The sequence below is a fragment of the Lepidochelys kempii genome, chromosome 5 (assembly GCF_965140285.1).
Source record: "Lepidochelys kempii isolate rLepKem1 chromosome 5, rLepKem1.hap1, whole genome shotgun sequence".
NCBI classification, from domain to species: Eukaryota; Metazoa; Chordata; order Testudines; family Cheloniidae; genus Lepidochelys; species Lepidochelys kempii.
The window spans coordinates 35,837,019-35,981,197 of NC_136384.1; the positions used below are offsets into that span (position 1 = coordinate 35,837,019).

The 144,179-nt window shown below is 43.5% G+C and overlaps 1 protein-coding gene across 6 annotated transcripts; it reads right to left on the bottom strand.

Moving 5' to 3' along the window:
- Positions 1-25,976: 25,976 nt before the first annotated feature.
- Positions 25,977-95,465, bottom strand: ANKRD55 (ankyrin repeat domain 55). 6 transcript variants are annotated; one of them, XM_073346183.2, is made up of 11 exons: positions 95,060-95,465; positions 72,304-72,426; positions 69,017-69,147; positions 67,213-67,322; positions 62,463-62,523; positions 58,184-58,312; positions 47,251-47,435; positions 45,418-45,585; positions 43,072-43,733; positions 38,386-38,487; positions 25,977-27,031 (listed from the first exon to the last, which is right to left on the bottom strand). In XM_073346183.2, exons 1-11 carry the CDS (start codon positions 95,112-95,114, stop codon positions 26,748-26,750), a joined length of 2,010 nt encoding a protein of 669 aa, XP_073202284.1. In that variant the 5' UTR covers positions 95,115-95,465; the 3' UTR covers positions 25,977-26,747. The 6 variants fall into 6 exon arrangements, with proteins under 6 accessions (XP_073202284.1, XP_073202283.1, XP_073202287.1 ...); XM_073346182.2 differs by having other exon boundaries at positions 43,072-43,736; XM_073346186.2 differs by having other exon boundaries at positions 26,915-27,031; positions 42,990-43,736.
- Between the last annotated feature and the right edge of the window lie 48,714 nt (positions 95,466-144,179).

The following is a 144,179-nucleotide window of genomic DNA, read 5'->3' on the forward strand; positions in this document are numbered from 1 at the left end:
TGGGGATTTCAGGGAAGGGGTTGGAATAGGTGGGGCAGGGGTGGGGCCTCACAGAAGGGGTGGAGTGGGGGCGGGGCCGGGGAAGCGGGGGTGTTAGGTGGTCAGTGGTGCAGCCCTCAGGCCAATGTATTAGTCCTCATGTAGCCCTTGTGGTCATTTGAGTTTGAGAACCCTGGGATAGGCCAACATGAAAATTCGGGGGGTGGGGGGGAACGAGCCAAGGGACAGCCCATGGGAACTGTGATAATATTTCATGGCTTCCAACCTTCATGGGGGGAAAGCAGCTGCTATTCCAACCCATACTCTGGAGCAGTCGGTGTGGAAGGACTGTGTTGCGGTTCCTCAGGCTGACTGCCATTCTTTCACACACCTTTAGTTCCTGGCATGTAACCTGGTTTTTTTTTCTGACTTGGAGGAGGGAGGGGTGAATTTCACTCTGTGCAGGAAAGTACCCTCTGTGTATAGTTCACTTGACATTGCTCCTGGACACCTGCCACATTTTCTAGTTGGACTTAAAGCCTCAAATGGTTTGACAGGCAACCTTATTTCTGGAAGTATCAGGGTGCATAAAATCTATATCTTAGCATCTTTTATGTAGTTACTAGAACTACGCAGGCGATTTGGGTGAGGCCTAAATTGGAGTTTGTCCTAAAATGAAAAAAAATCAATATTATTTGATGAACAAGGTGTTTTTCTCTCCATTTTCTACGTGAAAAAAATGTCAGAGCTTGTGGGTACTGCTTATAGTATTTCCTCTTTGTTTCTTGTAAGCCTGCTCATCAGTGCAAACAGCTCACAGAATTGTTGCCACAGGCATATCTAACATGTAGAAACAGGAAAGGTTTTTCTTTTTTGCTCCCTTTGACAGCAAAAGGTCAGGGTGCCTTGAGAGGTAAAAGGAGAGGTGTGGCGTGAAGGCAAAAGAAGAGATTAAAACAAAACACCCTACAAAAGTTATGGACCCTACTAGCCCCAGGCCAAGCCTCTACTCAGTTGCTTTGCATCCCATGCCCAATCCCTTATTTTTCCCCTCTACTTATGCCTTGATTCTACAATTTGATCCATACGGGCAGACTCTTTCAGGGAAGTCAGTGGAGCGCTGCACTGGTGCAGAATTCTGCTTGTATGGATGGATTGTAGAGTCAGGGCCTTCTACTGTAAACTCATTGGGGCAAGCTCTTCTTTTCTTAGATGTCTGTAAAGTGCCTAACAAAGTATGACTACTATTGCCCAATTCTTCAAAGCACTTAAGTATGTGATTAAATATGTGATTAAGTCACATACTTGAAGTTAAGCATGTATGTAAGCGCTTTGCTAAATGTGTGTATAAATAATAGTCTAAATTGAACCTAACTGATGTCACTTCTCGTGATTATTTAAAACCATCAATAGAAATACTAGATACAATCTAAATTATATAAAGACAGACAAGCATCTTCTTGAAAGCAGATAACAATGCTAGAAATAGACCTGAGCCACAGAATTCATTATTATTATTTTAAAGTAACATCTCAAATTAATACGGATAAGGGAGTAATTATTCAGAGTAGCTTAAGGAGGGAGGTAAAACAAGGAAAAGTTGCTTGAAAACGAAAGAAGGAAAATTAGAGACACACATTTAGGGCCTATTCTAAAGCCCTTTGAAGTCAGTGGAAAGACTCTCAGTGACTTCAGTGGGCTTTGAATCATGCTCTTAGTCCTGCACCCATTTGAAGCCAGAAGGAGTCTTCTTGAGTAAGGGATATAGAATCACTCTCTAGAAAATTCTTAGCTACAAAGCCGGGCAGGGAGTGGAGTCATTTACCAAGGACAGTAAGTTTGGAAGTCATTCTTAAAGAGCACGAGTGAGAAATAGATACAACACCAAGATAAATAGAATAGAGGAAGGGCTCCTGCAACTGTGCGGGGGGAGGGGGAAGGCTGGCTTAAATGGGCAAGGTCTCTTCCAGCCATAAAATCTGTGATTCATTCATCCTAATTTGTCACTGAGGCAGGGGACATCTCTTTGGCAAAAGGCAAACACTGTACTTTTATTCACCAGAGGAATGCATAAGAAAGGAGTGGCAAGAAAGATTATATATAAAAAAAATAGTTTAAATATCCTGCAGCTCAGTGACAGGGTGCATAACATCTATATCTTGTGAACACATAAATAATACTACTAATAATTAATACTAGTCTGCATCTTGAGGTCTTGGTGACATTAGCAAAAAAGTATTCCACCCCCTGCCTCCACACTAGGCTGGTAGCGGACCATCTTGACCATGCCTTGGATCCACACACAGCAGCTCTTCCAGGAGTTTTACAAACATTGATTGTAAGTTGCTTACAACATCTGGGACAAAGTCTTCAGCTCTGGTCTGGCTGAACCAGTGCAGTCTATAATGGCTTCAAACCAGTGCTGACAGAAAACCACAGGAGTTGCAGCTGCATCAATTCAGCCAGTCTTCCTTATTCTGTCGCACAATATAGTCTCTTCCTTTTGCAGATTACCCAGAATGCCCTGCTCCTAGAAATAGTACTGTGAATTTTAGGAGCTTTACAAATTTCCTGAAAGAATCGTGCAATTGCAATTACAAGGGATGCTGCGCATGGGTAGATTAAAATGGTTTTGTCAAAATGTGAAGCTGTGTAGACATACTAAGCCACTGCAAGGACAAGCATTGCAACAAACCATGTCCTGCAAAGTGGGACATTGATTGCCCAGTGTACACTCACTTGTGCAATAGTTTCCTTATGAGGTGCTCAACCCATTAGCGTCATCACTTTAAAAATAATTAATCTTTACAACAAGCCTGAGAGGTTCAGGTATATATGAGGTTTATATTTCAGCCACCTCTGGGATGGAACACAGCAGCTGTGTAACAGCACACGTCAGCACTACAAACGTCATATGCTTCAATGCAGGAGAGTGTAATTCAGGAAGGCTTCTGGACTCTCACTCTCCAGGCCACTGGACTTTGGGAGAAAGCAAATACTAGTAAACTTTTACATTCAGGATCGGTAGGATCAGGGCCGTCCTTACCCATACTCAAAGCGCACAGCTCCATAGGGCGCCCTGCGCAGCTGTGTTGCTCCAGCCCCCTCCCCGCTCTGCCCCAGCCCCGCCCCCACTCCCCTGAAGATTCCAGCCAGGCCCGACCCTGCACTCACCGTCTGGTAAGTGGAGCGACTTGGCCCCAGCCTGCTCCGCTCCCCCGGCTCTGCGGCACGGCTGGGAGCCAGTGGAGCAGAGCAGGCTGGGGCTGGGTCATTCCTCTTCCCGCAGAAGCAGAGCAGCCTGGGGACCCAGGCCTCCGCGGGCAGGAGTGGGGCTGGCCCCAGGCCTCCATGGGGGGCGGGGGCTGGCCACTTCCTGCGGGACCCGGCCCCACCCTGCTCTGCTCCCCTGGCTCCCAGGCTTAGGGGGAGGGGGAACTGCCCCCCAGCAGTCGCTGGTGGCGCTGCTGTGAGCCAGTGGAGCAGAGCAGGCTGGGACCAAGTCACTCCACTTCCCGCAGGAAGTGGGCAGCCCTCGTCCCCCACGGAGGCCTGGGCCCAGCCCCCGCGAAGGCCTGGGGCTGCACAGGGCACCAAAATAGCTAGGGATGGCCCTGGGTAGGGTGTCACCCTTGTTCACCATAGCAATGTGTATGATGCATAACAGGGTGGAAGCAAAGACTGTGTGGGTAGCAGAGATAAAAGACCACATCCATAGGTAAAATGAGTGGTGGTGTAAGTCAGGGTACATTCGTGTGTATCTTAAACACTAAGGGTTTGATTTTCATTTATACTAAGCCCCCCGTGTACTGACAGAGCACTGTAAAGGAGCTTCTGTGTTAGTAAGACTCAGATCAGACTTCCCAAGGGAGCAGGGAAAACAAGTAACAGGCAGGTGTAAGAATGAGTAAGGAAGACCCTGACACTCACACTAATTTACCAAAATATAATTTAAACTACTAATTATGCCACCTCTGAACATGGCTCAAAGAAAAGAGAACAAAGTCCCGGAGAAGCTATTGCACTCCATGAGTTCCATTCCTCATTTGTTTTTGGAAGAAATGAGCAAATACTACAATAGATTCTCTGTGAATATACTTTTTGATTGGCTGGTAATCAGAGGCAGGTAGTGCAGCTATGCTCCCTGCCCCATGTCAGGCAGGGCCTAGTAGGCATAGTCAGGCCCCAAAGAAACACTAATATCCATTTTATACCTAGACTCTTGAGGCTGACAGCTAAAGGTCAATTCCACATTCCCATGCCCAGAGATCATTATCTGGGTCAGATGCTGGCAAGGTCTGCAGGGGAAAGCTGACAGGAATTCCATCCTCAGGCTGTAGAACAGCCATGGGATTGCGCTATGGAAACTACACCACTCTAAGAACTAGAGCAGTCTGTGTCCTTAGCCCCCCATTCAGTTGTGGAGAAGCACTGGAAGACCTGCCCATCACCAGATTCTCTTTGCCTATCCCCATTCAAGTCCCATACCTGCATATGGCTATACAGGGATCACTCTTGCATATGGCTATATAGGGGTCACTGTCCATGAACCCCTTCTCAAGGCTAACCCCGATGAGAGGGTGCGGGCAGCAGAGTCTATTGCATCAAGGGAGGCTTGAAGAGAGGTTCGTGCCACCGTCTTCCCTTCATCAACAATGGCCGTGATTCAGCCCTGGAGTCTGGTGGAATTAGCTCCTTGAACTTCAACATGGAGGCCCATGAGTTGAAGTTATATCTGCTGGGGACAGCTTGTTGGTTAGCTATCCTCAGCTGCAGGCCCCTGTTGAGTAGACCTTTCTACCAAAAAGGTCTCATCTTTTAGACTCCTTTGACCACAGTCACTACTAGGTAGCAGGGCTGCAGGTGTGAGAACAATCCCTAGGATGGGACAAAGAACTTGCGCTCCATGCCCCTCGCCGTAGGCGGGATCGATGCTGGGATCTGCCACAGGGTTTTGCTATTGCTCTGTATAGTTTTTATCGGGGCAGAGCTACCCTGGAGGGACACTCCAGCGTCAGGATATCAACCATGGGGTCCTCTGGTTTGATAACCTCCTCCGCCTGCAATCCTATGTTGCGGGTGATTCTGTGCAAGAGGTCCTGGTGTGCGTGGTGGTCTATCTGGGGAGGTCCCGAGGGCGAAGTCCCTGCAACCGCCTTGTCCGGGGACAAGGATGAGGAGGCTAGAGGTGGTACCGGGTCCTCCTGATCATCCAGCTCTCTAGCGTTCTCCTGGTCAGTGCCTGTGGGCTCTGCGCTGACCGTTGTTGCAGCAGCAGTAGTCTGGCTGACAGTCAGGGCTGTAGTTGTGGTTGTGTCGATGGTGTCCTGGACAGGCTGAGGGCCCTGTGCTGGCGTTGATTCTGATCCCCGAGGCGCTGGACGATCTTTATGTGGCCGCGGCGCTCGGGTCTCAGAGGCTACTGACTGTGTGCCCTGGAGAATGAGCCCTGGGCCTGGTGATAAGCCCAGGGAGTCCAAAAGGGCTACTGAGGCTGTGGCTGCCAATGTGGAGGCCATGCTGCCAGTGCCTCAACTTTGTGCTGATGCGACCTGCGCCTGCTGTGGCATGAATAAAATGCGTCCCTGTCTGAATCAGACGACACTGATCTAGATCGTGATGACCATGGCGGTGCAGAGCAGTACTGAGCTGGGGACCGGTGCTGATGCTTCCACACAGGGGATCGGTGCCGAGAGGCCGATAATGGGGACCGATGCCATTCCACCAGTGCCAGAGACTGGTGCTGCGAAGCTGCTGATGGGGACCAGTGCCGCGAGGCTGGTGCCGGAGACCGGGCTCCTGAGCTGGGGTATAGTGTCTCGGAAATGGTGAACCCGAGCAGTGCCGAGGTGAATGGTGCTGTGCTGGAGAAGGTGATTGCCACATCATGGCCAGCTTGCCCCTAGATGGCGCCGGGCACAGCGGTACTGGGAGCTTGTCCCTGATAGCTAGAGGTTGAGGGGCCATCATTGCTATCAAGTCCCTGGCAGCTTTGAAAGTGTCCAGGATGGAGGGGGACTACCACTCCTCCACCTGGCACTGTCTGTCCGGGGGGTTGCTGGGCACCGGACTCAATGGTCCCCTCAGGGGAACCGAAGTCAATGGCGCCGACACTTGGTCTTTGGGCACTGAGTGCTCCTTCGTGGGATGCACTGCTGTTGTGCTTGGCACTGCCTTCGGCACCACGGAATGACTGCTGTCTGTCTTCTTGTGCCGCTTCTGCGGCACCAGTGAGTGCAAGCGGTGCCTGATCGTCTGTACCACTTGCGATGCCAGGGAGTGCTGGTGCCGAGGGTCTCTTGAATCAGAGTCTTTCCTCGGCACCGTGTTGCTCACCCTGCGCTCCGTGGCAGGCGGTGGACAGAGAGCAGACTCCATCACAAGTTATTTCAGACAGAAATCCCTCTCTTTCTTCATCCTAGGGCAGAAAGACCTGCAGATTTTGCACCTGTCTGTTTGGTGCTCTTCCCCCAGACACTTCAAGCACATGTCGTGGGGTTGCCCATTGGCATGGGCTTACCGCAGGTCCCACACAGTTTAAACCCTTGGCCCTGAAGCATGCCCTGGAGCTGAGGGGAGGTAAGGGATATGGGATGACCCCGCATCCTAACCCAAACTACTATATACGCTAAACTAGACTAACTACTAACTGAAATCTAGACTAGAAAACTACAAGCTAAAGAAGAAAACTAAGGGAAGCACTTGCAAGGCAAGTGAACACAGTTCCAATGCCCGTCATTGACAGTAAGAAGGAACTGAATGGGGGGGGGTCAGGTCCAGAGTTATATATGGAGCACCATAAAGGCAGCACTCAAGGGGGTTCCACAGCTGACCTGACGGGAGCTGCTAAGAGAAAACTTTCCTATGTCTGTGCACGCAACTCATGCACACCTGATTGGAATCGACATGAACAATCACTCAAAGAACTCCTGTTATAAAAACAAACATACCTTTTGCCAAATAGTGCATTTATGTATCTTTTTTCCTCTTTCAATTTTTGGCAATCTCTTCTCCAGTTAGAACACATCCAGAAATCACTGGGAACATCATCATCCAATATTTTAGTCCTAGCCCACTGAGACACTGGTCAGCAATCACTGCTCCAGCTGATCATACTGCAGGTAGGATAATCACGAAGAAGTACTAATAAAGATGTTAAGTGGAAAGTACCAATATGATCACTGGCAAGAGGGGAGAGTGACACTAGTACAAGTTACAATAAAAGGGAAAAATGACAAATCCTTCCCAGCGTAGGATGTTACCTATCAATATACTATTTGTGTTAGGAGGTAAAAGGCCAAATAAGCCACTTCACAGATGTAATGAAGAAATGTAATGGCAATAAGCAGAACAGGTATCTCAATGGAACAGCTAACTTATTTCAATAACCACACAATGTGACCAGCATTAAAGGATTACCACACAGGAACACCACTGTTTTCAGTCCAAGTTACAAGCAGGCAGTACATTTTTAATTATTTAAGGCCAATCAGTAATGTGGGCTACAGAACTAGGAGTCATGTCTAGTCCTGGCTCTGCCACTGATCTGCTGTGTGACTTTAAACAAGTCACGTCACCTCGGTTTCTTTTCCCACCTCTTATCTGTCTTGTCTATTGATTGTCAGTCTTTTGGAACAGGGAGTGTCTCTTATTATAGCATCTCTTATAGCATTAGTGGCTATTAGCGAAAGAATGGTGTCCCTAGCCTCTGTTTGTCAGAGGGTGGAGATGGATGGCAGGAGAGAGATCACTTGATCATTACCTGTTAGGTTCACTCCCCCTGGGGCACCTGGCATTGGCCACTGTTGGTAGACAGGATACTGGGCTGGATGGACCTTTGGTCTGACCCAGTATGGCCATTCTTATGTTCTTATTATATACTTATACAGAGCCTGCCTCAATGATGTCTTGATCTCAATGGGTTTCCAGGTGCTAATGTAATATAAATAGATAATTTTGCATCACACACTCACATTATATATATACACATATATGGCCAGTAGTGAAATCAGCATCTAATTGAACAAGCACTAATATGTTACCAGTATATCTAGCTTACAGCTGCTATGGTGCTGCAGCTGTAGTCCCATAGTATAGATGCTTCCTACATTGATGGAAGGTGATTTTCCAGCTACATAGTTAATTCACCTCTTTGAGAGGTCAATGAAATAATCCTTCCGCCAACCTAGCCACGTCATCACCAGTGGTTAGGTTGACCTAACTACAGTGCTCGGCACAAAATTTTTGACAAACCTGAGTGCCATAGCTAGGGTGATCTAATTTTTAAGTGTAGACAGGCCTATATATTAGTCTGCAGCATGGAAAGGCATGTGTACAGTTTGGTTCTATGCCAACTCTTTCCACAAGCTGTATTTCTGGAAACAGTAACCAATATACAGAAAAGTATAGTGCATAATTTATAGCATATTTCTTTTTACTGTTTAAACCAGTCACATGAGCTGTTCCCTGAACGGTTTATCTTCGGTAAACTCAAGTGCAACTTACTACGTGTCCTGTTGCTCTTGTACATTCCACAGCCTCATAAACATATATATTGGTGACCCTTGCTACATACAGGGACGAGCTCCTGCCAATAAGGGTTGTGGTGTTATTTTGATGGAATAAGTGGGCCCAGAGAGTCAAAGAGGTTATCACGACTTTGTCACTGTGCAACATTACACAGTTCAACATGATTCAGGGTTTTAAATACAGAGGCCTTGGCCTGCTTAGTCCCATGGCAAATGCACTAGAAAATTCATGCCAAAATTTGAAAATGTATTGATTAAGATACACAAGGATAAAAGAATAAAAAACAAAACAATTTCAGTTTCAAAATGCTTTCGAATGGTGATGCAAAGCCATCAAAACTTATCAAAATCCCTTTTTCAGAGGGAGGATATCAGTTAGAGTCTCTTATTCTGTCAAACACTCCTTCTTAGTGGGGTAGAAAGGGTTAGTTTTGTTGAATTTTGAGTTGACCACTGTGAACGGTCATTACTTTTCCTGCTTTTGACCCTCGCTTGACTCACAGTGGAACACTCCAGAATACCATTCCAACACTGTTTTTTGGAGCTTGAATGGCTTTTTGGTACTTCTGCTTGTCCCAGGCCAGGCAGCTCCTTTCCCCTCCCTGGCTGCAGAGCACTCCCTGAACTAGGAGTGCTCAGTGGTGGGTCAGTGTGGAAGGAGCTGGGGATACTGCAGCTAGGACCAAGCAGAGGGATGTGAGGGCTGGAGCTGCTGGGAGCCTGGGGCAGAGCTGGGCAATGTCAGGAGCTGGGTAGTGAGGCTACCTGGACAGTGGAACCGCCCTAGGGGAGCAGAAGCCAGGCACAGAGAGGGAGGTAGGGATGGGATGGGCTCTGTGTCAGGCTGGGTTGTAGGTGGCCAGCCTAGTGGCTGGAACCAGATGTCAGGAATTGGAATCATGGGTCAATCTAGTCAGGAACCAAGGACCAGAGTCAGAAGCCAGAAATTAGAAGCAGGGGACAAAGCCAAGTCAGAAACCGGCCATTGGAGCCAGGAGATAAAGCCAACGTCAGGAACCAAGGATCGGAAGCAGAAGACAAGCTGCATCAGAAACTAGGTATTCGAACCAGGAAGTAGAGACAAGGTCAGGAACTAGGCATCAGAAGCAATGCAAGGAAGCAGGATCTGTAGCAGCAGCTAGCTGAGGTTCCACCTAGGTGCACAGACAAGCTTCCTGTAGCCTCCCTGGGCTTAAATAGTGTCTGGGCTAATCAGGAATGGCCTATCATTTGGGCCATCTGGGGGAGTGGCACATCCTGCAGTGTGTGGGGTCCTTAAGGCTCACAACCTGCCAAGTATTTCTGCTACCAGGCCTTGTTAGATGGTAGTAGTTGCGGCCTAGGGAAGCTGCAGGCCTAGAGTCTAGATATGCTGCTCCTTGTCCTTAGCTGAGCCTCTCACTGCCTTGCATTCTACTACTTTTTTCCTTTGAGACCCCAGCACAGCTTTTGACAAACCAGAGAGGCAAAAAGGAAGAAGAGATAGGATAGTAAAGATGGTGGAAAGATGGGTTTTGCCATTGCTCTTGGGCAGCTGGTGCATCATGGATGGTTGGGGTGGGCTGGCAGATTGGCCATGACAGCTGCTGTTCTGGACCCTGGCTCACTTCCTAGGCTGGGACACTATCAGGCTGGTCTGGTTAGGGCCCTCTCCTTCACTGGTCGTTCTCAGTCTGGACTGAGATGGATGGCCATCTCATCCCACTACGTTGGTGGGTTGGTTACCTGTTGTGCAGTTGGTCTCAGTATGAGGTGAAAAGACAAGAAAGAGAGGACAGGAGGAACAGTGAGTGATGGAAAGGAACACACGAGGGAAGGGAAGACAGAGAAGCCTCTCACATATATGGGACTAGGGTTCTTACTGGTCTAACAGTGATGGTCAGGCATCCTCATAAGTGTGCTGGGCTAGACATCCCACTGGCCAAGGTTCAACAATATAGGTCAAAGTCTTTGGGGCAAAGTAGAGGCCGATTGGTTTTTTTCCCAGGGAATCCTCCAGGAGTTCAGTCCCCAACCCAAAGTCTCTCTAAGGACCCCAAAAAGTTGTTGGTGGGTAGAATAGCCCATCCCCTCATTATTTTTTCCACCAGTTAGGCCTAGTTTTTGACAGACCAATTTTGGTCCATTAATTCCTGATCAATTCTTTTCTTGTGGCACCTTAGAGACTAAAAAATTTATTAGAGCATAAGCTTTCGTGGGCTACAGCCCACTTCATCGGATGCATAGAATGGAACGTATAGGAAGAAGTTATATATATACACACATACAGAGGAGGTGGAAATTGCCATACAAACTGTAAGAGGCTAATTAATTAAGATGAGCTATTATCATCAGGAGAAAAAAACTTTTGTAGAGATAATCAAGATGGCCCATTTAGACAGTTGACAAGAAGGTGTGAGGATACTTAACCTAAGGAAATAGATTCAATATGTGTAATGACCCAGCCACTCCCAGTCTCTATTCAAACCCAAGTTAATGGTATCTAGTTTGCATATTAATTCAAGCTCATCAGTTTCCTGTTGGAGTCTGTTTCTGAAGCTTTTCTGTTGCAAAACTGCCAGCCTTAAATCTTTTAGTGAGTGGCCAGAGAGGTTGAAGTGTTCTCCTACCGGTTTTTATGTGATATATGCCATCATGGGCCAGCAATGCCTCTCTGCCATGTACATTGGCCAAACCGGACAGTCTCTACGCAAAAGAATAAAAGGACACAAATCTGACATCAGGAATCGTAACATTCAAAAACCGGTAGGAGAACACTTCAACCTCTCTGGCCACTCAGTAAAAGATTTAAGGCTGGCAGTTTTGCAACAGAAAAGCTTCAGAAACAGACTCTAACCGGAAACTGATGAGCTTGAATTAATATGCAAACTAGATACCATTAACTTGGGTTTGAATAGAGACTGGGAGTGGCTGGGTCATTACACATATTGAATCTATTTCCTTGAGTTAAGTATCCTCACACCTTCTTGTCAACTGTCTAAATGGGCCATCTTGATTATCACTACAAAAGTTTTTTTCTCCCGATGATAATAGCTCATCTTAATTAATTAGCCTCTTACAGTTTGTATGGCAACTTCCACCTTCTCTGTATGTGTATATGTAAGCGGGGAATAATCCCGCTATTGTGGGGAACTTTCCTGGCTTCTGTACTATTCTGGTGAAGTGGGCTAGTGAAAGGATCTGATTCCTCGCTCCCATTTCCTTAACCCAGTGGCCTCCCTGCCCTTGAGGACTCCCCTTCCACTCTCCTGTCTGGCAGAGTCCTCGTAACCCCAACAAGGCTGGGCCCAGGATTCCTGGGGGGCTCGACCCCCAACCCTGCTGTGGTCACCTAGGACAGGGGCTAGGGTGTCCCCACTCTGGGGTACTCTCTCTGCACTGGGCACTTCTCTGACCCACTGACCATTACATACTATTGAAAGCAAATGAAAGTTATTTAATCAACAATTAATTTTAAAAAGAATAAGGAAAAATGGGAAAGGTTAAAGGAAACACCTCACCCCGCTCTGTGGCAGGGAACATCACAAACAGTGTCTCTGGAATGTCAGGGCAGTTCACAGTGTGTTCCTTGTAAGACCCAGGCCTTCTTCTCAGGCCCTGGCTGTGCTGTAGGGATGCTGTGGGCTGGACACTTGCTCTGGTGGTGGCCACACGCTCTCAGGCTCTAAGTGGTAGGACCCTTCTTCCCAGTGTCACCCCCACCCTGGCAGGGTTACGATCCAAGCCTGGCCTGCAGAGCCTCTTGGCTGAGACGTCTCCCTGTGCTGGGCCTGCTGCCCAGGGTCCCCCTCGCTCTCCCCAGCTGCTCACAGCACCCAGCTCCACCACTGTCTCTGCACTGCTATTGCTGCTGCTGCTGCTCTGCCTCCAGCTCCCTGGGCTGCTTCTTTGGCCCCTCTGGCTCTGGTTGCTACAGCTCTGCAGGCTGCTTCTGTGACTCTGCTTCCAGCACTGACCTGCTTTGTGGGCTGCTTTTCTGGTCCTCGGGATCTGGCACAGGTCTGCTCCCCAGCTTAGTTGGGCCCCTGCTTTCTCCTTAGCTCGACCCCACTCTGTCTGACCCAGGCAATTCCAGCTCACACGGAGGACGGGACCTCCCTGGCCTCCTGACTCCCTCATTAGCCTGCCCGCTCTGTCATTCAGGCTGACCTGGAGCATTGGCCTCTCCCCATTGTTCCTGGGGGCTGTCAGTCTCAGGGTCCTGATTCCCCATTGACCCTTCCCCCTTTTAGTACTGAGAGTTAGCAACTGAAACACCCCCACTGAATGTTAGTAAGGGGGCAACAGTCTTCTTACTACATGTTCCAGTCTATGCATCTGATGAAGGGGGCTGTAGCCCACGAAAGCTTATGCTCGAATAAATTTGTTAGTCTCCAAGGTGCCACAAGTACTCCTGTCTTTTTGCAGATACAGACTAACACAGCTGCTACTCTGAAAAAAATTATTTTCTTGTTTGCTAATCACGATCTCACTAGTCCTTGGCTTCTATCATCAGATTTTTTGTTCAGACTATTCCAGTTTTCCTTTCTCCCTTTTAGATACCTTTTTCTATCATAATCTGGAGCACGAGAGCACAGTGAGATTGTAACATTTTATGAATTTCCACTCACTCTCCAACAGTTGAAGTAGGCACAAATCTTCCTATGGTGCATGAGAGACATTCCTCCTCACCTCCCCCTGTTAGTTGTGTTGTGCTGGAGGGTGTTAGTAGCCACTAACAAGTGAGTCTTTGATCTATGGGCAATCAGAGACCTCATTGGGTGTGCCTGCCTCTTTTCATTCAGGATAAATGGGAGAAGCAATTAAGCTCCTTTATGGACTAAGATAGCTGAAACAATAGAAACCATCACCCAAGGCATTAGACTACATGGGAAAGCCTGAGCAAGAATTAACTCAAAGAATAAGAAAGGTTTCCCTGGGGACTGATTGTAAATGCCTGGCACTAATTGGTTGCTGTGTGGGTCTGCGTGTGCCAGAAGAAGCAAGCAAGGAGAAAGTGACCAGAAAGCCAGGAGAAGGCCCAAGAAGCCCTGGTATTATGACCATGAGAGGGAGCAGAGACACAACTCTCTAGTGCACAGGACTGGGCGGGAAAACAAGGCTTGGATTTCCGAACCTCCTGTTTCTTTCTGTGTTCAGGGAAACAGGACTTTGTGTACATTGTTTGTAAACACAGAGTTGCACCAAAGAAAAACCTTATTCCTTTTACAAATTTCTCCCCTTAATGCAAACAAGCTGGCAACCACTTAGGTCAAACTGTATAATCAGTTCTACCATTCTGGGAACATGCTAGTACATACAGCAGTTATTCCCTGACTCATTCCTTTATTTCTGACCGTGCTTCCTCTTGACCATATTCAGCAGAGTGCCTCTATAGCAGGTGAGAGGGGAAAGAGATGGTTATATGGTGGAGAAGAATTTAACACACAGCCATCTTCCCCTCCACCACATACCCACAACCTCCCTTTATGGAGCTAGAGACCTTCCGTTTCCCTTCTACTGGCTGTATGTTGAGAACGTCATATGCCTTTGGTGAACAAGTTCCATTAAGGAAAAAAACCTTCATAGATCACTGGGAACTTAATACAAATAGGTGAAAAGAAAATAAAAGAGTTTATAGAGAAAGGAATATTTTAGATTTCTGAAGCTGGACTGAGTTGACATCTCTGTAATAGTTGGCTTTGTTTTTCTGAGCATTTCGACACTCACCTAGTGTTCTTTTCCCAATAAAGAAAAAAGAAGAAGCACCAAGTGCTCTTGTTCAGTGGTTTCTTGCTAACCACACAAACAAGTTTAGATCACTGGCAAATTTCCAAGGGTAAGATTGGGAAATGGTCTCCATTTGTTTGTTTTCTTTGTATCTTTGGTGCATAACAGTTTTAATTTGTACAAATACAGCCTGAACAAATAGATGTGTTTGGCTGTAGGTGGTATTCCAAATCTTGATGAGTGCTAAATTATTAGAACTATTTGATGCTGCAGTTTGGTTGATTGTGAGTTCTCACAATACATTTCATTAACACAGCTGATGAGTTATTTTTGGTTCATAGCACCAAAGAATTAACACCACCCTTCCCACCAAATACACAAATTCAAATAGCTGGATGATCAGTGCTGACTGCTTCCAAGTTTCTCAAGTGTATGGCATAAAAAATTGAACTCTAATTTTTCCTGAGTCGTACATAAGGCTATTAGGATAATTATGTGTTCTCCTAAAGATATCGCTGTAATGTTTTTCCTAAGATGACTTCTTGAGCCCGTTTCAAGGCCTGAGTTCTGCTATGCAGAAGACATTTCAGAAAGAGTTTTCAGTGTAAGTTGCTCATCTTGAATCTAGCATTAATTTTGTTAGTGACTGAGTTTGTAAGGAACGGGTTTTCACCTGTAGCTCTGCCTTGTATAAGGCTCTTAACTGAACAGAGATCTGATATGGTTAAGCTGCAGAATGACCTTTTAAAAAAATAAAATAAAACAAAGAAAAAAGAATTTGAAATACAAATTGACTTGAGAGACTGTAAATGTAATATGACTTACTTACACATAGGCTATAGCAGAAAACAGAAAATGCCGCATGGAATTGGGAATCTGTCACACACACATTACAAGTTAGAGCAAATTCTTCTGCTAACATTGAGACAGAGAAGCCACTGATGAACTAGAGACTTGAGAAGAGGGGCCCAGATAATTAATTAAATTAAGATTTATCTTAATCAAATTGGAAATTCAACAAAGACTTGAACTGCATATCAACACAGAGGTTAGCACTATAAGGACTTTCTCCAGTACTTTATGAAAATATATCTATTAAAGGCAGTTTGATTTATAGATGGAAACAACCCCTACTTGTGCATCTCAACTGAAACTGATGTTTTAAGACTCTGGTTAATACACAACAGTATTATAGAAATATTAGGTGCTTTAGCTGGGGTCTGGATGGCTAAGAGTATTGGTAATGGGATAACAAGCTTTTAAGTCGAGGTCACGCATTGAAATCCAGCTCCGGCCACTAGTCACTAACAGTTATCATCATGTGATGGCTGTTTGGTGACCTCTGTGAACCGAGTTGATGATTTCAATTCAATTCTCAGAGGACAGTTGTATGCATAATTAGGGTAGGCGCCCTTGCTGGTGGCAGTGTCAGAAGAGCAGAACATGGAAACTGAACTAAGATCTTACCCCAGAGGTGGTCCATCCAGTCCAAGTCAGGTGAGACAGATTGCTGGGAAATTTGCTATACTGTTGCCTGAGCTATAGATAAAAGATCTCTTTGTCCCGTGCTTTTCATCTGGCACCTTGTATCAATGAAAACAATATGCCTATGTCCTTAAGAAGAGAGTGTGTTGGAGGTGGCAAATATACAGTGTGATGACGAGCCATGTCAGATTTGGTGTCTGCAGGATGGCAGTGTGAAAAGAGAGTTTTAGTTTGGAATTTGAATTTGATTTTGAGAATGGAAGTCTGGCTGTGAAGATGTGTAAGGACTGGGAAATAAAATTATTCGCTGGGTCAATGGCTGTTGCATTTCCTGAATGTGTGCCTTCGACTTGTGGCTAACTGTCACTGCATATTGATTTTATCCTTTGTTCATTTTCTCCATAAGTTATTGTTGTTGCTATATGATAGGTTCAGGTGAGGTTAAGTGTTTGACATTTTCTCCATAAAATCTTCAAGTGCATTCAATTTGTATATGCTTTGTACACAATTATTGTATCTAGTAGCAGAGGTGCCAACTTCCTTATTTACCTGGGGGTGCTCAACCCCTGCTTTGCCCCAGGCCCCGCCCCCACTCCACCTGTTTCCCCAACGCCCCCCCCAACCCCACCTCTTCCTGCCCTGTTCCGCCACCCCAGCGCACCCCACCCTTTCTGCATCTCTTCCTGCCCCTGCTTCTCCCCCTACCACCTCCTGCACACCATTGAGCAGCTGATCACGGCGGGCGGGAGGCGCTGGGGGAGATGGGAAGGAGCTGATCAGCGGGGCTGCCGGAGGGTGCTGAGATGCGTGCTCTAGCCCCAGAGCACCCATGGAGTCAGCGCCTATGCAGCAGGGAGTTGGTAGGGGAACCCAGGCCCACCCACTCCACTGGATTCCAGCTCAGGGCCCTCAAACTAGACAAGGGTTTGCTGACTCTGACAGTCACCTCCTTCCCCCAGGCCTCTGCAGGCTCTCCAGCTTGTTGGTCTGTTTCTGGGGTGTTGTCCCTGGGCGGCTCCCTAGAGGTCTGCCAACAGGAGTTCCTTCCTCAAGCATGCTCACGCCTCTAGTAGCATCTCACCCCTCTGCTTCTGAGCCCTTTTGTCCTCCTGCTGTAAGGCTGCCAATCAGCTGTGGCTGACAGTGCCTGAATTAACCCTTTGGTTGCTGGGCCACCCCATGACAGGCATTTTTTGCCGAAAAGGTTTTGTCCAAAAATTCCTAACCGGCTTTAGTTTTAATCTGTCTGTCACAGGCAATGAGACTGAGGAACTTGGAATTATCCCAAGGATAATGGAGGAGGTGGTGCTGGAATTCTCCATGGTTGTTTCTTCCAAAGGGTTCAGAGAAGATGCAACTGCAAGTCTTGACTCACTAGTTCTTTCACATCCTTTCTTTGACACGGATTATTAGAAACCATGAATCAAGAGTAGTATGGGGAAAGGCCTGAGTTATGCTTTAAAATAGTTGTAGTAGAACAGCAGCATGTGAGATAGAGTTGCACAATAACCACAACTCTGGGCAGTAAGAGCTGATCCTGCAACAGGCTCAAGTTTGGAAAAAAGGAACTAAAGTAACATCTGCTTTAGTAGTAACAAATCTGATTATATACTAGAGGAAGCTGAGCTGTGGAACAAGTTCTTCCATATATTATGTTCCCCTAGGGAGCCAGTAAAAATCTGCATAGAAATTTGCATGCAGATATCCAGCATTAAATCCTGGTGGCAGTAGGGCATAGACATGTGTCTTGTGAGAGAGTTGCATGATACAGCCAGTTCTCTTAATGGATGTCTTGCAAGGTTTAAAGCCATAACTCCTTCCCAGTCCTGCAAGACTTCAGGGAGAATTTCTTGGAAACTGGCAGTTCAGTCTTGGTTTTTGAGAACTATCTCCCGTGTTGGTTGTTTTATGGAGGGGAAACATTTTATCTTCTTCTTCACATGATAGTTAACAAAAAAGAGAATAACCAAGCACGGAATGGAGCTAGCTGTTACAAACTCTGACCTTGTGGTTTAGGACAATGTCTGTCAACTGCTTCTGGTTGGTGACCCCTTATTTGAAGTAAAAAATGTTCACGATCCTCTTACATTTACTATAAAAGTAGAAGTCAAGAATATAGCAATGATAACAATAAGCCTATATATGAGTGTTTCGAGTGGTTGACAGAGAATACTTGGCCTTTAAGAATAAAGGTTTGGGGTCAGTGGAGAAGCAAGATTTTCTTTGCTTGAGATTATATTAAAATGTTCAATACCTTGCGACCTCTCTGATCACCTTTTGGGACCCCCTCTGGGAGAGCCTGACCCACTGGTTGAGAAACACCAGTCTAGGAAGTCAGTGAGGTCTTGTTTTCCATGGTAAATGTATTTGGAGAAAATAAGGAGGCAGATTTATTAATTGGAAAGAGGCCACTGTAAGAAACCCTAATTGTGTTCCAGAGCCTTGAGAGCCCCTCACAATTCCAAACATGTAATAAACTGTATCAACTGCCTTCTTGGTTGAACCACATGTGTCTCAAATGAAAGATGGGCTAGGTCCTATCCCCCCAATACTCCACAAAGGGGGCATGCAATTGCCTTAACCCTGAAAATGGGGATTTACCTGGTGTTGGGGAGTCCCTGGGTGGTGACATAACCAGCTCTACTCCACTCTCTCTCCATTTCTTTGGCAGAGAGGACATGTGTGCCCAGGAGGTGCTAGCATGGGTGGAATACAGCAGTGTTCCCGTGATCCTTGAGTAACGTAATGGCCTATTAGGGCCATTAGTTGCTGGCATAGCTATCGGAATCTTGAGGTAGTTCTGATTTACATTGGTCAGCCCTTGGGAATACCAGGGATGTTTTCCCTTCTGCTTCCTTTTAGGGCTTTGTGCTGAGTGCAGCGTGGCCCTATGATTCAGAAATGGTAAGCTTGATTGAACTTTTCCACTGAGATAGCACAATCTTAGTACTTCCAATGAATAGTGCTCTCACTTGCAAAAGAATGAAGTATATCTGGGACAAAGACCTTAGAGACAGTGATAAAGGATTATATAGCTTTCTAAGCTCCTGTGGTATGCAATTCCTCATGTGTACTGAAAAATAGCGACACTGAAGATGGAAAAAAGCTTCTGTGAATGAGGACATACCTGGAGAACTGTGGAAAGACATTAGAAACTTTTCTTTTTTCAAGAGAGTCTGAAACCGCAAACTATGAATACATTATACACTAGGACTTTTAAAATGTTCAGCTACTACCCAGTAAGGGCACCAGACACAGAACATCATAAATGTTTGTCAGAGTTCCATGGACAGAGCAGAACTGGCCCTTACTTAGGTCCATGAAGAAATTTTAACAGTGGGAAACTTTGTCTGTAGAAGTATGTATTTTTAGTGTGACTTAAGATTTTGTTAGTGTGATTTTAAGATATTTTTAATAGTCTTCCCCTTATTTATATGGGGCTCATCTACAAAACACAGATCCAATTCTCTGTAATTTTTCAATTGTAGCAAAATCCTCTTGTACCTCAAAGTTTTCCCTCTTCATGCCTTTCAACATACACTTCCAAAATAAGGCCGCTTTTAGCATATAAGAAATCAAATTATGTTCCAGATGAGCCAAAGCTTCAGCAATAGCAGGTGTGTTGCATCGTAAAGTCACCTCCTGGAACTGGCATCAGAAGGGATGAATGACTAATTTAGGACCTGGTCCTTCAAGCTGCCTGTTTGAAAAGTCTGTTGCAGTGTGGTTGAAATGAGGTTACTACAAAACCAACTTAGAACATGATTTGTCCAGCCTTGTATGGAGGGAAGTCAAGCCATGTAATAAACCAGATTTGCTCCCACTGCATTTGAAACATATTTAACTACTGGGGTCTGCCCATGCCAGAGGAACTTGCAGGATTGAGAACACTTTTGATTATTTTCCTCAGATCTCTCTGTTTTCCTTTACTTTTGCTCGTAAGTGCAAGAGGCAGAGCAGTTTGATTTTGTGGATGGGCCATTCAAGATTAAGATCTAAATCTTGTTCTGATCTAGGAAACCTGGTGCAGTAGAAAGTCTAGTTCAAGGGCTACATGTCCAGTATAAAGGGTATCCTTCCAGTGCAGGGGAGAATGGATCAGTGTGGGCCATTGTAGTACATTGCAATATGCCTGTCACAGGGTGCACCACTCACCACTGGACTGGCTCCTCCTCCTGGTACTCCGAGGATTACTTGAGGCTGATGACCTATCTGCAATTTGCATACCATCACTCTGTCACTGCTATCCACCTGTGGCCCTGCTTGCAGTCTTAGGCACCACAGTGTCCTTTTTGTGTCTCAGCCCATGTCACTGTCCATATTCCCCCTTGCAGGAGAAGTTTAGCTCCTCAACAATCCTAGGCAGTCTTCCCAACCACTACCTCAGTACCATTTGCCCAGGGGCTGGTAAGGGAACCTTTCCAGGTTCCAGCCCAGGGACCCTCAGCTCAGCAGTCTGGGCCTTCTCTCTCTGACCTCACTGCTCTATCCCTGGGCTGCTTCCTACCACTGGTTCCCCTTTTCTTGCTGGTCCTACCAGTTCCCTAAAGCCTCCTCCCTCTTCCCAAAGAGTGACTGCAATCTCCACTCAGTCCTTCCTTTCTCCTGAGAGTTGCTGCCTTTTCCCAGCAGCCCCTTCTCCTTTCAGCTCCTGGACTTTATAGGCTGTGCCCATTCCTGCCCAGCCGAGTCTCCTTAATTAGTTGCCTAATGGGTTAATTGGCCTGTCTGGTCTGTATTAAACCCTGCAGGGTGAGTGTAGAGTAATCACCCCATCAAAATGCATACTGCTGCTCGTCTGAGCATATCTATATTCAGGTTAGCGCAAAGCATAAGACAATCAATATCAAGGTTACAACATTTCGGAAATGACTTGTCTACTATGAAGGCACAATTAGAATGCTCCAGTGTTGTGGGAGCAGTAAGGTTGGAGTTGCAGGACTCTTCTATAGCAATAAAAAACAAGTATAGTTGATAAATTGCAACCTTTAGTTTGGACTTTTTCCACAGACAATGCTGAGCCTTCATATGAGCAAAGATATCATGCCAGAGCCATCACATCTTCCAAAACTATGGAAGATGGGAAATCCCTATAGACCTGTGTTCAGCCTTAAGGAAAAGAAACAAAGTACAAAGGGGCATTGGTCTGTAGTTCCCAAGTCTCCCACCTTTGCTGGCTATTCAACCATCTGTGATGCGGTGTGCTCTCCACACTTGCCCTGAATGGGGTTAATGTAGGCCAGATGGGCCAATTAATGTAGTAGACTGAGAGGAAAGCCCTAATCAAGGGAAGCTCACCTGGGCAGGAACAGGCAGGGCTTCTATAAAGCCAAGGAGGTAATAGTAGAAAGAGGGCTGCAGTCACTCTTCTTGGGATGAAGGAAAGAAAAGGATTTAGACCATGAGGAAAGGTTTAGCTAGAAGAGTGGGGAATGTGAGCCTAGGATAGGCAAGGTAGGAAGTAGTCCATAGGAGTGCTAGGAAGGTTTATGGTAGTACGGACCTTAGCTGCTGGCGATAGGGCCCTGGACTGGAACTCAGAGTAGAGGGTGGCCATGGGTTCCCCTACCAGACATTGAATAAGTGGCACAATCTGGACAGTGAACTTGAAGACTGTCTGGGTTTGTTTGCTCTAGTTACTGAGGGAGTGACTCAGCCAGGGCATTGGACTTAAGGACTGCCTGGGATGGCGAGGAAGACTGTGATAATCCCCTGGAAAGGGAGGCCTATTATGCCTTGGCTGTAAGACTTGGCTCCTGAAGAGCAAGCAGGGGGCCACACAGCGAGAGAGTGAGATGACAGGCTGAGGAACTGTGAGAAGAGGATGTCGAGGTGCCAGAGCTAATCCCTAGACATGGCCAGAGGGAGTGGTGAATAAAGGATCCTATGACACTGTCTTTAAATGTGTTTCAACAGCAGCTGCAGCAAAACTGGTCTAACAACAGTCTGGGTCGAGTCCATAGAAGGTTGGCAGAACCATATTCTAAATTGGTTTTGCTGCAATCTAATTTCAGCCATGCAGAAATGCGATTTTAAAAACACATTTCTGCAGCCACAAAAGAGAGCAACCTAGTGAAATTCTAGGTAATCTAACTTATCTTTTAGGTATTATAGTGTGTTCACTACTATGGTAACTGAAGACTTTTGAATGAGCATTCATTCCCCCAAATACCAGAATTTTAATTTTTTTTTTACATTGGGCTATGTGAGGATAGTTGCACAAACATCATTTTACACATGTGCATTTGTTTTTACTTTAAACAATAATGACTCCAGCTAAAACATCTTGCACAATATAGCGGAAAGGAGGAACTCTGCATATGGGATAAATATATTACTGGGTGGGGGCAATGGACGAAATACTTAGGCAGATTGGAGTGCATCTCATTTTCAAAAGAAAATGTTTTTTGAGAGGAGTCAGTCTTTGGTTCTACAAATCGATTGTAAGTGTAAGAATATGCTGAATGTAAACCATGTTACAGTTTGTAAATGCATTCAACCATATTGTATTTTGGTTGGTAAATACAGTGTTCCATATGTGTAGACTGTGACAAAGCTCTGTCCTTGCCTCCGTGGGTCCCGCGTTTCCTGGCGGATTTTGCTAGCCTCAGAGGCTCATTATGACCTTCCATGTAACCCTTCTCTCTCTAGAGACAAGGGTCACAGTCTACTGAGCCATTTTCATCATAAGCCAGCGAGGGAGGTGAGGAGAAGTTATCCTTCCTTGCACAGTCTCTGTTGTCTCCCAGTCTCAGTGATTAATCAGGGGGCAAAGGTCGGGGAGGGGGCAGGCCCACCCTCTACTCTGGGCTCCAGCCCAGGGACCCTAATAGTATCAGCTATGGTAGCTGACCTTTTAGAAACATAACATGTACAATTCCCTGGGCTACTTCTCCTCCAGCAGCCCTCACTTCCTCAAGCTCCACTTCACCCTTACTTCAGGGCCTCCTTCCTTGTGCCTGATATGGTGTGTACTACTCAGCCTCTCCAACAGCACAACTTCCTCCCACAGCTCCTGACATGCATACCCACCTGACTAACTGGGAGGCTTTTAACTAGTTTCAGCCAGCCCCTGATTGGCTTCAGGTGTCCCAATCACCCTAGCCTTCTTCCTGCCTTCTGGAAAGTTCTTAATTGGCCCCAGGTGTCTTAACTGATCTGGAGCAGCTGCCATTTCACTTATCCTGGTACCAGGGATTTGTTTAGCCTGGAGCTAATATATCTATCTCCCACTACTTTTCCATAGCCATCTGGCCTTGCCCCATCACAATACATTCATTCCCAGATTCCTGCTCTGGGCCAAACTCTCCTCTAAGTCAGTGCTTCTCAAGCTAACTGATGTGGGGGACCAGCAACTTTTTTTCCCAATGTGTGCGCAGACCGGCAGCCGATGGCTCGCGGACCAGCACCCGTCCGCAGACCACCATTTTGAGTAGCACTGCTCTAAGTGATACTGTTGCAACACCCAAATAGTTATACAGGTGTAACTGACAGGAGAACTTGTCCAAGTCATTTTACCCATTAAATAAATAAATAAAACCAGTTGTGCCTGCCTCATCAGGCATTTCTTGGCAGCTAATAATCAATTGTGTTAAATACTCCATCTCGTCATTATTTTCCAGGAAGACTCAGGCCACAATGACCTCTTGGGGGTGGAGTAATTACTGGTTCATTTATTATCTTTTATACAGTAGTCTCAAATGAACAATATGTTTCCAGTCAAGAGAGAGATTGTAAACTTGCTGTCTTTTTATTTACTGCACTGTTATTACTAGCTTTCATTGCCAAGGAGGTCATGATAGTTCCTGGTAAGATTGCTTCTGAGAATAACATTCAGTGCTTTCTCAGAGCATGTTCTGGATGTTTTCAAGTTCAATGTTTGGCATACTGTCAATTGTATAATTACCAGTACATCATGGAAACGTATCAAAATATCATTTCAAAAATGCATAGGCCTCTGATTCAGGAAAGCTTATACATAAGTCCATCTCTGTTCAGGGAAGAAATGCTTTGCATTTACACTCTGTTCCTGAAATAGGATGCTTTCCTGATTTGTGGACCATTGGAAAAGAAAAATTATCTTTTTGGGGAAAAGTAAAAAGTTTACAGTATGAAAATGTCAATTGGCTTAGGTCGCCTGGCTAGCATACAAAACACTGTACATTATTATAGTGAGGATGTGTGATACCGTGCTATTATAGTGAGCAATGGTGCTTCCAGCTTCAAATTACTCCTACTTGAATTCTAAATCGTTTGGATTCTATGTGGTCTTTGGAAGAATGTATTTTCTTTGATCTAGATCTCTTTTCAGCTGAAAATGGCTGGCAACATTAGTTCATTACTCAGCTTTGTCTGTGCAAGACTGATTGATAAAACCTTTCTGGATAGCTAAATTTGTTACCTGATACTTTCTTTTCTGGGAATGACCCGACCCCTAGCCCAACCTTGGTTGTGCTGTCTCACTCTTCTTAGAATATTGGAGGCAGTTCAGACTTGTCCAGGGGTTTATCGGCTGTGCCCCGATCCAGATGAGTACTCCCAAAGCTGTAAGGAAACATTCCATTCTTATTAGTAGATTACATGTAATGTTTTAGGTAGTAATGCTTTTTAATCTGAAGAGATCACTTCACAGACACCTGAAGAACTTGTCTTAGGTGGGGAAGGCTAAGCAAATGGTTAGTCCAGAAAAGAAACAATCCTACTTTATTCACATTTACAGGTAATACATTTTCCATTCGGGATCCTGACCTCTCTCCCAGTCTCTAGATTAAGGCAATCCAGGGCCCTAGAGACACCATCATATGGGGCTGCTGTGGTGTTCCCCCACTTGGAATCTTAGAGACCAACTACATAAGCTACCTGCTGGACTGGTAGGTGGCCTGATACCACTTCTCTGTGTGCAGCCTAGGGTCCTCCTACTCCCTGGATAGGCTGTGGCAACAGCTGGGAGGAGACTCTTCCCCTTGGAGTAGGGACTGAGTCCCCATTCCTTTCAAGAGCAGCAGGGGTAGTGGCAGAAGGATTCCCTCGCTTTCCAGAGAGGCAGAGGCCTTGGCATGGGGTTCCTTCTCCCTGCAAGACAACAGGCATTTGCTTCTTTCATCCTGCAAAGGACAAGAGTGGCAACAGGGGGTCATTAAGTACTTACCCGAAGAGCCAGGGTGTATCTGCTTTGGTGAATGTTCGGTGGGTCGGGCCTGCCACACACAGTGCCCCTTTCAGGGTGGCCTTAGAGTTCACACCCCACTGAGAGGCAGGGGCAGTTCACATGTCTCAGAGCTATTAGTTCAGGCAGTGTGCATACGAGGCAGACATCACTCTGGTAACACTTGGGTCACCACCTCAAACTTTCCGTGCAACCATGAGGGCTAGAAACGTACTTTTTTTCATGAAAGCTTAGATTCTGATGTAATAACATCGCTCCAGGAGAGTGGGTCTTGAGACTGCTGTATTCACATCTGTGGAGTTTTATACACGTTCATAGATAACCAAGTGGTAAGTTTGCAGACTTCCTCTGTAGTGGCTGCCACGCGTTTTGCCCAGGAGGCTGCTGTGCAATGCATTGAGTGGGCTCTGCATCCTTGTGGAACTGGTTTACCACTGACTTAGTGTGCTTCGGTGATACAGCTTTTTATCCACCTAGCTACAGAGGATTTGGATGCTTTCAAGCTTGTGCATTTAGGGCCTGATATTTGGATCAGGTGCAAGCACAGGAATCAGGAACCCATTTATAGGAGTTCTTTCCCCTCTATTTTCCCAAAACAGCTCTTGACTGTTGGGCAGTTTTTGTCTCAGGACACCTGTGAGAAGGACAAGCCATCCTTTTCTTTGACTAGATCACCTTGCATTGAAATCAGAAACTTAGGTATTGGCACTTGGACAGGTTGAATACCTAGGGGTATGTTGTGCTGGATTTGGCCTCTACTGTGAAGCAATTAAAAAAGAATCATGTAGTTAATAAAACATTTATCTAGAACTACTTGGGAGTGCTTATTCCATTCTCATTGACAGAGTGGGATTTGGAGCTAATCAACTCATGTATTTGACTAGAAATGGAGAAGTAGGTTGTTAACTGAAGCCTGCAATATGGGAAAGCAAACAGATGAGCACCCTGTAGCAATCATATGCTGACTAACTCTGTCAGCCTCCAATAAAGTACAGTGTTAGAAAATGTTTTGCAAAAGACCGTAGAGCATGCCCCCATATAATGCAATTCAAATTTCTGTTGATTAAAAGACTTTCAGTTTTGATTTTTTTTAATTTGTAGCTCAGAAGGATTAAATTGATGAAATAACAGCTAATAACACTGATCTGATTGAATTATCCTTGTTATATGAAAATAATACAGTGTCTTGTTATTGAAGAATATAAAGTATTAAGTAAATCAGATACATAAATCAATCCGTGCAATCAGCAAACATTTTGAAAGGCCCATGCTATGTCCCTGTCTGTCTTACAAAGATTTGGTTTTTTGTATTATATTTTTTTGGCACGTGGAGATCACAAAAATCACAAATTCACAGTGTAGAAAATGTGTTAGAAATAAATTGGAAAATAACAGCTGATTTACCAAAACTGATGTTTCTTTAGAGTTCAGAATTTTAGTTTAAAAAAAAAATTGGTTTTCAGCATCAGAGCCTTTGCTTTTTGAACTACAGTAGAAACTCACCAACTCATATTTCACTTATCCAAACACTTTATGACTCTCACACAAACCCTGGCATTCTAGCCCTCCTTCTCAGCAAAGATTTAATACAGTGCTGTAGTGGAGTTGTACGCTACCAGGGTCTCCTTTCACAAAATATACTACAGTATATTTACTACTCACTAGCAAATTAATCATAAATTAAAATACTAAAAGTCAAAACAATGCACAAAATACGGTGTGTGATACATTATCCTTGCTTTTTAAATTGTTTAATCATTAACAGTCTAGTTGTCATCAGCTTTCATTAACATGAATTAGCGAGGTTCTACTGTATAGTTATCTTGTAATAAAAAGCTTCGAAATATTTCCATCTATGTGTTTGTGGCCAGCAAGATGAGCTAATTTTCACTGTCTGATTTGCTGGAAGATTTCTTAAAGTATTCCACTGTGAGAGTAGACCCCTTCTGACTTGGGATAGCAGGCAGGACACGGCTTGTTCTGAGAGACTCCCCTGATACAACAGGTAAGAAGGAATGCAGTGAATGACTTTGAGAAAGTCCTCCTCTCTGGGATTTGGAGGTAAGTGCTGGTGGGAGAATAGTTGTGCCAGTCCTTAAGGAGTTTAAAGACAGAGACTTTGACTTCTTGACACCATGAGAAACTTCAGTAGGTGGTAGCTGGACTGAGGAAAAAAGAGAAAGAGTGCCCAGAAAGTCAGAAACAAATTCTATAATTTGTCAGTTTGTCACTTTCTTATTCTTGTACGTTTATCTTGTATCATGTGCACTTAAATTGAATCCATGAAATTTAGAAACAGTATAGAAAATGAGCAAAGAATTACTAAAGTAATTTAAAACACACTCTGGCAGAACTAATCATGTGTGAAAATACTTTTCTTTGTAATAACCAAGCAAACAACAAAATGACAGATGATTTACAAGGAGTTTTCAGTGATCTGTGAGCCTGCATAGCTTCACTTTTGTTAATCACTGAAACACACGGATACGTGTCCAAAACTTATCTGAACATGAATCTTCATGACTCCCTCCCTTCCTTGGGCAGTTCTTCAGTTCTTTGCTCCTTCCTCACAACCCACCTGATGGGGAGATTCTCTGCACAAGTTTAAGTAAATTCTACAAGCCAACAAGGAGGAGATTCTCTCTTAATCTGATGTAAATCTTGTGTAATGCCACTGAAAACAATAGAATTAATCCAGATGTAGATTGATTGATTGATTAGGGGTTACCAAATGAAATTAATAGGCAGCAGGTTTAAAACAAATAAAAGGAAGTATTTCTTAACACAGTCAACCTGTAGAACTCTTTGCCAGAGGATGTTGTGAAGGCCAAGACTATAACAGAGTTCAAAAAAGAACTAGATAAATTCATGGAGGATTGGTCCATCAGTGGCTATTAGCCAGTATAGGCAGGGATGGTGTCTCTAGCCTCTGTTTGCCAGAAGCTGGGCATGAGTGACAGGGAATTGATCACATGATGATTACCTGTTCTGTTCATTCCCTCTGGGGCACGTGGCATTGGCCACCATCGGAAGACAGGATATTGGGCTGGATGGACCTTTGATCTGACCCAGTATTGCCATTCTTACGTTCTTATGATTTAATAGAGGAGAATTTGGAGCAATTTTTGTTAGAATCAACAGGTAACATCCTTAGCTGGTGTCAGTTGAGTATCTTCACTGAAGTCACTGGAGCTATGCCAATTTATATCTGCTGAGGATCTTGTCCTACAAGTCCACTTTAAACAATCTGAATTTACCTGGTAAGAGTAGATTTGCTGTATACGGAACACTGTAGAACCCATATTTACCGATTAATTATACCGTTAGAAAGAATAGCAGATCAAAAAATGTGCAGACAGAAGAGTGGCCTGTTTGTTACACATCTAAATCTGTTTTTATTTAGGATATTTTAATAGGTTTACAAATCCTAGCCATATAAATATCAGAGACAAATGCAATAACCGTTACGACAGTGAGCTTTGGTTTGGAGAAACATGTAATTGTTGGAGCTCTCCACTTAGCATAGTGCTACCATGTTACAGAGTGAGCATCTTTACACTACCCATGACATGTTGTTGTCTAGTGATTTATTGAATTATATTTAACAAACCAGGTATGTCTACAGAATGTTAATATAAAAAATTAACTGGTGTGCTTTTTTTGTAGAGGTGAATGTACTCTAAATGGTAACCAGTATCTAAATGTCCCATAATTTGTGACATGTTGGTTACAAACTGCACGCCAGTACTCTTTAATGACTGGACATGTCCACCACAATTTCTTCAACATTTATCCCCATTCAATCTATAAATATTCTTTAACCTGACTGGTGCGAGCGACCATTGAAGCAGTATCGGAAAGACCCAGTGTTTGGCTGGGTTAGAGTGCTCTCAGTCCACCACTGCAGGGGCAGGCAAACTTTTTGGCCTGAGGTCTGCATTGGGTTTCAGAAATTGCATGGAGAGCCGGTTAGGGGAGGCTCTGCCTCCCCAAACAGCCAGGCATGACAGGCAGCTGCATCTCCCGGCTGGAGCCAGCCATGCACCGCACAGCACAGAGCCCTGGGTCAGGCCGGGCTCTGCAGCTGTGCTGCCCCAAGAGCTCGCAGCCCCACCGCCCAGAGCATTGCGCTGGCGGTGCAGTCAACTGAGCCTACAGGGAACAGCAGGGGAGGGGCTGGGGGCTAGCCTTCCAGGCCAGGAGTTCAGGGGCTGGGAAGAATGGTCCCATGGGCTGGATGTGGCCCATGGTCCATAGTTTGTCCACCTCTGCACTACTGCTTTGAGCGGGCTGCCTTGGTAGTGTCACAGAATATTTGTAATAGCTAATCCACCTTGTTCAATGGGAGTAAAGAAAGTATCTGCACTTATACTTGGTCTTTTCTTATTCCATATACATTCTAACACCATCCTCTGTATTTCTGCTAGGCTTTTTATCTGGATGATTTCAAGAAGACTTTGAAAAAAGAAAGATATCCTTGGCAAAATGTTCATTTTGACTGTGACTATTTCTCCCAACCAAGAAATGGCATACTTCCCCCAGGACTCCAAATCTCTTTTCATTTGCTGAACTAGAGATTTGACATTTAAATTATAAAGCTCTTCTAGGTTGTTTGAGATGTGAATTCCCAGGTATCTTTGTGAGTCTTTCTTTGGGTGCCCAAAATCACAAGCCACTGTTACCCCACTACTTCTGTGAGCGAGCGCTTTACTGGAACTTAAACTGCATGTGTCCTCTCCTTGCCACACCATGCTACCTGTCTCACCAGCAAATTCCTTGAGACTCTGCCAGTCTTAACCTTGTGTGATAGGTGGCACTCACTGGCAGTGTCATCAAGTGGTTAGGATGCTAGGTCTCTACTTGACCCACTTCCAGTGTCTCCCACTGGCTATGGTCATGTCTTGTGGTGGTCTGCCTTCTGATGGGTGCCCATCCGACCCTCTGGTCATGTCATCCATAGCTGCAGATCATCCAGGGGACTGGGCTTGGTATTCAGTACCCCAGAGGGCATTCCCCCCGCTGGGCCATAGATCCGTAGTCTGTGATCCTCTGGAATGAGCTTATTGAGGCCTCAGTGTTCCAGTGGCCAGGCATGTGGTCACCATATAATTTTCTGACAGCATTATTCCATCAGCCAGTGTCTCAGGCTTGTGTCAGAACACTCACCCATGTCTGCCAGCTGGGAGAATCTGCATGAATTGCTTGAGTGTGACTTGCTCAACTGGAGCCACAGCCAACAATGTTCTTTAAGGCTCTGAGCCACTGCTTGAGGCTGGGATCCCGGTGAAAAGTGCTGTTGGTGGGTCTCGGCCATGATATCAAAGATGTCTAAGATGGCTGCCTTGACATGCATCGTCTTGCACATCCATGGCATCAAGGTTCTGATATGCTGCTTGAGCTGTCCCGGTAAGATAAAGTACTGGCGAAACAGCCCAGTGTTCAGATGGCTATTGAGCTGCTGCCGCGATCTTCTCAAAAGTAGTAAGGAAAGCATCAGAGTTGTCCCCAGACACCTTACCAGAAGGTTTGGGGTTGGGGTAGGGTTTGTGGTCCTGACCACAAGATTTGTGCTTGCCCCTAGTGGTTGTGAAAGGGTCACCAGCTGCTGGACCAGGTGTTGTTGCTGCTCTGTTGTGGCGTCAGCTCCTGGCTGAGCTGCTGCTGTCGTGCTGCTTACCGCTGTTGCTGGGTAGCCGTTTATGTTGGAACAGCTGGTTCTGTTAATTCTGGCTGTCCGTCAGCCACTTCAACAGTTTGTCTATATCCATGATTTTTTTTTTCTTTCAAGGCTTTACTGCAGACCTCTGATGAGTGCCCGCCTTCTCCATCAAGTTGCGAAGGGTGGCTCACTGCTGATGTTGCCTAGTGGTTAAGACAATAGGTCTTTACTTACTTTGCCTCCAAAGTCTCCCACTGGCTACTGTCATGTCCTGGGGAGGCCTGCCTTTTGGTGAGTGTTAATCTGACCTTCTGGCCAGGTCACCAATTAGCTGTAACCCTCTGTGGGGGAACAGGAGCCTCAAGGAAGATATTGGGCCCCACATCCCCATGAAGGGGTGATGGGGAGATGATTTTTAGTCTGTTTAGTGACTCCTGGGGGTGTTGAGTTCCAGCTAGGCAGTTTGCAAAGTCTTTACCCTCTCTGGCTTTCCCCAAGGGGGAGTCTGGAAGAGAGGGTTTTTGTGCCCTCCGTAACAAGGTGGTTGGAAGGGGAGCATGGGCCCTCCCCCTCCACTGGGCTCTGGCACCCAGGAGTACCTTAAGGCTGCCTCTGGGACCACTTCTTATCACTCGCTTACCCTGAAAAGTCTTACAGTTTGTCACAGTAGCAAAGGAAAGGAGAATAATTGAAATTTCTGCCCCTCCGGGCTCAGCAGGCAGGGTTTTTCTCCCAGGGAAAAGTTTTTGTAGCATCCTTCAGAAGCTTTTAGGGTAGGTGTCTCTCCCTGTCCTGTCAGGCCTCTTCTGAACTGTCTGGCTCCCTTTTAAACTCCACCTCCAGCTGGAGTATGCTCTGCAGGTGGAGATGGGTAGGGCTGCCTGGGCCCAGGGTTACTCCTTAACCCCTTCAGTTCTGGCATGGGGTAAGTACATCCCATAACACCTTGCCTTGCAGGTAACATTCAGTAAACTCTAGTTCCTGAACCTCCGGAAGAGCATTCATTTGTAATATCCAGTCCTTCCAACTGGACAATCACAGAAATCTACCAAGTCAGCTGTCTCCAAAGAGACAGAATACACCCCAGCCTATGGTCTCAACTGAGAATGCACCCCTCACTTTAGTATAACAGCACTGAGAAATTAATAAAACAAGAATAAGTTTATTAATAAAGAACAGATGTAAGTGATGATAAGCAGAGCTAATACAAGCAGAAAATAGTTACAAATAAAACACGCTTTCTAGAGTCTAAAATTTAGATTACAATCCTGGTGTCAGGAAATTTCTCAACTACAGTCAGTTCTGTATCTTAACACATGGGAGGGGGAACCACCTTTCACAGATTCCAAGAGTGCTGGCCCCTTTTGTCCCTTAAGTAATAGGTACCAAAGGAGTCCCCTTTCTTACCTTTTATAATCCAGAAAAGCTTTGAATTGTATTTTTCGAACAGTAAGCCCAGATAAAGTTTCTCTCCCCTGCTGCTTGTTCTTTGGGGTGTAGGTACCAAGTCTTTTGATTGTCCTCCAGTCAATTTGCTCTTTTTATTGGCTTGAGCACTTTGTTTGTAACCAAGCCATGCTATTTTTTCATCTGCCTGTGAACTGGGTCCATGCAGACAGATAAATCCACATTCCTTTGTCTAGGGCAGGCTTGTTTATCAGCTGCTTCCACACCATACTTTAAGAACTTATTTCCAGCATGCTCACGTAACTCTGTATACACAATATGCACATACATCACACAATGATATTCCTGATCAGTGTGACACCAGTTTTCATGAGATACCTTACAAGACACTGTTTGGTAAAATATTCTGACAACTGTGTGTTGGGTGTGCATTTTTCCCGTCGGTATAAATGGGTTCTTAGGGCCACAATCTTATAGAATTTGTTGCCCATTTGTATCCAAATGTCTTCTGGAAGAATGACTTCTTAGAGCCTGGCAAATTTATTGCTAGCATTTCAGATTTGGCATAACTGACTTTAAATTCAGACACTTTCCCAGCATCATGGATTTCTTTAGATACTAACTTCAGGGAAATATTTGGTTTAGATAAAAATAATACTACTTCATCTGAGAGATACCTCAACTAGTTGAGGATTCACTGCCTCCATGCCTATCCTTCTCCAGCCAATCTCATGACCTCCTTCCAAGCTGACATCTAGGGAAGCTCTGTGATTTGCAGAACCCCTACGTGGAATCCCTGAATCCCACCTGCCCCTGCAGAGTGCAATCAGACCAGTATTGTCATGCTCAGGGCCCTCTATACCTGCAGAATTACAGAGGGGGTAGGGAAGCAGAATTTCCCCTTGTGCATCAAGGACCTGATTCAACTCCTATTGAAGTCAATGCTAGCTTTCCTGTTGACTTCAATGGACACTGGAACAGCTCCCCTCCCCATATATATAGAATTTTTTTTTGTTATATGCCTGATACAACAAAGGCTGAAGTTCTCCCAACCATCCCCTTCCAAAGCCACATGCCTATATAATAATTCGTCATTTGCCATGAACAATAATTCCAGAATGGCCACTTGTTGCAAAGCAGATTCTTATAGAAAGGATTTAAAAGTACTGGAGGTCTTTTATTTAAATTTTTTTTACTAGCTTCTAAATGCACAAGTCTATTCCAAACTCAAGCTTGATCAAAGCACACAAACCGAGTTCTCATGGGGCGTAATAGGCAGTATTGTAAGCTAACTGCCTGGTCTTTTGCAGTTTAACATGATGCATAGCTCAGATTCATGGTTCATTAATATTTAATACTGTAATTCAAGAAACATTTTTAAAAGAAAAAATGCACCAATTATGGTTTCAATCACTTTGTACAGAATTTGCCTGGGTGACTCCAGGGACACATGCATTGTGATGTTCTAAAAGGGAAGGGGTCAGGATTTCTATTTTGTGGCATGTGGTAGAATTGGTTTAGTGGAGACTTTTGCATGGAAACCAATCACATCCGGAGGAGCACTCACTCATCTCTTAAGAGGACGGCACCAAGCTCAACATCTGTGACATTTGCAGATTGTTATTCACCTAAGTGAAATTCACACAAGTGCAAAGGGCCTGCAGAAGGCCCTAAACACCAAGAAAAACCCACTTAAGCCCTTAACTAAAAGTGTAAGTGGTTTAGAGAACCTTGCACAGGCCTGCTGCGCTGTGGTGATTTTACCACCAAGCATCAGAAACCACTACATAGTAACATTCTTTCAAACAGGCAAGACGAGGTGGCCAGAAATCAAGCCCTGTCTGTCTGTTGGATCCTGAATAATGCAAAACTCCCTCTAGGACAGTGGTTTTCAAACTTTTTTTCTGGGGACCCAGTTGAAGAAAATTGTTGATGCCTGTGACCCAGTAGCCCTGAGGAAGAGGGGTTTGGGGTGTGGGAGGGGGTCAGGGCTCTGGGGTGGGGCCAGGGATGAGAGGTTTGGGATGCAGGAAGGGGTTCTGGGGTTGAGGGGTGCTCAGGGCTAGGGCAGGGGATTGGGGTGTGGGGTTAGGGCATTGGCTTACCTCTGGTGGCTCCCAGTCAGTGCTGAACCCGGGGTGCAGAGGCAGACTTCCCGCCTGTCCTGGGACTGCAGACCGTACTGCACCCCGGAAGCAGCCAGCAGCAGGTCTGGCTCCATGGCGGGGGTGCACAAGCGGCTCCATGCGGCGCTCTCCCACAGGCACCGCCCTCACCGGCCAATGGGAGCGTGGAGCTGGTGCCCCCCTGCCTAGAAGCCGGACCTGTTGCTGGCCGCTTCTGGGGTGCAGTGTGGTGTGGTAACAGGTAGGCACTAGCCTGCCTTATCTGGGCAGCACTGCTGATGGGACAGGGCAGGGTCAATTCTCTGGGGAAGAAAGAGACTCCAGCAGCAACTCTATGCCCTTCCAGCCCTTGGTTCCTCAATACTCTAGTATGACTATTGCGAACTGCTCGTGTCTGCAGAGACGAGCAGATTGTCGGAGAAGTGGTGCCCAAGGGATGCTAGAAGAGAAACTGTAGAGTGAGGACAAAGGCATCATAGGTAAGGTTTGGAAGGAGAATGGAGCAAGATTAGTCATTACAAAATGAAATAATACTGGTTGGGAAGGCAAGGGCTGGGGAAATATTTGGAACAGTGACCAGCACTTCTGTAAGTTAAAAGTTGAGATTTTCACTTAAAGCAGAGATTCAACCACTTTGTTACATATGAAGAAAGTGTGACTAGAGGGCTAACCTTTCAAGATACCCTCTTTCAAAATGGCCTCGGACTCCTATTATGCCCTATGGGAGTGATGCCAACCTGCCCTCAAAGAAGATGGCGGCCTGAGTCCACAACTTCCCTGAGTAAAGCTTGGCTTCACTCTCATTGGGAAAAATGGGAGGCAGTGGTCAATTTGAAGGAGGGTGTCTTTGCAAAGGGCATTTTCAGCCTCCTCCTACTGAGACCCATAGGAGATGGCAGCCATTCTGAAAGAGGAGAGTCCTTTTTCGAATTCTCTGTTGTAGAACATTATTCTTCAGCCCATGTTAATGAAGAAACTTTCACATTTCAGAGTAGCAGCCGTGTTAGTCTGTAACCGCAAAAAGAACAGGAGGACTTGTGGTATCTTAGAGACTAACAAATTTATTTGAGCATAAACTTTCATAGGTTACAGCCCACTTTGTCGGATGCATAGAATGGAACATATAGTAAGGTGTGTGTGTATGTATACACATACACACACACCTTACTATATGTTCCATTCACACACACACACACACCTTACTACATTCTATGCATCCGATGAAGTGAGCTGTAGCCCACGAAAGCTTATGCTCTAATAAATTTGTTAGTCTCTAAGGTGCCACAAGTCCTCCTGTTCTTTTTGAAGAAACTTTCAGTTATAAAGAATAATGGCAAAAATGACCATTATTCCTATTTTCAAAATTGACCTGTTGAACCAGATCTACTCATATTTATATTTAAGAGGTGAGAATTTCACTGCAGTTCTACCCCCTTTATGCCACATGAAAGGGCCAGAGCAGTATAAGTGGGCCTTAAAAGCCCAATATTTTACTAGGGGAGGACTCCTCCATTGCAGGAGCTGTGAAAGTCAGCCCTAAGGCTGTCTTCTGAGGACCCTTTTGCAAGCCTTGGTTTAGGAGGTATATACCAGGGGCAGGAAGGGTGTGTTGGGAGTGGGGCAGCAGCACTGAATACTGCATAGATTCCAGGCCAACAGGGCAGCCACAGGAGGTTATGTTATGCTAGGGACCTCTCCAGTTCCCAGAAGCAGCTCAAAATTGGGAGGTCAAAATGATGGCTTAAAAACAGCCTAGTCCCTCCTCCCACCATATGTTTTTCTTTTCTTATGTTATTGTTTCAGTGCTACTTATAAACTTTTTTCTAAAAGATATTTTTAAAGTTGTTTTAAGGCAAATATATCTTCCTTTTTTTGCTTCGCTTCCTTTTCCTTCCTTTTTTTCTGTTTACATTCACAGAGGTTTCAGTTCTCTTTCTAATTATTTTTATACTTTTATTGTGTTTTATTTCACCTTTCTATTCTATGTATTTAGCGCTTGTTTCAATTTAATTAAAAAGTCATTGAATCTTGTCTTTTCTATTTGAATCCTAACATTCTTACTCAGGTAAACTTCCCTGGGAGTAAAACTTCAGGAGTGGAAACCTAGATCTATTGAAATAGTCTCTAAGGTGCCACTAGTGCTCCTTTTCTTAATTTGATTTCAGTAGATCTAGGTTTCCACTCTTGAAGTTTTACTCCCAGGGAAGTTTACCTGAGTAAGATAAATCCCAACAGTGTTGGATTTCACCCATCATTTAAGTTTTTCTCTGTTTGTTTTCTATAGCAAGTGAAACATGTAATCAGTTTTGCAAACAGATTTTCTTTTTGTTATTTATATCTGCCCTAGGAAAGGCGATACCCTGTATATGGCACTGCTGCTAAACATTAATACCTCACACCTCTATCTGTGATGCTTAACTGTGACAGTAATATGCTACTTGTAGCTGAAAATACCCTGGTTGCTTGTGTGAATTAAATCTACATAAATACCGATGACTATGAAATCCACCTTTGAAAGTTATACCTAACAACAGTATGCTAATTGGGGATGAGCAGAGAATATTTAAATATCAGAGTTTAAAATTAAAGAGACAACTTGAAGCTCTGGTTCTGAAAGTAGCTAAAGAATTTTTCCTTGACGACATGGAGTGTCACTTGAGCATTCTTCATGTCTTCGCCTCAAAAGAGAAGAGGTGAACATTAGTTTCTCTTTTACTTTCTAGACAACAGCAGAGTTCAGGGTTCTGTTTTTCCACCACCCTCGCTGGAAACATCATTAATGTGCAGAGCAGTGTAAGGAGTGCGGCTTCCTTTATTTTGTTGTTGTTAGCAATGGGGTCAACTTCAGCTGCAGATACACAGATTCTGGAGTGGTAGAACTCAGGTCCTAATGGGCAAGAAACCTTTTGCTTAGCTCTAAAACGTTGGTGTTGTAGGCCCTGGCTGATTTGTGCTTTGGTAAATGGCAAACGCACAAATCCTTATTCAAAACAAATATATGGGTTTGGAGCTTAATGGAACACAGAAATGTGAGACCATGCTACTGTGCTGAGAGTGGGGCTGGCATTGGTAGCATCACACACCCAAGTACCTTACCATGTCTAGCTCCAGCTAAAGCTCTGACACTGGCCTATAGTCTTCCTCCTCTGTCCTGACTTTTTAAACATTCTCCCCGCTGCTGATGCTGATAACTGGGGCAGGGACCGGCTCTCTTTGCTCTTGCAGCAGCTGTCTTGGAGTTGCCATGGGAATGAAGAGGAACTGGCTGGCAGTCTACAGCAAGAGAGGCCCTCATTGTCTTCCTGCTCCTCTTGATTACAGCAGAAGCTACCAAGACAGCAATAATTTCAAGCACCGAGCACAGCTGTAGAGAATGAGTGAAGGCAGCTGCCACCAGCTTCCTGTGCTTCAAGCTCTACCTCCCATCCTTTCACTTGCAGATAGGATTGTGAGGCTTTGACCCACAAACTGTACACATTTGTAGCTGTGTATGATGAAATAGTGACCCAAATTACCTAGCACCTCAGACACCATGGTAAAGCGCACACTGTCAAAACCTAGACACCTAGGTTACTGTAGACAGATAAACTAATGCTTTGAAAGGTCTGTTGTAGCAACATATAATACAGTACTTTAGGTTGACTATGTGGATATGAAGTTATATGCTCTTGCTTAAGATCAAGTCCAAGCACCAGACTATAATACAGAGTAAAAGGCCAGCACAGACCACCTTCTCATTTGTGCACGATCTCTGTCTAAAGAAAACAACTTGATTTGTGGTAGGCACCCAACTAATCCAGAACTAATTCTCTTTCCTGCCATGATCATGGACAAGGACATATAAATATAAGCACATACTTATGGGAGATGATGGATTTTCTTCATCTTAACAATAGTAGAGCCATTGTTTATCCATGGTTTTATCACACACATCAAGCATTGCTCCAAAATGCACCAAGCAGGACACATCTTCACTTTTCAGTGGCACTGTAGCTATTATATGTTCTATGATCTACAGCACATTGTAAATACATCCCTACTCTTCAGTAGGGTAAAACATTGCTTTGGAGTATCTAGGAAGGGCTGCTACCAGAGTGGTACAAGGCACTTTCACTTCTACTGGAGACTGAGCATACCACATCTGCAACATATTCCAGCCCCTGCTATCCTAGAATTAAATTCTCCTATATGACCATGCTCTTAACTAATGCTAGACCAATTATATCAAAACACATCTGGGATAAAGAAAAATTAAAAAACAATCCCAATGCAAATGATTTACAGATTCACATAGGAGTGCTACAGTAATTTAAATGTTCTACTTACTTTTCTGAACACAGTGGTCTGGTATGGGAGCTAGATTGTTCCGTACAGGAGTATGGTCTTTTACTTTGAGTTGGTCTAGGGACATCTGTTGAAAACTTTTCCCTGTGATAGAAAAATATATACATACTATATGTACTTAGAAATAATATGGAGCATGACAGTACTCTACTTGCTGGTAGACTAACAACTTCTGTGTTAATATTCAGAAATGGGTACCTTCATGTCTACAGAAAACCAACTGAAAATGGCTAGACAGAAGGTCACTGGGGATTGCTGATATTTATTTATATTCATTTATAAAAATGAGTTGACATCATTAAGTTGTGCACATAACAAGCCTATATAACAACATGACCTTGTTACTGTCACTCTGGTTCCTGTTCTCTCATATTGTGCATAACACTCATTTGTACTGTCTTGTTTAAAACGGGCCCAAAATCTTGTAACTAAATCCACATAGGAAGCCAATAGGGCTGCACACTTGTGTGTGCGTCCATCCATAGTACAGTTTGCTGTTCCCACTTCTGAAATGAGGTATTGAAGTCAGTGTTTCTTAGTTACTGTCCTCTATGTAGACAAGTGTAGTTCATCTCACCAGTCCTGGACCAAAGGCCTGATTCAAAGCCCATTGAAAGCAATGGCGGTCTATCCACTGGCCTCTATGGGCTTTGGATCAGGCCAAAATAGCTTTGCTAAAATATGAAGAACACCTCTGAAAATCAAAGATTTTGCCCCACCACTAGAGTCTAAATGTAGGTGAACTCCCTAGACCTGCTTTTCCTTTGTCTGGCAGTCTGTTTAGTTCCTAATGCTTGTACCAAACGGCTGTAAAATACTGTCATTATCTTACATCCACTTTGCACTAGGATAAATGATGACATAAGCTTCAAGGTAACAGAGAATGTCCATCTGCTTCCATTACTATAGTCAAGTTGTGTTTGCTGTATTGCGATGCTTTAAATTGGAAGCTGTTGGTTTTGCTTAATTTGTATGTATTTGTATGAGTCTGACTTTGGAATTTTATTTTGCATAAGAAAATGACTTATTTCTTAAATGGGGAAGTGTGGTCACATAATGGCCATAGAGCATAATTATATGCTTTGATATGAATGACTGGGAGACAATCCTTGTTGTTGGTTAGAAGGTCTGGAATAAAGTGGATGTATATCAGCATGCAGAGAGAATTTATCTTCCCCAAAATATTTTCTTTGGGCCCAAGGTACAGACTTTTGATGGCATTTGTTTTTGTATGAGGTAGTAAGGATATGCTGTTTTGATTGCAAAATGTTGTAATCTCTGCTGGCATTTTATTACATTGCCAGTTTTATGATAGCTGGCATTGCAGCTGTGTTGTTGCTCTTTGCTCCCCATTTGCAAATGGGGACATGATCCCTGCAGGGGGGTTTCAAGTGGCACAGAAATAACGTCTGATGCATAGGGTATCATAAGTTACCCCTTAGCTTTGAAAAGAGGAGCAGGTCACACAGATCAGCTATTGCCCAGCTCCTTGCCCTTTATGCCAAAACATGTTCCCTTTTTTATTATTAGCCCATTTTTTAGATTACCCTGTCATAGCACTCAAGATATCCTGGGTGCTGTACAAACACATAACAAGGTCTAGTCTTGTGCCTGATGGCTTAGCAATATGCACAAGAAACAAATGAACAATAAAGAAGGGTGGGAGGTGGTTACATGGTGCGGGTCGGAAACATCTTGTGCACCTGCCTTTCCACCCTATACTGGGGATCCCTTTCCCATATTGCTTGGAATTTCTGTAATTTAACTCCTTTCCGTTCCACAGAGTAGATGAAGGGTTGTGTGTGTTTTACTGGCAAGGCTCATTTAAGCAAAATATTCTGTATCGTTGATGCCAACTCAAAGCTGCAGCTGACAGGAGTTTCTGCTGCAATGTTGCCAATGTTTTTTGGGATAGTTGATCCTCCTTGTTCTACCCAGGTCATGCGCTGATGGAGACAATCTAAGACAGTGTTTTTGTTCTAAATTTGTGCCAGTGATAAGATGGTGAGGCTCAAAATGCCCGATGCTACCAACACCACACTCTGCCCTTTGAATAAATGTCAGGTATCAATAAATAGATCAGTTGAGCTTTCATTGCCAAGAATACAAAAAACCACCAAGAAATCCCCAGTTTCATGACAGATGTCTCAGTAGCATTAGCATAAAATATAGCTCTAAATTTTAGCAAAGATAACTCCATTTTAGGGCTTAAATGCTGAATTTCAGCTGAGCTGACGACTTGCAAATTAACTTCAGTGACTAAAAACCCCCCAGATGACTGATAATCATAATTTTGTCCTATATTTTCAGTGGATAGGAAGTTATATGTAGCAACCATTGTCAGTATTGAAAATGGAGGAAAAGAATATTAACATTTAATCCCTGTAAAGAGCCAAAATGTATCTTTCTCTCTTATCCCTACCCCCTGTGCAAAGATGAAGAAAATGGTGGGCTTTATGAAAGGGCCTCCCCTATATCAAGCCCAGCTGTCTGGTGGGGAACCTTAATTTACTTCCAAACATCTACGATCCTGCAGGCAGGGAAATGCTGTGAAAGCTATGGAGGATAAAAAACCCAGAGCTAAAGTAAGAGCCAAGAGGCTCTGAATTCATAAAGTAAATGCAGTGTTAATAATAGGGATGCAGGTGTCCCTAACACACACAGCTCTTTTCTATCATGAAATTTTAAGACAATACCTGGGCTATGCAATATGTTCCCATCAACTAGCGAGCTGCCTGTTTAGGTGCCCTTGTTTTATTCATTTCAATGGATGTCCTCTATTCTAGCTTATGGGAATCTTCTTACTGTTGGAAAATTTTCCTTGTTAAAGAGCAGCTGAGCTTGTACACAGATTACTGAACTCTCATAGTGCTCCAGCTTTATTTAGTAAGTTAATTTTCTAACTGTAATTTTTCATACCTCTAAGGTAAATTGCAAACCATTACAGATAAGGGGATACATTCTTCCCTTTGATACACAAAGAGCTCCCACCATAATGAGTTAACTGTTTCCTGTGGGTTCCATACGTGGGCCATGATCCTGTAAGCAGACCCAAGCAGGCAGAACTTTACACCCACCCCAAGCCCCATGGAAGTTAATGGGGTCTGTATGTGGATACAAATGTCTATTTGTTTAGATTCATTTGCAAGATTGGGGCTTTAAGACACAGAAAACTCTTGGAAGGATAGCAACTAGGTGATCCTGTCTGTCCGTCCATCTCTCCCTCCCTCCAGCATAGTAGGATTGACCCTTACCATATTATGCCTTCTTAAGAAAAGCCAACAATCTAGATTTAAATTACTTAAGTGATAGGGCTTTCATCACTTCCCCAGGGAAAGTACTCCACAGACTTGGGGAATGTTTCCAAATATTCAGTCTCCGTTTTCCTTTATTCAGTTTTATCCCATTTCTCTGAGTGAAAACCTCTTGCATGACCCTAAATGATTCCTCAGCCTCCTTGGTTTTAGTTTACGCTTGGGTTGCAAAAAAGTCCGACAGGATTTGTTTCTTAAGGGTTGTGTGAAGTGAACCCTGATGAATTCAATCTAGAGATGATTGCATCACATCAATCACTGCTAGTTCATCTGGAGTCTTGGGTGCATGTAGTGAGAAGGATGGCAAAGGGGAAGGTAGGGAAAAAAACATCCCTAGGCAGAGATCTGGGGTCCCAGACTGTGTGAATTTAATCAGCCAAGGTCTGTCAAACTTTTAAGAACCTGGCTCTACTTAACCCTCTACAAATAATTTCCAGCCCTTATTTGCATAACATCAGTTATTCTGAAATTATCTTGTCTACAGAGTCTCTATTACAAATGTAATGAAAGTTCAGCTACTGTGCAGTAAGTAGCTTAGTGGATTGTTCAGTCTTCACTGCCATGCAGGAGGCAGCCATGGCTCAATAGTGATGCATCTGACCAGTTAAGGGTTTGTATCAGAAAGGAGTCCTTTCCAATCCTCCTTGAACTGAAGGATAGTGGGCTCTGACATAGTCCCTCAACAGCAGTGGTGGTAGATACAAATACTTAAATTACATCTATTTTTGGAATTGGTGTACAAATAGCGGGTTTTTTTGTTTAATTTTCAATTTGCATCTAGATATTATGGTGCTTGGTGCACTCTAAGATCCCACTTTGGGAAGGTACGTAAGCATGTGCTGAACTTGATGCATGCGAGAAGTACAATTGGGAATGAAGTTAAAATTGCTTGTATGCTTAAGTTATTTCCTGAATCAGGGCCTGATAGACAGATTCATGAAGAGACAGACGTGAATCAAAACATGGGATCCCAAACTGCCAAACGTCAGCTCCAAATTCACTTCAGAACCTTGTAGCTCAGGCTCTTCTTTAGTTTCATTATCATTATAGAACAGCTTACAAAATACTAGGTAAAAGCATTTACTTTCTCAGTAAATTTACCAACTTTAATTCAGCACTGAAGACAACATAAACTTGAAAACAGCACATATAACTGAAGTGCTGAAAAGACAATATATTAACTAAAAATCTCTTAAGATGCTGTTTTGGAAGTCCTACTGCATACAGGAAGAATAAACTAAAAAAATTAGAAATATCAGCAGTCAGACTTACCTATATTTCCAACATGCCCCTATCCAACCTGCCATGTCTGTAGAGATTAGATGATACGGGGGATATTGAACAAAGAAATTACCTGATGGAGAACTAGGCAGATAGGGAAGGTGGGGAGGGCACAAAAGCACATGGCTGGATCTTTCAGAGAGTAAACCATCTATCAGTTTATCTGAAGAAGTTGCAGTACAGACTTTATATGAGAGTATTTGGTTAGCATCTGTGTTCCAAGGATTGTCTGATAAAATCTGGCAGCTACTTCTGTGATTTAACAAGTCATGTTCACTTCTACTTTTCTGAGACCTGTGTGCAAAATGGTAGGCATTAGTAGCCAAGCAGACACTTGAAGTTGCACTGTAGGAAGTTGTTCGAAAAGATTTGTCTATAGTAATGGGGGGGAGACTTTGTGTTCTTATTGGAGGAAGTCCATTACACTCTGGCTGCTTCTTTTCTGATATGAGGTACTTTTGGGTGTCTGTGCTTCTTCTTTTAAAGTCAACAGTGGTCATACATTCCTCGGAGTTGTCTTTACAGTTTGTGTCCATAATGCAATCAAATGTAGTGATAATGTCATCAACTTCCGAGGTCTCTTCCCTTTGATATCTGTCTCTGCCTCTGTCTTTCTGGTTTGTTTTCTGATCATCTTTCTTCTTTTTGCAGAAGATTTGGTTAAGCATACTGAATCTTCCTTCCTTCTTTAGGATTTTATTGTTCTGTGAAGGAGGGTGATGGACTGGCTCAGATCTACTAGAAAATAATAAATAAATAAATAAATAAGAGAACGGAAAGTGGAAATCCTTCAGAGTTTTTGTACAAATGTCCTGAATCTTAAAAGAAATCTTGCCTGTCTTAGCACACAAAATGAAGACTGTCATATCCAGAAGAAGCTGCAGGAGTAATTTAAGTAGGTTGAATGGTATTGCCAAAACTGGAATGTAAAGGACATTTATGATCAAAAAAGAAACTAAAACGGTGCCTTCTGACTCAACTGATCTGCTTTTTGTGTGTATTAAGAATACATTAGATGGTGATGCATTAGCCAAAAATAACAGAGCTTAACTCAAATGCCAGGCTGAATTTACAGGGCAGGTAGTTAAAAAAACAACCTTTTTTTAATTTGGAAACTGAGTACATTTGGTCTGGAATCTTTGAGACATTAATAGATTTGGAACCTCGGGTGCCAATTTTGTGGGCAGTTTTCAGAGTATAAATGCACTTTATGCCAGTACACTGGGACTCCTTTTAACAAGAAAAAATGCATTGGGATCTTGAAAGACAAAGCAGCCTTTGTTTTATGTCAAATTTGAAAGCTGGTATTTCCAACTGCACAGCAATTGCTAGCACCACGTGAGGGGCAATGTTTCAGCAAAACAAAGCCACCGTTAAATCAATACCATTTTTTTTACTGTGCCCCAGGACTTTCCTTGGAGATTGCTCATCCAAGTGCTGAGCAGACCTCACACAGTTTTGGGAGCTCTAAAAAGATCATAGTTTGACGTAGTCTGGCTTCAGCAGGTTTTACAGGAGGCTGTTGCTGCCTAAATAATCAACTTCTAGAGGCTGCTCAGGAAGTAGAGTTTGCAGCAGCCTCAAAGATCATTTGAAGTACGTCTCACCCTTTGTACACAGGAAATAATACTGACTGCTGATTGGAAAGAAAAGGGCAGGATAAAGAAATGTGACAAAAGTCTGAAAAAGAACCCAAAAAGCATGATAGCTTTCAGTCTTTATAAGTGAGTTTTTCTACCAGTGAAGGAGAACCTAAATGAACAAAATTGGAGCCATTGATAAAAGGAAAAATAATTGGTAGACAGACAAATAATAAAGCCTCTTTAATAGAGAGGTTTAGAAAAGTGAAAACATGTAGACAGCAAGGCACAGAAGTAATCATAGACAAAAACATTTTATCAAGGGTGAAAACTATTTTAAAGTTATGGGTATGAAAGCTTACATTATTAGCCATTTATTGAACATGACTATTATATTTAGTGGGGCAAATTCTGCCATAGTTACATGAACCAATGGTGGTTACATGAACACATAGCTAACCTCCATGGCCTTCCACAGAAGGCAGATATTTGAGGGCAAAAATTGTCCCATAAAGTGTATTTTGTGCAGGAGACATTGCTGTATTGATTTACAACTAAATTCATGTTTGATTTGTTCTGAACCCTACAGTTATTATTCTGAACCCTATCTGAGACAGGTCATTCATTAGTTGACTGACTTTACCATTGCTATTTATAGTGAAGAATGTGAACCAATTGTTGTATAGGAACTGCAAATTAATTTCAGTAGTTACGTGGCTCTTACACTCCTCAGTAGCATGCAGAGAGAAGGAAATGTCATTTCTTTCCTACTGATATACTGTTCTAGCAAGTGACCTGCTGGCAAAAGCAAGAGGTTCTTTGATTTCTTGTTCCTTTACCTGTTCTCCTGAGAGAGCAGCTTGATGCATGCTGTGTGCCCACAGTACAAGGCGTATGTCAGAGGAGTGTTTTCATTGATGTCCCGAGAGCTACTATCTATCCCCAGCTGCAGCAGAGTCTGTACACAGTCAGCTTTCCCTGCTGCTGCAGCCCAGTGCAGAGGCGTCCTAGAGAAAATATGGAACAAATTAATGACCCAATGAGAACTATTTCAGTATTACTTAGCCCGCATCTACACAGAGTGCATCCACTAGCGCTCTCAATGATGTGGTGGTAAAAATGCTTGTGGTTGATCTACATTAACACTCCATGATTGCTAGCACTGGTGGATCTGAACTAGGGAAAGAACTGCCTAAAATTCTCAGTGTGGAGTTTGAAGAAAAGCTTTCTAGTCTCCATTGTCTAGTGGCAAATCCTTCCCACCTCTGCACTGGACCCATCTGTGAGGGTGTAGGGGAAAGGATGCTCTCTCTAGCCACAGAGCAGTAGTGGATTTACTTTGCAACTGCTACTTCATCCATCAGACTGCAGTAGCTTCTTTTGCTGCTGTGTTCCTATTACATAGTGGACGATGATCAGCAGAAGACCCATACAGAGGCAGATCCATTTTCTAAATCACGCTGTCCTGATCCTTTTTTGTGTAGGGGAACCTATCTGATTTTCTGCAACCAGGAACCTCTGAAGTCACAGTGAAAGAAGCATTATTTGGGCCTAGGGTCTAGAAACTAATATTTGGGCTCAAAATTGTAACATTACCCAGAAAAAACACAACTTATATTTCTCAAATTGAAACAAGCTGCAAGGTACAGAACATGCCAAATAAGAAAGACTGTGAATGACGATAGGTGAATATAAGAGGAAATGTGTGAACATGGTGCAACCCACTAATTTCAAATGAGCGTAACAGGGAACAGAACTGAAAGGACAGCTAATGAGTGTTTACAAGGCATTGTCCAGTCTCCAACATGGTATCCGTTAAAGGAAAACGTGAGGGAATTTAATAGAATTTTTTTTTCTCATTTACATATTGAAGATGTTTAGGGTAAAATCTGTAGAATCCTGTTGGTTTAATCTCTATTAAGTTTTATAGGACTTTTCCATAAAGAATTAAATGTGTAAATCCTAAAGGAACAATCCTGCTCCCACTGAAGCTAGTGCGACTTTTGACATTGACTTTATGGGGAATAGAATAGGCCCATAATTGAACTAAGTCTGAGAGCTGTTACTGACAGCCCTCGGGTTCTAGTCTTACTGAACTCAATGCCAGAACTCCCATCGACTTTGATGGAAACAGGAGTGGGACCCTAAACAGTAAAGAGGAGGAATCTTCTGCATGTACAATACAATGGTGCAAAATGCTTCCTATGAGAATGGGAGATGAGGTTCTCAGCATCTTGGAAAATTAGGCTCTAACATCTTAGAATAGTAAGGGTGAAAGACTGCATCCACCAAAATCAATGGGAGTTTTGTCATTGACTTCAATGGGGCCAGGGCTTCACCCCAAAGTTGTAGGTTCTTGTTCTGGTATTTTGGAAGAAATGCCTAATTTTAGCGAATCAAACAGTAACAACCCCCTGTATATAATCACCATCTTTTCCTTCCAGGAATAGCATAAAAAACCATTTACATGAGTCAGCAGTTGTATAAATATCATGGCCTGATTTCCAGAGTCGCTAAGCACACACAATTCTCAGAAAATTCAGTTAAATTAAATAGGTCATGCCCTGTAGAACAGGAAACATGATTATTAAAGAGACATTCTTAGGCTCAGGTAATACAATGGGACTTAGAGCTGGGGGTTTCCAGCACTTTCAGTACATTTCCATGGGTACCTGTCATCCACATCAAGGGCCTGTAGATTGCACTCCGGGACTCTAGCCAGCTCACTGATAATGTCACTGTAACCTGCAGCAGCAGCAATGTGCATACACGTCTTCCCATTCTCATCATCATAGTTTATTATCGATGGACCCTGGTGATGGTTCAGAATGATGGAACACAGAATCCTGTTTCCACTCTGGAAAACAAGTAAGGGGAAGAGAAGCATTTAACAATGAAGCACATGTTAGACTGTGCTGTCTATTCTTGGGAGGAATAAATACAATAACAGCATTTTCTGTTTATTTCAGATTTGAGAATTCCTGCCCCTCCCAAAATTGTCTGGTTTGTGAGTTTTCTAGAATGCCTCTGGGCATTGTAGAAATAACAAATAAGGTACCATAATAGAAATATCCAAAGAAAGACAGCATATAAACATCCATTAATACTTTCTCAGAAATGTTTTGATTTTTATGAAACACAGAATTTAGAGGGATACAAACATGTATTTGCATGTGTCCCTTTGAAGAGCATTTACATTTTCCTCTCTGTTTTTAATCAAGACTATACAAAATAGTATAAACCCCTAGATTGGCTTAGGCTCTGTTATTCCCTTCTCTCGGTTCCACACTGGGGGTCTTAACTTGGGACTAAATTCTGCACCCCTTCATCGTGGTGAGTTGTACTTATATAAATAGTTCCAGTGACTTCAATGGGATTACAATTGTAAGTACTGCTCAGCAAGAGTAAGGAACAGAGAGTTGGACCTTTGATGATTACTGTTTTACAACCTTGTTTAACAATTAGTTTGTGTTCCGTGCAATGGTACTTTATCAGTTGGCATTTTTCCAGTTTATTTAGAAGCTTATAATGTGATAATTAACTGATGGCCACATTGAAATACAAATATACAATATCCACTGGCTTCCTGTTATCTGCCAAATCGCTAACTGCATCAAAGATAACAAATCTGAGCAGTGTGTTGATTGGAATCTTTTCTCCCAAATAATGACACAATGGCTCCCTTAAAATATGTCTGAACATTTCATCCAATTGGCCAATGGTTTTCTAATTTTTCCTCCTTAAAAGTATAGTTCTTCATTTGCCTTTTATTTTTTATAGTCATCAGGTACTTTTTATAGTCATCAGGTACTCTATTGAAAATTCCTCATCTCAGTCTTTTAAAACATTAACTTGCCCCTCTCTAGAACTGGCAGTTTCTGTATTTTTTAATGATCACTTTAATTACCCTGGATCCCTTTTGTTGAATGCTGAGCAAAACAAGGTATTTGAGATTACTGTTATTTTGTAGTCCTAACTAATTTTGCTTCTTATTCTGGAATGGTCCTATGCCCACTGCCCCTAATATTTCTCTTTTTCTGAGGTATTTCCTGTAAATCCAGAAGATCCGGTCACATGAGGATTTCACGTGTGGAAGACTCCTTGGGTGGTGTACAACCTATGCACACTTCTTCATCTACACCAGCATAGAGGAAGCATGGCTGAGACATCTCTACTCCTGGTGTTCCCAGGCTGCCACAATACCCTTTGGGATTGGAAGCCAGTAAAAAGTAAAGCAGCCCTGAGGCTGCTGTACTTTATGTTGGGGACAGGATGGGTGCAGCCCAGCATTTGGGAATATAAAGGTGCTTTAACACCATCTCCACATTTCTCCCCTCCCCGATGCTTAACCAAATACTACTTGGACACAGCTCAGAAACTGGGCCTATGAATTCATGGGATCTGATTATGGATTTCACACCAATGTAAATTAAGAATAACTCCACTGAAGTCAATGGAGTTATACAGATGAGAATCAGAATGAAGCCTGTATACTTCCCAAGTGAATCCATGATGTCATTTGTTTGCCCGTATCCTTGATGCTTCATCCTCAAAGCACCCACTGATGCAGTGACTCTTACAGAGCCATACTGTCCTAATGTGGTTTTGTTTTGTGCCACTCTTGGGGAGAGATTGTATTGTGCAAAAAACTCTGCTGTAAGGGCCCTGAAAACACTACAGACAAATATTTGTCACTGGATCAGTTAGCAGACGTATTTCTAAAATAACTATCCAGCCATAATCATATTACAGTGGAACCTCAAAGATATGAACACCAGAGTTACGGACTTACCGGTGAACCAGACACCCTCTGGAACCAGAAGTCAATCAGGCAGCAGCGCAGACACAAAAAAAGCAAATACTGTACTGTCTCGGGGCTTTAGCCTTGAAGTTCAGGACTTCAGCCATGTGGGGTCAGAGCCTAGCTGCAGGGGGGTGGGGCAGTCAGGGCTCTGGGCTTCTAGCACTCCAGGCTAGAGTGCTCCAGGCTTAGACGGGAGTAGGGGGAGCCCCGTAGCTGCGCTCCTGGTTTCAGCCCCGTGCCGGGGTTCAGGGCTTTAGCTACAAGGGGGCACTGGTTTCAGCCCGAGTGCTCCCTCCGTAGCTAAAGCCCTGAGCCCTGGTGTGGGTCCCCACCCGTTGAAGCAGGGAATGGAGCCGTGGAGAGCCCTGGCGCCGGTCCCCACCCATTGAAGCAGGGAGCGGAGCTGTGGAGAGCCCCGAACCCTGGCCCCCCTGAGGGGGCTGAAGCCGGGGTTGGAGCCACGGGGCTGAAGCCCCAACCGCAGCGCTCCCCCCCAGGTCTAAAGCACTGAGCCCCAATGCTCCTGCGGGGCAGAAACCCTGAGCCTCCGTCCCGAGAGTCAGAAGCCCCAACTTTCCCTCCCTGTCCTGAGCCCTGGCTCCTCCCACCCTGCGGATGCAGCACCAGCCCTGCATGTCACTGAAGTCCATAACCTCTTCTTCAGAGTTACAGACCATTTCATTTCTCCATTCCTGAAGTGTCCATAACTCTGAGTTTCTACTGTATAGCCTTTGTGCTTTCCAAAAGCTACCAAATGACCAAGGATTCCTTGAGGAAAAGCTGTCTGGCTGAAGTGTTGGTTTGTCCCTGTGTTTGTTGTAAGTATTGTTCAAATAAAAGTTATATGAAACACTGACATTGTCTATTTGACACCTTATATGTATATGGAAATTTCTGTAAAGAGGGCACAGGGTTTATCAAGTACTACGATTATGACTAAAACGAGTTGCGATCTTTCTCCCTTTTAGCACATTATTGTGTCAACTGGTTTCTGTGGATGAGTTATGGTGTGGTTTTAACAAATGAGTGTGCTCCTGCGGGTTCTTTATTCTGTACTACAAAGCAGCAGAACTTTCCATTATTTTTGTTGTTGAGGATTCATTTGTTGGTACCCTAGGAGAAGATGAGTCGTGATGCTGCATTTTGATACGATACAGAAAATTAAAACATATGTGGGCATGCAAAAGGTGTGGGGGCATGCCCCTTACTTATGTTCTGGCATTCAGCCAGGGGGCTACACACAGACCATCTGCAAAGAAGATGTCTGTTAATCATCTGTTATTCACCTGTTGTTTCTGTCACATGGCTCCATCCCATTACTATTGAATAGTCTGGCAGTCAGTGGCTCATCTAAGGGTTAGATCACAGCTGGCCCTGCCTGTGTACTCTCTGGATTACTGTTACCATCAGTGATGCTAGGCACATTGCAGGGAACATGGAGGTGTCATGACCCCATTCCTCTTCCACGGTAGCTGGTGGACTGGAAAAACGACATGGCATGTCTTCAGTTGAAGGGCCTGCATTTAGGGGGGAAATCATCTAAGCTCTGGTTAGTTGTTTTGATGACCTGATTACGCTAGTGAGGTTATAGCTGAATATTGAGATCCAGAGCAGTGGACAAGCCCCTTTGTTTATTATAAATCAAAATAAATAAATGTGTATATTCAAAGGCAGAGGCACATTTTTGAAAAGTCCCTGTAAGAACAGATGTAAATAGCTTTTATTTACTTAAATTCTCCTTATTTGCAATTCTTTATTATTCACTGTTTGAACATCAACAGCCCGACTGTTCAGCCCTCACTTCTGTAGAAAAAAAAAACCAAACTATCCCTGTCAGAAGTCCCTTTCACTTCAATGGGAGGACACTATTTGCATGAGGAAAGATCTCGGATGTGAGTACGTTGAAGAATGAGGGAACTGAAGGGTGAGGCTTGATTCAGATTTTTTTAAAAAAATTTAGAACTTAGAAATTTTTTTTAAAGTTTCACAAAGTTAAATAGTCACCCCACACCTTAGGCATTCCTGGGAAAACACATGAAACCAGCAGACAGCAAGTTAAGTTTAAAAATGAAAAAGCTGTCTGAAAACACAAGCAAACTCTACCTAGCAAAGAGAAAAGGAGTACTTGTGGCACCTTAGAGACTAACCAATTTATTTGAGCATAAGCTTGCGTGAGCTACAGCTCACTTCATCGGATGCATACTGAGGAAAGGGTAGAAGATCTTTTTATACACATAAAGCATGAAAAAATACCTCTTCCCACCCCACTCTCCTGCTGGTAATAGCTTATCTAAAGTGATCACTCTCCTTACAATGTGTATGATAATCAAGGTGGGCCATTTCCAGCACAAATCCAGGGTTTAACAAGAACGTCGGGGGCGGGGGGGGGAAACAAGGGGAAATATGCAAGGTAACCTATTTCCCCTTGTTTTTTCCTACCCCCCACCCCCCCGCCCCCGACGTTCTTGTTAAACCCTGGATTTGTGCTGGAAATGGCCCACCTTGATTATCATACACATTGTAAGGAGAGTGATCACTTTAGATAAGCTATTACCAGCAGGAGAGTGGGGTGGAAGGAGGTATTTTTTCATGCTTTATGTGTATAAAAAGATCTTCTACCCTTTCCACAGTATGCATCCGATGAAGTGAGCTGTAGCTCACGCAAGCTTATACTCAAATAAATTGGTTAGTCTCTAAGGTGCCACAAGTACTCCTTTTCTTTTAGCCAATACAGACTAACACGACTGTTACTCTGAAACCTACCTAGCAAAGAGTTACAGGTTACACACCTTATCCACCAACAAACATAGGGCTAGACCATGGCCCTAAAGGAAACACCCACTGAACTAGGAAACTCTTTTCTTTATTATACCTTTGGAGGGAGGGATCACCTCTCCCCAAAGAAACCAGGGGTCTCCAAGATAACCTGAACCATAGGATTCAGGAGGGACTCCAGGCCATCCACATGCAGATCCTGCACTTCTGCATTACCATGGGTGGCTTCACCTCCAGCCTGCGCTGCCAGCTATTCCCCCTGAAGGGGTTTCCCAGCACCTAGAGGGCTCATCAGGCCATATTAACTCTCCTCAAGGGCTGTCTATGGGAGATGGAGGGTGGGGAAAATGATATTTCCTCTGCCTCGTGCTCCCACCTTCTGGAGCCTGCCTACTCCCTCCACCTTCTCTATATGGAAATTCCCCAGGCCAAGCGAGAGCCTTCTATGGAACCTAGTGGGAGAGAAAGGAAAGCTGCTGAAGAGGCAGCCGCGATCCTTCCATAAGCAAAGGGCGCCCTCTACCCACAGCTCCAAAGGGTACAGTCTTGTTCTCAAAAAGAAAAGAATACAGACTAACATGGCTGGTACTCTGAAACCAGTCTTGTTCTCAGAGAGCCTGAACTTCAAGTAACTCTCAGTAAGTCAGAGTAAGAAAAAGCTGTCAAGTCTTCCCCTATAAATCCCAACAAATAATCTATGATTTCATCACACTATGTGTACTAATGAAAGTTTAATTGTTGCCAAGGAGCAAATGTTTCTGGGCACAAGTTTGATAAACTTAGCATCATTCAAACAACATGAACTTGCGCTGCAATAGATCAGGTGTGTGTTGGTTGGTTCCCCCCCCCCTTCTGATTTTTGAGTCTTTAGGGTTCTGTTTTCCAACTTCTCTCTCCAAGCCTAAAGCCTAGAAACGTGTTTTTTTTTTTTTAAATGAAAGCTGAAATTTTCATATAATTACCTGACTCCAGGAGCTGGAGCTTTAAGAAAAAGACCAAATACTGTGACACTTTCTGTAAAAGTCATGAGAATTGGCAATACAGCACAGTGAGGAAACCTTTTAAAGGCGTTTCTAGAACCTTTGCCACTATTGTATTTAAGTGGCAGCATTATCTGGGATTTAGAACATTTTAAAGAAATTACATTTGGTCTCAACTTTAGTAAACATGCTTTCACGATGCAATTAAGTTTCCTTCCGGTTACAAAGATTATTGCTTGTTTGACTGAAAGGGGAAAAACAGCATCCAAGGCCCTGTTTAAATAGGGCAAGTGAAACTACGGGGATGACAGGACCGGGTGTTCACTCACCTACAGACATTCTCCTGTGTTTGTGGTGAAATCACATGCAAAGCTCCTAGTGAAGCCAAAGGGAAGTGTGTGTGTGTGTGTGTGTGTGTGTACATATGCAAGGGAAGTATTTGGCTCTAAGCAGGTCCAGAGTTTGGCACCTGATTGACTGTTCCACAAGGAAGTAGCCATGCTAACACTTAAGAATGCTGGGCCTAGTTCAACACTGCTTATTCAGCAGTATGAACTGGAGTATTTTCATGTGCGAAAGCAGGGGGTGTGTGTGTGTGTGTGGGGGCAGCAGGGATCTCTCAAGCAATTTTGGCTGTCTCGGGGGAGTGCATGCTGGAGCAGGGGCTCTCATCACCCTTTTTTATGGTGCAGTGTGCATTACCCTACTGAATTGGGCCAGCAGCATGGAGGTGGGTGGAGGTGCTATGGCTCTGCCTCACCAGGAGGTCAGAATTCAACTGTCCTGTATTGTTCCCAAGCAGGGCCAGATACAGCCTGCCCCCAACTTCCTTATTTTCCATTTCTAAGTACTTTAATTACATAAGTGAAAATACTTTGGGCCTGATTCACTACTGTGGCATGCCTCCATTAGATCTGTATACACTGACCCAGCAACACTGATGGAGCTGAACCAGTGCAAACCCCTAGCGCACATCTGCAAACTGTGACTTGCTCTAATATCTTATTCTCGTTTCAAAGGAGTTGTGTTTTACTCTGATGCAGCATGTCTACAATAGGGGCTTACACTAGGGCAACTACATCACTGTTGCTCTTCCTGTACAACCAACTTCTGGTTTAGGCAGCGCCTGTCTGGTTCTCTAGTGTCACGTGCCTGGAACTCTGGTGGGGAAATCAGATGCACAAACTTTTTGTTTGCACCTTGCCAAGTACTAAACATGCATTCTTTGAAACTGTAGGCAGAGGAAATATATTTATCTCCCACCCACACATAATAACTGTAATGGGGTGTGATGGTATAAAATGGTGTATGTTTTAGCAACATCTACCCACGCTGCCTCTTTTCTGTGCCTTCTGGCACAGGTTTCTTTACTATGCCTGATGTTTCATCTGCTGCTTTTCTGGGAAAAAAAAGCACAAGGCCCCATTCAGCTGAAAACAGCTCCTACAGCTGCTGGCTCTGGGAGTTCTCTGGGCCTCTGTGCTTCGCAGATGTTTAGCGCAGCTCTTATGGGAAAAATATCCCCTCTTCAGCAGCTCCAGAAGTGGTTACTAGACATCCCTTGCCCCTACCACTTCCACAGCACAGTCCTGGGACTCCACCTCTGGGCTCTTGTGAAAAAGTTTGGGGGTATCCACTGAGCATTTTCAGAGTTCCCCAGATCTCAGACTGTGGCAATGAATCCTTCCCCATCTAACCACATGGGTGTCAGCTTGGCAGGAGCTTTAGACAGGCCAAAGCCTTATCCTGCATGGGCAGCAGGTCTGCTCCTGCCTGGGATCAGCTATGGAGGGAAAGTTATGCTAGTTATTAGTCTCTATTTGCCCTTATATTGACAGGGAGGTAGAGAGCAACAGCTATCAAATACTACTCCCTGGCTAAGCTCAAGTCAGAGAAGGACACTAAGGCCTAACACTACACAGTTAGGGGAATGTAAGGCAGCTTATGTTGACTAAATTATATCAGTGTATACACTACAGCCTTGTCCTGCTGAGGTAGTTGTCCTACGACACCGACAAACATACATGATATACACGAGAAGTGTACATATGTCAGTGTAGGAAGGTAGACACTGTGTCACCCTAACATCAGCTGTCTTGTCAATTTCATGGCTCCATACTGCTGTTGGGAGGCTCCCCAGCTCCCACCAAGAGCTGAGTAGGGAAGCTGAGCTCCAGGTGGGAGGGCTCTTAGCCTGCCACACTGCCCTCTTCAGTCAGGGGAAGTGCTCCTGGTGAGGACACGCATCACTGACAGAAGGGGGGTAGCGTGGACATCAGCCACCGCAGTAATTACTGAGCCGACTTTAAGTCAACCTAACATAGGTCAGTTTTGGGCTGTAGTGTAGACATGTCTGAGAGACTACGCCTGGTCCAGATATTTAAACCTGCCCATCCCTCTCCACTCCACACCCCCAAGAAATAAAGACTGTGAACCAGCCAGGTTCGCTAACAGAAATTTCACAGAACAAATCACAGCAGTGAAACACTTATTCCCTCTGCTGTCAGGCAGACAGAGTAATCCAGCTGTGAGTGGGTGACTTGAGTGAAGCAAGAGCAAGGATTTGTTAACCACAGGAAACTGAGGGTTTATTTGCACCATTCAACCTCCCATGTTTTCCCAAGACTTGCATTGCACATTTGTTGTTCTGAGAGGAAGGTGTGGGGGGATATGGACTGAGTGGGTATGTCTACACTGCACACTAAGGTAGGGCGTCCATACACAAATCTATCTGACTTGGGTCAGCAACTGCTCGGGACATAGGTCTTAGGACCTGCAAATGGGTTGGGTCAAAAACCAAGTCCCACTGAGACTCTGATCCAACACTTGTCATTTTGCACAGTACACACAGGTCAAGCTGCAGAGTGAAGCCAGGTCTCCATAGCACAATATGGATACATTAGCATGGCTGAGAGACCTGGGTTCAGCAATTGTAAACCCATGTTTAGAATACAGTGTGGAAACACCAAGTCCACAAACCTGGGACCCACAGACCCGGGCTTGATGTGCAGTGTAAACATAAGGCTTCCACTTGGCCTTTTTGACTAGCTTGGCCTTCACCGAGCTTGAATGCTGGACCCTCCAGAGCTTGCACGGTACAGAATTTCAGAAATTTTCAGCTGGATGGAACCTACACTGGAGCAAATGTACAAGAAGTATTTAATAACTATTAGAACAGATCCCTTTGAAATACCAAGGCAAAAAAAAAAATCTATAAGACAATATAGTTTTGAAATGATCAGAAAAATATGAAGTCAGAGAGGAAGTGTAGTTGAAAGTAATGCTATGTATGGAGGCTACACATTAATTCTATTCCAGACCGGGGGGGTGGGGGGGGGGAAAGAAGGGAGATATTGTAAGCATGATAGAGTTAAGACCAAAAATGTTAGAATGGGGATGTTTAATCAGTGTATCTTCTCCTTGCAATTCATGTTTTCTGTTTATATGATACAGAGATGTTTTGAATACTTACTATAAAAGTGTCACTATAAATCAATAAAAAAGTGTACAGTAAAAACTTTTCATCAGGCATGTTGAGGAATGGGGGGTGCCAGTTAGTCAAAAATTCTGGTTAACTCAGTTATACTTACTAATGAAGGGAGTTTGGGTGTGGGAGGGGACTTGGGGAAGGGGTACGGGAGGGGTTTCAGGGTGCCGGATCCAGGCAGCGTTCACCTGAGGTGGCTTCTTGCCAAGAGCGACACGTCCCTGCTGCTCCTAGGTGGAGGCCTGGTCAGGCGGCTCTGTGCGCTGCCTCCGCCCGCAGGTGCTGCCCCCACAGCTCGTGTTGGCCATGGTTCTCGGGCAATGGGAGCTGCGGAGCCAGCCCTTGGGGAAGGGGCAGCGCACAGATACCCCGTGGCTGTTCCTCCACCTAGGAGCAGCAGGGACATGTTTCTGGGGAGCCATGTGGAGCCAGGTAGGGAGCCTGCCAGCCCCACACCAACTGGACTTTTAATGGCCCGATCAGTGGTGCTGACTGGAGCCACCAGGGTCCCTTTTTGACCAGGTCTTCCATTCAAAAACTGGACACCTTGCAACCCTATAAAGATTGATATTGGGAGATATCAGAAATGCCGATTTCTAGAGATTTCCAGTTGGTAAAGTGCTGGATAACAGAGCTTTTACTGTACTTTGATAATTGCACTGTAACCTACACACAGAACTCATATTTAGCATTAAAAAGTTATCTGAAGCAAAGTTCATGCAGGACACTTAACTTAAACAGTATTATAGATAATACCTTACCAATTGCTTAACATGATGCATCCTAAGGAAACCATTCACTTTTCTATAGGTTACTACTATTATTATAGTGCCTAGTCACATCTGATATTTGCCTGCTGTATTTTTCCACCTTTAATGAGTCCCTCAGTAATTTCTTAGCTGTTGTACATTTGGGGGAGCATTTGTGATGGGTAGTAGAAACCCTATGAGGCCCCAAAAGTGGCTCCCCGATTGCCCCATATAGCAATGATTTCTTTATAACTTGATAGGAAGAGCATTTAACATTACACTGTACTTAATGAAGTTAGGATTTCCACAGGATGAGAGCTTCAAGCCTTTAGAACACTGTCCTGTAACAATATTTGCCATTTTACACTACATGTATATTATTTTATTCTCAGTGGTCTGAAGTCACAGGTTTACAGCCCAGTCCTGACAGGTGTGGAGCACTCTGGCCCTGATCCATCAAAAACACGCATGTCCTTAACGCTCAGCACGTGACTATTTCCAGGGACATAAATGCTTTGCTGGATCTGGGCAAGAGAGCATCTTGCAGCATCAAGCCCATATTTAATATTCGTTAATAATGGTGTTGTGCCACAGGAAACATGGGCTAGATCCTCAGCCAGTGTAAATTGGCACAGCTCCCCTGGCTTTGAGCAATGCAGGCCAGTTTACACAGCTGGGGTTTCCTGCCCTAGGCCTTTCCAACTGAAATTCTTCTTCAGTTCTGATGCCCCATGCCTTAGAATTTCAGACAACAAACAATCATTGTAATGCACATGGTGTATTGTTAAAATATTGATAGTTAGCCCTCACCTGTACTGCCCAGTGAAGAGCAGTTTTAAAGTCTTTGTCCACCAGAGTTGGATCTGCTCCTTTCTGCAGCAGGGTTTGCACATGCTGGGGCCGATTGTGGAAAGCAGCCCAGTGAAGGGCGGTCATTCCCTAAAAATCACAATCCAAGACAGTAAAGAATTATCATTCACAGAAAGATTTAAAATGTCAAAGAATTTAATTTTCCTTTTCACTAGAAATGAGTTTAGGGTGACCAGATGTCCTGATTTTATAGGGACAGTGCTGATTTTTGGGTCTCTTATATAGGCTCCTATTACCCCCCACCGATTTTTCACATTTGCTGTCTGGTCACCCTAGATGAGTTGGGCAATTTGGAGATCGGAAATCCACCTGCTCAAGATTGAAGAATTTGAAGTAGTTTCTGGCTTAATGGGGTTGTATAAAAAAAAAGTAGCAGCCAATAAGAAAGGTTGACTACTATAGAAGACATACAAATATTAGATACATGCTTCTTTTATTAAAGTAATACATCAGTCAGAAGCATAATAGGTTCCTCGCATGTTAAAGTTGCATACAGTTCCCAATAGAAAGCCCTCTTTTAGGCTTGTGTTTTATCACAACACAACAGCCTTATCTCTAACTCATAATAATTACTATGGGTTAGCTTCTCAGCTGGTGTAAAGCAGTCTAGCCCCACTGACTTCAGTCTGGGTCGGCTGAGAAAGTGGGCCAGTTATTTTAACAGTAATCTCAAAATACAAACATCACAGGCACCAGTTTGAAAAAAACAAAAAAACAACCAAACAATGAACGGAGAACTTGATTCTCTGCTCTATCGAAGCAGTGCAAACTGGTCTTAGCAGACCAAGAATCCACGTTGTATGTGCACATCAACCAACATCAAAAGCAAGTCCACATATACATTTTAAATCTATGTTACACACTTTTCCTATCAAGGTACCTAAGCAACATCAGTCTTAAGAAATATAATATAAGCACCATTCTTGTTCGGTGGCTTGTTATACACCCACTTTGCACAGGCATCAAGGACTACACAATGTGTGGAAATCAGTTCTGTGGTTTCTCTTAGTTTCCAAGAGGGTAAAAACCCAAATCATGTAGAATGGAAGAAAAATTAAAACTTCAAATAAAACTCCAAATGATGGTTGCCAATCAAGTCCAAATTCCTTAACATTAGTTTCTCTCTGCTCATCGGGTCTGGGCAGGGGTTGGGAATTCCAAATACTTGAGAGATCAGTTAAACCAGGTTTTGGTTATTTTGGTTTTGCAAAACTTCTTCACTGGGGCTTTGTTTTTTTGTAAAACTAAAAAACCAGGGTTAAATCCAGCCCCATTTAAGTTAATGGAAGTACCCCATCAACTTCAGTGGTGCCAGGAGTTCACCACAGGGACCTGACACTGCTGATGGACACTGAAGATCCTGGGACTCGTGACCTGAGGCACTACAGCAGTGTTTTCTGCCCTGAGAAGTGAGAGCGAAGCTAGTTCAGGGGAACAATGAGTCAGTGTAGCCAGGGCAAACTACAGGACGCCAGATCAGCCTCCTCTCATCCATCTGCTGATAAAAGTGGTAGGTGTCCCCATGAAAAGTTACCCACCTCCCACTTTGGCCCCAATGAGCAGGCCCGCAGGCAGCAGCTCACCCACCCAAACTTCTGGGTTGCCATCTGTGCCCCCCCCCCAAAGGTGGCATGTAATGTATTAGAAAACTAATAACGCCCTAATCATTAATATTTGCATGTGATGTACATACAATAAACCCACAAAGAAATGTACAGATATGTGCTGAAAATATGTTCTGAAAATGTATGTGTCGACCAGTGCCAGTTCCAGACAAAGGAATATGCTTGAATGAGTCTCCCGTGTAAATTAAGCAAGGTGTGACCAAAGACAAAGAAAAGCACATTGCCACGCAAGTTAAACAAAGCCATCAGGAGAGACAGTGGGGACAGATAATCACTTTATAACCTTGACAGGGGTTGGAAACCATACCCTCAGGAAGCCTTCCTGAGGAATTGTGTGCCTCTAATTTTTGTTCAGCTGCCCTCCTTCTGGAGGGATTTTCAATACACATCTCTTGGCAGCCTCCACTGAAAGTCCTTAGAGATAGCCCCAGTCATAGAAACAGTGCGGCAGCCAGCTGTATTTCTTACTATTTAAAGTGTTTGGGTTTTGTGGGGTGGTTTTATAAAGTTACAGGAAAAAAAACAAAAACTTGTTTTCCTTTAAATTGGGCAATAGCTAGGAGAAGAGCTGTTAGTGCAAACAAGCTCTGAGCACATTTCCAAGCAAACATGAATAACCAGGGGTCTAGCACTGAACCGTCAGACAAATATGCTCCTGATGCCAAGTGGTGTTTAATACACTTTTGACCCTTGAGATTTTAAGTTGAATGTGGTAACATACAGAAAAAGCATTGAGGATTCCAAGTGTCCTGCATGGTTCACATTAAGTTTTAATTCTGTGCAACTCACCGAGACTATAACCCCACATTTTCAATATAGGGCCAAATCCTAGATCCTGTTCAGGCTGTTGTAAGTCCTATATAGCCAAGTAAAAAGGCTCTGCAAACCACAGTGTAGATGGGCACGAAGTACAAGGCAGGAAGGAAATTTGCAAGTTAGTGCCCTTCAGCAATATCCTCAAGCTGCTGCCAGGCTGGAGAGACATATTTGAAACAATGCACCAGATTCTCTGTTGTGTGCTGGCTCCTTTGTGCTGAATGGATGGAGCTAGTAAGCAGCCAGATGTGGCAAACAGAGTTCCTCCGGTGTGGGATGTGGAGCCAGCATATCTAATCCGTCTCCTGGCACAGGGGTATATTTAGTTGGTGTACAATTAAGGACCATAGCAATCTGGCATAAAATGGTTGCTGGACCTATAACACGGCTTCAGGCAGACCTTCCAAGGAGAACTATCTGCCTGATGGTGAGATGCTCAGTGAAGCAGAGAATCTGTCTAACTTGAAAATAAGCAAAGAAATCCCTATCTTGGCAGGTGATGTAGGAAGGATGTTCAGGGAAGCATAACTGGTGGCATGGGGAGGGAGTGGGTTTGTCGACCCAGATTCCATTTGCATCTGCCAGCTCCATTTGAGAGCAGTCAGCCAGAAGATCCACAGTGAGGCAATGCAGCTAGGGTGACCAGATGTCCCGATTTTATAGGGACAGTCCCGATTTTTGGGTCTCTCTTATATAGGCTCCTATTACCCCCCACCCCATCTCAATTTCACGCTTGTGGTCTGGTCACCTTAGATGCAGCATGTATATAAACTGGGAAAAATGAAACCAACTTCTGTAGAGTTCTCTGAGGCCATTAGCTGAGAGGTGCAAGATCAGTGCAAAATACTATAATTAGGGCTGTCAAGCGATTAAAAAACTTAATTGCGATTAATTGCAGTTTTAATTGCACTGTTAAATAATAGACTACCCACATTAAATTTAAATATTTTAAAATATTTTTGGATGTTTTCCATATTTTCAAATATATTGATTTCAATTACAACACAGAATACAAAGTGTTCAATGCTCACTTTGTAATAAAAATAAATATTTGCACTGTAAAAAAGATATAGTATTTTTCAATTCACCTCATACAAGTACGGTAGTGCAATCTCTATCATGAAAGTTGAACTTACAAATGTAAAAATAATAATTTTACATGACTCCCTTCAGCTGAGTGAGCCCTTGTTTGCAAGGGAGGGTGGATTTTACCTTGACTTGGCATGCAGCGGGGCCGGGGGAGGAGGGAGGGGAAAGGCTGATGCAGGGAGTGTGGGATTGCCAGGCTGCTATCCTCTATGACAGCGTTTGTCAAACTTTTTGTGCTGGCAATCCCATTTGGACATATATATTTTTTACCCTCCTCACTAGAAAAAATTGTGGCCCCCTACCGTCAACCCCCCCCTCGGGGCACAGGGCTTTCCCATCTCAGGGTGCGGGGCTCTGGGTTTCAGTCCCTCTTGGAAGCAGGGCTCCAGCTCAGCTTGGGGCTTTGGCCCCCTCCACTGCTCCGAAGCTGTGGGCTGGAGCTTCAACCCTCCCCCGACCCTGGCTGTCCCCACCAAGCTGTGGGCTGGGGCTTCAGCCCCACTCCTGCTGCGGATGTTTCCCTCCCCACCCAGAGGGATCTGATTAACACTTTAATTTTGTTTTCAGTTAATTGTAGGTGTTAAATTATAATTAGGGTTGTCAATTGCAATTACTATAATAAAAAAAGTAATTCTGTGGACCCTTTTTAGGCAACAGGGAAGAATATGACCTGATACATGTTTACTTACCTCATTGTCCCGATGATTAATGTCACTTAGATGCGATTGCTGCAGCAGCACCGCTAGAAGCCTGTGGAAGCAAAGATATATTTAATATGCTACATTGACGGCTAAAACTGGATGAGAGGTTTTTAGAGAAACAGAACCCACGATCGAAAGCAAAATTAACAGCAGTGATGGATGTGAACCAGAATCCCAGATCTGGTATGTGTTCATGTTTGAAAGCCAAACCCAGATCCACTTCTGAAGTTTATGGCTTACTCTATTTGTAACTAAAACCAGAACACAAACTCAACACTTGGATCAGAGGTCACCTGTATGTAAATGCAAAAGTAGACACAATCAGGAATAATTCCAGTGTTAGTTTCCAAAATAATAAATGGGCATTAATATATCAGAATGTGCAGTGAATACCTGAGCAATTTTTTTATAGCCTAGAAATCAACAGAACTATTCATTGTGATCCTTTTAAAGTGTTAAACAGAAATGCAAATTACCTTCCTATTATACTTTTGTATTCTTGGATTAAGAAGCCCCTGTATGCATGCACACACAGAGACAGGGTTAGATTACGGCTCACAGTCTCTCTGTTGGGAGTAAGGCAATTATGCCATAAACTGGAATTTATGGAGAAATACATCTGTTTACTCTTGTAGAGAAGTAGAGTATAAACACTGCCATGTTGTGGTGGGAACAGTTAGAACTATTACACATGAGATGTTGGTTTTTCATGGTATTGAGCCCTGAAATTGACAAGACAGCTGACGTAAGTAATGCAGTGTCCACACAGACGCTGCATCACCTTAGCTACACTGACATAAGCCCTATGCCTATCATGGAGGTGGAGTTATGTCAGTGTATTAGGGCACTTACAACAGCTGTGTCCCACCATTGTCTGTTCACGGACATAGTCAGGTCAAAGTAAGCTGCCTTACGTTGACTTAGCTGTGTAATCGAGACCAGGCCTTAGGTGAAACAATGGTTTTATAACCTGAAAGATTTTGCCCCAGGATTTTCATAATCACCCTTCAAACTACTGCAGTTAACTCTGAAAATGGTTTGGTCACTGGATTTGGAGCAGGCAAATTATGTTTTATAGAAGTGCGCTGAGCATTGGTTAAAGTGTGGAGATGGTAGGGATATCCAGACCATCTTGTCACATCCGCATATCAGGATCAGCCAACATAGACCCTTATGCCTGTTTAGAGTCCATGTGACATTGGCAGATGTAAGGGTCTGAGATAGCAGAACCCCACTATCAGATTGGGACCATGATACTCACCCAAGGCATGGTGGGTTATGTGGAAGTACTTGCTCCCCCTTCAAACAAAATACAAGAGAAAGGCTCTTCTCTCCTTTGAGATCTTTTGCTCTGTTTCTTAGCTGGACAATCCTGAATTCAGGTAAAGCTCAGGTGGATGTATTATTAAACTTTAACAGTATCAGATTGCAAAAATATAGCAAACTGTGACCCAGCATCATCCCATTCCTGTCTCTTTTCTAGCCACAAACCATCTAGAGACCTTCTTCTAGTCAAACACCTTGTACAATTTATTCACAGTCTTCTCCTCACCACCCTTATAAATGTTTTCAGGTCTATATTTACAATAGCATACACCCCTCCATTCACTCAATCCCAGACTCAGCCCCCTAAAAGGCCCATCAGTCTCTTCCTTCCCCTTGTGCACTTCCTTCCTGTGCCTTTTCTACCTCTTGGGTAATGGGCTAATTAGCCTTTGGGGCTCTTCTCAGCCCATCCCAGTCTATCAATTACTAGGCACAGCTTTTCCTCTCAGGTTTACACCATGGCAATGTAATTGGTGATCCAGTGATCACAGAGCTGGTACAGATACAGTTGCCCAGAGCTCTGCCACACAAACCTATAATGAAATGCAGCCCTGCCATTTATTTAGCTGTTTGTGCATGAAGCCTGAAAAAAATCATTCTGCAGTCATGGATTGTGAGCTATTAGACAGTACAACTGTTTAAAGAAGCTGCATTCGAAACTGCTTAGTGATCATTTGCAGAAGTTACAATTCGCCAAGAAGGCAAAAAAATGATTTGCTCTGAAGTGACATACCAACGTGGCAGAACCAGGGTGTAACACACCCAGATTCTTTTCTAACCAGATACTCTCTTAAAAGTATTAAATCAATTAAAAAATATTATTTGGCCAATGGCACACCAGGGCCTGGACTCAGACTGGTATGATCACTAAAAAGCAAACGGGTGTTACAGCCCTCTTCTGAGGCATGCAGCCAATTGCATAGTCAGGCCATGTTATAATGGACTTAAAAGTCAGGTCATTTTGAGATTGCTGCAGGCCTGAATCTTACCTGTTCTGGGTCTTAAAGGGCGTAGATTTTTTTTGCTGGGAAGTAGAGGAAACATTTTTGTGGTAAACTGATATAATTAATAAAACCCCAGACTGACAGCTCAGAAGTTTGGTATATTAAAATAAGTCCAGGTGGAAATGGATTAGTGGGTAGAAGGAAGGAGAGATGATCAAAAGGTGCTTGGTAAATTCATCTATCACATGGCTCTGTAATTTGTTACATAGTTCCACAAATTAACATGGGATGTAATCAATTAAATTAGTGTGTGTGTGTACATATACATATACATACAACCCCCCACAACGCTGAAAGTCTGCAACCACACAGATGAGCTCTGCCAATTTTAACTAAACATGTAGCATGTGGAGAGTCTGCAGGGTCCATTTATCCCATTTCTCACTGAAGGCTCAGCCACTCTATGAAACATGTATTGAAGTTTAAAAACTTGCCAGCCCTTGTGCCTGAAGTGTTTAAATGGACTGATTACAGCCTGTCGATTTCAGCGTGGTCTGTGTGCTGCTAGCTATTCCTCCAGCGCATTGATTTATAGCAATGGGCTGCCAGTTCTTAAACTCAGGTGAGGAAGCACTTCACAATTAGCCACCGCATTTCGTCTTCCTTTCAAATCTAAATAGTTGGCAGAGAGCAAAAATTAGTCCAATGGAAAAATCTCACTAATGGGTATGGCACTCCAGCTGCGCCTTCTGGTAACAGGGCAATCATATCCAGAACTAATTTTGTTGACTTGGGCTAATAAGACAGATGAAAAAGAGCTGAGCAGCTGGCACACTGCTGTGTGGAGCAAAGGTCTGCTTGTTTCCATGGTGACTGTGGAAAAAACTTCAGGGAACTCTGTGTGCTGCTGTTGTTAAAGTAAATTACTGTTTCCTTTCTAATATCAGCATGTTCAGTGTGGCACAAACATAGCCTTTTCTCTTCAGAGGCTTTGTGTAATGATAATGCACTCTTGCTCTGAAACCCTCCAACTGTACCATCAGAGTGATGCATGAAAAACAATGATGAAGGTGCCAAATTAATACATAAGGAGACATTATAGACTGTCACAATACTCACCTGTAACTTGAACATCAAGTTACAGCTTTGCTGCATCAGATGTGTCAAACTGCCACTCTAAGTTCTATACGTTTCTTGCAACTTACATTTTCAACCAGCCTTTTTCAGCTACTCGTAAATGATTTACTCAGGAGAGATTTTGCATGAATTTAATCAACTTATATAAATCAGGACTTGAAAAGCTTTAAGAAGCATTCCTATTCACAAAGGAAACTATGATACAAATAGCACATTGGCTTGTGACTTGTTTTGGTGAACTGCTCTTCAGACTTTTTGATACATCTTTAATAACAGCTGTCAAAAATCAACTGTACTACATCTTACCTGATCCTTTAGAGCTACTTTCCATAGGATGGACCAAATCTTAACAGAGTTTGTCTTTTGAACAACTTTCCTCCCATTCCTAAACCCATAAGTTGCCTCCCCTCCCAATAATAAACGATTATATTCAAAACAATAATATAAATCATCATATTATATAACAGAGACATGTTCTATGACTGTGGCTCCAAGGCACTATAATAATACTAATGAATTATAATAATAATAATACAAATATTTACTATTTAATGCCACTAACATTATCCACGTAATATTATGGTAGCTGTAGCAATTACTTGCACGAGAAAGTAATGTTAGGAAAGTATTTAATACATTTTTAGCTCTCTTTTAATGCAGCTGTAAACAAGGAGGAGCCAGAACCATGTGACCAGACACTTCTCCATTAACCACGAGCAAGAGTCACATTTTGGGAACCTCTGCTTTAGCATATAGCCTATAACATTTAATTTATATAATAAGCAGTGGCAATAGAGTGCAGGGCAACTGGTTTTGTGGCTCCTACTGGGAGACCTGCATTTGTAAATAATGCTGAAGCCTGAGTTAAAGAAGAACACCCTGAACACTGGCACCAAGTTAGCTAGGGAAAATACAACATTGAACTATCATGGAAACAAACGTCCTGTGGTATTTCTAGTATAGAGGACAGCTTGATCACGTTGGTGGTGATTGTTCACTGTGAGAAATCTGGAGTTTCAGTCTCCATTCTGAATTCCATTGCTTTTGTGAGGTTTAAATCAGATTCTTCAACCTGCCTGAACACGTTCCTGTAAAACAAGTGCAGCAGAAAGAGCCATAGACTTAGGTCTAAAGTCCCAATAGCTTCTTCATTTAAATATATGATAATCACCAGATGAAACAGCAAATCACACGGATAATTGCCACAGCTAGCTTGCCTGCCCTGCGCTGCCTCCAATCAGTCAATCTCCATGTTCTTTTGGTCACTATGTACCGGACTGAGAAGATGTTTTACTCAAATAAGCAAACGCCCTTTTAACATGTGGGCTTACCTCACATCAGGCTCTGCGGTAGCAGCGTGCAGTGGCAGTCTCCCATTTTTATCAGGTATGTTCTGCTTGGCACCATTTCGGAGCAGACTGACACAGCCTTCAAGCCACCCCTAAGAAAGAAAGTACAGAAGGTCAAAAAGGGACGGAGAAGATTTGGGGCCAGATCCTCAGCTGGTGTAATTCTGCTTACACCAGCTGAGGATCTGTTCGTTGGTTTCAGAAAAACATCTAGTTAGAGCTTCAAAGATGGTTCACGTTTGGTTCAAATCCTGGACTGGTTCATCCATCCACTTCTGTAATTAAACTTTTTAGTTCCACTGCATTTTGGCCTTTCTTTGGCTGTGGTGGGGCTGGAGGGCTGTTTTAAGATTTGCAGTAGACATGGCACTGAAAATTGCTGTTGTACTAGAAAGTCTTAAGTATGTTCCTGCATATGGATTTTAATTAAATGAGAGTCAGCCAAGAGCCTGAGCATTTGATCTGATTTTCTTTATAAGAGGTTACTACAGGTAGTAAATTGATATGAAAAATCTGAGAATTGGAGTTATTTTAGGTTTTGCTTTCAGCTGTTCGTTCTTGTTTTAGCAAGTGGCTTTTTACAGAGTTCAAATAGAAGTGTTATACTGAAAATGGCACCTTCATTTATGGGGATTGGTCACTGATGGGAGTAAAATGCTGCACTGTCACCTTCAAAAACAAACCAAAGCAGATGAGCACTCTGGTTCTCACTGAGCAAAGTATTTTGGCATGTGCTTTAGTCCCAAGGAAGTCAAACGTGTGCTTAAGTGCTTTCCTCAAACTGGGGCCTCTGCAAGGTCACTCCCCTGCAGCTCAAGTCATCTGCCTGCCAAGCATGACTAGTATTTACTGGGAAGAGGTGGAATGAGGGAATTAAAGTACCTTTGTGTTGCCCACTGATCAAAGTTTTGTTGCAGAGAAGTTTGCAAACTTGGCTAAATCCAGCACTCAGTTGCATTCATGCACACATGCAATCCCATTGAAATCAATCCTCCGGGCAGACGTCACCCAGATTCTCACGAGGCCTCACACTACTTACAGCATAGAAACCACCACTCACTAATTTAAATCACATGTAGCATGCTCATGGATCTGAAATTTCCCCATGCATCCAAGGCTCTTACTCTCGTTGTCTCTTTAACGCTAACCAAGGGAGTACATTACAATGATTCACTCTCCCTATCCCAGACACCTGATTAAATTGCAAAGGATCGTGAGCCTAATCCTTAGGACATCCCTGAGGATTTTAGCCTATGTAAGTTTTGTGGCACTGGTCACTCTATAATGTAATTAACCATTTGGGTGGGAAAACAAATGCTTATCCTATCTTATGCCTTCTGTTTAGCTTTAGAGACCGTAAGGATAAGAATTTCAGCTTAAACTTGGGAATTCTGAAGCCATGAGGCCAGCTTAAGTGTCTGGAATGTTTTCCAGTAATTTATTTTTTCAACAGATGTTTTTTCCCCCTTCAGGAAAAGAGGAAGGGAAAACACAGCATGTTACTAATCATAGGATTTTTTGAAAATATCTAGCAAAGGAAATATCTGTTCTTGAAAGCGACATGCATATTTAATATGTTTGAATGGATTGCCCATTCTGCTACTTTTGACACATTTTCTAGCTGAAAATGTCACAGTTAAGCTGAAGCACTGTTCTTTGCACAGTTCCCTAGGACCACACAAGTCTTGTACTTATTCTCCCCTTGCTGTGATTCAAAATTAGTCTTTATTACTTCACCCTCTTGCCCTCCCAAAGTGCTCTCTGTAACAGACAGAAGTCTTGGTACCAGATAGGTTGCAAGAGATAAACTGGTGCGTCCACAGGCATCTTGAGTATTAATATTTGCTCCCATCTTCAACAGCAATTTCACTGTATCGACTTGGCGTCCCGAAACAGCGTGCATCAAGGGGGTACAACCTTGGGGGGAAATAGATACTAATTAATTAATTAAATAGTTAATAATTCTTTTACAATCCTTCGTTTGTTAAAGCCATAAGGAGGAGATAGTCTTTTGTTTGCTAAATAAACCACTGGTACATTAACAAACCTCCTCTTCTACCAACTGTTTAGCAACTGTACCGGAGGCACAAAGGAATTCCTATTCAAGCTAGCTGATCATCCACTTTTTAAAAAAATGTGCCTTAATTAACAAAAGGCTTGCCTAGTTAGCATTTTGGTGGGAAAATTCTTTTTACATTGACGAGCCTTCTCTGTGAGTCAGGCCTCATGTAACAATTTTGAAGCTGATATTCCTCAAAATGCACACAAGCCCAGGCCTGGGAGATGCTCTTCTCCAACTTCAGTTTCACCCTACCTGTGTGTGCCTACAGGGTTTATGAAAATAGGCACCACTCTGAGGGCACAAATCAGCATGCACCTACAGATGATACTGCATGTACGCAATTGCTTCTTTAAAAATTGGCCTTCAGTCTAGAATATTTTGCCTTCTCCTACCTTTGGAAGTTAAGTTCTCTAGTAGTTACTCTATATTAGCTGTCTCCCAGGCTGGAAAGAGCAGCATAAGCAGCATCCAAACTAATACTTGATTTTCCTCAAGAATTTCATCACTGCATTTAAATTGTTTCTTCTCTTATGTCTTCTTAATAATTAACTACTGACTAACAGCAATATGCTTTTCTCCAACAGGTAATGGAGTGATTTAAAATGATTAAACTGATACATTGAACACTAGCAACTATAGTTTGAAAAGTGCTGTATATTTGTGCAATTTAAGGGCCTTATTCTCATGTGAGTAGTTTCACTGAACTCTGTGGCACTACATGGGTGCATAAGTACCATTCAACATGAGAAAGCATTGCAAAATCTGGCCCTACATTTTGTCTTGAAGCAGGTTGTGATGGGTCCCTTCTAGGGTGCCATATGGAACTTGGGTACAGCTGAGCCCTCTGTTTTACCAGTCTGGGTTCCCTCTCACACTGTGACATTGTGACAAGCTACAAAGCCCTCCAAGCTTGTGCTCACACCAACATCCACAGGCAGGTGCCACACGCAGCTGTGTTCATGAATGCTCTGCCAGCCGCTGCATGAACCAACAATAGAAAGGCTCAAGCCAAAATATCTCCAGCTCCCCAGTCTAGGACCCCAGAGCTGTAGCATCCTGCCCTGGTCAAAGCTTGACCAGTATGAATTTATTACACAGTGCACCCTTCCCTCGATGTGAAGAGGACGATGCACAAGCCCTTGTTAACTGAGCTGAGATTTTTCCACAAACACTTCACTCAAAAACATACTGGTTAAGATAAAACTTAAAAAGGGTTTATTAATTATAGAAAGGTAGATTTTAAGTGATTATAAGTGATAGCAAACAGATCAAAGCAGATTACCATAAGAAATAAAACAAAACTGCAATCTAAGCCTAATGTACTAGTTAGGATTTGAATCACACAGTGTCTCACCCAGTTAGACAGTACAAGCAGGTTAGCTTTTGCATACACAGGCAGGCTTCCTTCTTTCCTGCCTGGGACCAGTACTTCCCCTCTCCCCCACTTTCAGGTGTTGTGTTGTAGGGAGAGTGAGATCCAGTTATGATGATACTTCTCCCTTTTATATCTCTTCCAACTTGCTGGAAAGCTCTTTTGCTGTGACCTGGGTCAAAGAGTTCCCATTGTGTAGGGCTATCTCTGAGAGGTTTCTATTGTACATAGTTTCTGGGGTAATCCTGGTGCTTGTGTGCATTTCCTCAATAAGCCATCAACATTGTTTGGCCTTTTTATTGTTGTACCTGAATGGCTGCTTGTGGGTGTTCTCAACCTCACAACATGTTTCAGTAGCACATACAGAGCCAAACTTCATAACGTCACATACAATGATAGCACGTACAATCCAATGATATATTAATGTCTCGCAGTTCAAGACTTTTAGAATAATACCTCAAAAGGCATACTTTGTATAAAACATATCATAATTATCTGACAGTGGTGAATATGGGGGTGCCAGGGTTTCACACAGATGATCTCAGTTACATCAGTGTGTGTATATAAGTATCACTGAGTTACTCTGGAATTGAAACGTAATGGTTAGTCTACTGCAGGCAGTTAGACACTCTGCCTTTATTCTTCTCGTTTAGGAGCTGGAAGGTCAAAAGGCTCTTGTCTTGACTTTACTGAAATCCAGGGAACTATCTGAAGATAACACAAAGATCCCAATTTCTGAATCCAGATTTTACAACCAGTTTTCAGAAACAGACAGAGATATCTGCAGGGTGGTTTTTGTTTGTTTGTTTCTTTTTAAATGATTGAATCCTGCACTTTTCATGCTAATCCTGGGAAAATGCTGTGGTAAAAACTAGACTCTTGATTGAACACAAAATACTTCAAGGGACAAGCTTTCAAAGATCTCTGGTTCATATTCACTTGGAAAATACATGCCTGAAAAGACAACCAAGTAACTGCATGCACTCAGATGGCACCCTGTCAGGCATGGCATGAGAACCTGAATAGAAAAAAATATGCAGCTTCAAGCATAAAACAGGTAACTGATTATACATGCAATTGCTCTTTTGGCAAGAAACTGCATATGTTACCATTTTATTAATTGTCTGTTTGTACCTGTGCCCTTATTCAGCAAGCACAAATAACTGCTGGTGTCCACTTTTTAAAATTTGGCCAAATGAGTCTTTAAGATGTCCAAAAATATATATAATTTGGATTTGACTAGAATAAATTATTTCTCCATCCTCCCCTGAAATTTCAGCAACTTTCCAGCATTTCTCTTTCTATGACAAACAATATAAATTCATGGCAGACAACTTTGTGTCTCATGTCCACTGTCTGATACATGGGATATTCTTATTTATATGTAAATTAATAAACTTGTAAGGAGGAAGAAAATATTATTTTGTGGCCATCCAAAATGCATATTCCCAATGGATATCCCCCCCAAAATACCAATTTCCCATTCTATTGCTCATAAAGGGGAGAACTTGATATAATTCTACTTATGATGTTTCACTAATTTTTAAAGTCAATATTAAAAATGGAAAAAAGATGATAGCTCAGTCACATATTGTATTGATTAACTCGTTGGGAACAATCTAAACCCTCTAAGTTTTACCCTCGCTGTCGCAGCATTCTAATATTGAAGGGTCTTCAAGAATCACTGCAGTCAGTGTGTTGACGTCACCATTAGCAGCTGTTTGGTAAACCACAGTGAGGTCGATTTCTTCTGCTGAATCACCTAGAGACAGATACATTTAAGTGGGTATGTGGGGAAACTCTACAAATGATGAATGGTAAAAATAATGCCATTTATTTTCATGAGGCTGGGTTTCATGAGACATCTAACCAAAAATAATCCAACCAACATGATGTTGCATTTGGTCATCTGAATCATGTTCTTCAGTATCAACAACCTCCTACAAATTCTCATACAGAGTCACTGAGAAGTATGTACAAGCAATCTTCTGAGGGGGCTAGGTTTCTGACTCAACTCATGAAGGCCATATTAATTGCACAGAATAAAGTCTGGAGTGAGAAACACTAAGTTTTAAAAAAAGAAACCCATCAATGAAGTTTTGACAAATTTCTCAAAAGATTAGCAGCCACGTATATATGTATGATACAGTGTAAGTTAAGGATACAGGTATTTTCAGTTTCTTTATTATCTCACCACAAAACATGAGGTGGAGATTATGAATTTGTTTCCTCTGAAGTATTCTGATCCTCCTCCAGGAAATATAAATGTTTGCAATTTCGATGTTGGTTTTAAAGGCAAATAGTGTTTAAAACAAGGAAGTGTAAACTGGCCGGTGAAGATCAATGAGAATTGTATAGTCCTTATTTTCTCTCTGCATTCTATAGTGCCAGGTGGTAGAAAAACGCTGATTTAAAACTGAAGTAACATATTCCGACAGGTGATCCTGATGACAGTTTGCAAGCTGAAATGGACATTGGGCCAATTTAAAATAAGCTTCCTTGAGGGGTGAAGGTGCGGTGGCTGGTGAAGAAAGCATTGGAGCCATCTCTGCCAGAATGCCATTAGTGCAGAGTTCGCTTGTACACAGGCTGTGACACTGGCTGTCTCCAGCTGCTTTAAGGCCACTTTGTACCATGGCCATGCAGGGTGGTCTTAGTTTACTGGAGAATCCAGCCAAGTACAATACTTCTGTAACTCACAGGGATGTGAGACTTAGTTGTTTGTAAAGCACCTTGAGATTCTTAGATAGAAGGCACTATAGAAATCCAGAGTATTATTTACTCTATTGCAACACTCTGCACTATTTAACTGTACTTAAAAATGAAAGAATAAAAAGTATGGATTACACAATCTAATACTGAAGAGTGAAATCCTGTTTGCTCCAAAACTTTACTTTACAGATTACCACTAGTGATGTAAAGTTACACTGGAAGGTAACCACAAGCAGGGCTTTGCACATATTAATATTTTCAAATAATAAAACCGTTTGTTATATCATAAGTAACCAGCTATTGTCGTCAAACACAAACATTTTGCTTCCAGGGTTCTCTTGATTGTGCTCCATGTGTCATTTTATTCTAGCAGCTGGATTTTTAATTCTGTTTCAGAAAGGCTGGTAAATACAGTCTACTCTTACCAGAGTGAATGGTTAGTCATTACTTTGCCTATAACTGCATTTGGATTTCATGCAACCATAAGTCCTGTTTACATATTACTGCCATGCATAGATTAGAGTCCTCAAAGGGTTGTGTGCCTGTCAAGGGAAGAGTAAAAAGCAAAAAAACCAATCATGGGTTGACTAGACAAATGATCTAATTTAGCCAAATTCAATCCTTCAGAAAAAAGTACTTTTTAAATTTATCATCAACAGCAACTCATAGAGAAGGCAAACAAAAAAGCCTCTATGGTTACTCAGGGATGACAGCTTGGTCAGAGGAAAAACCCAGGAGTCTCATTTCAGAGGAGGTTACACTAGTTTCATTAACAGTTACAGAAGACCAAGTGCAAAGCAGTTGTTTATTAGCAATAGTTGAGTTCTTCTTCAACTACAATGAACTTCACCAGTCAAAACAGGTGAAAGTGTCTTTTCATCTAATTTACTCCTTCATTTCTGGGACTCTTATTTGTTTTCATGGTGGGATTCTTTTGGAATTTATCTATAATTTCACCAGTGGCCCTTATTCTAAAAAGCAGCTTAGTCTCACTAGACAGAGGTTGCAGTCTCTATGACATCTATTATTGAATTATGAGTACACTCTTCTGAGCCTTCTGTACCAGTGATGAGGAAAAATAATGTCCAAGTAAATTTCAATAACAGTGAAAACAAAGTAAAAAAATTCATGTTTTTAATACAGTATTTCTAGACCTATATAAGCTTAAAATTAAAAAGACTCCTAATTCATCATACCAAGATGAGATTTTCAAGTGTGTTGTAATCCAAAAGTCTAGCGACACAGTTGAAAGTCTCTGAATCTGTGACATTCTCACTCCACTCCCAGAAATAATTAAAAAAGATCAGCTATCTGTACAAGAGAAAAAGTAAATGATGGATGAGCATAGTGTCTCTCTATCTCACTCACACACCCACCCACCCCCATTCATTTTGGTGAGAATGCGACCTGTTATCTGAATAAATAAAAATTATGATTAACTCCCAGATTATAATATGTTACATTTTCAAGGTTAGGCATGAGTGTCTAACATGGCATATTAGTATGTGCTTTATTCTTGCCAGCAAGTTAAAGAAGTATGGGCTGGATGAATGGACTATAAGGTGGATAGAAAGTTGGCTAGATTGTCAGGCTCAAAGGGTAGTGATCAATGGCTCCATGTCTAGTTGGCAGCCGGTATCAAGTGGAGTGCCCCAAGGGTTGGTCCTGGGGCCGGTTTTGTTCAATATCTTCATTAATGATCTGGAGGATGGTGTGGATTGCATCCTCAGCAAATTTGCAGATGACACTAAACTGGGAGGAGAGGTAGATACACTGGAGGGTAGGGATAGGATACAGAGGGACCTAGACAAATTGGAGGATTGGGCCAAAAGAAATCTGATGAGGTTCAACAAGGACAAGTGCAGAGTCCTGCACTTAGGACAGAAGAATCCCATGCACTGCTACAGACTAGGGACCGAATGGCTTGGCAACAGTTCTGCAGAAAAGAACCTAGGGGTTACAGTGGATGAGAAGCTGGATATGAGTCAACAGTGTGCCCTTGTTGCCAAGAAGGCCAATGGCATTTTGGGATGTATACGTAGGGGCATTACCAGCAGATCGAGGGACGTGATCGTTCTCTATTCAACACTGGTGAGGCCTCATCTGGAGTACTGTGTCCAGTTTTGGGCCCCACACTACAAGAAGGATGTGGAAAAATTGGAAAGAGTCCAGTGGAGGGCAACAAAAATGATTAGGGGACTGGAACACATGACTTATGAGGAGAGGCTGAGGGAACTGGGATTGTTTAGTCTGCGGAAGAGAAGAATGAGGGGGGATTTGATAGATGCTTTCAACTACCTGAAAGGGGGTTCCAAAGAGGATGGATCTAGACTGTTCTCAGTGGTAGCTGATGACAGAACAAGGAGTAATGGTCTCAAGTTGCAGTGGGGGAGGTTTAGGTTCAATAAGGATAAGTGCAGGGTCCTGCACTTAGGACGGAAGAACCCAATGCACAGCTACAGACTAGGGACCGAATGGCTAGGCAGCAGTTCTGCGGAAAAGGACCTAGGGGTGACAGTGGACGAGAAGCTGGATATTAGCCAGCAGTGTGCCCTTGTTGCCAAGAAGGCCAATGGCATTTTGGGATGTATAAGTAGGGGCATAGCGAGCGATCGAGGGACGTGATCGTCCCCCTCTATTCGACATTGGTGAGGCCTCATCTGGAGTATTGTGTCCAGTTTTGGGCCCCACACCACAAGAAAGATGTGGATAAATTGGAGAGAGTCCAGCGAAGGGCAACAAAAATGATTAGGGGTCTGGAACACATGACTTATGAGGAGAGGCTGAGGGAACTGGGATTGTTTAGTCTGCAGAAGAGAAGAGTGAGGGGGGATTTGATAGCTGCTTTCAACTACCTGAGAGGTAGTTCCAGGGAGGATGGTTCTAGACTATTCTCAGTGGTGGAAGAGGACAGGACAAGGAGTAATGGTCTCAAGTTGCAGTGGGGGAGGTTTAGGTTGGATATTAGGAAAAACTTTTTCACTAGGAGGGTGGTGAAACACTGGAATGCGTTGCCTAGGGAGGTGGTGGAATCTCCTTCCTTAGAAGTTTTTAAGGTCAGGCTTGACAAAGCCCTGGCTGGGATGATTTAACTGGGAATTGGTCCTGCTTTTGAGCAGGGGGTTGGACTAGATGACCTCCTGAGGTCCCTTCCAACCCTGATATTCTATGATTCTATGATTCTATATGGTGATCAGTTGCATCCTGAGCACTTCAGCCAGATCCACCAACCAGACACCTGCAAAAGAATTCTCAGTAGTAACTCAGAGCCCTCCCCACCTTCAGACATTGGAGGTATTTGCTAAGAGCAGTTGTTGATGGACAATATGCCATTGTGGGCAATCTCATTGTACCATCGCCTCCAGAAACTTGTAAAGCTCAGTCTCTGCACCTGTCCCTGTGTGAGTTAATCTTTCTTAAACATAGGAGACCAGAATTGCACACAGTATTCCCGATGAGATTTCACCAGAGCCTCATATAATGATAATAATACTTCTAGATCTCTACTGGAAGTACCTTGCCAGATGCATCCTAGTGTTGCATTAGCCTTTTTCACAGTCACATCACATTGGCAACTCATAGTAATCCTGTCATTGACCAATACATCCAGGTCTTTCTCCTTTTCAGTCACTTCCAACTGATACATCCCCAGTTTATAGCAAAAATTCTTGTTGTTGATTCCTTGTACCTGCAGGGATCAGGTGTCACTGGCCCTGTGGCAGCTTCTTCAGCCCTACTCCTATGAACCTACTCTCTCATTCCCCAGCTGGGAGTGCTGCAGCTGTCCCCAGGCAAGAGCCATTCAACAGCATGGTGCCCTCACAGTATTAACCGGTGGTGTCTTCTCTCCCCCACCAGGTCCTCAGCCTTCCCTGTACCTTGTGCCTGCAGGGTTCAGGTGTCATTCGTCCTGAGGTCATGCAGGGAGCCCTCTGCAGCTCTGCTGTCATGGCCCTGCTCACTCATTCACCAGCTAGGAGTATGGGCAAGAAAAGTTCAGCAGGGGATGATCTTCCCAATAGCCGGGAGTTTGTCCTCCTCGCAGTCCTGGCAGAGGTCTCTGTTCTGCTGGGCCAGGACAGTAGCCTCCCCTCACCTTGTGCCTGGGTATCTTGGGCCCCTTGGCCATGCAGGGAGCCCCCTGCAGCCCTGCCCTAACTCTAACTCCAGCCCTATCCCCCTTATCTTCTAGCACCTAAATTTAACATAGTTAAAAATTGAAACAAAATCTTAATAAAAATCTATATTGTCAAAATTGCAAAAAGACCACCCCCAAACCCAACTTCCCCCCAAATTCTGCCAATCCTTCTTATAATGTAATAAATTAGGCTAGGTAACACTTTATGTCTTCTCAGTACAACACCCCTCAAAGCCTCGCAACACCTCTGTGAAGTAAGGGGGCATTAAGGCAAAGGGGGCCAGGACATTTATGCCTAGAAAGGACTACAATATGGGTCCAGAGAAACCAGGTCGTTTGCCCAAGCCCACAGATGGCATTAGTTCCAATGCTAATGAAAAATAAGCATGTCCTCCACTGGCCATGAGTAATTCTTACAGACAAATTATATCTTTGAGCATTTCAGAGGCTTTACTGGGTGCCTATTAAAGAGCCATATGGGGTATATTTCCTAGTAGTCAGAGTTTCTTTCACTTCAACTAATCTGCTTTTGAAAGTGTACTAGATCTAATTATTATTACCCAAACTTCTGACATATCTAAGTAATCTTTCACGTGACACAGTGAATGGCAATTTCATTTTGCACATTAGCAAAATTGCTGGGAAATGAAGATGAGCATTTATGAATCTCTAGCATTCAGATGTTAAATTGGACTGTGAACATATTTTCAATTTTAATCTCCTTCTTCAGTGCTCAGTAGCATCAATATGTCTCAGGCTGTTTCAGAATTTCCTTTGCAGTCCCCTATCGTTTATCAACACAATGATTAAGGATGTTTCTGTATTTTCTTTATTATCTCATACTGAGTTTTAAAATAAACATTAAAAGGGTGTAAGCCTGAGAGTGAACTGTTCTTACAATAGCAGAAAAGTGCATGTGAACATGTCTTTCTGAACCGTCTCTGAAATACAGTTCAAATATTAAATAAAAATATTATATACAGTACAAACTCATCCCCGTAATGCAGTCTATTTTTATTAACATAGAAGTTAATAATAAGATAAAGTTCAGCTCAAACTTCCTCTCTCCTTCTCAGGTTCCTCCATCCAGCCTGTGTAGCTCCCACCTAGAGCTTCTCTGTCTAGAAAGCCCCCACTCCCACTTCCCTTATATCTTGGTAGGGTAAGGAGCCATCTTTCTCAGTAAGTCAACAGAACTCTCCTACCCTTTCTCCACAGGCTCACACTTATTATGGTGTGATGTTTTAGGTAAAAGCTGCTGGCCTGTTACAGTCTGCTCTTTAAGGATATGTCTACACTACATCTGGGAATGAGCCTCCCAGACTAGGTAGACAGACTCACGCTAGCAGGGCTTGAGCTAGCATGCTAAAAATAGCAGTGTGGATATTGAGGTTTGGACTCTCAAGCCCACCTGACCCCTTAGGCTCCAGAGCCCGAGCTCCAGCCTGAGTCACAATATCCACACTGCTATTTTTGGTGCGCTAGCTCAAGCCAAACCAGTGTAAGTCTCTCTACTTGGGCTGGGAGGCTTGCTCCCAACAGCCACATAGACATACCCCTGGCACAACAAAGCAGCCGCTTCAGTTACGCAATAGATCTCAGGCCTGATGCTCAGTTACACTACCTGAGTGACATGAGCTGACCATCTACCTTAAGGCCCATTAGTGTAACTGAGGGTCAGGCCTTTAGTTCTTTAGAGTGAAGTTTGTCAGGCCACTGAACTACAATGTGAACAAAGGAAGGTGACAGAAAAGTGAGTTTAAGTAACGGGAATGGGAGGAGTTCGCCAATAGAAAGGGAATCTAAGTAAAGGGTGGCATGGCCCTATGTACATAATTTTCTGTGCTAACATAATTACATTTGAAAATTGTTTGTAGGATAAAAAAGTCCCAGCAGCTGTAAAGAAGCCTGTTCAAACCATTTACTAATATATAAACAAACAATTATTATTATTTCCTGGATGGATACGTGATAAAATGTCTTCAAAATATTTAAAAATTATTTGACGTACAAGACCAATCCATGATCCTATGTGGTCTCAGCTCCGTTCCCATTAGCTCCACATTATAATTTCCCATCCAGCATAATTCCGCACACATGACTTTCTCTCCCTTGGAAACAATCATCATTCTTACTTTTAAAACTTGGCTACCATGGAGACTGAATCAACCCTCACCCTGAGAAAAGTTAGTCTGTCACACTCAAGGCCAGTGCTTATAGTCTTGGTAGATTTAGAAAGCTGACATGAAGTCTGCCTCTAAAAATACAGACCCTCCCATTCCATTACTGTTAAATTGAGACTGAAGCACGCTGTTTTCCTTTCAGTTAGTCTCTTAAATTGCACATTTTAAACAACTTACAAATAAAAATAGATAATTTTACTTTAAAATCCAGTTAGTAGTGGAAGAGGAATGCTCCAGGAGTGGTAAGTAGATATTGAGCCTTTGACCTGTAGGTCACAGCTTTCAAGATAGCTGGGATCAGAAGTGACTAAGAGCCATTACTGTTTGATGGATGCTCAGCAGCCTACCAGTATGTGAAATAATGGCAGTGGTTTCAGTTCAGTGTCCAATAATAGACAGTTTCCACATTACGCAAACCACTATCACAACTGGTAATCTCGGCAAAGAGGCTAAGACTTGATTGTATCATGGAGATTAGTTCTAATCTCTTACTCCAAGAAGAGTATCTGCTGTATGAAGTTTGAAGCAAATTGGCAGGGCAGAGAGGTGACGCTTATGTTGCTGCTACCACTATTCTGCAGCTAGATGGGGAATTCCCTCTTGAGTGCTGTCACTGGGAGTCTTTCACAGTTATAAATGGTTGGAAACCCTACAGGGTGGGAAGGGGAAGAAACTGATGGAATAAAAGAGCAGGATCAATTTTTTGTGTGGGGATAACTAATGAAATTGGGGTATTTGTAGCCTGGGTGCCCACCTGGGATTTTAAAATTGCATACACTTCGCATATGCAAGCTTTATGCAAAAATCCTCAGGCTTTATCCAATGTAGGCAGGCCTACTCTTGGCAGAGACATGAAGTGATCCATCTAGAAAAGGAAGCCAAATTCTCCAGTCCTTGAACATGTGAGGCACTTACCCTCCCACAGAGCAATAAAACGAAATCAATAGAACATTAATATTTAAGTAACAGCAGGTGCACTTTCCCACATAAACAAACAAACAAACCTTCCTAGTCACAATAACCTACCTTACCCTCCCAATCTCCATAGCAACATCATAGCAACCTCCTTCCCACCCCAGGAAAGCCAGAGAAATATTCAGTGACTCTCTCTGCCCTTTTCCCCCCTCCAAAAAAGATTGTCTCTACTGCTGTCAGTAGCATAGGGCTCTTTATAAGATTTACATAGCCCAAAGCTAGCACAAGACATGGGGATAGGTGGGGAATCCTTAACCAATAACAGGAATGACTAAATGAGTATATTATGTATTCCTAACTGCACCGAAGCCATAATATATCATTTGACACACATTTTAATTAATGCTAATTCCATTGATTTGATTTCAGAAAGGATGGCTTAAACAAGATCTGTGTGTTTTGACATACCTCTAATCTCCTATACCTCCATTGCAACTTGCCAAACTTTTGCATCACAAACAAGTTGAACTATACTGACAGACTGAGAAATTGTGTCAAAAAGGGGACTAATACAGCAGTCAGGTAACATATCACCCTTTTAATCTCCTTTGGTAAGTTGTTTACAGTACCAACTTGTGGATTTTTATTGTACGATTGGGGTCACATCCTCAGCTGGAGTAAACAGACTCCACGACACCAATTTATCCCAGCAGCAGAACAGGTCCTCTGCATTCAAGTGTGTTTACCTAACTTAATTTGCTTTCTCACTATGCTGTTAAAAACACCAATAAATGCTACATTTGTTTCATCTAAGCTGACTGTTAGACTGTTTTATCTGGGAAATTACTGTCTGGCACTGCTGAATGGAAGCTGTCACTCGTCTTCTGGGAAGCGAAAAGGTGCATATGGGTCAAGGAGAAGCCTGTAGTGTGGCTATACATAGCAGTGCCACAGAAAGATCTGCAGGTAACATTGTGGGCAAAGAGCCAAATGATGTATGGGTTCAAAATGCTGTCACAATAACAAATCTGTGTTTAGGTTTTTTTTTAAAACGCTTCTAGTGTATCTTTAATGTTCAGGAAAGATGAATGTTCAAAGTTGACATCTCTGTTTAGCATTTCTGAAATATGTAGTAGTGTTCCACAAGGATATAATTTCTTTCAAGACATTAAATACTAGAAGTTTGGTCTCAAAGGAAGTATATGAAATACATACAATGTGATCTTAATGTAGTGTTTTACAAGGAATGTGTTATACGTGCATGCGATCTTTTTGTTAGACTAGACTTTAGTTCTTAATATCCACATAGAATTTCTGGAGCTAAATGTATATGATCGTACTGACAAGACGACATTTATACATTATTAATTATTATTATTAGTGATTGCAAAACAGGAAAGTTGAAAATCAAGGTGCTACATGTTCAGTGTTGTGAAGAATTCTTTTTGCGGATACAGACTAACACAGCTACTACTCTGAAATCTGTATTTTTATTATTTGCTTTCCCCACCATCAATAAGATTCTGTTGGTCTCCTCATAAAGACCACCAGTGTCTGGCAGATAGTGAAGTATGTCATATCAGGCTCACTTCCCAGCAGTTCAGCATGAACAACAGTGCTTAGCAACAAGCGTCCATCTCCCCCAGCCCTTTGATGCTTGAAGTAATGGGACATGCTTTCCTTTCTGGCTGTATTGTGATAACCTGTTTCATGAATTTTCACTGTATTTTCCACTGAATGCATCTGATGAAGTGAGCTGTAGCTCACGAAAGCTTATGCTTTAATAAATTTGTTAGTCTCTAAGGTGCCACAAGTACTCCTGTTCTTTTTGCGGCTACAGACTAACACGGCTGCTACTCTGAAACCTGTTTCATGAATGTTAGTATTCTATTCGGCCCTCCAGCAACAGCCTATTAATACTCAAGTAACAGCATGTAGTGTATGAATACAGAATTCAGCAATCACTTAATTCTCTTATTTTATGGTTTTGATTATTTAAAACATTCTTGTGTTATTCAGACCTGTGAGTTAGCAATGTAAGAAAGAACAACTTATTAATGTAGAGACCAATTGTATGGATTCAGAAAAATTTGGACCTCGTCTCTTGATACATTTGGATAAAGAATGCTAAGATAGCTCAAATAATACCTCTGCGCTTTCCCCCTCCGTCTTCCTGCCACCTCTCCCCCAAACCCCTCCTTTCCTTCCTTTCCCCCCCTTTTTCTTGTATTATTGTTACCACCACCCTAACATGTTATGTCTGTGTAACATTTTCCGATTTTATATTGACTGGTCTCACAACTTTGACAAGTTGCATAATTTTATTGATATCTTGTGAAATGTGGGACCACATAATGTGGTAACATATACAGGTTGTGAGCCGTTAATTTTTTTTGTATTTTTATTGATTGTTTCTTTATGAAGATAAATAAAGACACACACCAACAAAACCATCACTGGTTGTGCCAGAGTAGGGACATAATTTCAATCCATAAAGATAAAATTCTTGTTGCAGAGAGTCCTGAAACTACATGTTGTTCTTTGGGATTGTCATTTTGAAAGTGAATTATACCTAGAAGACAGGAGTGCAATATGTGATTCTCTGCTCCATTAGAGAAACCCCCAAAGTCCTGGACCTAAACATGATGTTTATTCACCATCACATTGTTTATGCAATTTCTGTGTTCAGTCTTTTCCCCCCCTCTCCCAAGTCTCTGTTTTTCTTATTTAGACTAGAAGCTCTTTGGGACTGCTGCGCACTCGCTTGTACAGTACCTAGAGCAATGGGACTCTGATCTTGGTTGGTTAATGGTGCTGCCATAATACAAATACATATTAATAAGCATTACTATCTGAGGGAAAGACAACAGGATTTTCAAAGCCCAAATATTTTGTGCCTAAACCAGTAGTTACATGCAACAATATGACAGGTTTCAGAGTAACAGCCGTGTTAGTCTGTATTCGCAAAAAGAAAAGGAGTACTTGTGGCACCTTAGAGACTAACCAATTTATTTGAGCATAAGCTTTCATGAGCTACAGCTCACATACATCAGTATGCATCCGATGAAGTGAGCTGTAGCTCACGAAAGCTTAGGCTCAGATAAATTGGTTAGTCTCTAAGGTGCCACAAGTACTCCTTTTCTTTATGCAACAATATGTCATTTTGATACAATTTAACAGAGTGTACTTTAAACAGACTATCAGGTTCTTTTTGGTTGATGGCCCCACTGGCCCGTTACCAGGTAGTGCCCCCTTCATCCCACATGGATGACCCAGAGATCATTTTAGGAACTGCAGGAGCTTAAACAACACTTAACCTAGTGGTTCACAGACTTTTAATAGGACACTTTCCCTCCCATGCTTGGTAAATAAACTGGAAATCTCAGTCTATTTCAGTGTTATCCCTGGCTCCTCCTCAATTTCCTTCCCTCCCCTGCCCCATGTGTTTTATCTTCTCTCCTCTGCATGCTCTTGGACTAGCTTAGTACCCATCCACCCTGGGGGCACTGCCAACAGGGGGTAGAATCATAGACGATTAGGGTTGGAAGAGACCTCAGGAAGTCATCTAGTCCAACCCCCTGCTCAAAGCAGGACCAACACCAACTAAATCATCCCAGGTACCAGGTGACCAGAAAGAGGAGGTAGCATATGTTACAGAGGACATGGGATGAAGAATAGAAAGTGTGTGTGAGAGAAGTATTTGTCAGCAGGAACCTGGAGATAGCAGTTGAGTATCTAGTTCAAAAAAGAACTAGATACATTCATGGAAGATAGGTCCATCAATGGCTATTACCCAGGATGGGCAGGGATGGTGTCCCTAGCCTCTGTTTGTCAGAAGTTGGGAATGGGAAACAGAGGATGGATCACTTGATGATTACGTGTTCTGTTCATTTGCTCTGGGGCACCTGGCATTGGTCACTGTCAGAAGACAGGATACTGGACTACATGGAACTTTTTGGTCTGACCAGTATGGCCGTTCTTATGAGAGCTGTAGATCAAGCGCTAGGTCCTGACAGCTGTCCAGAGGTAGAACTGGACCATGAGAAGCAGCCCCGAAAGGCTGACTGATACAGCCATGAACCAGCATAGAACAAGCTTGAGAACAGAAGAGCAGCTTATAGAGTAGGCTGCTGTGCAACCCCCTTGTGGAGCTAGGAGAGAGCCTGGAGAGCTACAGTTGTGACAGGAGAGCTGGGTTCTGGGCAAAGGCAGCCCAGCCCATGGGTGCTAGGGGGCATAGTAAATTCAAATAAACAAACTTCCCAAGTTGTGAGGAACCCAGGCACTAGTGGCTATGGAAAGAATAACCTGAGTATCTACTGCTCTTGCCTTCAAGACTGTAGCTTACTGGATATGCCACTAAGGGCTTATCTACACTTAAAAAGCTACAGTGATACAATGACTGAAGCTGTAGTACTTTAGTGTAGATGCTACCTATGCTGATGTGAGGGGTTCTCCCGTCAGCGTAGGGAACTCACCTCCCTGACAGGCAGTAGCTAGGTCAACAGAATAATTCTTCCATCAGCCCAGTTCTGTCTACACAGGGACTTGGGTCGGCTTAACAGTGCTGCTCCGGGGTGTGGATTTTTCACACTCCTGAGCAATGTAGTTAAACCGACCTAATTTTCTATCACAGACCAGGCTTACCCCTGTGAAAGGGAGTGGTGTCCCACAATGACATGCTGCAGGGAGCGAAGGGTGCCATTACACTAGCATTGGTGTGGCTGTCTGGTGTTAATTCCTTAAACAATGGGCTGTGCGTTCAAGGCAAGTTGCATGGACCCTTGTATAATGGATGTTTACACAATCTTAGTAGGTTGCGACTCCATGGTTAACCACTTGTGTTCGAATTCAGCTTTGGATACTGACACTGGCTGGTTTCTTGACATGTGGAGTACCTAGGTGTGTTATCAGTGTGTTGGGGTAGCCTCTGAGACCTTGTCCACTTGGTTCCCAAGAACTCAGCTCAATTCCAAACTCATCTCTGAGGTTTCTTTATTGGCAAACAATCAAACTACATTTGAACTGGTCAGGCTCAGGTATAGGAGGTGCATATAGGGTGTACCAGACATCCAAAGTTACACAGCAAACCTCTTCCTTTATGTACATTTATACATTACATTGCCTCACATCTTTTGGGACTGGCTTGGTTATTTTGTAGGACCCAATCCCTGTACCGAATGCTCTGTCCATGCTCTGTGTCACTACATCCCACATTCTTCATAGAAATATTGTTATGATATAAATATGACATAACTAAGATATGTTTTATGCAAGATAGGTCATGTAAGTTATCATTGGAAAGGTTATGTTTTACTGAATATGATTATCCTATTTGTATACATGTATCATTTCTGTATCTGAAGTTAGGAATATTAACTATGTAACAATTACAACTGTGGTTACACCTGGGAAATGACCGCCAGACAGTATGCAATCAGCCTGGATGACCCATTAGGATAGACAATAGGTTTATGAAGATGCTGATCTCTCGTCTTCATGGAGTTCCTTCTTGTGGTTGTTACAAATAAACCTTGTCTCATAGTGGCTTTAACACTGTAAGGTCATGTGATAATGTCACCTAGTACAGCGTACCACCTTGGACACTGCTGGTATTTTTCCACTGGAGACAAAGGATTCCCGCCTTATGTAAATTCTACTTAAGGCTGGGAAATAAGTCAATCAGGGCTCTTCTCCATTACCTCCCCACCCAAGAAGGAAAACTGCTGAAAGTACCTGAAGAAACAAAGGAATGAAGCTGGGGAAAGGCAAGGGCTGAGTCCAGGCTGAGACAGGGGTCTAGCCTGTGAAGAGAAATAACTGGAACTCTAAGCTGCAGAAACTCTGCAACCTGCCTAAAACAACATTTAGGGTGAGAAATTACTATTTGTAACCTGTTTCTTTAGTGAATTAAGCTTAGGTTGCGTGTTTTGTTTTGTTTGCTATCCCTTATAATCACTTAAAATTTACCTTTTGTAGTTAATAAACTTGTTTTTGTTTATTCAAATACCCAGTTTGTACAATTCATATCTGGGAGGACCGGATGACAAAAAGCTGTGCATATCTTCCTCCACATTGAGGGAGGGGCAAATTTTTATCAGCATGCATGGTACAGATCTTTCTATACAGTGTAAGACATTATTATTTTGGGTTTACACCCCAAAGGAGGTGTGCATGTGAGTGCTGGTTAAATGCCCGAGCTGAATCCTCCCACACAGAGCTGATTTCAGTCTGTCTGCTATGCATGTGCCAGGGAAGGCTTGAGGGTCTCGCACAGCAAGGACACGGGGAGGAAGCCCAGGCTGGTGGAATGCGTGGGCTCAGTGGAATCCCAGCACATCAGGTGGACACCCAGACAGGGGGTCCAACCCGTCACATGCACGCCTTACTCTTTATCTCATTTTACATTCCAGGTTTGTCTTATTCATTATTAGTGGTTCCCTAGGTGTTCCCCTTATTTTAGCTAGTACCAACATTCTGTTTCCAGCCCGCCGATTTATTTACCTCCCTAATCATCTCCCCCAAGAAATGAAGCCCCAGCCATGCCCAATTACTTATGTCGAGCCAGGCCTATATTCCACTGCTTTTCTTTTTTTTTTTTATATTAGCATTTGTTTCATTTGCATTACATTCCTGTCTTTCTGGGCTTTCTTTTTTAAGTTCACTACCCAGTGACAGATTCCCGAGACCGGTAGCTGTAATCATTTGAACCACCATTGATACTGGTCTCAAAGTACAAACCAGGCAGTGCAAGCTCACCTCCTCCAGTATAGTCCAACAGGGTGTAATCCCACATTATAAGATTCCCTGCTTTTAAAGCATCCTTCTGTAATTTGCTTTCAGTAAAAAACCAGTACAAAATATATAAAAAAAATCTTTCCATTTATTACCACAAGAGATTTGGGTGTGAAACAGAACATAGGCCAATTAAAATAGCATTCCCTGGGTCTATACTGGAAGTGGTCCTCTTTAGCCACCACATAAAACTTATCACCAGCATAGGCAGTTTTTACTTTATCAGCCTTCCAGCATCTCAACTGTACGGTGAAATTTGGAGACTGTTCCCCTAGAGTGAATCCACATGCCAGCAACTCTGTTTGTAAGACATTACACCTGCACATGCAAGTGTCCTCCAGGTGCAAATAGCAGTACAAACCTGGGACTTTCCAGACCTTGCATTGTCTTACAACAGTATTTGAGAAGGGAAAACAAACTTCTTCCACATTTCAGAGTAGCAGCTGTGTTCGTCTGTATCCACAAAAAGAAAAGGAGGACTTGTGGCACCTTAGAGACTAACAAATTTATTTGAGCATAAGCTTTCGTGAGCTACAGCTCACTTCATTGGATGCATTCAGTGGAAAATACAGTGCGGAGATTTATATACACAGAGAACATGAAACAATGGGTGTTACCATACACACTGTAACAAGAGTGATCAGGTAAGGTAAGCTATTACCTGCAGGAGAGTGGTGGGGGGGAACCTTTTGTAGTGATAATCAAGGTGTTCTTTCTTCCACATTGTACGTGTTACAGTGATTTCACATTTAACTTCATGGTATTGGCCCCTTGTTAATTTTCTTATCCTGCACCAACTCGTGTCACCTCTTGTGCCAAATTTTTAGCTTTTCTGTCGGGTTAAAAGAGCACATGTTTTCTTGCTCCTTATATTTTAAGGCTGCTTTTACTTTGTATAGCACAGTGGCTCTCAACCTGTTTATCATTGTGGGCCTCAGGCTGAGAACCACTGCACTCCCCACACACAATCCCTCCACAATCCCTTATGCCTAGTGCCACCACCCAGAGTGGGGCCAGGAGCAGAGCTCTGGGTGCTGGGTTGGGCAGCAGAGACCCAGACCACCGCGTGGGACCGGGCCCTGCAGCAGGGCCAGACACCAGACCCCGACATGGAGCTGGGTGGCCGGAATGCGGGACACCCCTCCCTTGTGCAGGGCTGGATCTGGACCCTGAAGCACGGGGCCAGGCAGCTGGAGTCCGGGACCCTGTGGTGCAGGGCCAGGTAGCAAGAAGCCAGACTCTGGGACCCTGAGGTGTGGAGCTGGACAGAGGGACTGGACCTAGACCCTACAGTGCAGGGCCAGGCAGCCATACACGGAACTGCCTTGTGGCCGGACCGGCTGACCAACAGCCGGGGCCTGACCCTGGAACCCTGCTGCATGGGGCCGGGCAGCTAGAGCCCCGAACCCCGCCACGCAGGGCCAGGCAGCGTGACCGGGACAGCTAGCAGCTGGACCAGGACCCCGCAGCTCAGGGCCAAGCAGCCAGATCCCAGGACCCGGGGGCCCGCAGCTGGACCTGAACCTCCCACCCCCAACAAGGGGCTGGGTAGCTGGAACCGACCCCTGGAGCTGAACCCTACCTAAAACCTGGGAGTGCTGCAGTACCCCAGCAAAACTCTAAATCCCAGCGTGGCCCCCCCGCCCAATCTACCCACAGACCCACTCTCTCCTGCCCCCTAAAGTACTCACCAGCCCCCTGCTGGGAGCAGCACTTCTGCAGGCTGCCATTTTCTCTCCCCTCCCTCAGGCAGCCCCTCCCCTGCCAGACCAGCAAATCTTTTTTTTTTTTTTTTTTTAAAAGCACACGTGGCCCACAGGCTGAGAACTGCTGATATAGCTGTATTGCCCACATACTACATGTGGTGTTATTATTAGCACACCTATTAAAGAGATGTTTTGTTAAATTCTGTGGTGGCTTGCTACATTGTAAACAATTTAGTAAGAGAGACCAAATAAATCTTTTAATTTTGCTTGGCTTAGCCTTGTCAGCTGAACCTTTGAACTTTCTTCTTTTTTAAAATGGTTTTACACACCTGACATTTTCCTTTTGTAAATTGCAAATTGTAAGCAAAGACCATTTAATTTTTTTACTTTTTTAAACGGCAAATTTTTATATTTAAGCTTTGAACAAGTTTTTTTTAAAAAAAAAAAAAAACAAGAAGTGAGAACTTTTTGGCTTGCGCCCTGATAACTGCACTGTTTTGTTTTACTGCTGTCTCTAAAGCCCTTGTTTTAATTCTGTGGCTCAGCTAGCTGAAGCTTTAGTAAGCTGATTGCGATGCTGAAATTTGTGACAGGCGGTATTTCTTTTTAAAACTTACTAGGTATTCCCTTCCCACCCCTTGTTTTTGCTTGTAGTTACTTTTTTACACAACTGTATCCAAGTTACACCCCCCTAGTATATTCAGAAGCAGTTAATCCATATTGGAAATTTCAGTGGCATTCAAAGGATCTCTGCTGTGCTCTTCTAAGCAGTCCCCCCATCCCCATAACACTCTCTGGAGTTCCTTTTTCACCTGGTCCCAAACTCCCCCTAATACTTCACTGAGGAGCCCAGAGGGTCCACCCTTAGATTTAGCCCACTTCTCCAGCATGGTACCCACTTGTTCATATTTAAACCCTTCCAGTGCCATTCCTTTAATGCTAGGCTGTGAGGTGTATATGTTACCTGCTCCAGACTACAGCATCTGAGTGTGATGGGATCTCCAGGGTGCAGCCTGGGACCATGGGACCTCTGTGACCCCTTAACTCTCTCCAGCCTGGGCTGTCTCTCACAATGCCTTGCTAATGACCAGCAGCAAACCCCTCCAGGTGTTATCACTCAGCACAACCGCATGTAGAGACCCCACACCCAGCTAGTTTGCATGAATGATCCCAGAGCCACTCGGGAATCACACAGGGAAAGGCACCAGCCAAATCCTCCCCCTCCCCCCAAGACGAGCAATGGAATTTTATTCACTGGTTCACTACTACTTCAATGGAAAGTGCATATATACCAGCCTTTGCAAATGTGGGCAGTTTTGCCACACACTTCATACAGACTCACTGGTAAAGATAAACAGTAAAAGAAGCTTCTTGGCTACAAAAGATAGATTATAAGTGATAGGCAAAAAGTCAGAGCTGGTTACCAAAATAAAATATAAGCATGCAGTCTAAACTCTCATCCCTATTAGAGTTGGCAACAGCTAGATTAAGCAGTTTTTCTCACCCCACTGGGTACTGCAGTTCATAGTACACAGATTTCACCCTTGAAATCTGGGGCAGTCCCCTCAGTTGGAGTCTTCAGAGTCTCCTTGTTGCTTGCCGCGTAGGTGGGTGAAGGAGAAAGGCCCAGCCTGGGCCCCCTGTGTTCAGTTTTATACCATCAATCCACGTGCTTGGAAAACACAAGTCCAGGCATGTCTGGGTGGGCATTGCTGAGTCTCCAGTCAAGGCTGAGCAATTCCTCTGGTGTGGCCTCATGCAGGTGAGTCATTGCATTGTAGCTCCCTTGTTGGACAATGGTTGTTGATGGGCTCATTGACATCCCGCCTGGGTGTTGGTTACTTTCCTTGCTGTTGTCTCTGGGGAGCTAATATGTGGCTGATTCTTCCCCAACATACAGCATGTTTTAGTGACAACCATACAACACAATTCTCATAACTTCATATGCATTAATGATATACATATATGGATAGAGAAATGACTTTCAGCAGATCATAACCTTTCCCTTGATACCTTACAAGATGCGCTTTATATGTAAGATAACAATTAAGGTACAGAATGTCACACTGAGTCATGGCACCAGTACGCTGGGGTAGCCTCTGAGACCTTTTCCACTCAGGAGTCTGTTGGGGTGAATTCTGAAAACTTATGCACTCAGTAGGCTCCCAGACCTAATCACTGAGGTTTCTTTATTAGCATACAATCAAACTACACTTGAGTTAATCAGGCTGAAGTGTAGGGGGCAAGTACAGGGCATACCGCACTTCCAAAGTTACAAAACAAACTTCTTCCACGCTTACGTATTACACTGCATTTACTATACCTTGCATTACATGTTTTGGGACTGGCTTGTTTACTTTGTAGGAACCAGTCCCTGTGCAGGACGCTCTGTCCATGCACAATTTACTTTTACCTCATTTATATGCCAGGCTTATTTTATCCATTGTTATCTTGTTCATTGTAAATGATGTTCCCTCTTATCTTAGCTACTACAGATATTCTGTGTACAGCCTCCTGATTTATCTACTTCCCTAATCCTGTCTCCCAAAAAATAAGGCTATACCCATGGCCAATTATTCATGTCAAGCCAGGCCTACAGAATGACCAATAACGAAGTTTGGCAAGAATGTTTACGTGGGAAGAGTGAATCCCACCAAATGCAAGAGCCAGCACAATGAAGTAATGGGTTTTTTTCTATCTCTGTTTTGATTCAAAACTGCTCAAGCTAGTTAAGTCCCAGGCAGACTGCAAAAAGCTACAAAAGAGCTCTCAAAACTAGGTGACTGGGCAACAAAATGGCAGATGAAATTCAGTGTTGATAAATGCAAAGTAATATACCTGGGAAAACAATCCCAACTATACCTATAAAATGATGGGGTCTAAATTAGCTGTTACAACTCAAGAAAGAGATCTTGGAGTCATTGTTGACAGTTCTCTGAAAACATCCACTCAATGTGCAGTCATAGTCAAAAAAACGAACAGGAAGTTGGGAATCATTAAGAAAGGAATAGATAATAAGACAGAAAATATCATATTGCCTCTATATAAATCCGTGGTATGCCCACATCTTGAATTCTACGTTCAGATGTGGTTGCCCCATCTCAAAAAGATATATTGGAATTGGAAAAGGTTCAGAAAAGGGCAACAAAAATTATTAGGGGAATGAAACAACTTCTGTATGAGGAGAGATTAATAAAACTGGGACTTTTCAGCTTGGAAAAGAGATGACTAAGTGGGGGATATGATTGTGGTCTATAAAATCATGACTGGAGTGGAGAAAGTACATAAAGAAAGAACTAGGGGTCACCAAATGAAATTAATGGGCAACAGGTTTAAAACAAACAAAATGAAATATTTCCTAACACAACACACAGTCAACCTGTGGAACTCTTTGCCAGAGGATGTTGTGAAGGCCAAGACTATAACAGGGTTCAAAAAAGAACCAGATAAATTCATGGAGGATAGGTCTATCATTGGCTATTAGTCAGGATGGGCAGGGATGGTGTTCCTAGCCTCTGTTTGCCAGAAGCTGGGAATGAGTGACAGGAAAAGCGACAAACTTTAGCAAAGCTTTTGACACGGTCTCCCACAGTATTCTTGCCAGCAAGTTAAAGAAGTATGGGCTGGATGGATGCACTACAAGGTGGATAGAAAGTTGGCTAGCTTGTCGGGCTCAACAGGTAGTGATCAATGGCTCCATGTCTAGTTGACATCCGGTATCAAGTGGAATGCCCCAAGGGTCGGTCCTGGGGCCGGTTTTGTTCAATATCTTCTTTAATGATCTGGAGGATGGTGTGGATTGCATCCTCAGCAAGTTTGCAGATGACACTAAACTGGGAGGAGTGGTAGATATGCTAGAGGGTAGGGATAGGATACAGAGGGACCTAGACAAATTGGAGGATTGGGCCAAAAGAAATCTGATGAGGTTCAACAAGGACAAGTGCAGAGTCCTGCACTTAGGACAGAAGAATCCCATGCACTGCTACAGACTAGGGACCGAATGGCTCAGCAGCAGTTCTGCAGAAAAGGACCTAGGGGTGACAGTGGACGAGAAGCTGGATATGAGTCAACAGTGTGCCCTTGTTGCCAAGAAGGCCAATGGCATTTTGGGATGTATACGTAGGGGCATTGCCAGCAGATTGAGGGATGTGATCGTTCTCCTCTATTCAACATTGGTGAGGCCTCATCTGGAGTACTGTGTCCAGTTTTGGGCCCCACACTACAAGAAGGATGTGGAAAAATTGGAAAGAGTCCAGCGGAGGGCAACAAAAATGATTAGGGGACTGGAACACATGACTTATGAGGAGAGGCTGAGGGAACTGGGATTGTTTAGTCTGCAGAAGAGAAGATTGAGGGGGGATTTGATAGCTGCTTTCAACTACGTGAAAGGGGGTTTCAAAGGGGATGGATCTAGACTGTTCTCAGTAGTAGCTGATGACAGAACAAGGAGTAATGGTCTCAAGTTGCAGTGGGGGAGGTTTAGGTTGGATATTAGGAAAAACTTTTTCACTAGGAGGGTGGTGAAACACTGGAATGCGTTACCTAGGGAGGTGGTGGAATCTCCTTCCTTAGATATTGTTAAGGCCAGACTTGAGGAAGCCCTGGCTGGGATGATTTAGTTGGGGATTGGTCCTGGTTTGAGCAGGGGGTTGGACTAGATGACCTCCTGAGGTCCCTTCCAACCCTGATATTCTATGATTCTATGATATTCTATGAAAAGGATCACTTGATGGTTACCTGTTCATTCCCTCTGGAGCACCTGGCATTGGCCACTGTCAGAATACAGGATAGTGGGCTAGATGGACCTTTGGTCTGACCCAGTATGGCCGTTCTTATGCTCTAATCCTATAGAAGACTTTAAGAGAAAAACGCAAATCAAAATGGATCCAGAAAATGACCGTGACAAAACTGTGTTTTGCACAGTCACTGATTCCCATTGCAATTTGATGCATATATATCTGATTTATATCAATTTATTCACAAACAGCAGAATGGGATGCTGATGTGTTAAAGAGACTAAACAAGCAGTATTCTTGGTGCACTGCTTGCATTTGGAAGAATTTTGATGTTAGCCTTTTCGCATACGCAGCAAGCCAGAACCTTTTGTTTTGGGGCCAGCTCTGCTTTATCAGCATGTACACCTTGCAGATGCATACTGGTGATTGGGAAGATTGCACATAAGTCATTTTGGGGCTTTGTAAATAGACGGAGATTTGATGCAACATAGTTGTTTATACAATGAAAATTTCCTGCTTTGTGAAAAAAGGGGAATATAAAGAATACAGAACTTTAGTGAATTAGGCAAGAAAGGATGTAAATTATATTAGATATAGCATAGCCCCCACCCCAACAAATAAAATTCAAATAATCTAACTACAAAATAGATAACTAAGATCCATCTATATTTCCATAGCAACCTATTCGGGTAGAAAATTTATCATTGCCCTAGGGCTTATTTTAGATATCTTATGTTCAGACATAGTAATATTTGTGCAGTACATCTAAAGAGTTCCTGAATTAAGATCACTTGTTAGTGTGTATTTCTTTCATTATTTACATCTTGTAATTCCAAAATAGGTGAATTTAATTAGGAAAATGGGCACTTAGTTTTGTACAAGTCAAACACCACATTTTTAACTGGTTCTAGTTTAATGTAACAACCGTTGTATACACAACTCTCATAGCTGACCTTAAAAAACTGCTGTCATTCTTCCTGATGAAATCATTGCTTTATTTTTAAAGCAATACTAGTAGGCAGAAATATCTGTCCTTAACACTAATGGAAGAAGGTCCCTTTTGTATAAACACAGAGAAACAACATACGATAAACATATAAGACATTCATATTAGACCAGACCTCCACCATAAAATATGAGGCATTGATTTACCAGCCAAAACCATACAATTTCAACAGGGATGCTGGGATTTTAGTAGCAATTGACTTACCTTTGTGCTGATCAAACACCGATGAGGTACTAAAATCCATTGTGGTCTCTCTCATTATTGACTGTTAGACCAGGCAAATACCATCTCCGTGGTTTCCAGGGAAGAATCCCATATATTACAGTAAACAATATATGCAATGATAGCTGTCGCCAATCTTCTTGTTTGAGAATTAAATTCACTTTACGGCTGCAGGTTGTTGTCAAGGCAAAGACACGGTCGCTCACATAGTGAGAATGGTATATTCTGTTAATTAAAGACCCTATTAAAAAGACTTCTCCAGAAATGGCCTAATTGAGCTTCTAGGTCTTGAAAAAACACTAGCTTAAGAGGGGCAAACTGTCTATGATCAGGCCTGAGAAAGACACTGCAGATCACCCAGCATCAGCAATGAGAATGCTGGCTTTAAACAAACAGAAATCTCAATGGGTGAATGAGGATTCACTATGGCAAACAGAGCATGTGCAAAACTGCCAGTGCAATTTGGATGCTTCTGATGTACTCATTTTAGAAGCCAAACGGCATATGCTATGTTCACAGACAATGCTGTCTTAATTGACTATTATATAAATATTGTAGTAGGCATACATTCTGTCGTTTATTAATTAATCAGCCACCCACCTATTTAACTGAGTGAGTTTTGAATAGCATGGAGAACATAAATAAAAGGGAATGACGTTTTTTGCTGTATTTAATAGATAAGGTTTAAAAGTTCAATGTAACCGTTCTCAGTAACTACGGTCAGTTGAAATAGAAAGCCTTTTTAATGTAGACATGTTTGGTGTGTTTTAGCAGTGTTTTAATGAGATATTACAATGCAACTTGTAATATACACATTTTATACTTACTCTCCTAGTCCTATGTCCAAGCCAAAGGAGAGGGAGTCCAGCTGTAGGCTGGTTAGTCTGACATCAATTCTGGGCTAGATAATGGAGAGGCTGATATGGGACTCGATTAATAAAGAATTTAAATGAGGGTAATATAATTAGTGCTAATAAACAAGGACTATGGAAAATAGATCCCAACAAACTAACTTGACACCTTCTTTGAAGAGATTACGAGGTAAACGTTTTGATATAACGTATTTAGACTTCTGTAAGACATTTGACTTGATACTACACAACATTTTGATTAAAAAACGTAGCTAGATATAAAATTAACATGGCGCATATTAAATAGATTAAAATCTGGAAAGGTCTCAAAATTGTAAACAGGGAATCATCATTGAACAGTGTTTCTAGTGAAATCCCGCTGGGATTTGTTCTTGGTCTTACATTATTTAACCTTTTTATTAATGGCTTGGAAGAAAACACAAAATCATCACTGACAAAAATTGGGGGTATAGTAAATAATGAAGAGGACAAGTCACTCACACAGAGTGTTCTGGTTGACTTGGTAAGATGGCCGCAAGCAAACTATGCATTTTAATATGGCTAAATATAAAGGTATACATTTAGGTACAAAGAAGGTAGGCCCTACTTACAGGATGTGGGACTCTATCCTGGGAAGCAGAGACTCCGTAAAAGGTTTGGAGGTTGTGGGGGCTAACCATGAGCTCCCAGTGTGATTCTGTGGCCAAAAAGGCTAATGCCATCTTGGGATGCACAAACAAGGGGAATCTCAAGTAGGAGCAGAGAGGTTATTTTACCTCTGTATTTGGCACAGGTACAACCATTGCTGGAATACTGTGTTTAGTTCTGGCATCCACAATTCAAGAAGGATATTAATAAATTTGAGAGGGTTCAGAGAAGAGGCCTGAGCATGTGTATAGGATTAGAAAACAAGTCTATTGCTAAAAGGTTTAAGGAGCTCAATCTATTTAATTAACAAAGAGAATGAGTGACTTGATTATAGTCTGTAAGTATTTCCATGGGGAACAAATATTTAATAAATATTCTCTAGAAGAGAAAGGTATAACATGGCTGGAAGTTGAAGCTAGACAATTCAGACTGGAAATAAGGCAAATATTTTTTAACAGTTTGTCATGGGTCATACATGCCCTGTCCATTTTGGGGATGCGGTCTGTGTGACCCGTCTGGTCTCAGAGTAATGTGGCCTAACAGCCAAAGTCACTCTATCTGTCCTCTCTATCAGGGCTGTGCAGCCCAGTGGCCAGAGTCCATAGGGCAGCCCTTGCAATCAGAGCTGTGTGGCCTTGAGACCAGAGTCCGTAGGGCGGCCCTCCCAACCAGGGCTGTGCGGCCTAGTGGCCAGAGTCAATAGGGCGGCCCTCGCAACCAGGGCTGTGCGGCCTAGCGGCCAGAGTCCATAGGGCGGCCCTCGCAACCAGGGCTGTGCGGCCTAGCGGCCAGAGTCCATAGGGCTGGTGAGGCAGGCTGCCACCTCAGGGTGGGTGGCAGCCAGAATAGGGGGTGCCAAGCCAGGGCCCTGTCGGTGGTGGGGTTACCCGCCACCAGCTCAGTGGGGATCCGGCCAAAACACACCGAGACAGTCTCCGGATCTCCAACCACCACCCTGCAAAACCTCCCTAGGTTACTTCCTATCCACTTCTCTGCAGCTTGTGGTCTCATGGTTCCCCCAGGCTCTTCTCCCTCTGTGGCACCGAGAGCCTGGGGGTTGTGAGTCACTGCCATCTGACTGCCTTCTGTGTCATGGAGTGTCAATGATCCTTCAGCAGGAGTCTACATCACACCTCCTTCCTCTCCAGTGGTCAGCCCCAAATGAACTAGGCTGCTCCCTTTTATACCTGGCCTCCAGCCAGAGCATACCCAGCAGGGTCAAGGGGGCATGGCCTGCTCGGCCCAAAGATAGGAATTAACCCCTGTAGTCCCATGCGGGGCATGCATGACCTGTCACACAGTGAGAGTAACTGGAATAGCTTACCAAGGGTCATGGAGAATCTCTCATCACTGACAATATTTAAACTAAGAGTGGATGTTTTTTTCTAAACGATATACCCTAGGAATTATGTTGTGGAAATTCTATGGCCTGTGTTATATATTTTTCTGCAGGACCTGTGCCTGGCTGCCTTCTTCAGTGTGCAGGCTGGATTCTGTGCAGTGTATGAGACAGAAGCCCTTCAGATCTTTGCATTACACTGGGTCAATGTCTAGTTGCAATTACCATTGTGTAAGTATGATAAAATGGATTTACTCTGAATTTACTTTGGCCTCATGAGAACACATTTGGGCCAGCAAAGGACAGAAAGTTGTGGATGATGCAGGACCCTGCTTAGTGAACAGTAAGGGCAAAAATAAGTTCACTGAACACCATCTAACCTGTAAAATGAATGAGTTAGGGGTCCTGACTCAATAAAAAAAGCTGAGCAGTGCTGACACAGGGGATTGGGGAAAGCTGTCAGAAAGCCAAATCTAGTTCCCTGATTCTCCATCAGCCCAGTTCTGGTATGAGTCAGAACATAGGCGCTGACTTTTGTTTTTGCTGGTGGCTGCTTTTGAAGAGGTGTGTATGTTTGAGGGGGGTACTCTGTCAGTTTTGGGGGAAGGCTATTTTCAGCATATTTATACACTTCTTTCATATTCTAGTTATTGAATGTTTATCATTGATATCTTTACTATTTTAATAATGATTAAATTGCTATGAACTACATAATTACATTATCATGCATTACAGTATATTAAAACCATTGCAATCACCTACAAGCTGTCTTCACTAACATCCCAGTTTAAAGACATTATGTCTCTTTGTAGCCTTCTGGATGAAACTGTCAGCAATCTTATTTACATCTGGTTCTCTGGTATTATCTTGATGCACGTTAAGGACAGCTACATTATTCAGTTGCATCTATCCCATTGATGACTGGAGATAATTTTTACGTCTTCTGAAGCTGGAGCATGAGTTCAGGATGATACGGACACAATGAGAAGGATTCTTATACATTTGCAGTACTTTGGAAGCATCGTACTTCCAGAGTACTGCAAGTGACTCCAAGATCTCTTTTTTGATGGGTAACAGCTAATTTAGGCCCCATCATTTTGAATATATAGTTGGGATTATATTTTGCCATATGCATTTCTTTGCATTTAACATTGAATTTTATCTGTCATTTTGTTGCCAAGTCACCCTGTTTTGTGAGATCTGGTTGTAACTTTTTGCAGTCTGTTTTGGATTTAACTATCTTGAGTAATTTTGTATCATCTGCAAACTTTGCCACCTTACTGTTAACCCCCTTTTTCCAGATCATTTATGAATATGTTGAAAAGCACTGGTCACTGTACAAGCCCCTCATTGGACACCGCTATTGACTTCTCTCCATTCTGAAAATGGACCATTTATTCCTACCCTTTGTTTCCTATCTTTTAACTGGAGTGCCTGGAAATGCTTTCAGGATCATCTAATGATTCTTAATTTAATGACAAACCTTTCGATATCTTAATCACCCTGCCTCTGTTTATAAACAGACTCCCTGCCCCAAGGATGGAAGTTGGTAGCAGCACAGAGCTCACCACATTGCACACTCAATGTCCGACTCCTGGGTGCTGAGCACCCACTATTTTTTACCATGGGTGCTTGAGCCCTAGAGTGGCCACGGAGCCAGTGCCTATGAGTCAGAGAAGTCTAGAGAAACTCACATTAGTGGTGGATCAGTGAGGAATAGCTCTGCTCCACCTGACCTTGATTTCTCTATATCCTCATCATGCCCAGATTCCCATCAGAGTTTTCTCCTTCAAAAGAAGATTCTGTGCTGGCTATTTATAGCCAGAATCCAGCTCCTTTGCACTAAGTGGTGAAAAGGAGCTGGATCACACCAGAGAATCTGGTGCAAAGACTTGATCATTATATTCACCCACAGGGCAGAGTTAAGACTGTGTAGGGCAACCTTAACACGGGTGTTTCCTAACTTGATTGCTTCCTTTGCATTCTTAACATAATGTAGTTTTATTATTTAATAGTTGCAAACATTGCTTCAATGTGAAGAACCTACTGTAGATGTAATAACACTTGTCAAACATTCAGAAACTCCAGTGTTCAAATTTGAGTCTGAATCCAAACTGCCTAAAATTCAGGGTTGTTAAGCGACAAACAGTTTGAGAGAGAGAATACACCACAAAATTCCAGGCCAGTTCTGAAGTTCTCTAACAGTTGAAGGTGTTCAGCTCTGGAGCACTGGTTTGCATGAAGAAATCTTGTTGTGGTATTTTGATGTCAAAGCTTTGACTTATTTATATTGCTTTCTTTACTTGACTGCCAATGTATTCATATAGGGAATTTGGACATTATTTCCTTTGAATAAGATCAGGCTTATTTATATTGCAGTAGCGCTCCCTATGCACTAGGCATTGTATGTACACATAAGAACACAGTCTATTCTGTTCTGCAGAGATTCTTTTATTGCCTTCATCACGGTAGTATCTGAGTCCCTTCCAGTAGTCATGCCCTGGGGAGCTACAGTCTCAATAGACAAACAGCAATATAAAAGTAAAAGGAAAAAGAACCTTTTGTAGTGATAATCAAGGTGGGACATTTCCAGCAGTTGACAAGAACGTCTGAGGAACAGTGGGGGTGGGGATAAACATGGGGAAATAGTTTTACTTTGTATAATGACCCATCCACTCCCAGTCTCTATTCAAGCCTAAGTTAATTGTATCCAGTTTACAAATTAATTCCAATTCAGCAGACTCTCGTTGGAGTCTGTTTTTGAAGTTTTTTTGTTGAAGTATTTCCACTTTTAGGTCTGTAATTGAGTGACCAGAGAGACTGAAGTGTTCTCTAACTGGTTTTTGAATGTTATAATTCTTGACGTCTGATTTGTGTACATTTATTCTTTTACGTAGAGACTTTCCAGTTTGACCAATGTACATGACAGAGGGGCATTGCTGGCACATGATGGCATATATCACATTGGTAGATGTGCAGGTGAACGAGCCTCTGATAGTGTGGCTGATGTGATTAGGCCCTATGATGGTGTCCCCTGAATAGATATGTGGACACAGTTGGCAACGGGCTTTGTTGCAAGGATAGGTTCCTGGGTTAGTGGTTCTTCCTGAAAACAGCATCCTGGCCACTATGTATGTAGAAGCCCTCTACACCAACATTCCACACAAAGATGGACTACAAACTGTCAGGAACAGTATCCCCGATAATGTCACGGCAAACCTGGTGGCTGAACTTTGTGACTTTGTCCTCACCCATAACTATTTCACATTTGGGGACAATGTATACCTTCAAATCAGCGGCACTGCTGTGGGTACCCACATGGCCCCACACTATGCCAACATTTTTATGGCTGACTTAGAACAACGCTTCCTCAGCTCTCGTCCCCTAATGTCCCTACTCTACTTGCACTACATTGATGACATCTGCATCATCTGGACCCATGGAAAAGAAGCCCTTGAGGAATTCCACCATGATTTCAACAATTTCCATCCCACCATCAACCTCAGCCTGGACCAGTCCACACCAGAGATCCACTTCCTGGACACTACGGTGTTAATAAGCGATGGTCACATAAACACCACCCTATACCGGAAACCTACTGACTGCTATTCCTATCTACATGCCTCCAGCTTTCATCCAGACCGCGCCACACGATCCATTGTCTACAGCCAAGCTCTACGATACAACCGCATTTGCTCCAACCCCTCAGACAGAGACAAACACCTACAAGAGCTCTATCAAGCATTCTTACAACTACAATACCCACCTGCTGAAGTGATGAAACAGATTGACAGAGCCAGAAGAGTACCCAGAAGTAACCTACTACAGGACAGGCCCAACAAAGAAAATAACAGAACGCCACTAGCCATCACCTTCAGCCCCCAACTAAAACCTCTCCAATGCATCGTCAGAGATCTACAACCTATCCTGAAGGACGACCCATCACTCTCACAGATCTTGGGAGACAGGCCAGTCCTTGCTTACAGACAGCCCCCCAATCCGAAGCAAATACTCACCAGCAACCACACACCACACAACAGAACCACTAATACACTGGAAAACCACTGGATACAATTAACTTAGTCTTGAATAGAGACTGGGAGTGGATGGGTCATTACACAAAGTAAAACTATTTCCCCATGTTTATCCCCACCCCCACTGTTCCTCAGACATTCTTGTCAACTGCTGGAAATGTCCCACCTTGATTATCACTACAAAAGGTTCCTCCCCGCCCCCGCTCTCCTGCTGGTAATAGCTCACCTTAAGTGATCACTCTGGTTACAGTGTGTATGGTAACACCCATTGTTTCATGTTCTCTATGTATATAAATCTCCCCACTGTATTTTCCACTGAATGCATCCGATGAAGTGAGCTGCAGCTCACGAAAGCTTATGCTCAAATAAATTTGTTAGTCTCTAAGGTGCCACAAGTACTCCTTTTCTTTTTGCGAATACAGACTAACACGGCTGCTGCTCTGAAACCTGTCAATATAAAAGTAAAGATTCAAAGTGATATTAGGTTGATATTAGGATATTAGATACATAGAATGTAAGCTCCATCTTTTCATTATCTGTGTGCACAGTGTCTAGCCCAGTGGGGCCCTGATCTGCTCCTAACCAGGACCAGTTGATGCTACTGCAAACCAGGAAATTAATGACAGGTTTCAGAGTAACAGCCGTGTTAGTCTGTATTCGCAAAAAAGAAAAGGAGTACTTGTGGCACCTTAGAGACTAACCAATTTATTTGAGCATGAGCTTTCGTGAGCTACAGCTCACTTCATCGGATGCAACATCGGATTGCATCCGATGAAGTGAGCTGTAGCTCACGAAAGCTCATGCTCAAATAAATTGGTTAGTCTCTAAGGTGCCACAAGTACTCCTTTTCTTTTTCAGGAAATTAATGTAATCAGCAAAAGCTGTTGTTCCTACTTCTTCCCCTAACCCTTCCTCTATCTTGATAGCCGATGGCCTCACCTGCCCCCAACAGTCACTGGGAGTCTCTCTGCCACCCATCCTCATCCCTGAATGGATGGTTTGGAGGGCATCTATATATTCTTAATTTTAATAGTTTTCCTGAGGACAAGAGACACTGTAGAGCATATGGCCACTGACTGACTGAACATTCCCATGAAGCAAGGAGATAAACCTGTATAAGCCTTTTAGGGATCAGATTAATTTTGGGATCCCGTAAAAGGCACAAGAAGACTTCTTCCAGCAGAATAGGATTTTATTTGGTGATCACTTAAAACCAGCATGTTGTCTCCAGCTGAAAATCTGAGAGCAAAAATCTCTTGCTCTGTCCCATCCATTGAAATACCCCAACTGCTCCCTTATGAGCAGATTCAACACAAATTAATTAATCAGAACACTGTAGTCACTGCTTTTCTTCATGCATTTTAGAAACCAAATACTCAAAAGAAAGTCGATCCTTCCCGAGAATTATATTCACTCCTGAAGGTTTATTGAAAGAACACAAGGGGTTTTACATTTTAGTCTCGGCGTGAATGTCGTAACACAATTTTTTACTGAGAGGCCAGCAGTGTCCACAAGACAAATGGCTGATGAACCATGCTAAAAATCCCACTCATTCTTTCCTCTGGACTTCTCAGTGTAACCGTTCCACTCTGTCCCACCGAGCCTGGGAGCTCCTCAGGGCAGGGCCTGTTTCTGCTTCGAGTCTTGTAAGTGTTGGACTTAACATGTATCTTTTACCATCATACACGATATTAAGCCATTATTAAAAGAATCTGACATACAAAATAAGGCCCTGAACCTTCAACTGGCTTTGCCAATGTAGATCTGATTGCAAGATTAAGGCCTCAATCTGTATCACAGCAATGCTGGACACATTGGAGCTTGAAGCTGCTGAACCTTAGACTTGGCTCAAGTCCCCGGCATTTTTAGTGGAGAGGAGTTGGGACGGGTGGTAGTTTAAGACCCATGGAAATATCTCAAAAAATTTAAGGCTACTGTCAGCGTGATGGCCATGGATTGTGAAAGTGACACCAAGCAGGACAGAGATGGAATCAAAGAACTGGTACTGTCCAGTCTAGGCAGGAAGCAAAGAGGACAGTTCTTATACTACAGGCATTTGGATTTAATTGAAGTTTTTCTGATTTTTAAAGTGATGCCATTTTTAATGGAAGAGAAGCCTGGCTACAGGTAGGGGTTGGAGTGATCATAGAGGAAAACCTCAGGTGTTGAGATTTACCACTGTATGCACGTACAGAATGGTAACTGTGTGTTTACACAGTGCCATGGTAATTCCCCCATGGTGCTTGGTGTGTAAAGAAATTGTGACATTTTAGGTCTAGGCACAAGACTGGGAATAAGGAACTTTAGAGTTCAATTTCTATCTCTGCCACTACCTTCCTGTATGACCATGGGCAAGTCCGGTTCCAACTCTGAATTCATTTTGCACTCATAACATTGTAGGCTATGGGGAAGGAACCATGTTTTTGTTGGGTGTTTGTACAGTATCTAGGCCTGGTCCATAACTTACCTTCATCCTAGCTCATTATTTCTCACAACACACCTAACATTTGTACAACACAAATATTGTTCTTGTAGGATATGATCTGGTGAGCCAAAGTCAAACTCTGAGCACAGGGGATAAAATATACCCCAAGTACATAACATTGACTCTTTGGTCTTATTGAATTGCCATTGTACTAATCTGATTACTGATATATAAAAATAGGATAAAAATAACCCCCAAGGAGTTTTGGTAACCTGCTTCTACCTGCTCCCAGAAGTGTCCGTCATCTCTCTAAAGATCTGGCATAGCAGGTTTGCCATGAAACAGTTTCACTTGGTATGTGAGTAAGCATGTCAGTGGGCTTGGATGCAGGGCTAACTTCACTGCTGGCAACACTCCACCAAAGTGTACAAAGTTGTGCCCACTTGTCCAGGGTAAAGTTGACCCACAGTCTGAGTTCTCACAAAAGTGGGATTCTAAATGTCATATCTCCTGGTACATATCTAAGCACCTATTTATGCCTGCACATCTGGGCTGGCCTGTAGTCCATGTCATAATCTAGCCCTCAGTAGATGCAATATTTTTGCAGAATACAGAGTATTATTATACACAGTAGTGCCTCCACTGAAGTCCAAAGCAAGACTCCCATTGACTTCAATAGGAAAAGGATTGAGATCATTCTTTCAATTCTTATTTCTTCAAGGAGGTTTTGAAGGATTTAATAATCCTGTGTTCTGAAATTTCTATTGTTTCATTGTACCAGATGGCATTGCACCACTGCACTGAAAGTTCAGGACTGATACAGTCACTAGAACGACCTCCATTTAGTCAACAGATCAGTGGTCCCCAAACATTTTCAGTTGTGCCCTCCCCGTTACCCAGTCCACATCACCCCAGGAGCCGGGATTGGGAGATGGGAGCGGGGCCAGGGCCGTGATCGAGAGCCAGGGCCAGGAGCGGAGCCATGGCTGGGTTGGGGCCACTGTCAGGGCCGGAGCCGCAGCTGGGAGCTGGGAGCCAGGGTCAGGAGTGGAGCCGCAGCCAGGAGTGGGGCTGCGGTTGGGAGCGGTAGCCAGGGCTGTGGCTGGGGATGAGGGTGGGTGGCGCTCCCTCCCCGCCCCCTGTAGGGATTGGCCTGGGTCTTGCCATACCCTACCCCTCCAGAACGTTCCTGTGTCCTCCACAGTTTAAGGACCACTGCAACAGATGGTAACTAATAGGGAGATGTTTCTGTACATTTTTCATAGCTTTGTAGTTTGAATCCAAGTTTTAAAGATGCTGTCTCAAAGTAAGACCATTAACTTCACATACAAATTCTACGTATGAACATTCAACCACATGCTTCTGAAACCTACATTAGTTTCTGTTTGGGTATAGAGCCAGGAGACAATCACTTTGTGCTTCTGGCAGGACAAATCAGTCATTATTAGAGCTGGACAATATTGTGTGTTCTAAACTATTGACAAAGGGGCTTTTTGAGGAAATTTCTCTCTTTCAGTATTTCTACCTCCATTTTTTTATTTCCCTTTTCTTTCTCCCTGCATTTCTTCCACTGTGCCACTAGAAAAGGGGGGGAAACCACCACAACGTTCAGTGTATTTTTTTTTTTGTTAAAAAGTCTCAACGCTTTGTAATTTTTCATGAAAACGGCTTGAAATACAAGATTTTTTGTGCAGGTTTAGCCACTATGTTGCCTATTAAAGCTGTAGAGGCAGAGGAGTTGATCATCGATACAGAACAAGGAGTGAAAGAGTAGCAATTGTTGCAAGACAGCTGGCAATCAGAGAACACGAGGGTTCCATGGTTAAGCACGCAAGTCAGGGAGTGACAAAGGTAACAGTAAGCTCCCACCTGTGGATAAGTATTACGATAGGGCTTGATAACTGACTCAATCCAAGAGGGCCTTGTGGCTCCCAGGAGCCAGTTGTGGCTCCCTGATCTGGACACTAAGCTGACGCTCAGAAGAAAGTCTCAAAGGGTATGTCTACACTGCATCTGTGAATGCGCCTCGCAGCCTGGGAAGACAGACTTGTGCTAGGTTGACTCGAGCTAGTATGCTAAAAATAGCAGTGTGGACTTTGTGGCACTTGTGGAGGCTTGGGCTAGGGACCAAAACTTGGACCGAAGGGGATCAAGTGGGCTTGAGAGCCCACACTGCCACCTGAGTCACAACATCCACCTGGCTATTTTTAGCACACTAGCTTGAGCTGAGCTAGTGCCAGTCTGTTTTAGGGTTGTCCTGGAGTCTCCAAGATTAATCCTTTTAATTAAAGATTGTCATGTGAGGTAACCTCCAGGAATATGTCCAACCAAAATTGGCAACCCTAGTCTGTCTATCCAAGCTGGGAGGCTGGCTCCTAGTTGCCGCATAGACATATCTGAAGAACTTGTCTTCTTTAGTCTAGCAAAGCAAAGGCTGAGAGGGGATATGATTGCTCTGTATAAATACATCAGAAGGTTAAATACTAGGTAGGGAGAAGAGCTATTTAAGATAAAGGACAATCTTGGCACAAGAACAAATAGATATAAACTGACCGTGAATAAATTTAGGCTGGAAATTAGAAGAGGGTTTCTAACCATCAGAGGAGTGAAATTCTGTAATCAACAGGAGCAGTGGGGGCAATCAGTTACTTTTCAGATGGATCTTGATACATTTATGAACGGGATTATAGAATGAGGCTGCCTGCACTAGCAAGTGCCTGGACTCGATGACCCAGGAGGACCCTTCCAGAGTGGTAAAGCACCAAGCTTTGATGAGACAGAAGCTGAAATGTTAAAAGCTGGAAAGCAAGTGATAGTGAGTTACATGTGCTGGATGGTTTGGGAAAAGGAGATTATCTTAAAGATTGGAGGAGAGGTGTCCTCTATCAATTCCCTAAAAAGGGGGAGCAGTTTATTTGTGATACCTGGAGAGAGGTGACACACCTATTTATACCTGGCAATAAAAAGTGTTTTGCATTATCATTTTGAATAGGATGAAAACTGCTGTTGACAAAGTACTCAGAGAAGCAGCAGCTGGATTTTGATCTGGTAGGTTATATTCAGACCAGATTTTAACCTTGAGAAGACTTACTGAGAAAGGATTAGAATACCAGCAGAAGATGCTTTTCTAAAAGCAAGGAAGTTAAAAACTATTTACTAGTGTCCACAGAGAAGCCCTCTGGAAGATCCCCTGAGACACTATGGAATTCCAGCAAAGATTTTAAATTTAGTATAAAATTTCTATGACAAATCTGTAGGTCGAAGCTGGACAGAGTGGAGACACACAACGTTTAAATTGTGGCATAAGGCAAGGTTGTATACTATCCCCACTTCTCTTCTGCATTGCCATAGACTGCAGCTGCCAAGGGCACTGGCATTGTTTGGGCGAGAGAGAAGCTGAGAGACTTGATTTTGAGATGACACAGACATATTGGATATTAACTTGGATAGAATGAAAGGCTCTTTATGACCATAAAAACAGAAGCTGCTAAAGTGGGACTTCATATGAATATGCAGAAGACCGAAGACCATGGAGACAGAGAATGTTGTCAACACTGGCGGATGTGTGATTAATGGAGAAGAGTAGGAAAAAGTTGATGACTTTGTCGATCTGGGAAGTACAATAGCAGGTAGTAGCCAGCTCACTAAAGTGAAGGCAAGAACTGGTAAAGTCCCTTGATGTTTTCCCATTTGTCAAATATCTGGAAGAGTAAGAAGATAGATCTACACACTAAAATTAGATTGTACAATGCTATTGTCCTTCCAACACTACTGTATGACTAGAAATGTAGAAGTAGCCAACAAGAAGCTGAATGCATTCCACTAGCATTGTTTAAGAAAAATCTTGGGAATTCATTGGAGAGAAGTGTAACCAGTGTGGAAGTGCTGCACTACATGGGTCAGCAGTAGATCTGCTAGGCGTCCATTTTTTGTCCGGAACGCCTGGTCGAAAAGGGACCAGGCCATTAAAAGCCCGGAGCTAAGGCAGGATCCCTGCCTGACCTGGCTCTGTGTGGCTCCCAGAAGTGGCCGCCATGTCCCTAAAGACATGGGCAGCCAGTCCCCTGCCCTGAGTGCTAGTTCTCCAGCTCCCATTGGCTGGGAACTGCGACCAACTGGAGCTGCAGGGACAGTGCTTGTGGGTGTGAGGGCAGTGTGCTGAGGCTCCCTGGCTGCCCACACACCTAGGGGCCGTAGGGACCTGGCAGCCACTTCCTGGGAGCTACAGTAAGCACCACCTGGACCCTGCACCCCCCCCACATACCACCAACCCCTTGCTCCACCCCAGAGCCCGCAATGAAAAATCAAATCAAATTTGAATCAAATGGAATTTTGTTGGCCTCAAATGATTCTTTTGAGGGGAGGGTTCACATTTTGTCATGAAAAACAAAAAAGTTCAGTTTTGGTTTGAACTGAAAAAAAATTTTTTTTTCCAGATTTTTCATTTGGCCACCGATATACATGGCCACATCCTGGTCCTACTGAATCAGTCTGAATTGTGCCATTGACTTCAGTGGGACTAGGATTTGGCACAATATCTTTGTTATATTGCCAAGATTCGATTAGACAGTAACATGTCACAGTCATCCCTGCAATTCCTCTCAACTGTTTCTAGTATTAGCGTAATGCTGCCAAATTCCACTAGATGGTGAACTTTGATCACCACTTTTTTCTTTGATCCAATTTGTAGCAGAATTGACTCCATGTATAGACACTGATGTTGCTTTTCCAAATCATTTTAATGAGAAGAGGAAAAGAAGAAGATTAGCTGTTGGGAACAGGGAATCTCCAACATTATGCAGTGCATTAAGAATAAAGAGTGGTTAGAAAATTCATTCATTCTCATTCCAGAAGCTAGATTACAATGAAGACAAATACAAACTAGATTATACAGCAATACCAAATCTTGAATCTCTGTATAAACCTTTGATACCAACATTTTCATTGATATGTAAGCAAATAGTCTACTTTACACATCAACTGACACTTACCTGCTTCTAGAATGCGATTCTTTTTTTCTCTCCCCTGCTCCCGATCCCTGGTCACTCACTTGTCATCGTGTTTCTTATTCTTCTTATTGACCCTGTGTGTTCTCAGACTTCTTATAATTCCCAGATTACCTCTAAATCACAGACCTTTTCTCACTCAATCTGCAGCATAAGGTATAGTTACACTTTGCCTCTTCTCATTGTGGAATGGGACACTTGGATGGTTTAACCTGGGAAGTGTGCAAATCCAAATAGGCAAAACTAAACAGAGAACAGGGAGCTCTAGGTTGAAAGAAATTGTCAGAAGAAACCTAGGAATGGGTTTTACCATCACGGTAGTTAATTCATCTCTCTGAGAGGTGTTAGCCAAGAGGATGGAACAACTCTGTCGACCTAGCTTCATCTACACTGGAGGTTAGGTCTATTTAAACTACAGTGCTCGGGGCAGGAAATTTTTCACTGCCGTGAGTGATATAGCCAGTTCAATAAGAACATAAGAATGGCCATACTGGGTCAAACCAAAGGTCCCTCTAGCCCAGTATCCTGTCTTTCAACAGTGGCCAATGCCAGATGCCCCGGAGGGAATGAACAGAACAAGTAATCAAGTGATCCATTCCTTGTCACTCATTCCCAGCTTCTGGCTAACAGGAGCTAGGGATACCATCCCTGCCCCTCCTGGCTCATAGCCATTGATGGACCTATCCTCCACAAATTTATCTAGTTCTTTTTTGAATCCTGTTGTAGTCCTGACCTTCACAACATCCTCTGGCAAAGAGTTCCTCAGACTGACTATGCATTGTGTGAAGAAATACTTCCTTTTGTTTGTTTTAAATCTGCTGCCTATTAATTTCATATGGTGACCCCCAGTTCTTGTGTCATGAGAAGTAAATAACACTTCCTTATTTATTTTCTTCACACCAGTCATGATTTTATAGACCTCAATCATATCCCCCCTTAGTCATCTCTTTTCCAAGCTGAAAAGTCCCAGTGTTATTAATCTCTCCTCATACGGAAGCTGTTCCATACCCCTAATCATTTTTGTTGCCCTTTTCTGACCCTTTTCCAGTTCCAATATATCTTTTTTGAGATGGGACGACCACATCTGCACACAGTATTCAAGATGTGGGTGTACCATGGATTTATATAGAGGCAATATGATATTTTCTGCCTCATTGTGTATCCCTTTCTTAATGATGCTCAACATTCTGTTTGCTTTTTTGACTGCCACTGCACACTGAGTGGATGTTTTCAGAGAACTATCCACAACGGCTCCAAGATCTCTTTCTTGAGTGGTAACAGCTAATTTAGACCCCATCGTTTTATATGTATAGTTGGCATTATGTTTTCCAATGTGCATTACTTTGCATTTAGCAACATTGAATTTCATCTGCCATTTTGTTGCCCAGTCACCCAGTTTTGAGAGATCCTTTTGTAGCTCTTTGCAGTCTGCCTGGGACTTACCTATCTTGAGTAGTTTTGTAAGATCTGCAAATTTTGCCACCTCACTGTTTATCTCTTTTTCCAGATCATTTATGAATATGTTGAATAGGACTGGTCTCAGTACAGACCCCTGGGGAACAGCACTATTTACCTCACTCAATTCTGAAAACCGAACAATTATTCCTACCCTTTGTTTCCTATCTTTTAACCAGTTACCAGTCCATGAGAGGACCTTCCCTCTTCTCCCATGACAGCTTACTTCGTTTAAGAGCCTTTGGTAAGGGACCTTGTCAAAGGCTTTCTGAAAATCTAAGCACACTATATCCACTGTATCCACTGGATCCCTCTTGTCCACATGCTTGTTGACCCCCTCAAAGAATTCTAGTAGATTGGTGAGGCAAGATTTCCCTCTACCAAACCCATGTTGACTCTTCCACCAACAAATTATGTTCATCTATGTGTGTGACAATTTTGTTCTTCACTATAGTTTCAATCAGTTTGCCTGGTACTGAAGTCCAGCCTGCAGTTGCCAGGATCACTTCTGGAGCCCTTTTAAAAAATTGGCATCACATTAGCTATCCTCCATTAATTTGGTACAGAAGCTGATTTAAATGATAGGTTACAGACTACACTTAGTAGTTCTGCAATTTCACATTTGAGTTCCTTCAGAACTCTTGAGTAAATACCATCTTGTCCTGGTGACTTATTACTGTTTAGTTTATCAATTTGTTCCAAAACGTCCTCTAATGACACCTCAATCTGGGACAGTTCCTCAGATTTGTCACATAAAAAGAATGGATCAGGTTTGGGAATCTCCCTCATGTCCTCAGCTGTGAAGACCGATGCAAAGAATTCATTTAGTTTCTCCGCAATGGCCTTATCGTCCTTGAGTGCTCCTTCAGCATCTCGATCGTCCAGTAGCCCCACTGGTTGTTTAGCAGGCTTCCTGTTTCTGAGGTGCTTTTTTTTTGTTGCTATTACTTTGAGTCTTTGGCTAGCTGTTCTTCAAACTCTTTCTCGGCCTTCCAAATTATATTTTTAGGCTTCAATTGCCAGAGTTTATGTGCTCCTTTCTGTTTTCCTCACTAGGATTTACCTTCCACTTTTTAAAGGATGCCTTTTTGCCTCTCACTGCTTCTTTTACTTTGTTGTTTAGACACAGTGTAACTTTTTTGGTTCGCTTACTATTTTTTTTAATTTGGGGTATACATTTAAGTTGAGCCTCTATTATGGTGTCTTTAAAAAGTTTCCATGCAGCTTGCAGGGATTTCAGTTTTGGCGCTGTACCTTTTACTTTCTTTCACTAACTTCCTCATATTTGTGTCGTCCCCCTTTCTAAAATTAAATGCTACAGTGTTGCACTGCTGTGGTGTTTTCCCTGCCATAGGGATGTTAATTATATTATGGTCACTATTACCGAGCGGTCCAGCTATATTCACCTCTTGGACCAGATCCTGAGCTCCACCAAGGACTAAATCAAAAATTGCCTCTCCTCTGGTGCGTTCCAGGACTAGCTGCTCCAAGAAGCAGTTATTTAAGGTGTCAAGAAACTTTATCTCTGCATCCCATCCTGAAGTGACATGTACCCAGTCAATATGTGGATAGTTGAAATTCCCCATTATACTGAGTTTTTTTATTTTAATAGCCTCTCTAATCTCCCTGAGCATTTCACTGTCACTATCCCCATCCTGGTCAGTAATATATCTCTACTGCTATATTCTTATTATTAGAGCATGGAATTACTATCCAGAGAGATTCTATGGTACAGTTTGGTTCATTTAAGATTTTTACTTCATTTGATTCTACGCTCTCTTTCACAAATCACAATGTAATTTTTAAGCGTAGACCCGGCCTAGGTGTTCATCTAAGTCTGCTCCTGGACAGCTTTGCTTATATGACTCGCAAATAGTGAACATCAAATCCATTCAGATACTGGCCTCGGCAGTAGTAGAAATGTAATTGTACACAAATGCAAATATTAGCTCTAGCCATCAACTACTACACTATATTGGGTATAAATAAGTTTTCCTAGAATACCAGTTATGAAGGCTCATGTTTTTAAATAACATTCATATTAAAGATTTCCATTTCATGCTGCTGTGGTTATGTTAGCACTCCAGTAGTTCCATGCCTTTGGAATGAATTTTTCCCCTCTGCCTGACACATGGAGATCTAGAGAGTGCCTTCTACCCTTGTCTAGGAGTGATTGGGAATGTGCTAGAAACTGTGCCAATGTCTTCAGCTCTATCTTATGAAGCCAGTTTGAATGGAGTGGAAGATATTGGGACGGTGCTAAAACCAGTGAGAATTTAGGTTTATTCACATAAAAAGTAAAACATTTTTTGCAAAATTAAAAAGAAAAAACCTGTTTGGATTGGGACACGTTTGCAGCTTCAAATATAATTAAAAATTAAGAATGGACCTTCACACAGTTCTAAAACAAAACCATAAGGGTTTTGTACATTATACAGAGACTGTATACCGTGACCAGGCTGCAGCATCTATTTGTTATTATAAACCATAAGAAATTAGTTTGACTTTTCAGTCTTTGATCCCTATCCCATAGTTCATAAACTCAAACATAAAAACCTGTGTGGAAGCAGGTGAAAGTAAATGATATAAGCCTAATACTTTCTTGTTTAACTTTGCTTTTTACATAGCTAGTCCATGTTTAACTAGCTAAATATCAGATGTATAAGGCTTACATATATATAAAAATAACACTCCCCCATACATGGATGTTTCTTAATCCATGTTAAATTTGCGATCAAATATATTTTACATTTCAAAGCAAGTGCTTCCCTAAGCCCTAAACATGAGCACAAGTAAGCTCATTAGAAACTGCGGCCTGACTGCATCACAAAGGGCCTAGCGCTGCATTGCTTGCACACTCAGAACTCTCACTGAGCGCAGACCTTAGATCATTAATTTGTCTTTTGATCTGTGGCCTTCTGTTCCAGTCTTCTCATAAATGGTTCTGACACCTCTGGTTTGTCACAACCACAGCGCACTTTGTGTTTTATTGACCATCATCCTCTTATAGCTCCATGCAGCAATTCTATTTACAGTGTCATATAACCATAAGAGGGGGCAGAGATCTCCCTTTGCCCTGGCCCTGCTGACCTTTTTCCCTCTCACTGTGTGCTTCCTTCCTGTACTTCTTTTCCACTCTTGCAATTAACAGGCTAATTAGCTTCTTAGCTCTTCCCAGTCTAGTAATTAGCCACTCCTTTCCCTCAATCAGATCCTCTCCAGGGAACTTACTGGATTTACAGTGACCAGAGTGCTGCTTCAGCTGCTGATTCTCAGCACTCACCACAGTCCAAAAGGCGTTATGTGCACTACCAGTAACTGGGCACAGTAGATCTGCACATTTTTATTACTGCATTTGTATTGTAGTGTTCGATTTAACCCTGTGCATGTATCCACAACACTCAAACCACAAGGAGAATATTTAACTCTGCTGACTGACCATAATCAACACGGGCATGCACAGGCAGAACTGAAGGATGAAGAATTTGAAAGTTTCAGAACAAAAAAAATGGAAGAAAAGTGACTGATCAGCCACTGAGTATCCCAAATCGCTATTATATCTGGAGCAGTGCTTTGTGATGCAGTTATCAAGAGCTGATGCAGTTCCAGATGCTGAGTGCACATGAAGTCCACACTTAATATGGCTCTGAAAGAGGCAATGAATTATGGTGATTTTAGGTATTACTTTGATATAGCACAAATTAGCTAGGGCTTTGTTATCTATGTATGAACTCACCTGTCCAGCTGTATCACTGGAATTATTATTTATATTACTATAGCACCTAGAGGCCCACGCTAAGACCAGGGCTTCGCTGTACAAACACTGAGGTGAAGTGACTTGCTTACAGTCACACAGCAGGCCAGTGGGAAAGCCGGGACTAGAATCTACATCTGCCTGAGTGCCAGGCCAGTGCTATCCATTGGACTGCTCTACTTCTCTTGCAAGGGGTTAACACCTTTACTCATCCAACTTTGTTTACTGAGAATACAGGCAGACACGATTCACAGTGAACAATTTATTTGGTGAATGTGTCTTTATGTTAGCTGTCCAAGACTGCTTCAATGGGTAAATATTCATCTGTAGCTTCTCAAATGGAGACTCAGTCTGTTCTTCTCTGCGTGGATTAGTTACACGTCATATGGAATTGTTTCTCCCTTCACTGGAGAACTTAAATAATTAACCAACAGAGGTCGTGTAAGATTCCCAGTGTGAAAGTTGCACACTTGTTGGTTAGTTGCACAATTCAGAGTGTGCTCTCAGTGAAAATGCAAGCATACAAGCTTAAAGTGTGCTTCTCGAGAGAATCTACACTAGGGCTGATGGTAGAGAGAAGAATGATGGTCTTTGGTTGAGGTGCTAGACTGGGAACTTGGAGATCTAGATTCTGCCACTAGCCTTGTGTGTGACCTTGTAAAGTCACATAGGTCCTGATCCTGCAGTTTACCAGGAGCAGGCAGACCACTGTGTGTGTATGCAGCTTGTTGATATCAGGATCAAGTTCTTAATCTCTGTGAACTTCACTTCCCCTCTGTAAAATTGGGATAATACTTCCTTTCTCCTAGCCTAGCTTGATTGTAAATGTGTTGGAGCAGAGTTGCATGAATACTAGGCTCATGTACAGTGCCTAGTCCAGTGCATAGTTCAGTTGCAGCACATAGGTGGTACTATAATACAAGTTATAGTAACAAAGGTCAGCAGACAGTCATAGAAAGCAAACAAAGACCTGCACACAAAATGGATGTGAGTTTATTTTAAAAGTCTAAATGAGCATTTTCAGAAGATTTGTTGCAGTTCTTGCCCATCTCTAAATTGTGACACCCACGACTGGATATGCAGCACCAAAGCAGAGGCCATTTTTTGTTGATGGCTTACAGGAGGGTTTGAAAAAGTCACTTTATATAAACTACAAAGGACTTTTGCTGAGAGAAGGAAAAGTCGGCCTAATTGTGGCCCTAAACTACTTGAGCAATCTCCCTTTAATGTTCAGAAATAACTGGGACCTCATTGTGAACGTGTGAAAACTATGGGGCAAAAATAAACCTACAGTTAAAGAGGAAAGTCTTTCCTCGCAAATGAGACTGAAAACTCAACCAGATGCAAATATACTGTTCAGAAAGACAATTTATAGATTAAGTATTGACAAAGCTCCAACCCTGTCTCAGTGGGTCCCGCGCTTCCAGGCAGATTATGCTATCCTCAGAGGCTCACTGTGACCCTCCACGTAGCCCTTCTCTCTCTAGAGGCAAGGGTCACAGCCTACGGAGCCATTTTCATCATAAGCCAGCAAGAGAAGTGGGAGGAAACAACTCTCCCTTGCACAGTCTCTGTTGCCTCAAAGTCTCTATGATTAATCGGGGAGAGTGTCGGGGAGGGAAGCCCAGGCCCACCCTCTACTCTGGGCTCCAGGCCAGGGACCCTAATAGTAGTAGCTATTGGTAGCTGACTTCTTGAAACAGGACGAGTACAATTCCCTGGGCAAATTCCCCACAGCAGTCCCCCCCTTCTCCTTCTCCACCACATCTACTTCACCCTTACCTCAGGACCTCCTTCCTTGTGCCTGATAGGGTTTGTCCTGCCCAGTTTCCCCAGCAATGTGGCTTCCACCTACAGCTCCTGATGCACACACCTCTGACTGACTAACTGGGAGGCTTTTAACTAGTTCCAGCCAGCCTTTGATTGGCTTCAGGTGTCCCAACAAACCTAGCTGTTTCCACTGCTTTCTAGAAGGATCTTAATTGGCCCCAGGTGTCTTGATTAACCTGGAGCAACTGCCATTTGATTACCACGGTAACAGGGATTTGTTTAGCCTGGAGCTAAACACTACTTTCCCATAGCCATCTGGTCTTGCCCCGTCACAGTATGTAAACATTCCCATAATCGGTCATTATTTATACTGCTGAAAGTCAAGAGTAGTATCATGATTAGGGCTCCGTGTCTGTCATGGAGATCACAGAAGTCACAGATTCCGTGACTTCCTGTGACCTCTGTGACTTCTGCAGTGGCCAGTGTGGCTGACCCCAGGGCTGCCCAACCAGCTGGCTCTGGGGCCAGCTGCTCAGGTGGCCCCAGCGACAGCCACACTGGCCGCTGCTGGACCGGCTCTGCATCCATTCACACTGGCCGCTGCTGGAGTGCCCCAGGGTCAGCTACACCGGCTGCTGCTCAGGCAGCCCCGGGCAGCTGGCCCCAGGGACTGCTGGAGCAGCGGTCCCGGGGTGGCTGGGTCAGCTGCTGCCTGGTGATCCCCAGCACCTGGTTCTGCTGGCCTTAGCCCCCCGCAGTGGCCCCCTCCACCCAAGATTTAGTCAGGGGTATTTATAGTATAAGCAGGGCCCTATCAAATTCACAGCCATGAAAAATGCATTATGTACCGTGAAATCTGGTCTCCCCCCCTCCCCTCGCTGTGAAATTTGGTGTTTTGTGTGCTTTTACCCTACACCATACAGATTTCATGGGGAAAGACCAGCATTTCTCAAACTGGGGGTCCTGACCCAAAAGGGAGTTTCAGCGGGGGTTCCAAGGTTATTTTAAGAAGTGTGTGTCACAGTATTGCCACGCTTACTTCTGCGCTGCCTTCAGAGTTGGGTGGCCAGAGAGTGGCAGCTGTTCGCCAGGCGCCCAGATCTGAAGGCAGTACCCTGCCAGTGCAGAAGTAAGGGTGGCAGCACCATACCATGCCACCCTCACTTCTGCTTTGCTGCCTTCACAGCTGGGCTCCCAGCCAGCGGCTGCCACTCTCCAGCTGCCAGAAGCAGCATAGAAGTAAGGTAGTATTACCGCACCCCCCTACAGTTACCTGGTGACCCCCTCCACCCCCCACACCTCCTTTCTGGATCAGGACCCCCTACAATTACAACACCATGAAATTTCAGATTTAATTAGCTGAAATCATGAAATTTATTATTTTTAAATTCCTATGACTGTGAAATTGACCAAAATGAACCGTTAATTTGGTAGGGCCCTAAGTACAAGTCATGGACAGGTCACAGGCCATGAATTTTTGTTTATTGCCCATGACCTGTCCATGACTTTTACTAAAAATACCCATGTCTAAATTGTAGCCTTAATCATGATGAAATACTGTGTAAACTGAGCTGTAGCTCACGAAAGCTTATGCTCAAATAAATTGGTTAGTCTCTAAGGTGCCACAAGTACTCCTTTTCTTTTCATGTAAACTGTGTGTGTGAGATACTTGGAATATTTAGGTCATCTTGTACTTACTAAAGCCAGATTCTGCATGACTCTTACCTGGGTATCCAATAGTTGGGGAGCGTGAGAGCAGCCTCAACCCCTTGTGCAACGTGTATAAGGGCAGGAAGAACTGGAGTACCCATGTTAAGAAAAAAAAGCAGGGACAGCTCCCTCTTTATTCCCATAGGCACTTTAGAAAGGATGGGAGAGTATGTGGCCATGACTCCTCTCACCTCAGCATTTGGCCACAGAGGGCGTAAGGAATCTAAACCTCGTGAGCATAGCATAAGAATGCTGCCTCTGTGTAATGGGGAGCTCTTGGAGGCATTGTTCCTTCTAGAGTACTGTGGCTCTGCACAGCCTCACATATAGGACTATGTCCATGTGACATAACCAAGCCCTAAACTAGGGCTTTGCAGGTCTGCAGTTTGACCTGAGGCAATAATTAGCTTGGCATTTTATGGAGCCAGAGTACATGATCAGAAGAATAGCACTGCATGGCCCAGTGTAATATTTGAGTGCAAAGTACTTTGCATTGGGATAAATTTTATGCGACACACAAGGTGATACATGAAACTGCAAATCTTCCTCCCAAATCCTGAGTCTGCATTACATGTGATGCTCAAGATATCACACACACCCCTTTTTGGCAAAACTGCCATTCTTCTGTTTTCAATGGAAAGAGAAACATTTCTCACTTTGATCAATAAAAATTAAAGTAAAGCATGTACTGGACAGGATGAGAGAGAAAACAAGTGTTAGGAAAGATAAGGGGGTGAGATTTTACTCCCTTAGGAACAATGCAAAACAAACATGTACTTTTCTGCAAGCATCTAGTTCAGGGGGAAATACTCTTGCAATGTTTATTCAATTAAAGCAGCACTAAGGACAGAAAGGCCTGGTAACCAAAACATAATATTCAGTGCTCAATAGAACTGTGTGCCTGAGATCCTCAGATGCAGGACACTCTAGCGGCCAGCTGGTGTCAGAGATGCTCCTTGTCTGACTAAGAAAAGTCACTGTGACTTGCTCATTGAACTAAGTGTAGATCCATCCTAAGAGCTAAATTCTGCTGACAAGACACCCAGGCTGCTCTCCCAATTGGCTGCTGATCTGTGTGTGAGCGGGGCAATGGGAACATGAATCTCAGTAAACAGATCAGACTGTCAGAGGGGGGTTCTCATTTGCTTTGAGAACACATGGCTAATATTCTGTCAAAAGCTGGCCCCATATTTTTGGGTTAGATTTAAAGCATATGTTGGCTTGTTCTGGCTGCCAAATACAGACCAGGCTCTTGAGCTACATTCCATCCTAGAACCACACAAAATATCTTCCTACCTAGGAGACACATATTATCAGAGTGATAAGAGATACTCAGTGCTGGTTCCTCCATGCCCCCCCCCCCCACCCTTCCCCAATTGATTATCTCAGACAATTCTGTGTTAATATTCCCTGTTCTGGATACTCAGTCTAGTCACATTTTTGATCACCTGTTGAGTTTCTCACTAGATGGTAGCTGTGATACAGATAGCATCAGAGCACATCCCAAGCATGTCTGCTTGTGGCTCAGCTGCCCAGCTCACCCTTCTTCATACACACTATTTGAAGCACCTGCTGTGTGTAAGTCACATGACTTCCTGAGCAGCGCAAAACAAGACTCTCAAATAACACTGATCATTTAACTCTTTAGGAGAGAAGACCATGAAGAGTAGGTGCCAAAGGAAAGCTTCTGGTCACATGTTAAACATATATTACTGAAGTGTCAGGCATGCCACACCTGCTTTTCGATTGTACTATGCTACTGCTAGTTATGCAGGCATTTTTGCTTCATCTTTGTTTTTAATGGAACAAAGCAAGGAGTGATTTGGCCCCCCCTCTCCCCCTCTCCATGTATGTCAAGCTATGTAACTTGCGTCTCAATCTTTCAGAGTACTGATGTAGTGTTAGGTATAACAGGAATGAACAGAAAGGCAGTGAAAGCAGAAAGAGAAGAATCTGAGTGTAGCCTGGTAGGAGGGAAGGCATGGCTGTCATCTCACTAGTTCATTGACTCTCAAACCACCACAAAAAGAGATGACTTTGCAAGACAAGCCTTTGGACAGCACTGAAAGAAACATACAAGATAGAGTGAATGTCTATTTAAATGGTAGTGCACTGACTAATCCTAGTAGTATTTAAAGTTCCTTACTCAGGTTTTTAATCTTCACTTTGTGGAACAATCACATTCTTACAGAATAATAGCTCATTCTTTTCTTTAACTGGGTGGCAATTATGCAGATTATAAATCCCAAATTATTAATTATCGCATTATCTGGGGGACTGTAGCCAGACAGCCAGCCCCCCCCCCCCTCAGACCAGCATTGCTGGAAACACAGGAGGAAGCAGGAACAGGGCACTTAACATATATTCCAGCACAGCCTTTGAAGCTGTGAAAGCACAGGTGTGCTGCTACAATGTGCCTCTGGGAACAGATACAACGATTAAGCTCACAGCAGGCAGAGGCCCTGTGACAGACATGGCTGTTAGCCCCTACTAAATAGCGTGATGCACACACACCAACATCCTAGTTGGGAAAATATTTACCCTGATAAAAGAAATGTCCAGTCGTCGACACTTATTGTTTCTCTCCTTTGCAAGTGTAAACTACTCTTGCGAAAGCTGGCGTCACCCCGACAGACCAGCCTCAATTTGGCATAAGAAAGGAGAAAGAGAATAAAGGAGTACAGAGGTATAAGTAGGGGACCTACAGCACCATGATTTTTGAGTGCTTTTCACTATCTATCTGCTGGTCAGATAAGTGACAGCCTCCCAAGGCTTCTGCAGCTAAGAGGGTCCCTACGCCTTGTCCCTTATTCATCTTTCCGCGGAATTGAGTGACCGATCCTGGCTTGGCACCGCTGGAATCGAGAGATGCAAGGAGGGTAAGAAGCACCCACACCTGATCTCCTATCTTTAGTGTACACATATTTTGAAATAGAGCTCTATACTTTGTTTTCTTTCTTTGGGATTGTGGCTTCAGTTTTGTAACTTGTTTGTGTGTGTAACATCTCTACATTTAAATAAGTAGGCACTAGCAATTTTGTAACCACATGATTAGAATCTAGCTTAATAAATTTTTGGTAACCATTTATGCATAAGCCTGACTTGTTTTCTCTGGTTTACTGTAAAGCAGCCAACACAATTAAAGAACCTCAGCCGTTTTGGCTCTAAAGCCTGGCCATTAGGTGAGAGTACTAAGAGCCTAGCGTTGAGTTGTGCCGCCTCCACGGGGCAAACTCTTGGGGCACCTGTCAGTCAATCCTGGCTGCCCGCTGCGAAGGAGCTCTGAGCTCTAGCAGTTAAAGTCACGGGTGTGGAGAGGCTCTTAGTGCTGCCATTGGGGCACCTGTCAGTCAGTATTGACTGCCCGCTGCGAAGGAGCTCTGAGCTCTAGCAGTTAAAGTCACGGGTGGTTAGGACCTTGGGGCATCCGTCAGCCTAGCCCGGGCTGCCCGCCGCGAAGGGACAGTGCGTCCTAGCGGTTAAAGTCACGGATGGTATAAACGGGCATAGCTGGCACCTCACCAAACATCCTTGGCCGTCGGCTAACAGGGACGAATGAGGCTGTGTGTATGGAAGAAAACATGAGACATTGACTTTATTACTAATACAACAAGGAGTCCAGTGGCACCTTAAAGACTAACAAATTTATTTAAGCAAAAGCTTTCGTGGATAAAAACCCCACTTCTTCAGAATGGTTCAAGTTATAAACTCAAGGCTGATTTTTATGGATTAGATCTGGTGTTTTTTTTTTTTTTTTTTTAACTCTAAGAAAAAGATGCTTGGATGTGAGGTGTATCAACATTAGGGGCTCTGTGCAGAAGTAGTAAAGAAACTGATTTGTGTACACTTTCGCTGTTTAAAGCCTTGACTTTGGTTTGATGAGCTCATGAAGTCATTAGTTGTTCACAAGTATTCTGGCAGCCATGTGACCAGATAATCTTGTTTGTGAATCATGAAACTTTTATGATTCACAAACTAATCTTAATATAAATTAATACTTAGTTATCTTAATTTTGAACTGGCAATGTATTATTTGTTGTCCGCTGCCTTTTCCTGTCATGCTTTACTGCTTTCAGAGTGAAACTATACCAGGAAAAAATGCACTCTTATTCTGAAATAAGAATGTCCACATGGGAAGTTATATCAGCATGGCTAGAGTGGTATAATATACTCGTATACTTCTGCGAGTAAATTCCCCATGTTGACAATCCCTTAGATGAGCAATCAAACAATTTAAAGATAACTTTTCATGAATAGTTATTTGTAGGTTTTCAAGTTGTTTGAAAGAACACCTATCAGCCTAGTAAAGGAGAGGATAGTAAAATTAGCATCAGCCAAAAATATTTTCATTAACTAGAAGAGGGCTAATTTTGAATATTATTTGTAATCTAGTGTTGAATCAACTCTAACTCATATTACTTACACACATGCACAGTATCTTTAACTGGATGTTAAGTTTGATTATAGGAAAGTTGATGAAAAGAAAGATTGCAATGAACATAGAAACTCAGAAAAAATGCCTTATATTAAACAAAGATAATAGAGAGCCTTATACTGAACTTTCTTACACTATAGCAGATTTATAATTTATAATCAGGATGGAACAGCTTTCATTCTAGCAGAATTCTACACTCACTGAGACAAGTTGTAGAAAGGATGATGTCCTGCCTTGGACAAGTGCCTCCCAGCTCCTGTGGTGGAAAGCAAGAGTTTAGATCTGACCTCTGGTCTCTCAATGGCCCTCTTTCCCTTCCAACACCAAGGACTCTTTCTTCAGAACCGTAAATTTTTAACAGTGAGGCTGATTAACTACTGGAACAGTTTAAAAAGGGTCACGGTGGATTCTTTATCATGGGTGATTTTAAAATCAAAATTGGATGTTTTGCTAAAAGACTCGCTCTCAAAATTATTCTGGGGAAGTTCTATGGCCTGTGTTATACTAGAGGTCAGACTAGTTTATACAGTCTTGACACAGTCACATGAATCCCCCGCAATACGCTTTCCTTAAAGAGCGGAGGATCACAATAGGGGCACTGGAACATGCACAAGCACTGCAGTGACCACTGCACCATTATGTAGCCAGATACTATTCGTTGGTGTGAATTTGGTTCTTGGAAAGAGGCTGGACTAATTGTTTTCAGTACTGAAGTGCTCAGCTGTCTCTACAGAGCAGGTACAGTGCAGGTAGTAGCAATATACAAAACTAGTACCGTGCATATAATAGCAATATAAGCTACTCATCGGTTTACCTAACCTCCTTACAGAGACAGTGGTCAATCTCTTCCCCAATAAGTCCTTGTCTTCTTTGAGGATATTGGCTGTCAGGATACAAATTAATATCAATTAGTGATGTGGACATTTGTCCAGTAGGAACAACACGGACACCACCAACTCATTTCTCATAGGCCACCAAACAGTAATCAGATAGCAATGACTTGCAGTCACTACTGATCTTGTTTGGATTTGATCTGGTGACCTAGAGGTGAAAGGTTCTGTATGCCATTACCAATCCCCCAATGCATTCCAGTTCCCCACATGCTTTTTAAACCATCTGTTGTCAGTGCTTTTTTAAAGAATTCAAAGAATGAGAAATAAAGGCTGTTCCATATTCATCAGGAACTCCGTTACGTCATGAAACTGACATGCATCTTAAGATGCACATAGTCTAAGGTATACTACTTTGAAGTTTAGATTTAATGGAACACGCTGAGAAATGAAGTTCTATAGCAGGTCTGGTGCAGTTGCATTATTTTGTGCCAAACTTTTACAAATCAGAATCATAGAAGTGAGGAAAACTACAAAGAGACCCCCAAAAGGAATAATTCTCTGATTAGGGAATAGCAAGCAGATGTTTCATCAGTGCTTTGATAGGTGACTGAAAGGTCAGTATAGCTGTCAGCCGGAGCTGGTACAAGAGCTGCTTAAATACAGTGGACAAATCCATCCTGGCAGATATCAGTATTCATGGATATTCATGGATATCAGTGGAGTTCACTGGGGGTGAATTTAGTCCAACAACTAACAAATCATCTGAAAAGGCAGTAACAAAATATTGCACACAATAGCTGTCAGTGTTATGATCAGATGTCTCAGCAGGTTTACTCTTCCTGCAGTAGTGAAGGGAGAAGATAAAGTTCTCAGACTTGGAAAGCAGATAGAAAGCTTAGCATACATAAGACTTCTTGGCAAAGATCAGCAAACAGCAGCTTATAGGAAAGCCATGGTTTGGTGTAAGGATGATTAGCATTTCATTGTCTTGGTGTTCAGGAGAAGGAATGGCTGGATGTTTGCTAGGGGTGGGGGCCAAAGACCAGTGGAAATTCTATCAGAAGCACAGGAAATGAGGATGAGGACCAAAGTTTCAATATTCCAAAGGGGTCTGCCTGAAGTTCCACTCAGAGTTTCTCCCCTATATAGCCTGCTTGCTTTTTCTTCACCAAAAAAAGTCCAGCCCAGAACTGCCCTCCCTAGACAGAATGGTTCTTGCTCTGCATTTGTTGTTGAGATGTCAGCTATGCAAGGCACCGTTCTTCTCCTGCTCTGACTTGGGACTATAAACAAGTCCTCCCCAACATGGGGGTGAAGATTCAAAGAACATTAACTTTTCTTCCCCTGAGCCAGCAACTATCAGAATAGTAAAGGGAAAGCTCCAACCTCCAAGAGAGCACAGCCAGCAGCAGAGCAAGTGGTGACCGGATGTCACTGTGCCAAATGCTGAGCTCGAAAGCACCTCTTCAGGACACATTGCAGAGCAAAGCGATTGTAGCCTCAGCTGCAAAGCGTAGAAGGGGATGTAGCATGAGTGCATTAAGGGATACTGCACTGTTAAAGTTGTCATTTTAGTTGTTCTACAGCAGTAGGAAATGTGTAATATACCCAGTGTCCCAGCCAATATTCTCTCCACAAAATAAGCGGGTCTGATAACCAAGGTGATAGGCATCATATAAATATGATAGCTAGATTAGATACAGTAATGTACCTACTGTCGAAGGCTGTGTATAAAATACTACGGAAGATCATAGACACTGTAGTTGCCTGAATAGCCACTGCATAACTGGTCTCTAAATTATTATTATTTTTACAGTGCTAACTTTTAAGATCCCTTGAATGTAAAAGGCACTATTTTACTGTCTGAGAATTACAATTAAAAATTGCAGTCCTATGAAACTCTTTTAGCCACACACTGTCATTTGTTGTTGGCTGCACATTTTAATCAGGATTATGAAGTCTAATGAGATTATCTAGATAACACTGCTTGTTAATTAGGGTGGCCTTTCCACTGGACTCTTTCTGAGGGGGATGGTGGTGGAGCAGAATGATTTGGAAGACAAGAGGCTCTATCAGAACAGGGTCAAAGGGTGTCAAGGTTCCTCCCCCACTCTGAACTCTAGGGTACAGATGTGGGGACCTGCATGAAAAAACCTCCTAAGCTTATCTTTACCAGCTTAGGTCAAAACTTCCCCAAGGTACAAAATATTCCACCCGTTGTCCTTGGACTGGCCGCTACCACCACCAAACTAATACTGGTTACTGGGGAAGAGCTGTTTGGATGCGTCCTTCCCCCCAAAATACTTCCCAAAACCTTGCACCCCACTTCCTGGACAAGGTTTGGTAAAAAGCCTCACCAATTTGCCTAGGTGACTACAGACCCAGACCCTTGGATCTTAAGAACAATGAACAATCCTCCCAACACTTGCACCCCCCCTTTCCTGGGAAATGTTGGATAAAAAGCCTCACCAATTTGCATAGGTGACCACAGACCCAAACCCTTGGATCTGAGAACAATGAAAAAGCATTCAGTTTTTTACAAGAAGACTTTTAATAAAAAAATAGAAGTAAATAGAAATAAAGAAATCCCCCCTGTAAAATCAGGATGGTAGATATCTTACAGGGTAATTAGATTCAAAAACATAGAGAACCCCTCTAGGCAAAACCTTAAGTTACAAAAAAGATACACAGACAGAAATAGTTATTCTATTCAGCACAATTCTTTTCTCAGCCATTTAAAGAAATCATAATCTAACACATACCTAGCTAGATTACTTACTAAAAGTTCTAAGACTCCATTCCTGGTCTATCCCCGGCCAAGACAACTACAGACAGACACAGACCCTTTGTTTCTCTCCCTCCTCCCAGCTTTTGAAAGTATCTTGTCTCCTCATTGGTCATTTTGGTCAGGTGCCAGCGAGGTTACCTTTAGCTTCTTAACCCTTTACAGGTGAGAGGAGCTTTCCCCTGGCCAGGAGGGATTTCAAAGGGGTTTACCCTTCCCTTTATATTTATGACAAAGGGTATGGGCCTGAATGCAAACATGGAACATACATGGCAATGTTTTTTTTAAAGCAATGGATTAAAAATAGATGGAAGGATGGAAAAAAGACTAATATTTACAGGAAAAATTCTATCCACTGAATTTTGAAGCAGAGGTGGGTTGTATGGGCAGTAAGTGGAATAATAGGAAGAAAGCTTATTCCTTGAAGAAACAACATAAAATTTATTTTAAGTTGGAGGCAGATCCACGCGGCATAGCTCCAAAATATTCACTAATGTTCTACCTACTGTGTCCCACTTATACTTCCTATCTATTTTAGGATTTTCCACAGCACCTAACTCCAGAGTTATTTCACACTTCCCAAGAAGCCAAAACCTAAAGGGATCCAGGTCCTTTATGTAGCAGTAAAAGCAAGGACAACAATTTGAAATAGTGGGATGAAACTGAACAAAGTAAAAATGTAAGCGATCTGAAATTTTTTCCCAGCAATCGACTACAAAATAGTCTGACGGAAGCCTGAAGGTCACTTAAAACTAAACAGGAAAAGATACTCCAAAATATATTGTAGGGAACATTCCTGAACTGACAAGGGGAGGGACAAGATAATAGATCTTTTTCCATCTTATATTTTCTAGTTTCTATAATCTGTGATAAGACATAGGAAAACATGTGTATGGAGCTAGGCCAGTATTTCTAAGCATAGGCACTGACAGTTTGGATCAAGTTTAAAGCAGTATACATAATCAATCGTCGGGAGCTGTTCCAGAGCTCTGAGAGATGATGCAAAAGAGTTCAGGAAATTATTTTGTTGAATAGACAAGTCATGGGTTAGGGGCACGGATTCAGTGTTTGTGCAGAGCCTAACATAATAGGGTCCAATCTTAGTTGGTCCCTAGACATTATTGTAATAAACCATGACTGATCCTAGTGAGTTCCTGCCCCTTCCTGGCTACCCACTAGGCGAGGGGAGTCCAAGCCTCTGCCACTCTGGATCCCTGGGGTGTTTCAAGCTCCTGGAGCCTGAATGGAGTCCAGCCAGTGCCCCACTCTCAGGATCACTAGGAACACCCTCAGCTTGCAGACCTAATGTCTGGTACTCCCCAGAGATGCCCCGGGGGGGGGCAAGTGGAGCAATTTGCCCCAGGCCCCGGGCCCCGCAGAGGCCCGCACGAGAGTTTTCAGGAGCCCCCACGAGAGTTTTCGGCGGCGGGGGTCCTTCCACTCCATGTCTTTCGTGAAGTGCCCCGAAGTGGAAGGACCCCCACCACCAAAGACCCCAGGCCCCCTGAATCCGCTGGGCAGCCCTGGTACTCCCACCTCAGTGTTGGAACCCACTGTCCAGCCACCAAGCCCCTTGGGCACACTGCTGACCCTTCAGACTGCCCAGGACTTAAACTCACCCCAGGACTCCATCCAAAGCTGTGAAGCTTCTGGTAACTTCACATTACTCCCAACCCCCATCCCTTCAGACAAGAGGAGGAAGGGTCTTCTCCCCGCTAGAACAAACCCATTGTCCCAAGGGATGTGACTTTGACTAGATCATCAAGAGCTTCTCACTCCCCACTGTCTCTGGCCTGGCAGAGATATGACACAACCTTGCTAAACCCCTTTCAAGAACAAACCCTGGAATACTTGTGTACCCCTACTCTGATGTTCTAGTACCCCACTTCTAGACGGAATATTTTAGTACTCTGCATTGGTAGCTGCAACCCAGTTTAAAAGACTGACACCTACGAGAGCCCTATGTTGGATTTGGGGATGACCTCTGGTACACTTTTAGCATACATGGAGGTTCTCTCATGTGTTTTCTCTGTAAATGCTTTTGCCCTAAGAATAAATGGTTTGCTTTGTGAAGGTTGGCTGGTAATTGGCATATATAAATTGTAGTGAGGTGTAGAAGGACTCCAAGCCTAAAACCCCCAACTGAAGGGACGGACACATGAATCTCCACTCCTAGAGAAACGACAGGTGGAAAGCCTAAAATCTTAAGTGGGTGCCCTCAAGGAAGACTGGGAATGTGTGTGTCAAAGGTGCAGTTAATCCTGAAACTGTGACAAACATGATTATTAATAAATAATGGAGTACTATTACCCACCTATTGATAGGAGAGTCCAAAACTGTACTGATTATGACCAAAACCTGCATTTGGATCATAGAAAGCTCTGTGTAGACACTTCATTTAAAATCAGAATCTTTGAAAACAAAAATTGGGCAAGATATAAAAGTCACAATGGAGACATGCATTATCTCCTCAGCATCACAAGATAACATGATTGTGTTATCACGTCATGGGAATTAACGCTTTCAGCTGCCAAGGAAAAATATGGCTTCTTGATACTGAATGCTGGCATTCCATGACCTGCAAAATCGCAGGGTGTCTACACAGAGCTTTCTGTGATCCAAATGCAGGTTTTGGTCATAATCAGTACAGTTTTGGACTCTCCTATCAATAGGTGTGTAATAGTACTCCATTATTTATTAATAATCATGTTTGTCACACTTCATTTAAAATCAGAATCTTTGAAAACAAAAATTGGGCAAGATATAAAAGTCACAATGGAGACATGCATTATCTCCTTAGCATCACAAGATAACATGATTGTGTTATCACGTCATGGGAATTAATGCTTTCAGCTGCCAAGAAAAAATATGGCTTCTTGATACTGAATGCTGGCATTCCATGACCTGCAAAATCGCAGGCTATGATGTGCTGGGCTGGAAGTTAATACATACTATCATTATACTTTTGCTTCCAGCTGCAGTGCAGAAATAACCATAGTGGGAGAACTGTGCCACCCACTCAGCCTGGATAGACAGACTTGAGCTAGTACGCTAAAAAATAGCGGTGTGGCTCCAGATCTAAAGCTGGGGGACCTGACAGCCTGAGCCACAACGTTCTCCCTGCTATTGTTAGCATGCTAGCTCAAGCCCTACTGGAACAGTATTTTCTCCTAGGCACTATGAATGCTGCAATTACAAATACCCAGGCTAATTTGTATCACAACATTCGGTAGCCTAAATTTTTTGTAAGATATTTTTATGAATTCTTTTCCTCTATAAAAATGTTAACATACATAAGAGGAAAACACAATCTAGGAGAAAATATCATTACAATACACTCACCTATATGAAAGCTATCAAGAAATACTGATGAATCGGTGATTAGCCACAGCATAGTATCTAAATTAATACAGGCTTCCAGGCTATATATTTACACTGGAAGGAGATTCTGCATTTATAGGATAACATTTTTAAAAGCAGCCTAACTCTGCTCCCATTGACATCAGAGAGACCACAACTGACATCAGAGAGACCAATACGGAGGACTTTTGAATATCCCACCCATAGTCTATGGCAGTAAGGTTGGGAAACCCATTACATAACCTTACTTTCTCTGAAACATCAAGTTTTGTCCATAGCAGGAAGTATTAAGGACTAAGGCCCTGTCTACACTACGAAATTAGGTCGATTTTATAGAAGTTGATTTTTAGAAACGAATTTTATACAGTCAGTTGCATATGTCCACACTAAGCACATTAAGTTGGCGGAGTGCGTCCTCACTACTGTGGCTAGCATTGATTTACAGAGCAGTTCACTGAGGGTAGCTATCTCACAGTTCCTGTAGTCTCTGCTGCCCATTGGAATTCTGGGTTAAACTCCCAGTGCCTGATGGGGCAAAAACATTGTCGCAGGTGGTTTTGGGTACGTGTCCTCAGGCTCCCCTCCCTCCCTCCTTGAAAGCAACAGCAGACAATCATTTTGCGCCTTTTATCCTGGGTTACCCATGCAGACGCCATACAATGGCGAGCATGGAGCCCGCTCAGCTCACTGTCACCATACGTCTCCTGGGTGCTGCTGGCAGATGCGGTACTGCATTGCTACACAGCAGTAGCTCCTTGCCTTTGCAGCAGACGATGAAGTAGGACTGATAGCTGTTGTACATCTCCTGAGTGCTCCTGGCAGACCTCGGTGAGGTCGATCCGGGGCTCCTGGACAGATGTGGCTATCCTCCTCTTAGGGTATGTCTACACTACGAAATTAAGTTGAATTTATAGAAGTCGGTTTTGTAGAAAGCGTTTTTATACAGTTGATTGTGTGTGTCCCCACACAAATGCTCTAAGTGCATGTAGTCGGCGGAGTGTGTCCACAGTACCGAGGCAACCGTCGACTTCCAGAGCATTGCACTGTGGGTGGCTATCCCACAGTTCCCGCAGTCTCTGCCACCCATTTGAATTCTGGGTAGAAATCCCAGTGCCTGATGGGGCTAAAACATTGTCGCGGGTGGTTCTGGGTACATATCCCTCCCTCCCTCCGTGAAAGCAAGGGCAGACAATTGTTTCGCGCCTTTTTTCTTGAGTTACCTGTGCAGACGCCATACCACGGCAAGCATGGAGCCCGCTCAGCTAACCATCACCGTATGTTTCCTGGGTGCTGGCAGATGTGGTACTGCATTGCTACACAGCAGCAGTTAATTGCCTTTTGGCAGCAGACAGTGCAGTATGACTGGTAGCAGTCATCAACGTAGTACTGGGTGCTCTTTTAACTGGGTTCCTGGGCAAACATGGGAGTGACTCAGCCAGGTCATTTCCCTTGTTTTGTCTCGTTGCGATTCAGTCCTACCGGCAGTGCACTGTCTTTTAATCTCCAGCCAGCAGAAGATGATGGCTAGTTGTCATACTGCACCGTCTTCTGCCGAGCACCCAGGAGATGATGATGGCTAGCAGTCGTACTGCACAGTCTGCTGCCAACAAGCTGTATAAAGATAGATGAAGTGGCTCAGAACAAGAAATAGACCAGATTTGTTTTGTATTCATTTTCTCCTCCCTTCCTCCTTCCCTCTGTGAAATCAACGGCTTGCTAAACCCAGTTTTGAGTTCTGTCCTTGAGGTTTTGAGTTCTATCCTTGAGGGGGCCATTCAGTTTCTCACAAAGCCACCCCCTTTATTGATTTTAATTCCCTGTAAGCCAATCCTGTAAGCCATGTCGTCAGTCACCCTTCCCTCTGTCAGGGCAATGGCAGTCAATCGTTCTGCGCCTTTTTATTGCGCAGACGCCATACCACGGCAAGCATGGAGCCTGCTCAGATCACTTTGGCAATTAGGAGAACATTAAACACCACGTGCATTATCCAGCAGTATATGCAGCACCAGAACCTGGCAAAGTGATACCGGGAGAGTAGGCGAGGTCAGCGTGGTGACGTGAGTGATGAGGACATGGACACAGACTTCTCTCAAAGCATGGGCCCTGGCAACGTGAGCATCATAGTGCTAATGGGGTAGGTTCATGAGGTGGAACACCGATTCTGGGCTCGGGAAACAAGCACAGACTGGTGGGACCGCATAGTGTTGCAGATCTGGGACGATTCCCAGTGGTTGCGAAACTTTCGCATGCGTAAGGGCACTTTCATGGAACTTTGTGGCTTGCTTTCCCCTGCCCTGAAGCGCAAGAATACAAAGATGAGAGCAGCCCTCACAGTTGAGAAGCAAGTGGCAATAGCCCTGCGGAAACTTGCAACGCCAGACAGCTACCGGTCAGTCGGGAATCAATTTGGACTGGGCAAATCTACTGTGGGGGCTGCTGTGATGCAATCAAAGATCTGCTGATATCAAGGGTAGTGACCCTGGGAAATGTGCAGGTCATAGTGGAAGTCTTTGCTGCAATGGGATTCCCTAACTGTGGTGGGGCCATAGACGGAACCCATATCCCTATCTTGGCACCGGAGCACCAAGCCGCCGAATACATAAACCGCAAAGGGTACTTTTCAATAGTGCTGTAAGCACTGGTGGATCACAAGGGACGTTTCACCAACATCAACGTGGGATGGCTGGGAAAGGTACATTACACTCGCATCTTCAGGAACTCTGGTCTGTTTCAAAAGCTACAAGAAGGGACTTTATTCCCAGACCAGAAAATAACCGTTGGGCATGTTGAAATGCCTATAGTTATCCTTGGGGACCCACCCTACCCCTTAATGCCATGGCTCATGAACCATACACAGGCAGCCTGGACAGTAGTCAGGAGCTGTTCAACTAAAGGCTGAGCAAGTGCAGAATGATGGTAGAATGTGCATTTAGACATTTAAAAGCACGCTGGTGCAGTTTACTGACTCAGTTAGACTTCAGCGAAACCAATATTCCCACTGTTATTATTGCTTGCTGTGTGCTCCACAATACCTGTGAGAGTAAGGGGGAGACGTTTATGGCGGGGTGGGAGGTTGAGGCAAATTGCCTGGCTACTGGTTTCACACAGCCAGACACCAGGGCTGTTAGAAGAGCACAGGAGAGCACGGTACGCATCAGAGAAGCTTTGAAAACGAATTTCATGACTGGCCAGGCTACGGTGTGAAAGTTCTGTTTGTTTCTCCTTGATGAAACCCCCCGCCCCTTAGTTCACTCTACTTCCCTGTAAGCTAACTACCCTCCTCTCCTCCCTTCGATCACCGCTTGCAGAGGCAATAAAGTCATTGTTGCTTCACATTCATGCATTCTTTATTAATTCATCACACAAATGGGGGATAACTGCCAAGGTAGCCTGGGAGGGGTGGTGGAGGAGGGAAGGACAAGGCCACACAGCACTTTAAAAGTTTAAAACTTTAAAACTTATTGAATGCCAGCCTTCTGTTGCTTGGGCAATCCTCTGGGGTGGAGTGGCCGGGTGGCCGGAGGCCCCCCACCGCGTTCTTGGGCATCTGGTGAGGAGGATATGGAACTTGGGGAGGAGGGCGGTTGGTTACACAGGGGCTGTAGTGGCGATCTGTGCTCTTGCTGCGTTTCCTGCAGCTCAACCATACGCTGGAGCATATTGGTTTGATCCTCCAGCTGCCTCAGCATTGAATCCTGCCTCCTCTCATCACGCTGCCGCCACCTTTCAGCTTCAGCGCTCTCTTCAGTCCGCCACTTACTCTCTTCAGCCCACCACCTCTCCTCCTGGTCATTTTGTGCTTTCCTGCACTCTGACATTGTCTGCCTCCACATATTCGTCTGTGCTGTGTCAGTGTGGGAGGACAGCATGAGCTCAGAGAACATTTCATCATGAGTGCATTTTTTTCGCCTTCTAATCTTCACTAGCCTCTGAGAAGGAGAAGATCCTTGAAACAAATGCAGCTGGTGGAGAAAAAAAAAAGAGGTAGTGGTATTTAAAAAGACACATTTTATACAACAATGGGTATACTCTTTCACGGTTAACCTTGCTGTTAACATTACATACACAGCAAATGTGCTTTCATTCCAAGGTTGCATTTTGCCTCTCCCCAGCACCTGGCTAGCCCCTCTCCCCTCCCCATAGCTAACAGTGGGGAACATTTCTGTTCAGACACAGGCAAACAGCCCAGCAGGAACGGGCACCTCTGAATGTCCCCTTAAGAAAAGCACCCTATTTCAACCAAGTGACCAGAGAGATAAAGAACGGATGTTGTTTGAATGCCAGCAAACATACACTGCAATGCTTTGTTCTACAATGATTCCCGAGTACGTGCTACTGACCTGGTGTGGTAAAGTGTCCTACCATGGTGGACGGAATAAGGCTGCCCTCCCCAGAAACCTTTTGCAAAGGCTTTGGGAGTACATCCAGGAGAGCCGCAAATGCCAGGGCAAATTAATCATTAAACATGCTTGGTTTTAAACCATGTATAGTATTTTAAAAGGTACACTCGCCAGAGGTCCCTTCTCTGCCTGGCGGGTCCGGAAGGCAGCCTTGGGTGGGTTCGGGGGGTACTGCCTCCAGGTCCAGGGTGAGAAACAGTTCCTGGCTGTCAGGAAAACCGGTTTCTCCGCTTGCTTGCTGTGCGCTATCTACAACTTCATCATCATCATCTTTCTCATCCCCCAAAACTTGCTTCCGTGTTGCCTCCATCTCCATTGAAGGAGTCAAACAACATGGCTGGGGAGAGGTGGCTGAACCCCTAAAATGGCATGCAGCTCATCATAGAAGCAGCATGTTTTGGGCTCTGACCCGGCGCGGCCGTTTGCCTCTCTGGTTTTCTGGTAGGCTTGCCTCAGCTCCTTAAGTTTCATGCGGCATTGCTTCGGGTCCCTGTTATGGCCTCTGTCCTTCATGCCCTGGGAGATTTTGACAAATGTTTTGGCATTTCGAGAACTGGAACGGAGTTCTGATAGCACGGATTCCTCTCCCCATACAGCGATAAGATCCCGTACCTCCCGTTCAGTCCATGCTGGAGCTCTTTTGCGATTCTGGGGCTCCATCATGGTCACCTCTGCTGATGAGCTCTGGCCAGTGTGGCAAGCTGCAGGTGACCACGCAAACAGGAAATTGAAATTCAAAAGTTCGTGGGCCTTTTCCCGTCTACCTGGCCAGTGCATCTAAGTTGAGAGTGCTGTCCAGAGTGGCCACAATAGAGCACTCTGGGATAGCTCCCGGAGGCCAATACCATCTAATTGCGTCCACAGTACCCCATATTCGACCTGGCAAGGCCGATTTAAGCACTAATCCACTTGTCACTTGCCAACCACCCTCCTCCCTTCGAAATAATGTAACTATTGTTTTGAAACCATGCATTCTTTCTTTCTTAATTAAAAAAAAATGAGATAATGGACAAGGTAGCCCAGGTGGAGTGGGGGAGGAGGGAAGGACAAGCCACATTGCTTATTGTAGCCACACTAAAAATCAAACTGTTTGAATGACAGCTGTCTGTTGCTTGGGCCATCCTCTGGAGTGGAATGGCTGGGTGCCCAGAGCGCTCCCCCCTCATTCTTGGGCATCTGGGTGAGGAGGCTATGGAACATGGGGAGAAGGGTAGGTGGTTATACAGTGGATGCAGCAGGGGGTCTGTGCTCTTATTGGCTTTTCTGCTGCCCCAACAGACGCTTCATGTCCATTTGCTCCCCCAACGGACGTTTCAACATGTCCGTTTTCTCCCCAGTTAGCCTCAGCATTGCATCCTGCCTCCATTCTTCATGCTCACTTAATTCTTTCCTGGCCTCTGCCACTGAATGCCTCCTTGTATTAAGCTGTGCCCTATCAGTGTGGGAGGACTGCATGAACTCGGAAAACATGTCATCGCGAGTGTGTTTTTTTTCACCTTCTAATCTGCAATAACCTCAGGGAAGGAGATGATAGGGGGAGCGTAGAAACATTCTACGCTCTAAGATTCTGGGGGGACTGCATAGTCACCTGTGATGCTGAGTTCGCCATGCTGACCAAACAGGAAATGAAATTCAAAAGTTCCCGGGGCTTTTCCTGTGTACCTGGTTAGTGCACAATGGATCACTCTGGGATAGCTCCTGGAGGCCAATACCGTTGATTTGTGTCCACACTACCCCAAATTCAACCCAACAAGGTTGCTTTTAGTGCTACTCCACTCATCAGGGAGGAGTACAGAAGTCGATTTTAAGAACCCTTTAAGTCGACGGAATGGGATTGGTTGTGTGGGTGCAGTCATTTTTAAATCATCCTAACGCGACTAAATTCGACCTAACCCCGTAGTGTAGACCAGGCCTAAGAGTCTCAACTGGCATGACGTTCATTGGGTGTCATTGTACCTGTCTCCTTGTTAGATCTTCTGCTTCAAGATTCAGCATCAGGAGTCACAAGTTAGTTATTGAAACAGGCGTTCAGTTCTTAACCCTTTCTGGGTATTTAATTTGGGTCATTGTGCCCTATTACACATTTTGTGAACCACAAGAGTATTTCACTTCCTGCTCATATCCATTTACCTAACATACATTACTACAAATAATCCATGAAGGAGTACAGAGGGCCCTGGCTTCTGATAAGTGTTTGAAGTATGATCCTACCTCTACATTTATATTTCAATAACAGTGAATTTTAGGTTTCTTAATGACTATCCATTGTCTAGTTCTTATTTTTCAAGTAAGAACAGTTGCAGAATCAAGTGCATTCCTGTAGTAATGAGATTTGAGTATTTTTCCCAACTTTGCTATTGCGATGTGGCCTACAGCAGTGGTTTTAAAACTTCTTTTTCCCTAGGGACCCAATTGAAGAAAATTGTTGATGCCCACAACCCAACGGAGCTGGGGATAAGGGATTTGGGAGGGGTTCAGGGTTGGGGCAGAGGATTGGGGTGAGGGCTGCAAGGTGGGGCCAGGAATGAGGAGTTCAGGTGTGGGAGGGCGCTCTGGGCTGGGGATGAGTGATTTGGGGTGCAGGAGGGGCTCAAAGTTGAGGTGTATGTGTGTGCGCTTGTGTAATTGCTACACAGACATCCAGCAGCTGACACATTTTAGAGTTAGAGGGAGAGTCCTTACGTTCACGCAAAAGCTGCAGAATGAAGGTTATTTAGTGATGCCACTCCCACAGGCTTGTCAAGAGAAGTATGGGGTTTTACATACTTCATCATGTTTGCTGGGACAGTACCCATCTTTATTTACATAGATGGTGTATGTTTTGGGGAGCCCCCTGAGCTCAGGGTCTTATTACAATTGTTTCTCCTCCCGAGCTGTCCCCACCCCATCAGTCCTGGACCAGTTGTCATGAGTTCCCTATTGTTGAAGTTTTTCGATCTGAAGTCTCTACTGGTTCTAGTCATTTTCTGGCTGCAATTCAGGACACTGATTGTGATAGTGAATTTTGAGTGATGGTTGAGTTTCAGGGCATGGTGTATGGCTCATCTATTTTCTCAGCCTTATGTCTGACTTAAGTGAAGGGAAAATATGTTAACTGAACTCAGGCAGGGGACCCTTTGTTCATTTATTTGTTGGTGTGTTTTGCATTGTTTTTGTAACCTGGCACATGCCCTAACAGTTCTGAGTGAGGGCAAATTTAAAATTTCATGATACATAAATAAAAGTTATTGCACAAAGAATGCAAGCTGGCCACTAGCATTAACATTTCCTTATAATTAATGGAACCACCACCACCTTACTAGCCTCTGTAACAGTCTCCATGCTTGAGCCAGGGCTTCTGCTCTCCTTTCCTCCTGTCCTGACTTTGATTTACTACTAGTTACTATCAGATCTCTACCCTTCTGTGCAATTGCAGAGGAGATTGTTTTGGCTGGAATTAGACAGGCCCAGATGGTACTATAATGCTCAACACCTGCTGCAAATCCTTTAGTTCTTATTATCTCTGCAACAGCTTTATGTATGTCTTTTAGCAGTTTATTCAGTGGAGGATGGAAAGAGAGGAAGATTCCCTGCCCAGCTCCAAGTGAATACAAGGTTGGGCTATTTTTCCTGTGCTTCACAGACACTATATTCAGCTCAGTAAATCAGACCTGACTGGAAACCATAGGCCTGTTGTACCTCCATTGACTCCCACTGAGTTACTACTTTTATATACTCGTGTAAGCAAGATCAGAGTCGTGCCCCTGGTCCCACCAGAAATATTACACTCAGCTCCTTATCTTCCAAAGTCTAAAATGTATTTAGATGAGTTATTTTTCCTTTCTTCCTCCATTGCTAAGACTAGTAGAGCTCATGTGAATAGTTATCCCTCAGTTTTCTAAAATAAAATACCACCACCCAGGTAAATTAGCTTAAATAATAAAAAATACTTCCCTGACATCCTTCCTTTGGTTCTTAGGGCTCAGTTTGGCCTGAACTGTTCTTTTCCACTAGCTGCCATGAACACAATCGATTCTGCTATGTCTCAGACAGAGGTGAACTGAAATGTCTGCCAGGCGGCCATGCTGGGATGTCAGACACAGATCAGCTAAGTATGCCAGCTCCTCCAGGGCTGATACAGACTTATCGTCAAAACAAATAGAACTCAAAATGTCTGCTTTGCCCAAGGTCCCCAGACACAGCGGGTTTGGTGGCACTTGGAGTTTGCTGGAATGATTCTGTTTAAAGGACATAAATAAGATTCCTTCTTACCAAAAATATATATTGAGCAGGTCAGATCCTCAGCTGGTGTAAATCAGCATAGCTCCACTGAAGTCAATTGTGCAGTAAAACAATTTACACCAAACGAAAATCTGGCCCAGCACATCTAGACACCTAAAGTTTTATGCAAAATAATTGTGCAAGACACATCTGGACTGAATAACTAGCCCAAAAGGAACAGGCTGTCTCCCATCCATTTCAACTTCATTCTCTACACATTTGCAGATTGCTGGCCTTCTGCTAATTTAGAAACAAATTCACCTTACTAACTAGCAAAAGAAAGGGGCACAAGGTTAGGAGAGCAGGACGTGCTTTCAGGGCATCTGTTACATTTTCAGTACACACTATCTGATCCCTGGCTAGCTGATCCAAATGTCTAATTGCTGGAGACAGCACGAACAAGTTTTTAATCAATAAATACAGGAAAGCATTCACATGACCTTTGGCACAGACAGAACTCCAATTCCATCAGAAGATAGTTATTGTCTAGATTGTGCTTCCCATCACATAAAATACTGCGTGAAATGGTGGAAAACCTTGTACATTTGGAGTGATGATGATACATTGACTAAGAAACACCAAAATAAGCTGGAGGTAAGTTATTGACCATGAATTTATTATTTTTGATAAGGTTACAAATCTTTTCTGGGAAAAATGTATTCTCTCTCTCTATTGTACTTTTGATAACATCTATTACATATAACAGAATATTAACCTGAGTGTATGTTTATAAATAGTGCAATGCTATCGCAGGTGCCATGTAGGTGGCGCTATTAAATATAGTCTTCCCAGTTCTCAGTGTGCAAGCAAATGTTCAGACATGCTGTGTTGTTCTTTTTCGTTATGGAAATGTCTGTGTTGAGACAGTGGTGTTGCCCTTGAAGAGGGAGCTGTGCAAGCAGCAGGACAGTATGCTGCCTGTGGTGGTCTGTGACTGGAGAACGTTCTTAAAGCAGTTCTGCTTTCTGGGAACTGGACACCAGTTAGGCTGAAATTCCCAATTGCCCTGCGTGCTCTCTGCTCCAGGATGGGTGTGTGTGTTTGTGTGTGTGTGTAAATAAAACATGTTATACTCAGAATGTACATCCCTGATTTCTCCTCCATTTAGAAGCCAACCAGCAAAGCCTCAAACATCTGCTAGTGCTTATTAGATGAGTGACACTGGTATAAGCAAGTGGGGAACCATGCTACAACACTGCCCATTTTGCTGATATTTTGATGTGATACAGTGTGCTATATTTTAAGTTAGTTTAGTTAAGGGTGCTGGAGCAATACTTTAGATAGAAATATAGCGTGACAAACAGGCACGCATTTATTTTACATGAGTCCTATGTGAAATCAAACCAGATCCTACTGCAATTTTACCATTAAAATACATACAGGACTGTAATGGTCCCTCCCTCTCGGGTCTGGAGGGAGTAGGATTGCCACCTGTCCACTTTTTAGCCAGACAGTCTGGTTTTTGGCTTCTGTGTCCAGGTGCCATTTAGGGTTTCCAGTGGTGTCTGATTTTTAGGGACCTACCAACCTTAAATGGCACCCTAACCAAAAGTCTGGTTACTGCAGTGTGGGGGAAGCGCTGGGTCATTGACCAGCACCAGCCCCTGCTCATCCAGGGCCACCTCCTACCTGCAGGCAGGCTTCTTGAGACAATCCAGCAAGCAACAGGAGGAAAAGGGAGAGAGGGGGAGTGACAGGGGCTGAGCTTTGGGGGGTAAGGAAGAGACAGAGCAGTGGCAGGGCCTCAGGGGAAGGGCCTCAGTGGTCATTACCAGCAATTAGAAAGGTGGCAACACTAGGAGGGAGGCCACCCTGCCGCACTATGGCTGGTACCAATAACCTGGGCTTGGGCTCCTCTGGGCAGGGCAGAGCAACAGTCTATAGCCCACAGCCTGCTGGCTGGGGCAGACAACAATCAAGCAAGTCCTGCCCTTCTGGCCTAGGGTGAGTGTGCAGCAAATCCCAGGTGTGGGGGTGGCAGCAGAGGGTAGGGGGACCCGGTGCCCACTCTACTGCACTGGGTCCCAGACCAGGGTCCTGTTAGTGGTGGGTGGTCCCACCACTGGGTCAGCGGGTAAATACAAAGGCACTGCCTTGCTTCCTGGCAGCGCAACTGGACCAAAGTCTGGCTCCTAGGGTCTACTTCCTACTCAAATGTACCTGCACTGCTCTTTTGGCCCCAGGCTCTGTCTCGCCACTTTGCAGTTGGGCAGCATCCTCTCCAGCAACTCCTTGGAGCCTTGCGGCTTCCCAGTCAGTAAGGCGCTGGTTTGGGATCAGCCAGAGGGGTTGGCTCCCTAAAGGAAATGTCCACCTCCTTCCCTGGTCCAGCCCCAACTGAATTACAGAGCCCTCCCTTTACCTGCTGTCCCACCTTGATATGTCCGGTAAGTGGGGCAGGGCATGTTCGGCTCTGTCGACTGGGGAGGTGTAATGGTCCCTCCCTCTCAGGTCTGCACGGAGGCCACTCTGCCTCATTACAAGGATTCCAGAAAGGGTCCATTCATTACTAATGCCAGTTATGATGTCGGAGAATGCTTACTTACTGTGGGAGTGAGCCAAAGTTACTGTGGACTTCAATGGGAGTTTGCTTGAGCCAGGACCTAGTAAAGACTGAATACATACTCATTGTGGATATTAAATTTTTACCACTCTAAAGGTGCAGTCCAGCTCTAAAGGCATGATCCAGCTCCAGTGAAGTCAATGGAAAGACCCCCATACACAGATCCAACTCATTAAATCAAAGTGATCAATAAAAAAATTGAAAAAGCAACAACCTTGGAACTGAAGCCTAAGCTCATTCTAGTGATTGTTAAATGCTGTAGTGACACTAGGGAATTCTCTCCACATTGCATCATGCTAGTGACTTTCCTCTCGTGACCGGTTGCCATTTTCAGGCACTTCTGCTTACATGCATTTTAATCTATTGGTGCTATTGTTTCAGTCTGACGAAAGGCTCCATGAGGACTTGTCTTGATGGGCTAAATCATGTTAGCTGAATGAATTTATGGCTTAACAACTGAAAACCCAGTGAACTGTTGCAGGCTGACAGCTTTGAAGCTTGTTAGTGCACCATATTAAGACAGGTTTCAGAGTAGCAGCTGTGTTAGTCTGTATCTGCAAAAAGAAAAGGAGTACTTGTGGCACCTTAGAGACTAACAAATTTATTTGAGCATAAGCTTTCATGAGCTACAGCTCACTTCATTGGATGCATTCAGTGGAAAATACAGTGGGGAGATTTATATACATAGAGAACATGAAACAATGGGTGTTACCATACACACTGTAACGAGAGCGATCAGGTAAGGTGAGCTATTACCAACAGGAGAGCTGGGGGGATAGGGGGGTGGGGACTTTTGTAGTGATAATCAAGATGGGTCAGTTCCAGCGGTTGACAAGAACATCTGAGGAACAGTGGCGGGGAGGGAGGGGAATAGTTTTACTTTGTGTAATGACCCATCCACTCCCAGTCTCTATTCAAGACTAAATTAATTGTATCCAGTTTGCAAATTAATTCCAATTCAGCAGTCTCTCATTGGAGTCTGTTTTTGAAGTTTTTTTGTGGAAGAATTGCCACTTTTAGGTCTGTAATCGAGTGACCAAAGAGATTGAAGTGTTCTCTGACTGGTTTTTGAATGTTATACTTCTTGACGTCTGATTTGTGTCCATTTATTCTTTTACGTAGAGACTGTCCAGTTTGACCAATATACATGGCAAAGGGGCATTGCTGGCACATGATGGCATATATCACATTGGTAGATGTGCAGGTGAACGAGCCTCTGATAGTGTGGCTGTTGTGATTAGGCCCTATGATGGTGTCCCCTGAATAGATATGTGGACACAGTTGGCAACGGGCTTTGTTGCAAGGAGAGGTTCCTGGGTTAGTGTTTTTGTTGTGTGGTTGCTGGTGAGTATTTGCTTCAGGTTGGGGGGGCTGTCTGTAAGCAAGGACTGGCCTGTCTCCCAAGATCTGTGAGAGTGGTGGGTCATCCTTCAGGATAGGCTGTAGATCTTTGACGATACGTTGGAGAGGTTTTAGTTGGGGGCTGAAGATGATCGCTAGTGGCCTTCTGTTATTTTCTTTGTTGGGCCTGTCCTGTAGTAGGTAACTTCTGGGTACTCTTCTGGCTCTGTTAATCTGTTTCTTCACTTCAGCAGGTGGGTATTGTAGTTGTAAGAATGCTTGATAGAGATCTTGTAGGTGTTTGTCTCTGTGTGAGGGGTTGGAGCAAATGCGGTTGTACTGAAGAGCTTGGCTGTAGACAATGGATCGCGTGGTGTGGTCTGGATGAAAGCTGGAGGTATGTAGGTAGGCATAGCGGTCAGTAGGTTTCCGGTATAGGGTGGTGACAGTCCACTGGAAGGGTACTGGTGACTTTCCAGAACAGCTTGTAAAGAGTTACTTCGCATTTAGCAAGGTCCCGACCACATGGTCAAAACTAAGCCAGCCCAGACCGTATGGAGGATTGTTTTTTCTAACCACCAACACACAAACTTGTCTACACTTGCAGAGTTTTTGCACTTGCCAAGAAAACAGGAAGGGGAGTTTCAAAGTTCCCAGGGCTTTACAGGGGGAGGCGGATGTCTGTCTACCTGGCGTCAGAGTAGCAGAGCTGCTGGCCAGAGTGGTCACCTAGGCACTGTGGGATATCGTCCGGATGCTAAAAGCTGTGTAAACAGGAAGAACGTGTCTTCACTCACCACAAAACTATCACCAGTTAGCACTGTACGCCTCTTGTGGGGGTGGTTTTCTGTTTGCGGTGAAACCTCCGGACAGACCCTGTACCCTGACTTGTGCCTGACCCACCCTGAAAGCCAACCGTTTCTTAAGGTTCAGAAGAAAATGACATTTAGCTGCCATTGGGCTCGGCACCCCAGATTAGATTAGAAAGAGAGAAAGAAACAGTTTGCCATAGTCATTATCTTGGGCTTCTGCTTCGTGGAACTTGTATGCAGTACATACAAAGAGGGGCAGAGTTAGTTAACAGCGGATTCTTGATGTAGCCTGATGTGTTCTCGTCACTCACTATAGTACTAACATGCATCAGAAATGTCTGGTTTTAATTAGTTTAAGTTGAGGTCCTTTAGGTGAAAGGACAATACAACATACATAGTCTGGTAGCTGAATAGATAAAGAAAAAAAGCCACTAAAATGTTTTTTGCGGGGGGGTGGGCGGCGAGGGAAATGTGTAGCCAGTGCGCATAGTGATTACAAATATTTCTCTCTCTCATGCAGTTGCTAAATTGGTAACACCATGAATGTGTTCTTGTAGATCACAAAAAAGCACTACCACAAGGCCATAAGCACTAAGGCTCCTACTACTACAAGCTGAAATCACTGAACACAATGTTAAGTAGTGGGGAGCCTGAAGATCTATTGCAAAGCGGAGCAGTTCGCAGGATGGCTGGACTGGCTTGTGGACCGGCTGACAGAGCAGTTCGTGGGACGGCGGGAGCTGCTTGTGGAGCGGTTTGTGGGACGGCTGGAGGAGAAGAGTAGCTCGTGGGGTGGATCGGAGTGAAGCCCTATGGAGCTGCAGGGCAGTCAGCTTCAGATTATGTAAGGTGCCCCTTACCTCTTCCCCCCGCCACACACACACACACACACATTTTCACCCAGACTGGGGAGTAACACTCTGCAAATTAACTTTTGAAGTCTGGGGCTGGACTTTTGGGTTGTTGGACTTTGGGCGATTTTTGGGTTGCTGGACTCAAGAGACGTTTGGGTTGTTGGACTCAAGAACCCAAGGGAAAGGACATGGCCCAATTTGCTGGGGTGGGTCTTTGCTCATGGTTTGGTTGATGAACCCTAGTTGTGGTGTTTCCCCAATTTAATGCTGATGTCGTTTACCTCATGTTTTTAAAGAGACTCTGTGCTTGCGAGAGGGGAAGTATTGCCTCTTTTAGGCGCCCAGGGGTGTGTGTAAGATTTTCCCAGGTCACTGGGTGGGGGCTTGAGCCAGTTTTGCATTTGCTTTGATGAGAGGGAACCTCTGTGTACTGAACCCAGCACTTGCTGCTATCAACTTGACCTGGC

Bases quoted from the DNA above. Each gene is read 5' to 3' on its own strand.
- ANKRD55 (XM_073346182.2), bottom strand. From the start codon at position 95,114: ATGAGAGAGACCACAATGGATTTTAGTACCTCATCGGTGTTTGATCAG. The intron at 72,427-95,059 runs GTAAGTCAATTG...ATCTGTCTCTAG, and splicing joins GGTGTTTGATCAGCACAAAG to GTGATTCAGCAGAAGAAATC. The intron at 69,148-72,303 runs GTAAAACTTAGA...TTTCCCCCCAAG, and splicing joins AGAATGCTGCGACAGCGAGG to GTTGTACCCCCTTGATGCAC.